General features: G+C 39.5%; 3 protein-coding genes across 5 annotated transcripts; 1 reads left to right on the forward strand and 2 right to left on the reverse strand.

Moving 5' to 3' along the window:
* Nucleotides 1-7,316: 7,316 nt before the first annotated feature.
* Nucleotides 7,317-68,668, reverse strand: DNASE2B (deoxyribonuclease 2 beta). 2 transcript variants are annotated; one of them, XM_007978144.3, is made up of 8 exons: nt 68,093-68,668; nt 52,803-52,918; nt 23,912-24,275; nt 20,251-20,428; nt 13,845-13,926; nt 11,350-11,511; nt 9,828-10,025; nt 7,317-7,807 (listed from the first exon to the last, which is right to left on the reverse strand). In XM_007978144.3, exons 3-8 carry the CDS (start codon nt 24,034-24,036, stop codon nt 7,467-7,469), a joined length of 1,086 nt encoding a protein of 361 aa, XP_007976335.3. In that variant the 5' UTR covers nt 24,037-24,275; nt 52,803-52,918; nt 68,093-68,668; the 3' UTR covers nt 7,317-7,466. The 2 variants fall into 2 exon arrangements, with proteins under 2 accessions (XP_007976335.3, XP_007976337.1); XM_007978146.3 differs by lacking the exons at nt 13,845-13,926; nt 20,251-20,428; nt 23,912-24,275; nt 52,803-52,918; nt 68,093-68,668 and having other exon boundaries at nt 11,339-11,439.
* LOC103224536 (uricase) lies at nt 24,723-57,667 on the forward strand. Its single transcript, XM_007978141.3, has 8 exons — nt 24,723-24,830; nt 38,001-38,219; nt 40,714-40,830; nt 40,930-41,008; nt 50,564-50,750; nt 52,738-52,861; nt 54,919-55,002; nt 57,135-57,667. The coding sequence occupies exons 1-8, from the start codon at nt 24,723-24,725 to the stop codon at nt 57,207-57,209; spliced, it is 993 nt and encodes a 330-aa protein (XP_007976332.3). The 3' UTR covers nt 57,210-57,667.
* Nucleotides 68,669-71,803: 3,135 nt separating the features above from the next.
* On the reverse strand, nt 71,804-121,609 carry SAMD13 (sterile alpha motif domain containing 13). Of its 2 annotated transcripts, none has more exons than XM_007978137.3 (4): nt 121,294-121,609; nt 116,595-116,679; nt 96,993-97,104; nt 71,804-72,976 (listed from the first exon to the last, which is right to left on the reverse strand). In XM_007978137.3, exons 1-4 carry the CDS (start codon nt 121,301-121,303, stop codon nt 72,833-72,835), a joined length of 351 nt encoding a protein of 116 aa, XP_007976328.1. In that variant the 5' UTR covers nt 121,304-121,609; the 3' UTR covers nt 71,804-72,832. The 2 variants fall into 2 exon arrangements, with proteins under 2 accessions (XP_007976328.1, XP_007976329.1); XM_007978138.3 differs by lacking the exon at nt 121,294-121,609 and adding an exon at nt 117,193-117,504.
* Between the last annotated feature and the right edge of the window lie 2,951 nt (nt 121,610-124,560).

A 124,560-nucleotide genomic window follows, 5' to 3' on the forward strand; every position in this document is an offset into this window, starting at 1 on the left:
ATTAATGTTGTTTTCACAAGAGCAGCTTAGTTATTGCAGGAGTTTGACCCTCTTTTTCTCTGTCTTGTGCTCTCTGGCCCTCTCCCATCATGTGATGCTTTTTGCCGTGTTTTGATGTGGCAAGAAGGCCCTCACCTGGTGCGGCCCCTAGATTGTGGACTTCCTAGCCTGCAGAATCATGAGCCAAATAAATATCTTTTCTTTATAAATTACTCCATCTGTGATATTCTGTTATATCTGCAGAAAATAGATCAACACAAGCTCCCTTTTAGCCATACTGATCTCTTTAGTAAATGGTGTTCAGATACATCCTCAGACTTCTCTCCTGAAAATACTCTTTCTTTCTCTAACATATGGCTAGGCAACAAATTTTCCAAATGTTTACCCTCTGTTTCTCTTTTACTTACAAACTTCACTTGAAGGTCAATCTTTTGCTGCCATAACTGAATGTGAGCTGTTAAAATACCCCTGCCACTTCTTGAGTGCTTTACTGCTTAGAAATTTCTTCCACCAGATACCCTAGATCATCCCTCCTAACTTTGACTCTCCAGAATCCAGGGTTATGCCCTAGAACTTCCCTGCCTGCAGAACCATGAGCTAAACAAACCTTTTTTCTTTATAAATTATCCAGCCTCAAGTATTTTGTCATAGCAACACACACACACACACACACACACACACACACACACACACACACACACCAAGACAAATACCATTCACCTTTACTGAGAAGAAAGAAATAAAAGACACAAAGATTTTTTTCTGGTATTCGCAAACTACTGTTAGCTCCATTGTAATCTGATCCACACATAAGTATAAACCATTGTTTTAACTTTAGCACTTTTGTTTTTTTTAAACAATCAGTAGCATTGAGGTGTTAGCCTGCATATAACTCTATGTATAAGTTGATGCCTTTCTTTTATTTTTCCTTGTTCATTGATCTCTTTTTTCCATAATATGTGCCTATTAGGTTGTATATATATGAGTTTGTGAGAAGGTAGGCTATGTAGTTACATTGCTTTCTCTAGGATTCTTCCCCCCTTTCCTCCTTATGGAGAAATAACATCGAATTTCATTTTAATCTCTTGAGCTGCATTTCCTTCAAGAGTCTTTTGCCACTGAATCACATTTTCTTCTGTAGTTCAATCTCAGATTTTTAAAACTTTAACTGTATTCAGTTTTCCTTTCCCTGATGATCATCCAGGGACAGTATTCTCCTAGGACATCATTTATCATTTTTTCTTCCTTTTTGTTTCTTTTCTTTCTTTCTTTCTTTTTTTTTTTTTTTTGACAGGGTCTCATTCTGTTGCTCAGGCTAGAGTGTAATGGTGTATCGCTCACTCTAGCCTTGATCACCTCCCAGGGCTCAGGTGATCCTCCCACGTCAGCCCCTCTAGTAGCTGGGACTACAGGTGCACGCCACCATGCCTGGCTAATTTTTGTTGTTTTGTTTGTTTGTTTTTGGTAAACACGGATTTTGCCATGTTTCCCAGGCTGGTCTTGACCTCCTGGGCTCAAATGATCTACCTGCCTCAGCCTCCCAAAGTGTTGGAATTACAGGCGTGAGCCACTGTGCCCAACCCATTATTTTCGTTTCACCAACAAACCTCTCCTTGTCTGTAAGACTTAAGTTCAGAGTGGAAGTTCCTCTAGTTATTTCATCTCTTTGGAAGATGACATTGTCAGTGAAGCCAAAAGTTAATCAAGAATTATACTAGCTGAATGAAATCCTTAGTAAATGTCTGAATATTTGAAGCCCCATCATTGCTCTTTCTTATTCATTCCCACCAAGTTCTTTCTGTTGCTTCTTATGAAAGCATATTCTCCGTTCTATGCTACAGTTGCAAGTTTACTTTTCTTATAACTCATGTTCTGTATCAGTCTGTAAAACATCTGAGATTGTGAGACTATGAGAATTGTTTATGACCTGTGTCTTAATGATTATTTCAATTGCAGTGATTTGGAACTGCAATCACAATATCATTCTTGCTTCTACATGACTTAGACAAGAATTGTTTGCTTGCAGAAAACAGGAACCTACTGAGACTAACTTGAACTTAAAATAGGGACATTTAATGAGAGACTACAGGGGTATATCTTAGACTATATAACCAAAGAGACTAGTTCAGCTCTGCAAGGAACTCAATTGACATCTGGACAGTTGGGGATTGATTTCATTCTTTCTGTTCTCCTGTGCTTCTTGCAGTGTGTCTGCACCATTCTCCAGCTTCTGTAGCCCCATGTTTTTCTGCTTTGGCATGCATATGGCAGAAAACAACCATCTTATCTCTAGTGCCCATGACCTTCAGATCAAGTGTCCAATCCCAGAAACTCAGTCTTCGTACGTCTACTTTAAACTCTCTCCCACATCTGATTGCCTTGGCTTGGCCTATGACTTACTTTCTTTGGTGTCACAAGCCCACTGTTGATTCAGTCATTTGGAGCTGGAGAGAAAAGGGTCATTGAATACCAACAGACTGTGGAAAATTACTTTTCTAAGAAGGGTGTGAGGGCAGAGCAGAAATGGTTTGGCGTTTCCACATTATAACTGCCATTCTCTGTTTATTTCTGTTTTTATTTTACTTTCTCCACAGTCACATTAAGTAGTTTCCAGCCAAACACAATCTTTTACTTTTTTGTAAGATACACTCTCATCTTAGACTTGTCTTTCATTACAATATATTTTTTGTGTGAATATAATCAAATTATTTATTTAATTGACACATAATAATTGTACATATTCATGGGGTACAGTATGATGTTTTGATACATGTATACATTGTGTAATGATCAAATCATGGTAATTAGCATATTCATCACCTTAAACATTTATCATTTCTTTACTGTGAGAGCATTCAAAATCCTCGCTTCTAGTTGTTTGAAATATACAATGCATTTTTATTAGCTATAGTCATTCTACTCCACAAATAGAACACCAGAACTTACTCCTCCTAACTGTAACATTGTTCCCAATGACCAACTTCTTTCCATCTCCTCCATTCCCACATTCACCCCAGTCTCTGATAACTACTATTCTACTGTTAACTTCTATGAGACTACGTTTTTTAGATTCCATGTATGAGTAAGATTGTGTAGTATTTGTCTTAATGTACCTAGCTTATTTCACTTGGAAGACTGGATATCAAAAGAATGAAATTTGACCTCTATTTCTTACTATACAAAAATCAACTCAAAATAAAGATTTAAATGTAAGACCCAAAACTATGAAACTACTAGAAGAAAATTCAGGAGAAACACTACACGACATCAGTCTGGGCAAGGATGTTTTTATGCTAGACCTCAAAAGCGTGAGCAACAAAAGCAAAAATAAACAATTGGGACTACATCAAACCAAAAAGTTTCTTTATAGCAAAGGAAACAAATCAGTAAAGTGAACAGACAGCCTGCAGAATAGGAGAAAATATTTGCAAATTATACACCTGAGGAACTCAACTCAGTAAAAACGTAATCTGATTTAAAAATGGGCAAAAGACTTGAGTAGACATTTCTCCAAAGAAGACATACAGAGGGCCATGAGGTACATGAAAAAATGCTCAATGTCATTGTATTAGTCTGTTCTCATGCTGCTAGTAAAGACATATCAGAGACTGGGCAACTTATAAAGAAAAAGAGGTTTAATGGACTCACAATTCCACTTGGCTGGGGAGACCTCATAATCATGGTGGAAGGCAAAGGAAGAGCAAAGTCATGTCTCACCTGGCAGCAGTCAAGACAGTGTGTGCAGAGGAACTCCCATTTATAAAACCATCAGATCTCTTAAGACTTATTCACTATCATGAGAACAGCATGGGAAAGACCCATTCTTATGATTCTGTTACCTCCCACTGGGTCCCTCCCACAACACATGGGAATGATGGGAGCTACAGTTTAAGGTTTGGGTGGGGACACAGCCAAACCGTATCAGTCACTAACCATCAGAAAAATGCAAATCAAAACCACAGTGAGATACCATCTTTTTTTTTTTTAGATGGAGTTTTGCTCTTGTTGCCCAGGCTAGAGTGCAATGGCACAATCTTGGCTCACCACAACCTCTGCCTTCCAGGTTCAAGCAATTCTCCTGCCTCAACCTCCTGAGTAGCTAGGATTACGGCGTGTGCCACCATGCCTGGCTAATTTTGTATTTTTAGTAGAGACAGGGTTTCTCCATGTTGGTTAGGCTGGTCTCGAACTCTCAACCTCAGGTGATCTACCTGCCTCAGCCTCCCAAAGTGCTGGGATTACAGGCTTGAGCCACCGTGCCTGGCGATATCATCTTACCCCAGTTAGAATGGATATTATCAAAACATGGATATTATCAAAATGAATGCTGGTGAGGATGTGGAGAAAGGGAAACTCTTACACACTGTTGGTGGGAATGTAAATCAGTACAGCTATTATGGAAAACAGTATGAAAGTTCCACAAAAAATTAAAAATAGCTCTACTGTATGATTCACCAATCCCACTACTAGGTATACATCCAAAGAAAATGAAATTAGAATGTCAAAGAGATATCTACACTCCCATGTTTATTGCAGTACTATTCACAATAGCCAAGATATGGAATCAACCTAAATGCCCATCAATGGAAGAATGGATAAAGAAAATGTGGTATATATACACAGTGGAATACTATTCAGCTATAAAAAGGGATGAGATCCTGTCATGTGCAACAGCATGTATGAGCCTGGAGGACATTACATTAAGTGAAATAAGTCATTCCAGTTTTGGAGGGTTTGTTTTTGTTTCTGTTATGAGACAAGGTCTTGCTCTGTCACCTAGGCTGAAGTGCAGTGGTGTGATCATAGCTCACTGCAGCCTCAAACACCTCAGCTCAAGGGATCCTCCTACCTCAGCCTCCAGAGTAGCTAGGACTGCAGGCACTCACCACCATGCCTGGTTAATTTCATTCCAGTATTTAAAACCATGATTTAGAACTTAAATTTCATTCATTAATATCTCCCATATTCTCCTCTTTTTCCTAAAGGGAATCAATAAAATTATCCCCTATTTTCTAAAATATATCAGTTTCCCTCCAATGATATTATTCCCAAAGATAACTTCTTCAGTCTCCCTGCAAGTATCAGCATGACTGGGTAGCAGTCCTGGGCATATGCCTGAGAAAGATTAGCCCTCTTTGGTTTATTGTGGTTGTCTTTAGGTTCTACAACAAGGAATTACCATCACCAAGATATACCAACACCCCTCCCACGGTAAGTATTAGATATTCTTGAACTACCAGGACTGTTCAATTCCTTTCCAGCATTTTTTTCTTCCTCAAGGAGGGTCTGGCCACTTTCCATTTCCCCTTCAGCAGGAATCACATCCGTAATGTGTGTCTCCAGTGGGCCAGCATGTTCTTTTTCTTTGTTACATTCCTACACTCTTAATTATGTGAATCTAATTTTGCTTCTCCTCTCCTTCAGATTCAGGGGAGAAGGCTCCTACCTATTATGTATTTTTAGTCCAATAGAATTTCTTCACTTTTGCTTTTTTTCTCCTTTTCATTAATCTCTCTCTTTACCATTGGATCGAGTTTTGGCCCTCTTTACTTTTAAAGTCAGGATCTTGTACTTTAAAATTTTTCTTTTATGTTATTTGGATTACTTATGCTTTTTTGGCCTCAGATACTCTCTCAGAGGCCAAATAATTTTTTTCAGGCCTCTTTATATTTGCAAGCATGTTAGCTAGCTAGATAGCATACAACATAGTTTATACTTGCTCCTGACAGGAAACAAAGTTAGTTTTTTCTGTTTGTCATTGAACTAGTGCCATGAATTTTGGTTGGTATTGAGATATCAAGATCGATAGCCTCAGAGGTAAGATGGACCTCTATGATACTAGGCAAGTTACTAAAACTATGTAGGCCTTAGTTTCCTTGTCAGTAAAATGGGGATAATAACAGTTCCTACTACATATAATTGTTATGAAGATTAAAGAAAAATGTAATTAATTGGCCGGGTGTGGTGGCTTACGCCTGTAATCCCAACACTTTGGGAGGCCGAGGCGGGCGGATCACGAGGTCAGGAGATCGAGACCATCCTGGCTAATACAGTGAAACCCCGTCTCTACCAAAAATACAAAAAACTAGCCGGGTGTGGTGGCGGGCGCCTGTAGTCCCAGCTACTCAGGAGGCTGAGGCAGGAGAATGGCGTGAACCCGGGAGGTGGAGCTTGCAGTGAGCCAAGATCGCGCCACTGCACTCCAGCCTGGGCGACAGAGCGAGACTCTGTCTCAGAGAAAAAATAAAAAAAAGTAATTAATCCTGAATTAATATGAGTTGAATACTTATTACATAGTAAGTGTTCAGTAAGTGCTAGCTTTAATTATTGTTGTAATTACTTTATCTAGGTTGTAAGCTGCTTGAAATTGTGAACAACACATATGTCAAATGTTATTAAACAATTAGTACTTAACACAAGTTTATTATTATCCATTTATATACTAGTTACATTTAGTAATAAGAATGCCAGAAAAAGAAACACATTGAAATTAAGATTATTGCATTTGGCTGGGTGCAGTGGCTGATTCCTGTAATCCCAGCACTTTGGGAAGCCGACATGGGAGGATTGCTTGAGCCCAGTTCAAGACGGCAGCCTGGGCAACAAAGCAAGACTTTATCTCTATTATTTAAAAAAAAAAAAAAAAAAAAAAAAAAAAGACTATTGCATTTGATTCTGGTTTCATTATTTTACACTTCCTTATTTCCCTCAAGTTGATGAGTTGTACTATGGAGTTTTTTTCCTCCTAATGTGACTTTAACATTTTTCTTGTAAAATATTACTCATTTCTGAAACTTCTTTTGTCTTTTTTTTTTTTTTTTTTTTTTTTTTTTGCTGGAATGCAAACTCAAATTCCACTAGTATTTTTAAGTGTCATCTATGTGCCGGGCTCTGGGCTAGATGTTTGAACATACCTAGCTATTATCTCCCTTTCATAGATGAGAACAAACAAAGTTCAGAGAATCCAAGTGAATGGCTCAAGATCATCCAATTAATAAGTAGCAGCTGAAGGAATGACAAATAAGCCTTAACCATAAACCAGTGAGAAAGAACTTTAGGAGCAATATGATCAAATAGTATGGAAGAATATGCAGAGAGAGTTATTTGTTTTTCTTCAAAAAAGGGTGGGGAAGAGAGTCAGGGAAGTCTTTGTGAAGGAGATGAAATTTAGTCTACTAGGTGGCCAGTCAATCTATAAACAATTGGAGTTGACTAATGTGGAAAAATATTTTTCTTTTTATTTCCTCTGTTCTCAGTTGTGTACAATAGTTTATGATATATAGTGTAAAGTAAATAAATTACCATTAAATAGAAGATTAAATGGTAAACATGAGAGAAAAGTATTTTATTTTGTGATATGTAGGTTATGAGTATATTCACAGGCTTTTAAAATATAAAGAAGGTGTAATGGAAGAAGACCCACTATTAAGGTTTTCAATGATAGTACATGTGTCCTTTCACCAAGTTTAGTTACAGCTTTCATAATATAATACTAATCCTTGAAATGCTTGGTAAATATGCCAGTTCTGGGTACAAATGAATCCTCCACTTCTGAAGGCTTGGTGTGGACTCCGATTTAGGTCTCCAATACATGTCCAGCGATTTTTGGTGCCCTTTTGGGAAATACACCACTTGGCATGATCCTGATAAGAACTGAAATAAGAGTGTCGTGATAACTTAATTGCTTTGATATTGTAGACATGGTAAGGAAGGGAGCAGTTTGAGGGAAGCTCTTGTCTTTTTCGCTGCCAGGTTTCTGTTAACAAGTGTGTCTTCAGTCGTTGAGCCATCCAGGCTGCAAAGATGTCTAGGGTTTAGGAGGAGAAAGATAGTGAGGTTGGTATTTACACTTAGATTAGTCCCTGAAAATATACTCTGGAATGGAAATCATCATTCACCCCTGATATGTGGATGTCACAAGCACAACAATAACAATATAATTGAGATAGTGGATGAGAAAACATTTTGTAAATGCTGAAGTGATGTGTAAATGAAAGTTATTATCATCATTACTATGATGATGTTGGTGTTTGCAAACATCTTCTGTTCTATAAAGCAAATGAAGCAATATATGTCTTTGTCCTGGAAAAACCTTTGGAAAAAATTAGACTACAGAAGGAATCAGGGCCAGTTTCTAGGGAACTTTGTAAATCATGCCAAAATGTTTGGATTTTCCTGAAATCAATGTGGAGTTTTTAAAGGAATGCTAGTAAAAGAATTAATAGAAACTGGTTTATGATAATAAATATCAGTTTATGATCATAAATATCAGTTGAGAGGCAATGGGCAGGATTGGGAAGGACGGGTTAGAAAGAAGAAAGGAAAAACATAAAGCTGTCACAATAACTGTGTCAATAAACACAGGTGTGACCCATGGCAGTGGCAAAGAGTTTGGGGAAGATACAATAAATGTGAGTGTTATTAAGGATCTGGAACTGACTGAATTTGATAGTTTGATAGGGGGTGAGAAGAAGAAGAGATGGGGAGTGACTGGATGACTATGCAGAATGCAAGAAAAAGTAGGTTTGTAGGGGATGATGATGCAGTGAGTTTGGCATGTTGAACTTGGTGTGGCTGTACCACCTTCAAGTAGAAATGTCTCACTTGCTGTTAAATACATCAGACAGTATAGAGGTCTGGGGTAGAGATCAAGACTTCAGAATCATTGGCGGGCTTGCTGGAATTGCCCAGCATGGGTATGTAGAATGAAATAAGGAAGGGTGGGGGGTACATGGCAACCCAGTCACCTAAAGAGTAGTCAGAGGAAGAGGACCTGGCAGAAGAAACTTAGAAGTGGGAGGAAGACCAGGGGACTGCATATTCCCCAAAATCAGTGAAGGTGAGAGTTTCAAAAAGGAAATAATTTCAACAGTGCCACATTCTGCAAAGACTATCTCTGTCCTGTCAAGTTTGAGATCTCTAGTGCCTAACACAGGGCTTGGCTAGTATTAGTCTTTCAGTACATTTTATTCAATGTATAAAGGAAGGAAGCAATTAATCAAGGAAGACTGAGCAATTAATCAAGGAAGACTAAGACAGCCACTGGTGACTGGGGAGAGATTCGAGTGTCTACAGACAGAAGCAAGACTGCAGTGAAGGAACATTGAGCAAGTGAAGGCCCTGATGAGTTTAAAAAAAATAAATCTGAAAGAAAAGGAAAAATAGATCTATAGATGCTTTAGAATTGAGGGAGGGTTTTTAGGCATGCTTGTATGTTATGAGGAAGGAGCCTGGGGAGTGGGAGAGCTGAAACAGAACAGAGAGAACAGATCAGGTGGACAAATCAAGGTATGCTGAGGCTGAGATAGGTTTCAGAGCATAGGGGGTTCATCACTTCTTTGGGGGTGGGGGAAAACCCTGCAAAAAAGAAGGAGAACAGATAAGATTGTTGGAGGGGTGAGGGGCCATATTGAAGTGGTTTCTCCCTAGCAATCATTGTTCTATTGATGAAGGAAAAAAGGAAGCTATGAGTGAGGGGTCGGAGTAGTGTAAAGGACTTGAGAGTATGGAAGGCTTAAAATAACTGCTCAGGGAATAGAAGAAATGGAGATGACTATGGCCCCATGCCAAGCAGAGGCTGGAGACTGAGTTTTCACTGGCTCCTGGCTGGATGGCTATGAGATACTTTTGTGGTTGACTCAGCAACCTGGCTATTCAAGTATAGCAGGCTACTGTTCGAACTGATCCTTGACTTTCCTTTTTCCTTTTCTCTTTGCTCCCTTTTTTCATCTCTCTTTCCCTGATACTCAGAATATTTCTCTAAGCTATCCCTACTGAGTTCAGCAGCAGAATTATATAGCATGTTGTTTGATGATGGTCTTTCATACCGTCAAGAAAAGAATCAGACTTTGCAAAATGGAGGAATTTTTGTCCCTGGGCTGACTGAAGTGTGGTGAGGAGCCTGCCAGGAATCTCTGATGAGCTGGCCCTGGTGCACAGCTGGGGCATGTGAACGAGCTCCTGGTGAAAGGTGGCCGGGATGGAACAGCTGTAGATGTTTGGGTTGCAGACCAAGAGCTGAGAATCTGAATCAAGAAACAGTAAAGAAAGTTGAGAATTAAGACACAAATGGAAATGCTTGCTGATATTATAGATCTTATTGTGGATTAAAAAACAAAACAACACAAAAACAAAGGCATTTATTTCTTTAAACCAATAGCCTTCAAATAACTTTTTGTTAAAATAACTGACACCTGTTAAGCATTTCCTAGTTTCCAGACATGGTCCTACAAGTTTTACATGAGTTTACTCATTTAATCCTGAAAGCAACCATATTATCAGGTAAATTCTGTTGTTATCATTATCTTTACTTTATGGATGAATTAACTGAGAATTTACATTACACGCCCAAGATTATAAAGTTTGTAACTGATGAAATTGATATTCAAACCCAGGTAATCTGGCCTTGGAGACCATATATTTTTTCTTCTAAATGTACATATACATACACGAAAGTCGAGAATTCCATGTACCAATCAAACAGCTTTAAGAATAATCAGCTCCTCAGTGTGCATGCCTAATCTCTGTGATTTTCAGCATCATTATATGATTTCAACTAGTGAGACTAGAGCTTGACTTGGATGAAGAGCTCAGTGATCCTTGCCATAAGATGGAAATTTGATGAGAAACATTTTCTAAACTTCCTGTATCTATAGACAAGTTGCTTTTCACTACTATTTAGCTACCAACCTGTCCCTACGTCTCCTTTCCCACCACAGTTTGCCAAATCTAAGTATTTTTGGCTGAGCTTGAAATCTTAAAGGAAGATTATCTGGCTCAGAGGTGTCATGTTGGTGACCTACAAGGAACATGTGGCCTGAAAAACTTCAAAAAAAAAACTAAGATTGAGCTCATATTTAGAAATCAGTTTCTCTCTCTCTCTCTGACACACACACACACACACACACACACACACCCTCTAGGTTTCTGGTACTTCATGAGAAATATGAAGATTTGTAATCATTAGGCTTGCATTCCTATAGAGCCACAATACAATGGAGCTGAGGCTTTAAGGGAAGCTAGACAAGGGTCAGCACCCCAGTTTGTCACTATCCTCACTTCCCATGTAACATCTGTCTGTTTCACTCATGTATGTTCTCTACCAGGCCCCTGAATACATTTGAAACTACTGCCCTGATCAAGTTCAACAACTGCACTGGTAGATTAAGAGCCAAAGCCCAGTAAGTGAGCCTGCCCAAGACCTCACTATGGCAAAGCCAGCATTAGAATCTAGATATCAGAGGGTCTATGAATAGATCAATAAACGAAGTGACACATTTATGAATATATTTCCAAATCCTTTCTTCAACATAGTTATCTGTTCTTTTTTCTCACATACTTTAGTTTTACCTATTGCCTCATACTGGTTGTACTTGAAAGTTATGCAGATGCCACTTTGTCCATTTCGTCTCCCTGTGGGTGGATAATCATAGCCTTCTTCCGGAACTGGTGGAAACTGAGGGATGGAATGAATCAGCCAGAACCCTTGAACTCTGTTCCACAGCAGTAAACCTACCAAAGATAAATTTAACAAAGATAAATCAGAAAAACAAAGCTTCTTTTAAAATAGGGTTCACAGTGGCAACATTTAAGCCCATTTATGCTTCAGAGTAGTGTTTTCTTAGGCTAATAATCACAAGGATCATGCTTATTTTTCAAAGATTTCAAATACAATTCTGGCACATACCACATTGCCTGATTACTGATAAAAAGCCACCACAAAATGGGAACCAAGATAGCCATCCTGTGAAGAGTTAAGAGGAATTTCATGTTGAAATCACTTGGAAAATTTGTTTTGGCAGAATGCAAATTTGCTAAATTGGAATTTGACCTTGTTAAACTGTACAGTCACCTAGCAAGATTTAGATAGTGTCTTCGCTGCTAAGCAGCTAGGCTATTTTCAAAAGCCGACTGAAAAACAGAGTTGAAAGAGAAAATATCACATAAAGAAATGTACTCATAATAATTTGTTATAAAAAACTGCTGCCCATTTATTGGCAGAAGAGTCACCATTTCTACAAGCCCAATAAAATAAGCAAAGAGAAAAAAAGGAAGCTGTGCTAAAGCATCCTAGTTAATTACGTTTGTAAAAATCTCTAGAGCAAAATAAATAACATGAAAGCCAATAAGGAAGAAAATAGAAAGATTTTTATCACTTTGTGACATGGCAAAACGAACTTTGTAAAACAGACGCCTGACTATTTTTGTGTTTAGAAATTTATCAGGGTAAGTTTGGTATGATAGCTAGACTTTCCAGTTTGTGTATGACTATGCAAACATAAGATTCACTCATGTTTGCCTAATTGTTAGATTAAAAACCAAATGTCTTCTAGTTATTTTCTTTTCAAAGAGCCTATTTTAAGAAAGCATACTGTTGTTCTTTGGGTGGAAATAGAATCAATACCTGTGTCCAGGTGGAAAATATTGAAAGTTCTGTTGTGTAACAGAACTGGATAACCTTCAAGAGTTCTCCTCTGTGCAGATGAGTGTGCCAATTTGCTGGAATCCTAGCCTCCTGGTGGGCGTGTGTGTTCTCAGTATCAGAATGCCATAGGATATTAAGGTATCTGTTGGCCAAGAGAACCCCTCCACTTCATATTGCACCCTACTCTTTTACAGCCATTTCACAAAACCCTTGTGGCAGCTAGCAGGGTAGAGCAGGAATGGTGTGGGAGATTGTTGGAGGAGAGGTTGAAGAATGTAGCATGTTATGCAAATTGTTGGGTTCCCAGTAAATAGGGCATTCAGGAGAGCTACTTTGCTAAATAAAAAGCTTTCAAAGTTCATGACCTTTGTCGCATTACAAACTATATTCTAAATCAGAGGCTGCAAACTGACATCCGTGAGCCAAATCCAGCCTATGGATACATTTTATTGGGCTTGCAGAGTATTTTTTAAACTTTGAACTTAGTGCCAACATTTAAAAACTAGGGAGATTTTCCACAAATATTAATTTTCAACATTTCCTGGAAAATTGTGTCCGTATCAGGCAAGTTGAATGGTAACTTCCTCCTTTCACTTGCTGACATCATTTGCCTGCTCCCTGAAGGCATTTGAATTTGGAACCTTCTGAATACTTGTTGCCATAGAAAGTTATGTATGATATATTAAATTGAAAAAAGGTTGAAAAATAGTCATTATAGTAGTTTTGTAAAAATGTTTTAAAATATGTATTTTAGAAAAAGTAGGAAGGATTAAATATGGTTTATCTAATGGCCATTATGATTATAGATTTTTTTGTTTACCTATATTTTGAATTTTTCTATGGTTCACAAACATGTATGCAAAGTTTAGAAATAGAAAAATTGTAAAAGTATAATAAAAATTACTATATGTGATAATGTAAACAACATGATAAAAATTAATATAAAAAACGATTTAAAATACTTTTTTCAAAAATGTATATTTCCAAGGGAGCTGTATGTTAAGAAGAGTTTATTTTACTGTATATAAATTATATCTCAATAAATCTGACTAAAATGTGTGCATATATACTACATGCACATATACATATATACATATTAATGTGCATATATATATATATATATATATATAAAATTGCTGGTGTGTGTGTCCACAGTGTCAGTACCTGGATTCCTGCTGCAAAGCAAATATTTTAAAATGTATTAAGAAATAAAATGAGATTTCTAAAAATGAGAATGCCAAGTCAAATCATATAATTATATTATAACCAGTGATACAGAAGTCATACATTTCAATAACTCAAATAAACTATTAAGAAGAAAAGCTCTCTATTTAGTATGAATATAAGGATATTCAAGATGAAATATTTAAGAAAATGTTGATTTCCAATAGGAAAAAGAAACCAAGAATCTTTGTCATACCTTTGGTGTGTCCATACTTCCTGCTGCAATTCACAGATTTAGGGACTCCATCATTGTATATTAGATAGGCTGTGTTGTTACTCTGCAGGAATATACTAGGATCAGAATGGTGTAAATCTTCCACTTACAAACTCTCACAACATTTCTACCAGCTACCCAGCCTACAATACATTGCTTTCATTAATACACATGAGAAGTCATCTATTCCCCTAATAGGCAACTTCCCCATCAATATGAAGCCTGTGACATGTAAGACAGGGAAAAGGAAGTCCATTTTTAACTATGCATGATTTTTACTCACGTGACAGGAGCCCTATGCATTGTGATCTGTGTTTGAGGGCAATGTTCCTATTTCTCTTGGTTGTTTTGGAACCAAATTTCTGATTAAGCAACCAGTGTAATAAAGGAGTACTGAATTATTTGTTCAGGAAATGAAGTAGGAACAACCAACCAAGGATTACATCTAAGGTTTTTTCCATTGATATTATAGGCACAGTGCAGAACTGGCTGTCAGGATCTGATTTCCTCTGCCCGCTTTGTGCTTCACTTCACTGCTGGGTAGTAGCTTTGTGTTTAATCAGGATTCCTCATTATCTGCTCTCCCTTCCTCCTGTTATGGGAGGATTTTTCTGCAATCCATTTTTCAGTGTCACTTCACCTTTCCAACTTGATATTTTCCTGCTTAAAAATGTGGTGAAATTTACTGTGTGATACTGGGTTTCCTCTGGTAAGGCCAAATATAAGTCAATTTTCAAATAGCCAAATCTTAGAGCCAAAATAAAGCTATTATTTCGATCATATCTATTTTTCATGTTTTAGAAACTTTCTAATATTTGTTTTAGGTGGTTCCATTTAATTTGTGTGATGATACGACTTTTATTGAAGCCAATAATATCAATATTAAAAAAAATCTCAGTGACATAATTAAAAGCAGGAAAGGATAACCTATGTCCTTAAAAAAGGCCCTTGCTTTTTTCTTAGAAAACGAAGTCAATGAAGAAGCCTCTCATAGTTGCTTATTTGATGTAATAAAAATTTTTTTTGAAAAATGCACAACATAGTGTGTTGTTGCATTCTTGTCTACTGTGTTTATGAATACCCTGAAAAGTAAGCTGTTTTCTTACCTTCATTTTCCATAATTGATCATAGCTACTGAATGGCATTCATATCATCATCTGGAGAACTCTGAAGAGTTAGTTACTCTATGAGCCTGCACTGAATGTGGTAAGGAGGCCATTTGTGTGCCTTTGGGGTACAACATGGAGGAATTCCGGGATGATCCAGTGAGGAATTTATTCTTTATGATAAATGAAGTTTATTATTCTGAGTGTAACTACCAGCTGAAGTTAAGTGGATTGTAGCCTTAGTTGGAAGAGAGGCTATTGATAAAGGGAAAAGATCATGGACTTAAGAGTAGGTAGATGTAGGCATGTGCCTTTGAATAGCTTTATTCCTTTAACACATATGTTCTGTATTGTTTTGACTACTGAGTGTTGAACAAGAGGGGTACAGTCTCTGCCCCCTGTCTAGCAGAAAATATAGTCAGACAAGTATAGGCAATATAGTTTGATAAATGTTTATGAAGGTACATGGATGATTCTTATTTGTAAATGCAAGAGAAAGGAAACAATTCTAAATGTAACCCAGCTATTGGCCTTGGTCACCTTCACATTTGAGATTTAAAACCAGTTGGTCTAATCTTGCGTTTCACGCTCCATCAGAGGTTCAACTCCAGGTCAAGGGGTGGAGGAGTAATATTCTCACAGTCATTTCTGGCACATAATTCCAGCTTCCAAAGAACACTGAGTCATACCTGGATATCAAACTGCTGTTGCTCCCTTCTTTTGGCTCTGTGCCAATCAAACATAGAAATCAGTCCCTTTACTGTCATTTTCCCCCCAGAACCTATCACTCAAGACATTGCATGTGGCAGGTTTTACTAAAGGTAAGAAATATTGAATGGTTTTACATCACCATAAGGCCTTATCCCAGTCTCTCTCCATGTTTCTTATGCTTTTTAATCCCTGGCTTCCTTCCATCCCTTTTTTTGTTTAGCAGAGCAGTTTAACTGTGTCTCCCTGCTAGGGTGTGGGGCTACCTTTGCACCTCCAAAGATCATTATTGTATTGGTCAAGCAAAGGCCTGTCTACTCCAACTAAGGCAAGTAACAGAGGCTTTACAATGTTGCTCTTTCCTTCTTCCTCCCGCAGCAGTCTCATTGATGGGGGAAGGGAACAATGTAGACATTATTTTCCCACTAATAGATATGCTCCTGGTCCCCATCCCCAACCTGGAAAGCAGAAGCAGCTGCAGGCAGTTTTCATTTTATATAATATGGTTGGCCCTTGGGTTTGCACTGCATGGGTCAATTTGTATGCAGGCCTTTAAAAACATATATTGGAAAATTTAGGGGGGATTTTTGACAATTTGAAAAAAAAACTCACAGATGAACCACGTAGCATAGAAATATTTTTAAAAATTAAGAAAAAGATACATCATGAATGTATACAATATATGCAGATACTAGTCTATTTTATCATTTGCTGCCCTAAAATATGCACAAATCTGTTATAAAAAGTTAAAATTTATCAAAATTTACATACACAAACACAGACCAAACATGGTGCCATTCACAGTCAAGAAATATAAACAAACATAAATATGCAGTATTAAGTCATAACTGCATTAAATTAACTGTAGTAATACTGTACTACTGTAATAATTTGATAGCCACCTCTTGTCACCATTGAGGTGAGCTCGTCTTGTGAATATCTGCTGAAAATGCCACATGACACTAACAACCTCCACACGAGCAGTTCTCTCCAGTAAATTGCATGCTGTAGTCAAAAGTGATCTCTCACAGCTCTTGCGTATTTTTCATCATGTTTGGGGCAATATCAGAAACCTTGAATAAAACCACAGGACCTGTACTGAGTGCCACTACTGGTGCTGGAAATGCTTCTAAAAAGCAAAGACAAGTCATGACATTATAAGAATATGTTGAATTGCTTGATAAGTACTGCGGATTGAGGTCTGCAGCTTCAGTTGCCTGCCATTTCAAGATAAGTGAATCCAGCATAAGGGCCATTGTGAAAAAAGGAAAGGAAATTTGTGAAGCCCTCACTGCAGCTATGCCAGCAGGTATGAAAACCTTGCACTTTTTACAAAATAGTTTTATAGCTCATACTTAAAATTAAAATGCAGCTTTTATATGGGTGCAGGATTGCTATAAGAAAGGAGTCCCATAGACTCTAATATGATCTGAGAAAAAGTGAAGTCACTATATGACAAAGCAGGAGGAAGGTAGATCATCTAAAGCTGGAGAATTTAATACCAGCAAAGGATGGTTTGACAATTTTAGAAAGAGGTTTGGCCTGAAAAAAAAATTAAGATAACAGGAGAAATAGCTTTTGCTGACCAAGAGGCAGCAGATAAATTCCCAGATGCTATCAATAACATCATTGAGGAGAAAGAATTTCTTCCTGAGCAGGTTTTTAATGCAGATGAAAATTCCTTATTCTGGAAAAAACTGCCACAAAGGACATTTATTGGTAAGGAAGAGAAGCAAGCATCAGGATTTAAGGCAGGAAGCGACAGATTAACTCTACTGTTTTGTGCAAATGCAGTTGGGTTGATAATCAGGACTACACCTATCTATAAAGCTGCTAACTCTTGAGCCTTGAAGGGAAAAGATATATACCAGCTGCCAGTTGTACAAGAAGAAGACCTGGGCAACAAGAACGCTTTTACTGAATTGGTTCCATTGATGCTTTGTCTCTAAAGTCAGAAGGTACCTTGCCAGTAAGGAACTGCCTTTTAAAGTTCTTTTGGTATTAGATAGTGCCACTGGGCACTAAAAGTCCCATGAGTTCAACACCAAAGGTGTCAAAGTTGTCCACCTGCCCCCAAACATAATGTCTCTGATTCAGCCTCTAAATCAGGTTCATAAGGACTTTTAAGGCTCATTACATATGGTGCTCTCCGGAAAGGATTGTCAGTGCTATGGAACACATGATAGAACACAGGAGAGGATTACAGCATTGAAGATGCCATTTGTGTTATAGGAAAAGCCATGAAAGCCATCAAGCCCAAACCAATACATTCCTGCTGGAAAAAACTGTGTCCAGATGTTGTGCATGACTTCACAGGATGTATGACAGAGTCAATCAAGAAAGTCATGAAAGAGATTGTGGATATGGCAAGAAAGGTTGGGGGTGATGGGTTTCAAGATAAGATTCTTGGAGAAATTCAAAAGCTAATAGACACCACACTAGAGAAATTAACAAAGCATGACTCAATGGAACCAGAGCCAGATGATGAGCAAGAAGACATAGAAGAGGTGGTACAAGAACACAAATCAACATTAGACAATCTGTTAGAAGCATTCTGATCATTCAAGACTACTTTTAGGCCGGGTGCAGTGTCTCATACTTATAATCCCAGCACTTCGGGAGGCCAATGTGGGTGGATTGCTTGAATCCAGGAATTTGAGACCAGCCTGGGTAACACTGTGAAACCCTATCTCTACCCCGCCGCCACCTCCCCTCCGCCAAAAAAAAAAAAAAAAAAATTAGCCAGGCATGATGGTGCATGCCTGTAGTCCCAGCTACTCCAGAGGCTGAGGTGGGAGGGTCCCTGAGCGTGGGAGGTTGAGGCAACAGATAGCTCTTATGGTGCCACTGCACTGCAGCCTGGGGGTCAAAGGAGATCCTGTCTCAAAAGAAAAAAATAAAAAGACTCCTTTTAACTTCTTTTACAACATGAACCCATCTGTGATACAGGCACTGAAACTAAAGCAAATGGTGAAAAAAATATTACTACTGCATAGAAACGTTTTTGGAGAAATGAAAAAGCAAATAGATAGAAGTCATTTTATATTTTCATATGAAAGTTACACTGAGTGTGCCTGCCTCTCTTGCTTCCCCTTCCACCTTCCCCACCTCTTCCGTCTCTGCCACCCCCTAGATAGCAAGACCAACCCTTCCCCTTCTTCGTTCTGCTCAGCTGACTCAACAGGAAGATGACAAGGATGAAGACACTTATGATGATCCATTTCCACTTAATGAAGAGTAAATATATTCTCTCTTCCTTAATGATTTTCTTCATAACATTTTCCTTTCTCTAGCTTACTTTATTGTTAAGAATATAGTATATAAGATATATAACATAAAAAATACATATTATTTGACTATTGATGTTATCAGTAAGGCATCCAGTCAAACAGTAAGCTGTTAGTAGATAAATTTTTAGGACGTCAAAAGTTATACATAAATTGTTGACTACATGAGGGCCGGCACCCCTACCCCAGCATGGTTCAGGGTCAGCTGTCGTCTGTTTATTCAAAGCAGGATTGTTGAGACAAAATAATTTTGAAAAGCATCTAGAAAAGTGCTTGGCACGTCACATGTTCTCAAATAGCCTACAGATAAGTTTTAACTTTGTAACTTGACTCTGAAGGCTAGTCTTAATGGCAGGTAAATAACATGAATATTACCACACACCATGTCAGTTCCCTGTGTATTTTGAGTAAATACTCAGATACACATGTGCAGTGCTAGAGGCTAAAAAGGTATTATTGTGGGCATTAGATTACTTGACATATGTGAAGGCCCACCATACAGTCCAGCATATTATAGGAACACAGTCATGTTATGTATTTACTTGTCTATAAGTTATTGTTAGGAAATGCATACATGAGTATAATTGAATGTTAATCATGGCTTGATTTGACTTGTCACCGCTGGTTGGAAAGTAGTATCTTGAAACTAAGCAACAGATGGTGCCTGGGATATTGGGAGCATGCCCACATTAAGCCAGCAGGTCTATTTACCTGTATCTCTTTGGCTGGTTAGCTCATTGCCTGATAAAGTCCAGATATAGCAGGGATAATCTCCACCCAGGCAAGTTAGTTCTAGGGCCTTGAACTAGAGTCCTAGTTTTCAACATATCATTTTGAAAACAATTAATTGAAAGGACGGTCAAGTGGAACCCTTTACTGAGCTCACCACCACTAACACTGTGACATAAACAATCCATACCTCATAGCATGTTAATCACAGATCTGTATTGCCCTGCAGCAGCAGAGGCTCCTCTCCCTATTTCTATTAGATAAATAAGCAAACTGACAGACATTTTGACAGCGGGAAGACTTCAGTATACAATTCACACCTTGCCTAGTGATACCACTGGACATGGTGCCATGTAAATTGGGCTTTGCTGTAGAGTACAATGACATGTTTCATGTCAAATTGACTCAGATAGTTGTCTTGAGCTGGTTCTGAGCTAGCTTACCTCAAGGTGCTAGGATTGGGAGTTGGGTAGGTGAACAGAAAACTCTGGTGAAGGCTTTGGACTCAGTTGTATGCATTTTATGTTATTCAAATGAACAATTAACTATATAACATACCTTAGAGGCATATGCTTCATATAGCTGTTGTAATGTCCTTCCCAAAACACTTTTGGTGGTGTTCATTAGTTGCTCACTCTTCCTCCAGCTTCTAGTTGTAGAGTCTAGGTACAGGTACTCTAACCCAGTCTCTCCACATTCCTTGTATTGTCCTTTAGGTAACTTATAAAATGTAAACCTAACAGATAAAATAATTACGAATTACTAACATTTATTGACTGTTTTACTGTGGCAGTAACTGTGTTACACACTTTAATATATCTCTCACTTATGTTTCACGGAAGGCCTCTAAGGAAAGGGATTTGCTACAGCTCTCTGTCTCTTTCTTCACCCTTATCTTTGCTCATCCCCAGAGAAGAAAATAAAAATCTGATTGGATATGTTCTAAGACCTTGGTTATACTGGTGGGTGGAGTCCCTGAAGTGGAAGTCCATATACGTTGAGAGTGGCCCTTTCTGTTGCTTCCATGATCCATGTGGCTACAGTGGAGAGAAGGCCAAGGCCCAGACCATGCAGTTGGCTGACTGGGTATGAGATTTGGGTTTGGGCTTCAGGAGAGGTGGAAGGTACTTTGAGCCCCTGTCCTAAACTGCATTCTTCAGCTCAGTTTATCAGAATACTCTGCCTTGATGATTCAGGGCTAAAACCAAGCAATTAAGTAGGCCCTTTCCTTCCTTTACTATTGTTTATCATTTGTATATCTCCCTTGGATATCTCACAGGGAGGAGAGGTAGCTCAGCCAAGAAGCATTAAGGCATTATTGCATTACCTAGCTCAGGGTTTCTCAATGTGCTCTTCACGTTTTCGGCCAGATCATTCTTTGTTGTGGGAACTGTCCTCTGCATTGTAGGATCCCTGCCCTCTACCTATTAGATGCCAGTAGCACTGCCAAGTTGTGACAATCAAAATTATCTCCAGACATTATCAAAAGTCCTCTGAGGGCAAAATTACCCTCGGTTGAGAGCCACTGATCTGGCCAAATACTTTCTAATAGCATGAACCCCACCATTAACCCCTAAACACTCACAGTGCACCAAACATTATAATATATACACTATTACCATACAACAGTGTCACAAACCCGTAAAGGCTGCACACTCTTCACTCGGTCCCCTTCAGTCCTATACTTTATTTAAGTGAACTCTTTCCTGCCCTGCTTATGCTTTCTTACAGGGTTAGGTCCTCACATGTGGCAGGAAACATGAAATTATTCTTTGGTGCTGACTTGATGGTCCCTTTTCTTACTTGTCTCAATAAATGTTAGCAACTTGGCAGCAAGTTGCTTATATTCTCTCTAACAGACATTGCTAAGTAATATGTCCATTCACTTGTGGCAAAAATGATTTTCTATATCAATCACAATTTGGTGGCCCACCAGTGAAGGGTTTGTGAACTATCAGTGTGCTGTGGCACACCAGTTGAGAGCCAGTACTTTTAAACATTTTTCCTGGGTGACTGTTTCTAATTATGTACTCAAGAGTCCTCAATCTGTTTTTAGCCCAGACCTTTGTGCTGAGGTCCAGAGAAACCTAAACACAAAGATGTCCCAGAAACCCCCCAACTCCATATTTTTGAAACCAAGTTTATAATATTTTGCTCCAAATCTGCTCATCCCACACAGTCACAGAAGCAGAAACCTAAAATTATTTATTTATTTATTTTTTGAGATGGAGTCCCACTCTTGTTGCCTAGGCTGGAGTGCAATGGCATGACCTTGGTTCACCGAAACCTCCTACTCCCAGGTTCAAGCAATTCTCCAGCCTCAGCTTCCCAAGTAGCTGGGATTACAGGCATGCGCCACCACCCCTGGCTAATTTTGTATTTTTAGTAGAGACGGGGTTTCTCCATGTTGGTCAGGCTGGTCTTGAACTCCTGACCTCAGGTGATCTGCCTGCCTCGGCCTCCCAAGGTGCTGGGATTACAGGCGTGAGCCACCGCGCCTGGCCAACCTAAAATTATTTCTTAACATCTCCCTTTCTCCTACCCGCTGCAGCCCATCCATCACCAAGTCTTCTCAGCATGTCCTCCTTTCTATTCCCATGACCACTTCTTTTTCTTTTCTTTTCTTTTTTTTGAGACAGAGTTTCACTGTTGTTGCCCAGGCTGGAGTGCAATGGCACAATGTCGGCTCACCACAACCTCCGCCTCTGGGGTTCAAGCGATTCTCCTGCCTCAGCCTCCCGAGTAGCTGGGATCACAAGCATGTGCCACCACACCCAGCTAATTTTGTATTTTTAGTAGAGGTGGGATTTCTCCATGTTGGTCAGACTGGTCTCGAACTCCCAACCTCAGGTGATCCACCCGCCTCGGCCTCCCAAAGTGCTGGGATTACAGGCGTAAGCCACCACGCCCGGTCCCATGACCACTTCTTTAACTCAGGTCCACACCTCTTCTCACCTGTAATGCTGCAAAAGTGCTCCTGGTCTCTGTGATGCTAGGCTGTCCCCATCAATCCAACCCTCATAGTACTGCCAATGGGCTTCCTGAAGTGCAAATCTCACCGTTCACACCCCTGCTTGAAGTCCTCCAGTAGCTCCCTTTCAATGTCAAGTTCAAACCTTATAGCTCAGCACACAGACCCCCTGGCTGTTCCCACCTCTGTAACCTCACCTCCGGTCATCTTCCTGTATTCTCCTGAAGTTCCAGCAATACTAAATTACTTGCAACTCCCAAATTTCCATGTTGCCTCTTGCTTCTCTACCTCCTCATTGCTCCTTCATTGGCCTGAGATGCCCTTGCACATCCCTTCTTTTTCCAGCTACTTCCTAATTGTTCTTAAAACTTAGATCAAAAACTACGTCCTCAGAGAAGCTCTCTGGGCTCTCTGTTCCCCTATGTTCCACCTATGCCCTTACCACATAACTGTGAGGTCCTTGAGGGTAGGAACCAGGTTTTGTTCCTATTTGTAATTTCAAAACTCCACACAGAGCTCTGTTGAGCTCAGTAACTGCTGTAAGACTGACTACTGCCTTGAGTATATCTGTGTTCTCTAGCCTGAAGTTTACACAAAAAGCTTGACACCAACCATTATGGCAAACTTACATATCCCAATTAAAGAGTGAAAAAGTAACTAAAGCTTTAGGAGAACCTGTGACTATAATGTAAAACAGCATGTAATGTCTTTGACACTGTACAACAGGTCAGTGACCTACCTACTACTCATGGCATCAGCTGCCTCTGCTGCCAGACAAACCGAGGTTAGGCAAAGAGTGCTGTATGTGACCAGATCCCCCTTCTCCTTCTCATAAGGAGAAGCACATGCTCCATTTTCAGAAAAAAAATAATCTGGCTTCTTTACTCTGTCAGTCTTTAAAAGGATGTTGGAAATGTTCTGTTAGGAAAAACCATGATGTAATTAAAAGAAACTGCCAGCTGCCAGAAGCCGCCAGTTCAATCCCACTTCTGTGGCTACCAGTCTTGCCCTGCTGAGAACAGGGAATCAGGCCCAAGAGGGGCTGCTCAGCTCTTCTTCAAGGGGAGACTCCCTCACTCAGAAGCCTACCCCTGCTTGGGAATGTGGCCCATTTGCACACATTAACTTCCTTTATTTGTAAAGGGAGGAAAGAGAATGGATATTCCCTTAGGAACTTCGCAGTGAGCCTGGCCAACTCCCAGACTGAGGCTGTTTGCATGCAGCAATCCTTCCATTTCATTTACCTACCAGTCCACAGCTTTCCCTTCTTCATTTCTGCATGAAATTGTTGCTGTCCCCAGCACTCCAAAGAGGCCAAGGAAGACCAAAGCAAAGGATGTTCTTAGCAGTCTTGCCATCATTTTCTGTTTCATTTATTTCATGCCACAGCAGGACACTTTCCACACAGATTGTGGAGTCTGAGTTTCAAGGCGCTCTCAGGCTGTGCTGGCTCTGACGTTTGATTCCATTTACCTGTTCTGTTTGCTGTTCAGAGCATTTTCAGAATGGGATGGATCCCATGTAATTGTGCGATTCTGTCACAACATGCCAGCGTGACTCCGGATGTCTTTGTGCTGAATTGTTGACTGGTTTGCAAAGTCATCAAAAAGTTCTGCAGAAAAAAAGGGAAATACAGTTAACTCTTTGGAGTGAACATTGTTGTATAAAATTCAGTGGGCAGGGGAACATCATTTTAATAAGTAGATGTTAAATATATTTCATGTCTTCTCCTCCTGATTGACTCAATGAATGAGAGCAAATGCAGGTGGTTTGTACATTAAACAGAAATGATGAAACCTTATGTCTTCGTAATAATTAGGATCTGTCACTTATAATAATCTCTGTCTTAAGGAACCAGTTGCTAAGGGGTACTTCAAAGGGTTGCTTCAAAGTAACAGTAAATTTAACTGTATTTTACCAAAGATGTTTGCATATTCTCTCCACCTCCCTGGTTTCAGCCACTCAATGTGGTGCTTCACTTCAAAGAAGCTTTGGTGTCCAGTTGGCTGCTATGCAATAGGTAAACATATTGATCACTCACTCTTCAGGTTAATAAAAAATGTTACAAACATCTATTTTGCCCAAACTATGCCTTCGCATTCTCGAAGCTGAATCTGAAGTAGAAAACCGAAAGAAAATGGCCCACTACCCTAACAACTATAAAAAGGTGAGAGCAATTTCTTTGTGAAACAGGGAAGGAGTAGATAGACATATGAAAATAATTTCTTTAATGCATACTTTTGCGTCAATTATGAAAGCTGCCATTATAATAAATAGCAGTTGACATCATGCCTGGAAATACTGCTGCCTCTCTGATAATCACAGTGCTAACTATAATAGTTCCAGATCAGAGGATCCAGACCGAACTGAACCCTTGTAAATCAGATTACCTCTGTGGTTGCCCTAGAACTGTTCCCAATTCTCAGGATTCATAGAAAAGGGAAAGGCTTGTGTCTCTATCCTAAGACAGAGTTTTGGGAGGAGGACTCTGTACCACCTGCCCAATTACCTGTGGTACCTGCAAAAAAAAAAAAAAGGCAGAATTGTAGGCCTTATTCCAAACCTGCTACATCAGAATTCTTCCAGTTGGGCTCAGGAATCTATATTTTTAATAAGCTTATTGGTGAAGTTGGTGTACCCTAAAGTTTGAAACTCACTGTCCTGAGGCCAAGACTATGCTGTATTTGGTAGATTCACAGCTTTCTGCAGGGAGCAGACTAAATTGGTTAAATGAAGAAATATTTTTCTTACCCATTCCTCCATGGGTATTATTGTTATTATTATTTTGAGATGAAGTTTTGCTCCTGTTGCCCAGGCTGGAGTGTACCCACCTTGGCCTTAGAATCCATCCACCTCTTCCTCCCAAAGGGCTGGGACTACAGGCGTGAACCACTATGCCCGGTCTCATTTTGTTTTATATGTTTTCTTCCTGTGTTCAGAAAAAAGGATTTCAACAACCCCATCCTTTTTGTCAATTAAAAAAAATTTTTTTTTTAAATTATCAGCTGGACGCAGTGGCTTATGCCTGTAATCCCAACACTTTGGGAGGTTAAGGCAGGAGGATTGCTTGAGCCCAGAAGTTCAAGACCAGCCTGGGCAACATAGCAAGAACTTATCTCTACAAACAATAAACAAAAATTAGTCGAGCATGGTGGCACATGCTTGTAGTCCCAGCTGCTCAGGAGGCTGAGGTGGGAGGATGGCTTGAGCCCAGGAAGTCGAGGCTACAGTGAGCCATGATGGTACCACTGCACTTCAGCTTGGGAGACAGAGTGAGATTGCCTCAAAAAAAAAAAAAATATATATATATATATATATATGTGTGTCTGTGTGTGTGTGTATATAGATATATATATATAGAGAGAGAGACAGAGAGAGAGAGAGAGGGAGAGAGAGAGAGAGACAGAGACAGAGAGACAGAGAGAAAGAGATTACTCTTCTCTGTTAAAGTAAAAATAGGAGACAGAGTCTCGCTGCGTTGCCCAGGCTGGAGTGCAGTGGCGCAATCTCAGCACACTGCAACCTCCGTCTCCCATGTTCGAGTAATTCTCCCACCTCAGCCTCCCGGGTAGCTGGGATTACGGGTGCCCACCACCACGCCTGGCTAATTTTTGTATTTTTAGTAGAGATGGGTTTCACCATATTGGCCAGGCTGGTCTCAAATTCCTGACCGCAGATGATCTACCCGCCTCAGCTTCCCAAAGTGCTGGAATTACTGGTGTAAGCCACTGCACCTGGCCAAAAAATTTTATTTATTTACTTATTTATTTATCGGTGAGTCTTTTTGGTATTACAACTAATAACAGATATACACCAGTAGGATTCACTAATGCATTTAGAGAATGTAAGCAAATTGTTTTCAGTTATGTAGGGCTAAAGACAGTTTGTTGAGTAGGATTTAAACTTATTCCTATTTTCTTCTCCTTATTACACACTTAGCACAGTGCCTGGTAATAGTCAATGATTCATAAATGTTAGCTAAGATTATTCTTACTACAACCTGAGCTTTTCCTGTAAGGTGGTTGGGGGACATCTGTATTAGAATGATATTTACTAAATCCAATTTTATTTCAAGATCTGGAAAGACACTCTTAGGTTGGTTTCTTTCAGATGTCACTTTCAATAAACTTCCTTATCTCCCATTGTTGCTAACCTGATCATGCTGGTTGTCAGTCAACAACCTTTTTTATGCAATCACTACTGTGTCTAACACTGTACCAGACATTGAAGATCTCCAGGGATTTCAACATTACCTAAAACCTAGAGTCCAGTCTGTTTCAGTTTTTGCTAAAAACAGCGAAGTAATTTGGAAAGAAACCTATGAATTTGGCGAATGAGGAAAATGCAAACTGTACAGAATATTTTTCATAATATTATCTGCTTTTGAAGCCCAAGTAGTATAATATTATGTAAATGCCATAGTTCCTTCATAACCTGATTGCCTCTAAAAACAGTAGAAAATGCCCTCATTGTAACTTGGCCAAGTACTATACAGTGTACAAGTAAGAATTCTTTGCTAGGTAATGGGCTTTTAATTTCATGATTGAAGTTTTGTAGTCACCCAATTATTCTGGAAAATCTCAGTCTTGAGCTCTTCAAATAGTGCCTCTTCCACATTCTCTTTATTATATCTTTCTAGTACATTTTATGTGTTGTTCATATATTCTAGCTCCTTGTATGTCTGCATTAATCCTTATGATTATTTATTTAGATCTCTCTTCCAGTTCTCTAATTCTCTCTTTGGCAGCATTAATCTGTTACTTAATCTGTCTTTTCCAAATAACTAATTCTTTAAAAAAATATTTTCTTTAAAAATCTTTATTTTTATTTGTACATTGACAAACTATACTTATATATATTTTAATTCTTTTTGTGTTATGTTTAATGTGCTTCTTAATCCACTTATTAATGCATTTTTACAAGTTCTATTTTTTTTCAAATTCACTTGGTCTTTCTTATGGTCTTGTTTCTTGCCCATACACCCAATCTTCTCTTTTATTTCTGTAAAAATATGAAATATATTATTTTATATTTTTGTATCTTATTCAAATACCTGAAGTCTTTGCAGATCAGACCTTGCTATTTGTTATTTCTGAAGCTCTTTCTTATAATACTTTGCTATTGTGTGTACTTTTGATTTTTGGCTGTGACTTCCCATTCTGTGAGGATTTTTGGGGATTGAGATAAAGTTGGGTTTCTCAAGAACCTGGTCTCTACTGGCTTCATCAAAGTTCAGTTGTCCTTTGAGGACTCATGGGAGTCAGGAGGCTGGCTTTATTTATTTATTTCCAATAGCTTTTTGAAGTATTATTTACACACTATAAAATTTGTCTGTTAAAGTTCAGCTTATTTGTGTTCAGATCTTTACAAGACTGTCGATGGATTGAGTAAAATCTAGAAGTTGACACACTGAAGGAAAAAGTTGATGTACTTGTTGTGGGAGGGTGGGGAGAGGACTTGAATTATTTTGATGAAAAGGAATGAGACAAGCAAATGATTCAAGTATTTATAGATTAAAGAATTTAAAGATTAAAAGATTTGTCACTGAGAAATGCAGTTAAAGGAAAACATAAATACAATAAGTGGAAGAGGACCAGAATATTACGTTTGGCTAATTCCTACTCTTCCTTCAGGTTGCTTTGAGGATGCCAATTCTTCCTGGAAGCCATCCTTGATCTCTCCCAATCTGGCTTAGGTGTCCCTGCAATGTATTCTCAGAGCTCACTATCAATTAGAGTAATTATCACGATGTGTTGCTAATTACTTGCTTACCTTTCTGAGTCTTCCTCTAGAGAGCAGGGGTCAGAAAACTCCTGTGCCTATTTTTGTAAAGTTTTATTGGAATACATCCACACCCATTCATTTATGTATTACTTACTTATAGATGCTTTTATGCTACAATGGCAGAGTTTACTTGCAACAGAGACCCCACAGCCTAAAAAGCATACAAATTAACTTCTTGATTCTTTACAGAGGAAGTTTGTTATAGTCTATGAAGGCAGAACACTGCCTGGCTTGTTTACTGTTGCATCTCCAGCACATATCACGGTGCTTGTCACCTAGAATGAGCTAAATAAATACAAGTGAATATACAGATTGAATGAAAAAGTTTTCAGATCCTGCTGTGATTGGGTCAGGGGAAAAAAACAAGAAAAAGTTTTCAGAGACATCTCTTTCGGGGTTATATGGAACTTAGAATGAATTTAATCAGAAAATATATAGAAGTGGGTATATAGTAGGTAAAAGTCTCATTAGAAAGAATTTTAATATAATGTTTATAAGTCAGAGAGGTAGCTAAGCATAGTAAGAAGAATCAGCCAGACCTGGGGTCCATGGCTGACTCTGCCTCTCACTCGCCATGTGGTTTCCATCAAATGATCAACCATGCTGAGCTTCAACTTCCTTTTCTAAGGGTGGGGCTTATGATTTCTGCCTTCATAGAGTGCTCTCAGGATTCAGTGAGACGCTATGTGCACAGTCCCTGTCACATAGCTGACTCTCATACATGCTGGTTCCTTCTCACCTTGTTTCCTTTTCTTCCATGACAAAGTAACTTTCTTTTCCTTGCAGATAGACTGGAATCAGTCCTTTGGTGAGGTTTTAAATGACCTCAAGCCCACGTTATTTGTGCTTTCAATGCTGTTTATGGGATAAAAGTCTGTATTCCACTCAAACGAGTGCCATGTTGTTGAAAGCGTGAAGCTGAACTTCCATCTTGCCGCAAGGGGCAACCACCCTAAGATTTGCCTTGTGTTTCACAGCTTAAACTTTCCCACCATAAACACAGAATTCATCTGAGTTCAGAATCCTCTGTAATTAAAAAATAAAAATGATTGAAGTGCTAGAAAAAGGGATGGTTTGTGCAGGGGTAGCTCTTGGTGTGGGGTAAGTTCTGCCTAGCACAGTGTCTTTCCCAGCTCAGCAGGACTTCTTCCACTATATCAGTCTGCCCGTCATCTGTGTGACTTTGGGTAGCTCACTTAATATCTCTGGGCTAGTTTCTTTCTTTCTTTTCTTTTTTTCTTTTTTTTTTTTTGAGATGGAGCCTCGCTCTGTTGGCCAGGCTGGAGTGCAATGGCGCTATCTCGGCTCACTGCAACATCTGCCTCCTGGGTTCAAGTGATTCTCCTGCCTCAGCCTCCCAAGTAGCTGGGATTACAGGCATGTGCCACCACATCCAGCTAATTTCTCTCTCTCTCTCTCTCTTTTTTTTTTTTTTTTTTTTTTTTTTTTGAGACAGAGCCTCGCTCTGTGGCCAGGCTGGAGTGCAATGGTGGGATGTTGGCTCACTGCAACCTCTGGCTCCTGGGTTCAAGTGATTCTCCTGTCTCAGCCTCCCAAGTAGCTGGGACTACAGGTGTGTGCCACCATGCCCGACTAATTTTTGTATTTTTAGTAGAGACGGGGTTTTGCCATGTTGGCCAGGCTGGTCTCCTGGCCTCAAGTGATCCACCCGCTTTGGCCTCCCAAAGTGCTGGGATTACAGGAGTGAGCCACCACGCCGGCCTCTCTGGGCTAGTTTATTTTTAAATAGAGTCTCTCTACCAAATCACAAGGTGCTTGTGAGGAATAGATAAGATAATATGGATCCTAGAGGGTGGAAATTTTAAAAATGGTAAAGTGATATATAAATGCAGCTTTCTACAGCAGCATGGCCAATTCCCTGCTTTGTTGGAATCAGAATAAATGCTTCCTTTCTTTCCCGAATGAATGGAGGGGCCAGCCATCAATTTGGGTGTAGGGCCTATGATGTAGTGGGAAAGAGCATGTCATCTAGGGGCACATGGGCTGAGCTCTCATCCTCTCTCTGTCACTTAGTAACTATGTGACCTCAGGATATTACCTAACCCTAGTGTCTTTTTGGTCAAAGTTGGATAATAATACCTATTTTACAGGGCTTGTCAAGAAGTAGAGGAAATAATATATGCTAATTTCCTGACATATGAAACTCTTAATAAATGGTTGTTGCTATTTTATTTTCAAGACATACATTAGGAAACAGACATCTTTCAATGTGTGAATTTCAGCAAAATGTTCTTTCAGCTGCCTTTTTGGTGGTCTCCATCAATTCTTTATTGTGGGATCTTCTGCCCCTAATCCTAGAAGCTCCTGTGGACCTTGTTACAGGTTCACTGCCCTAAGCCTGTTGGTGCTGTGGAAAGGTTGGCAAGAAAATTAGTATTTCTCCTGGCGATTAGCAATGAGTTTCTCTTTGTTGGTAATAGGTGAAAGAATGAAAAGAAGACTCCTGTAAATGGAGCCTTTATTAGGTAACAGGTTACCGTTTCTGCCATAGTTATGCAGATGAGTTGTTATTACTGCTCTTGAAACATCTGCTTGACAAATCCCTTTAGAGTCACTCTTTGAACATAACACGTATCTTCCCCCATGATAGCAATAATAGGCCACTCTGCAGGTTAAAGCAACGTGCCATTCTCTACTGGATATCAATATTTTCCCATCAACATTTAGTAGATCCTAGGCAATCAAAAAAATATCAGCTGTCACTAAGATTATCCACCATTATTGTTCTTATCATTATTGTGTATCGTTAAAATCTACCGAAGTGATATTAAGATTGTCCACATGAGTGCTCATGTTTCTCATGTTAGCTCAGCACTTTTCTCTGAAGTCTTTTCTTCGTGAATGCCCAAAAAATAGCAGTCAAAGGAGAAACCTGGGAAAATAATTGAAAGAATTTCTCTACGACATTCCAAAGACAACAGAGACTGTTGCTATGATTAATTTTTCCTTCTATCCTGGCACACTGCAACTGAATTGTTATTTATCTATATGTGATGGGTCCTACATAGCTAGTATTTTTGTATTTCTCTCTATTATGGAGAAGAGAGATGATGCTTTAGCAGCTCTTCTGAGACTTGAGAGAAAATTCTAGTCATTTTAAAATTTACATTTATAAGTTTCCCCTTATCTTTCCTAATATTTTTCCAGTCATTTTTCTCTAATTAAAACTACTTACATAAACACACATTTGGTGAACATACACATACACCAAATAAAAATTCATATTTAAGTATTGGAAAAAGCTTAAATTAAACACAACAATAACCTTAAATATCTGCCTTTGCCAGCAGAGTAGAGAAATTTGATGTTGAAGTATGACATGCTAGAATCAAAAACATAAGACTATAGCTAAAAGAAGCTTCTAAAATGAGGCAGTTCTGTGCAAAAAATAAACGAGTATGTGCCAAAGATTTAAGTAGTTGGAAACTGTGTTATAATATTACTACTACTGCTAATATTCAATAATATAAAGGCCCATGGGTGGTTTCACAAGGATTTTTATTTTCTGAGAATGATTTTGAGCTCACAAGCCACAAAAATCAACCTTATTTCTTTTCCCTATAAGAGTTCTTGTAGGAAAATATGTCCTGATATAGGCGGAATCTCCTTATATCCCTCCACCTCATCCTGTAACTTGAAAATATTAACCTGAAACTCCACTGATGAGTGACTTAGAACTGAAAACACATGTTTTTCCTGCCAAAATATAAAGGACCTAAATCTTCTGAACTAATCTGAAAAATGAGGAAGCTTGTTTCTTGGACAAATAATCGATGACAATTTTCAAAGCACTGTCAAGTGCTATGGGCAAATATAAAGATGACTCGATCTTGCCTTGAAGACATAGATATTGGGAATACTAAAACATGTACACACATGACGATAACCAAGAGAGTGACCTCAGCTGCTAGGAACTCTTCGCCTAAAGTGCACTGGTAGTTCAAAGGTCAGAGGTGTTATTTCCTCTTGGGGGCATTGGGAAAGCTTTATGGAGGAGGTCCATGTGGGATGAACTATGCTCTGTGGAGAGAGGGCATTCTAGGCTGAGGGTAAGAGTGTTGGTTGGTGGTTAAAATCACAGAGACTTGAAGTCAAATCTTGGTAGTGTGGCCAGAGAAATGTACTTCTTTCTGCCTCAGTGTTTAACTAGAAAACGGAGAAATTCATTTGGTACCTGGTACATGTAAGTACAAATATCTGAGTGTTACTATTAAAAGGAAGCATGCATAAATACGCACAGAGCTAAAAAGTGTGGCACATGGGTGGAGAAGAATATTAGCTCTATATAAAGATTTGCCCTCAATGTGTTTAGGCAGCTAGGATTCATTTAAAATACAATTAGTATTGACAAGGATTTGTTTTATTAGTTGTACATCTATAGCACAAAGCAGTGTGCACCCGTGTGGGATCCTCAGTCTTCTTTATCAAAAAGAGATGAAACTCCTGTACTGATCAGTGGTGGCGTCGTGCCTGTGAAGAACCACTATGCTCCAGCCTGGGCAACATAGTGGGATCCTGTTTTTAAAACTGGAAAAAAAAAAAAAAAAGAAGAAGAAAGAAAGATAAACAAGGATGTCTCCCTATCACTTACTGATGGAACTGATTTGAAATATTTTTTTTTGGTCAAATTGGCAGGTCAGATAATAATAATAGCTAACATTTACTGACACTATGTGCTAGTCACTTTCAACCTCATGACAATTATAGGAAATAGCTGCTGTCATTACCCTATTTTACAGATCCAAAGGGGAGGGAACAAAAAAAATTAAGCAACTTGCCCAGGGCCATACGGCTAGCAGGTGGTGGAGGCAGAAATTAAACTCAGGCAGTCAGACATTAGAACCTTCACCTTTACAATACTGTTCCATTGCATCCAGGCAGTGGTACACTGAAAATGACCAAGTCTTCTCCCTCCTGCTGCCTCATGACTAGTTGTCAGACCGTGGCAAAGTCAGTTTGATCAAAGTGATCCTAATAATTTGGACACCAATTACACAGAGTAATGGTTCTTAAACTTTTATAAGTCATGAGGCCTTTTGGAATCTAATGAAATTCTATGAATGCTCTTTCCAGAAAGATTCACCTCTCCCCTCACCTAAACAAATACACTTTTAGTTACAACCTCATGGAGTACACAGTTCCAACCCAAATCCATCCACTGAGCTTCTAGAAACTAAAAGACTCTAAGGTAAGAACCCCTAGACCTGTAGTGACATCTATATCACTTTCATTATGGCCTGAAAATAATAGAACACTTACTATCTTATTGCAGAAGTGAAAATATATGAGTCATTTAAAATCCCTGAGTGCTGTCTCCAACATTACTTGCAGACAAATAATCCCTTTACATTTTAAGACATGTGTAGAAAGGGGGATTTTTCTTGTGTAGAGCCAGGTAAAGATTTATTCCTGGCTGGGCATAGTGGCTCATGCCTGTAATTCCAGCACTTTGAGAGGCCAAGGTGGGAGTATCACTTGAGCCCAGGAGTTTGAGACCAGCCTAAGCAACATAGTGAGATCCCATCTCTAAAAAAAACTACAAAAGTTAGCCAGATGTGGTGGTGTACACCTGTAGTTCCAGCTACTTGGGAGGCTAATGTGAGAGGATCACTCAAGTCCAGGAGGTTGAGGCTGCAATGAGCTGTGATTATGCTACTGCACTCCGGCTTGGGTGACAGAGCAAGACTCTTAAAAAAAAAAAGAAAGAAAGAAGGAAAGAAAGAAAGAAGAAAGAAAGAAAGAAAGAAAGAAAGAAAGAAAGAAAGAAAGAAAGAAAGAAAGAAAGAAAGAAAGAAATTATTCCTGCTGATATTTTTTCCAGAATATTATTCTAGGAAATCAATTTACTTTTATAACTTCTAAAACCATACAAACCTGAGGAAGGACAATCAAAGGGATGAGTATCAGTAATCATGAACATTTAAAGAAGGCCAATGTACCTGAGGGTAGGCAGGCAGAAGTAGGCCTTATCATAGTAGCAGCCCTTTGATTTGACCACTCCAGCTCTCCATTGGTGTGCACTCTAGGTATTTATCTCTGTCAATAACTAGAAAGATCCTTTAATGCAAAATTTGATGAGTGATTATTGTTTATCAATGATAATTATAGCGAATAAGTGCTTAGTAATTGAGTGCTGATTATTGGTAAAACACTTTTCTAAGTCCTTTATATTTTTTTCTCATGTTACCCTCACATCAATCCTTAGAGATGGACACTACTGTTATTCCCATTTTATAGATGGAGAAATTTGCCTCCATCCAGAGCTAATATGTGGCAGAACAAGGATTCCGCCTGGGCTGCCTGACTGCAGAGCCCAAAGCCTGTCCTTTCAGCCACCTGCCCACTCTCCAGAAGAGAGCACCCTTTGTATTTTCCTGTATGAGATCTCTGCACCATTCCCTACGTTCTACATGATGGGGCTCTGACACCTACTTCTGATTTATCTGATGAGAGAACTGGGGGAGAACAGCCTCGGTTATGGTCCAGGCCATTATCTGCTCTTTGAGTGCAGGGACGCTTTTGGTTGTCCCACACCAGACTTTTTCCACCTGCTCCAGGCTCAGGTGATTAGTTCCCTCCATACGGACTCATTGCCAGTAAACTTGATTACTCAAACTTTGCTCAAGGGCCAACTCTGCTTAGCCCAATCAGGGTCTTGCTAAGGAGTAGCTGACCTGTCCTGCACATGTCTTGCATGATCTCTGGTCCGGGATGGCTGTGCTGCACTGGAAGGCTGTCTTATTAGCAATGTGAACATTTTGTGCTGCCTCACCGACTCTCTCTATACTCAGTTCTGCCCTTCCTGGGCTTTTTGTTCTTTGGCCAGCTGTGCCTGTGATCTCCAGGCTGTGGTGATCAGAGGGCATAAATTCCTTGCCCCACTTTCCCAGGAAAAGGACTTCCTAATTGGGGTCTGAGCTGAAGTGGCTCTTCCTGTATTGAGATCCTTTGTGTGTTTTCATTAACTGTGCTGTGTCATCACACAAGCAGTGGAGGCGGTGGTGGCACCATCCATTCATTCGTGATACATTTATTAAGCACCTACTTATGTTCCAGGCGTTGTGCTGAGTGCTGAGGTTGCCATGGTGACCAAGATCAAACTTGTTCCTGCTTTCATAGTTTACTGTTTTTGAATGAATCAGACACATAAAGAGGCAGCTGCAATACAATTTGATAAATATTCTGATAAGGCAATAACAAGTATTTTGAGAGCACCTAAAAGGGGCAACCACTCCAGACTTGAAGGGCTGGGGTGAACCCTGGGAGAAGTGGCATCTGAGACCTGAAGGCTGTCTAGAAGAAGCTAGGCAGGCAAAGAGGTTGGTAGTTGGGTAGTAAGGAGGAGAAAGTGTTCAAGAAAGAAGGAATAGCAAATCGAAGGGCCAACAGACAGAAAAATCATGTAACACCTGGGCAGCCGTGATTAGATCAGCATAGCTAAAGCAGAGTTTGCAATGACGTGTGGCCAGATATTATGCTGGTGAGCTGAACAGGAATCGGGATGTGAAGGGCGGCTATCATTTAATCTTTCTATGTACCACGTAGGTACCACTTGCCTTCATAGACTAAATTACTGTTGCTTGAATATATAGGGGCAGGGATGAGGCTAAGGAGCAACATTTGTTGAGTCCTGGTACGTATTGGGGATGATGGATAATCTCGGAGACCTTTCATTCCAGACTCCAGTCCATACCATTTAAGGACCCCGACCCAGCTAAATGCCTTCCTCCTTCAGGTAGAGTCCCTTGTGGCTCAAGATACACCAGAGTCTTCCATCTGTTACTGCCCGCAGTGATCTCCACTCTGAAAACTGGCACCCTTAATCAAGGTCCCCTCTGCTACTTCTGCTGCTGCTGCTTCCACAGCCAGACCCGGCCTTTATTGCCGGGATTAACCTCAGTGTACCACTAGCTACTGGGAACTAAGCCAGGCCTTTGACATTCACCAGCAGCCCTACAAGGTAGAGGTGCTTCTTTACATTTGTGCAAATGGGGAAACTGAGGCTCAGAAACATGAAATTACTTATTGCAAGCCACAAAGCTTTAAGTGGCAGGGTTGACTTTGAACTTCATTTAATCCCAAAGCCACTACCACACAACAGTTTCTCTTTCCCCATCAGGCTTGTAGTTCTTACTGAGATCCTTTGAGTCTGCTCCTTTGGTTTTCTTATTGACCCTTTTCTTCAGCATGAGTCCCCAAATGTTGGGCCAGAGGCTTTTCAGAGGCCTCTGCAAGAGTTTTCCTTAACCTCTCACAAGAAAGAACTGAATTCAGACATCTCAACCCCCGAGGGCATGTTCAATGACCAACAATAGCCTGCCCTGCCCAGCTCTATCTCCAAGATTGGAGGCAGCCTCCCACCCTCCACTTTAACAACAGCAGTACTTTCTGACTTTGGCTATTATTCTTAAATTCCCCTCAGAGAGTCTGGTGATGTTTTTATTCAAATAGATATTTAGGCAGCCCTTGGTACACCTGAACATCCTAAGTGTGATTTGCAGATGAGGTTCCTTCTTTGTCTCTCTACCCAGACTATTACTGCATGCTGTTTTTCTATTTACTTTTATTTTTGTCACCTTCTTTCATTATTTTAATGTTCAATTTCTGTACTAAATAAAATAAGATTTTTCTGTTCTTCTACTCCCTCCTGCCTCTTTCCTCAAACACCAGTAAGGCCCAGGGACAAATCTTATGGATTCTACCAGTGGAGATGAATGTGTTCATTAGCCAAGGCTCCAGCTTCAGACAAGGGTAGTAAGATATCAATCACCAGGCTTTTATTAAGTGTCTCTTCACTAAAAGCATAGCTGTCCCTGCAGCCAGACAGCCTTGGCTCTGCACTCCTGAAGGTAATCTGGACCCTGTCACTAATTACTCTTCTTCCCAGCAGCAAGTAGAAAAGGCAATTTTCAAATTGTTTCTATTGATCACAGGGCATTTTCTCCAGAATATCACTCTCTATAAAAAGGGCATGCAATTATTTCCAGCTAACACAGTCAAGACATTTTATAGAAGAAAAGCAGTTCGCATAGTGACCATTCTATAGCTTAGAGTCAATAGACTTGAGTGCAAATCCTGGCTCTGTCCTTTACTAGCCGTATGAATTAGGGCAAATCACTTAATATCTTTGAAACTCACCCTCTCCCTCCATAAAAATGGGAATATTAGTTCCCATTTTACACTGGGATTATAAGGATTTTACGGTGCTATTACAAGGATTAGGTTAGTGGGGATTAAATAAAACAGCATAGTTTTGACCCAGGAGGTCCTATTAATGTATTTATTATCAAAAAAGCCCTCTACCTGTCAGTCTTCAGAACAATCTGATATATTTTCATTTGCTGCTTGGGATTCTCTTTTTTCTATACAAGTTCCCATTCTTCTTCAAAAGTAGAATGTGATATTGCTTCCATATATACTCTGAATCTCATCTTTTGCAATTGTATGATAAAATGAAGACTTAAATAAGTTTCACCTAACTTTTGGCTTTCATTTAGGCTTCTTCAATAAGATGCCTGTGTTTTCATTGCAGAATGATGAGTTGGAGTTTGTCCGAACTGGCTATGGGAAGGATATGGTAAAAGTTCTCCATATTCAGCGAGATGGAAAATATCACAGCATTAAAGAGGTGGCAACTTCAGTGCAACTTACTCTGAGTTCCAAAAAAGATTACCTGCATGGAGATAATTCAGATATCATCCCTACAGACACCATCAAGAACACAGTTCATGTCTTGGCAAAGTTTAAGGGAGTATGTGTCATTCTACTTAGATGCTGCCTATCTTGATGCAGAATTTTCTATAAAACAGCATGAGGTGTTACTTGCTTATTTCAAGTCCCCTTTGCATTTTAACCTATTTTTACATTTAAGCCATTTTTTAAAAAAATGTTCTTTTCTAGCCTAAATGTCTCAGGATTGGAGAAAACTTTGCTGAAAAACAAACAAACCAACCAACCTCACATCTTTGTTTCCTTGGCTCTCATCTCACTGCAATCTTTTAGGCAGAGAATCTTACTGGACAAAATACATGTTATCTCTGATTAGAATCAAAGGAAAATCAAGGTCCTGAAAGAATTTCAGAATAGAATTTTACACATTTTTGTTATGCATTTCTTTGAGTCTTACCATTTATTTTTATTTTTTTTTAGAATGGTGTGCATTTATAGAAGAAAATATCATTTCACTTCTTGTTATTAATACAGAAGACTATCTTGAGTATGAGATACATTTATTTTTATTGTTGAAATCTGTTTTCCAAATTTTAATACCATTCTAACTTTCCCAACTGTATTACCACTTACTATTCATATACAGTGGTTATTAGGACTTTTCAAGCGAGACTTAGATCTGATAGAACTGATATTTTAGCATTTCCAGCTCTGGTTTCTTTTTTTGGGGGGGGATAGAGTCTCACTCTGTCACTAGGCTGGAGTGGCTGGAGTGCAGTGGCATGATCTTGGTTCACTGCAACCTCCACCTCCCGGGTTCAAGCGATTCTCCTGCCTCAGCCTCCCAAGTAGCTGGGACTACAGGCACATGCCCCTGTGCCCAGCTAATTTTTTTGTGTATTTTTAGTAGAGACGGGGTTTCACCGTATTGGCCAGGATGGTCTCGATCTCCTGACCTCGTGATATGCCTGCCTCGACCTCCCAAAGTGCTGGGATTACAGGTGTGAGCCACTGCGCCCGACCCCACCTCTGGTTTCTTTAAGTGTGAATGAAGCTGTGCTGGGTCACCCAGATTTCCGGGCAATTCAAAGTGATTTTTTTTTTTTTTTTAACTTGCCACAAAGTCTAAAAAGACAAGAAATGTAGACTGGAAAGCTTCTTTTCTCATGTTTTTTCATGAAATCCATACCCATAATTCATTAAATGAACAAACATTGCAATGTAATTTCTACAACTCCTATTTCTACCCTGAACTTTTCTCTTGCTAATCAGAATGACCCAGCAAACATAGATGGGGCTGTGGAAAAAAGAATTGCATTCTTTAAAAAAATCGTTTGAAAGTAGACCTGTACTGTGATATGGACAAGGGCCAGGTACAACAGATTCTTGTATTTCCTGTATTGTGTAGGAGTTTGCAGAAAAGTGAAGAATGGACCCAAATGTTGAAAACTACTTAAAGTCATTCATTATGGATAGAGTGATCGTGTAACTTCTTATCCAAACCATGACACTTTTGAGCTCAAAATAGGATGCTATTCATAATTATTCTGGGCCTACAGGTATAAAACAGAACTATACTGGGGAAGCCTGTACAAATACTTCACTTTAATTATAGGCAAAGCCATTAATAATTTGCAGACTGTGCTAAGACCATAAAATATTACTAGGGATTAATATGGAAGCTGCATTATGGGGGTGGACAGCTGGGATCAATAGAAGGCCTGTATGCAAGGTAAGGAAGGTGAGGTGGCCCATCATTAACATTCCTTGGGAAACTGGGAAGCCTCATAGAGTTCAGAGTGTTATAGTGTGCTGTGGTTGGTACAAGTGATGACTGAACTCACTGTGAGAAGAATCTGAATGTTTAGTTACTTTTTGTTCATCCGCTGACACATCCTCTCCTGCAAAATGGGTTTCTTTTAAAAACAAAACAGTCTCATCTGGTGATGGTGATTATTAACTTCATTTGGGAGCTCTAGTAAAAAAACTGAGATAAACACCTTTTTCTCTTGAGATAGACTCTATTCTGTGCTTGTCTAGTTCTAAAACGCAATTCATCAGGAAAGAGAACATCATGAGCAATATCAAAAGATAAAATTACAACAAGTTTAGTTATAGATTGAATTGGTTTCTATTTACCATTAGGGGCAGCTTCTGTTCTACAAAGAAGAGTAAGAGTTTCCACTGGGCAAGAGCAGAACATTGGGTTTTGTAAGATGGGAACAAGAAACAGAACAATGGAAAAAAAACTGATTGGTTAACATCAGGTTTCAGATTACTTTTTTGGTAAGAGTTAAAGCAGAGGGGACTTCCTTATTATGCTGACTCAGATAGACTGGAATCTCCTGTTTTCAGGAAAAACTGGTCTGTTTTGGTATCTATCTGCTTCCTTAAAGCTTCCATTTGATTATGTGGCATTTAGCATAAGTGACTCCATTTTGGTCTGGTCTGTTGGGGCCTAATGCAGGAACTTAGTCCAAAGCAATGACCTCTCATAATGTCATTTAACAGCATTTATAAATTATTTTTAAATGGTACAATTATTTCTGGGTGAAGCATCTTGTTTCTTTTTACAGATCAAAAGCATAGAAGCCTTTGGTGTGAATATTTGTGAGTATTTTCTTTCTTCTTTTAACCATGTAATCCGAGCTCAAGTCTACGTGGAAGAAATCCCTTGGAAGCGTCTTGAAAAGGTTAACTCACTTATTTGTGCTCTCAGTTTAATTAAAGAAATTGGCTTTATGGCATGTACTGAAATTTTCCTGGAAATAATTTGTTTCCTTAATTTTCAGAATGGAGTTAAGCATGTCCATGCATTTATTCACACTCCCACTGGAACACACTTCTGTGAAGTTGAACAACTGAGAAGTGGTAAGAAACTATTTTTCATGCTTTGATTCTATAGTAGCAACTTCAGGGTGGTTTTGTTTTCTTTTTTCTTCCTTTCTTCTAAACAATGCTGTTTATTAACATGGAGGAAAACTGTAGAGAATTTTTAAGACTTTTAAATCTGAGGTAGAAATGAATATTGTGACTTTGAATTACATTAAAGAATTATCTACTTTTTGTGTTAAAATATAAAAATGAAATAATTCATTTTGCAACAACCCTGGCGATTGAGTCAGGTAGATCATTTTTATTACCAGATTTTGAGGTAAGGCAAAATTTAAAAAGGCCCAGGCTGAAAAGAACCCAAATCTCTGAATTTTCTGACCAATATTTTTTGTGCCATATCATGTCACAATTATAGTAACCTTCATAGGAAATATTTACTAAGTAATAATCAAGTTTTCCTGAAATTTTATTTGTGTAATAAAACCAGTAATATTGTAATTCCTACAAAATGCATCTCATTTAAGTTAGCAATGGCAATTATATAATTCTATTTGCTAGGAAATTTCAAAATTAATTATGAAACACAATTATAGGTGTTATTAGTACTGATAATTGAACTTAGCAAATATTAAAATTTCCACAGCTTGTATTCCACAGATTTGTTGAGCTTGTCAGAGCAGAGTTCAAAAATCGGCTAAGAGTTAGACTAGAGGACCTCTAAGAACCATGGAGCCAAAGCTGGTAATAATGTCTTTATCTTAATAAAAAAAAAAACTTTAATGATTGTTATAAAATGAAAGGGTTGACTCTGAAATTTTTCTATTTTCCTTCCCTCCCTCCCTTTACTCTTCTCTTTTTTTTTTCTTTGCTGTTCTCTTCCCTTCCCTTCCTTTCCTCCTTAGTAGGAATTTGGAGTGGCATCTAATGAATACCAGATTTATTATAAGGTTAATACAATATAAGGTCCCTTCTCATTCTGAGTTCTTTTGGATAATGCCCCCCTTAGGAAGTTCTAGTGTATTAGCTATTTTTAAATATTTTCCACTATCTGAATTAAAATCTCTGCATAACTAGGGCCTTCTCAATGTTTGATATTTATAAAATTAATGTTATAAAAACAGTTATAAAATTAATGTTATATAAAAGAGACTAAATAGTTGTTGTATTTGGTGGAAAAGATGATCGTTATCACCCAGGTGTGTAGTCATATGCTATATTAGCTTTCTGAGCTATTTGTTAAGTTAAATTGGAACTAAATTCTTTCTTTCCTTCCCTCCTCTCCTTAGCCCTTCCTTCCTTCCTTCTGTCTCTCTGGTTCCTTCCTTCTTTCCCTCTCCCTTCTCTTCCTCCCTCCCTTCTTCCTTCTTTTCTTCTTCCTTCCTTCTTGTCTTAGATATACAGCTTTGGAGGAGAGAGAAAGAAGTTTCCTGACTCAGTGTTATCCTACCCAAGCCTCATTAACTGCCCTCATAAAATTAGAAACTCGAAATCAGCTCTATCCAACTAAAATATAATGTAAGCCGTATATGTAATTTTAAATTTGTTTTCATAACCACAGCAGAAAAGCAAAAAGAAATTAGGGAAATTAATTTTAATAATATATTTTATTTAAATAACATCAAAAATATTTCAGTATGCAATAAGTATAAAAATTACTAATGAAATATTACACTCTTTTTACAAAATTATCTTTAAAATTCTATATTTTATATTTGTAGCTTATCTCAAGCTATGCTAGCCATAATTCAAGTACTTAATAGCCACATGTGGCTTAGTGGCTACTGTACAGATCAGCGTCGCTCGGAACTGCTTTTCGGTGACTTTTGGGATATGCTTTTTAACATTTGTTACATTTTTCAATTATGTAAAATCATAACAGCAGCTAGGATGAGGCCTCAAGAGAGCTAATTAACAATGAGAGCATTTATGCAAAGTGCTTATGTCATTCATTCATATACTATTCATTCAGCAATTAGACTTCGAGGACCTATCATGTATGCAAAGGGCTGTAGAGAAAGAGGAATAAGATGTTCCCTGACCCTAGTCAGACAGATGGATTGCAATATGAGAGGCTAAAGACTATGATGAAGGGATTAAAAGCATGCTATGGGAACTGAGACGTGGAAGAAACTCTTTCCAGAGCAGTCTGTCTGGAAGGCTTGACAGGGGAGGAAAAAATATTCCAATTGACTTTTGAAAACTGATTCAGAATATGCTGCGCATTGAAGGAGGAAAGGGAATTACAGGCAGAAGAAACAGGATACATATGAGTATAATCCATGAGGAGTGGAAGAGGGGAAGTAAAATATTTTGAGCACTTGCCTCATGCTGAAGACTATGTAGGGGAAGTAATTTATTTAACTGTGGAAAGGGCAAAGCATTTAAGGGACAGTAACAAGTTCAGTGGGTCTGATTTCTAGAATGTAAGAAGGGAGATGAAGATAAATAAGTTGGTGGTTTGGGCTGGAATCTGAAGGGCCTCATGTACTATACACAAGTTTAGTATAAGATGGAGGCAGTTTTGCACAGTGGTGAAGCAAGAGGCCTTGAGGTCAGAATGAATCATATTTGAATTTGAGCTCCACTACTTAATAACTTTGTGATTAAGAGCAAGGTTACTTACACTACATTGGTGGGTGGGTTTTAATTTTTAAAACAAGGATACCAGTGCTCACTTCAACAACTGTCCAGGGAAACAAAGGAGATAAATGCTAAATTTATTTTAGTAAAGCGTTTAGCATAGTACTTGGCACACCGGAAGATCTCCTTAAATAATAGCTATAGTTATTGTTCAGAGTGACAACAGAGAACCAGAGAAGGTCTCTAATGGTCAGATTAGTATGTGCATGTTTTTGTTCCGAAATTCTGAACAAGGTATGGTGACAGGCTAGAGAAACAGGCAGTAGTGAGACATTTGGAGACTTCTTGCAAAGATGAAGTGATTGGGTCTAAACTAAAGCAGTAGAAATAGAGCTGGAGGGACTGAGAGGTTGTAGGAAACATTATGTGAGACATTTTTGAAGTGTAATCAATTGGTCTTAGTGGTTGAGTAGGGATGAAAGATTGGAGAGAAAGAGGAGTTAAAATTGACCCTAATGTGGGAGGACTGGACAACTGACTAAAGACATTACACACAGGGGAAGTTTTCAGGTGGGAAGCTGGTGAATGTGGGACCATGTGATGAAGATAGATTTGGGGCACATCAGCAGATTGGTGGCAGGTGAAGCCACAGCAGATTGGGGGTAGGTAAAGCCATAGGGAAGAAGGAGACCGTTCCAGGAAAACATACAAAGTGAGAAGAGTTTGAAAGAGGAGATGGCCTGAGAAAAATTCCCCACTGTAAGGGTTGGGCAGTTTAAAAACTGAGACAGAAGAATGTTTAGAGAGATAGAAGGAAGATGAGGGATGATAGTGTCATGGAAGCAGAAGAAAAAGACATTTCAGGAAATTAGGGATTTCTGAGTTACTGAGGAACCAAGATGCATAGCAAATAGGCCCATATGCAGTGGCTCAGCACTAGAAGTTTACTTCTTTTTGTAGAAGTCCAGTTCAGTCTCTGTGTGTGGAGTTAAGGGGGTCAGGTGGATGCTGTGCTCCATGAAGTTCTTCAGGAACCCAGGTTAGTGGCAGCTTTATATTTTTAATCCTTACTTTTTGGTATCATCTTGAGAATAGACCCCCATACGAGACAGCCAAAGAAAGAGCTTGGAGGAGCCAAAGGAGGGGCAAAGTCTCTGAAGCATAAGCTCCAGGCCTGGAAACAGCATGGATCATTTCTACTGGAGAGAGCTCAGTCACATAGTCACACCTCACTGCAAGGGACACTGCAAAATGTCGTCTAGCTGAGTGCCAGGAGGAAGAGCAAGTAGATTTCGCCTCTGCCACAGGAGATTTAAGAAGCTGGGGTTCTGAGAGGACTGATGAGAAACTATGTTGTCAATAAATAGGCGTCACTGGTGACTTCCCAGAATACTTTTAGTAGAGCCATGGAGGTGGAAGTCAAGTGGCCAAGTATAGGGCTCTGCTGATCACAAAAGGAAAATGGACTTCTCTTTATATCCTGTTCTTTCCAGGAATGACCAAGAGTTGCTATCAGCTTGAATTCTAATCACCTGGCTGCAGCTGAGTGGAAAAACTAGCCACTGTAATCAGGTTAAAACTTTTTCTTTCTGCGGAAAGATACAAAACTTCAGGGTATTGAGATCACTGTGGCAGTGTTCCCAGAAGCTCCAGCTTGACTCATCCAGAGTCCAGCCCCCAACTCCCCCTCTGATTTCATGCAGGGCTGGCAGGGATTGGGGTAGCGGAAGAGACATCTGTTGCCTTAAGTGTATACAGGTATGTGTGTACACATGTATATGGGTGTGTGTATCTTTCAGTGTTGTGTGTATGAAGATGACATTTCTACTCTGTCCCTCTTTGGAGAGTAGGGATGTATGCTCTTTTGGTAGCAAAGTTTAATTCTTTATTTGCTTATTATCCAAGAGCTGAAACTGTAGGAATCGTAATGTGAGAGAATGTTACAATCATTATCCTAAGAAATGCCCTTGTAAAGGCTTACCTAAAGAAAATAGTAATTATATTATACACACACCACTCACAAATTCACATGGTGAAGGCTGTTGTTACAAACACCTGAGCAGTGCTTTGGTGGGGGACTGGCTAGAATGGTAAGACTTCTGCCTCCTCAAACACATGTGCTTAACCACATGTTCAGTCATGCCACTCCCAAAAGGACTCTTCCCAGGAGGGGGTGTCACTGGGTGTCTCCCGATGGACTATATTCATTCTTACACAGCAAATGAACAAACATTTCTAGAAATCCTACTGAACCTCAAGCACCACTTTAAGCCCTGGGAATTGCTCTAAAACTCCCATTACACTGTTTCTTCCTAGTGGATCTTTTACAGCTCCATCACTAGGCTGTATTTTAGTTGTTTCAAAGCCTGCTGATTCCACAGGAGAATCTGGAAGACAGAAATAAATTTGTTTGCCCAGAGGATTGAGGGCTGGTGTTATGTTTGTGACTTCTCAAGCCCTGAGAGGAGAACTAGGCCCTAGGTGTATGATGCAGGCTGTTGGTTTAGGTATCATATAGCATCGAATCTTCGGAACTCTTTCTGTCATTTATCAGTGAGAAACTACAAGCTTAACGGAGCTTTAAGTCATTGGTATGATCGAGTCACTAATTTGAACTAAATCGACCCCCAAACCTCTGCACTATTTGAATTATAACTCACAATTTCTTCAGCACCGAATTTCTCCCATTTGACGCTAATTATGAAATTCAGCTAAATCATGGCTAAATAGAGGAATGGAAGATGGAAAAGAGACCTCAAATACTAGACTGTGTCTTCTGGTAGTGAAAAATACTTCCTATATATCTATTGACATGAAGGGTAGTGAGGGTAGGGGGATGGTTTTAAGGAAGGCAGCTGATGAAATCCGTCCTGGAGGAGAACACATTTAAGAGGTGACAAGATGGGCAGATGGAAGAAGTGAGATGGGAGAAGTGGGAGATCCAGGACAGAGATGGCTACTGCCAAGAAGTCTGTTTATGTCCTTCTGATATCAAGACTAAAGTGCTCTTCGGTTCCTCTGTAAGAAAAATTCTTGGCAGATTTGTGGTCTTTAAAAATCTTCTTGCTCATCACCTGGTTGTACAAAAGCCCAGTTAATTTCCTACCATCTGGATGATGTCATCTCTTTCCATCCAGAATTGCACAGAGGGAGCTTTCACTCTCCCTGCATGAGGTAAATGGACTCTCCAAGGCAAATATTTAATCGATCTTTACTTTTTCTAGCACTTTACAAGTTTGAGATTTTCTACTAGAATGATTTAATATGGTTTTAAAATATCTGCCTTTCAGCTATTTGTGTCCTTTTTGGAGGTGTTAAATGTGGAAGCAATTATCCTCTTATGACAAGATCTTTTTCTTGGCTCAATAAAGCTTTGTGCTTTGTGACACCTGATGCGTAGGTAAGGAATTGGGCTTATTTTCTATTAATTCGCAGTGAGTTTCTTTCCCTTAGATAGCTAAAGGGTAGGATGTATGATTCTCTGAGAGATAAGCCACAATCTGCTAAGTGTGTAGGAGGACACTAGAAGCTAGAAAAGATTATGTTCTAGCAAAGTGAAATGTGAAAAATCTTTCTTTTGCATTACTCCATAACCATGGCAGAAAAACAAAACAAAACAAAAAAGCTGATTAAGTGATTTCATGGGGCGTAACCTAGAAAAGGACAGTTTTTGAATTACTTCTTGTTAGTCTAAATGGGAATCTTTTTTAGAGGGTGTGAGGCATCATATTTTTAGTTGATGGGCCCATGATTTTGAAAGCCTCAGGTTCAGAAAGCTGGGGCACTGCCAACAGAGAAGATAAAATAAGCTCTCTGATTTCATCCAGCATGTCTGATGTGTGCCAGGGAAAAATTCTTTTAACATTCAGAGAGAATCATTTTTGTTGTTGTTGTTGTTTTTAATAGAATGATGAGAGCATCAGAGTAGCTGGTTTGTGTTCTGCCAAAACTGTGGCAATAGTTAATTGTCTTGGGGAACATGAGACATTTTATTCTGTGTGAAACTGATGCCAAAACACATTTTAAAAATACAACTGCTTTCTCCATTTTTAGATTCCAGTGAGAAAGCAGATCATTTCAAAGTGGCCTAGTAGGACTGACACTCCCTTAAGGTCAATAAATCTTATCCTAGGGCTGGAGATGGATAGGACGGCACATTAGAAGTAGTTTTCAGAACCCAGTAAGACTTTGTGAAGCGTGGGAAATATTTACAAGTTGTGGAAGTCATTGTGAAAAAGTCAATTATGGCAAAATCATCATCATCACGTTTGTAGAGCATTTATGTAGGTCAGCCATTCTACTAAGTCCTTTAGTGCATTCTCTTAGACATGTGGCAACTGTAGGAAATAGGTATGATTATTGTCTCCATTTTACAGATGACAAAATCAAGGTAGAGAGAGGGTAAAAAAAATTCCCTCAGGAGCATGGAGCTCATAAAAATGGGGGTTGAGGATGCAGGGAGAACACTGGGATTTGAGTTCTAGGAATCTGAGTCTCAAAGCTGTCGATTCAACCACTATGCAACATTGCATCCAGGAATCCTTTTACGGTTAACACCATTGGACGAGCCAAAGTTTGACTGGCTCACACAGATGCCAGCAGTCAAGGCCAGATGAATAGGAAGAAAACAATGTAGATAAAGGTTGTCTTTGGTTCTTTTTCACCTTCTTTTTATTCTCCTGCAAGGGTTTCTACTACTCATTTTAACCCCACTCCTGACTGCAAACCCATGTTTCGTTTCTATAGGATTTTGTTTTCTAGAAAGGCTTACCATGGGAAATAGATTATCATAGTACCTTACAAAGGCTTAATGAGTCACTCCCTTAAGGGATATTTATTTGCATTTCAATAGGAAATGTTTAAGGAATACAAAGGTTTTTAGATACCCAGGAGCCAACTCTAAAAAGTGATTTTTCAATCTCAATTTCTGGCCAATGGAGATAGTATTTTTCAGGCAGGGTGCTCTATCTGAGGTCCTTAAAGCACACTGTGGATAGGGGTTGGCAACCTTGTCTCCTGGAAAGGCCACTTATAGAACACAAATGGGGAAAGGGTCAAAGGAAGGAGGAACCGTTGCATAGATGGGAAGTGATCCAAAAAGCGGAAGAAAAGCATGGGATCTCATAATGTGGTGCTGAGTTTAAACTCCACCTCTGACAGTTTCTAGCCATGTGACTATGGGCAAATGATTAAAAGTCACATTAAAATACTTGCTTTATAGAGTTTTGAGAACTAAGTAAGATAAAGACTGAAAACTGCAGCAACCAAAGGTACGTCTACAGAGAGGAGTTTCTTAGCCAAGGTTAATACCCTTCCTTTCACGCCCTGCCACACTGTGTGAGTTGGAGGGAACCAGGAAGGGAAATGGTAAAGTTTGCTGGGGCTGAACTGTCTAGTAAAGAAAGATACTAAGTTGTGCAATACTTAATCCTTGACATGAATCAATCTTGCTAAACTCATTCATTCATTCAACAGATACTTATTGATTGTTTCTGTAGTTCTACTGGGTTTGAGCCTCACACTCACTGCATGTAACAATGTTGATTTTGTGAGATCATGACTTTATACATTTAGAATCCGATAAGCTCAGCCAGCTGAAGGCATTAAGGCATTGCTGGTATCTTTCTCTTGCGCCTTCTTCAGATGTAGCTTCCAGTAAGTACCTCAGAAAGTTAAACAAGGATGATTTCCTGTTTCACTGCATTATCCTGGGACATTCTGCACAGAATATCTTCTTTAATCAGGACATATCTGATTAAATGTTTTATCTGATAGGTGTATACTGAAGCATGGAAAATACAGAAATATAGACTTTATTTACCTACTTTTGAAACTCCATAGCTCCTGAGTTAACTGTAGCAATGGAAACCACATAGGTGATGTAAACCATTGCATTTTTAAGCACTTCCTTGGATTTTAATTGAGGATCATGAGTTATATTCTTGTTCTTCAACTAAGACCATGTGTGTAATGATACCTGACACCTCTGACTCTTGATTTTTAGATTACACATACCAAAAAGGATAGATATTGGTCGGAACTAACAAAGAGACAGAAAAAAAGGTTTTTTAAAATAATCATGCCATGGCACTTTGCTATTAGGGTTTGTCAAGTGCTCCCTGAATGTCCCCAATTCTTGCCAGCCTGTGCAGACAAATAATGTCATAGTAATGTTAATACTGTTCTTTTTTAGATGACACCTGTCACTCTTCCACCTGCCCCATTACCTTATGAAGGGGCAGTAGAGACAGAAGGAGAGTCATATCATCCCTTCCATTGTTTTCAACTCCTCCCTCTCTCCCTCAGGTACCCATGAAACAACTTTGTCCCTTCTCCTTCAGCAGAAAAAACAAAAGCCTTTATAGATATCAACTTAGGCAGATCTATCCCTTGTGAGTCACCAGCTCCATCTTCCCTGTCTTATTTAGGCTCAGCCAGGCCCACGCTGCTACCCATTTATGAAGCTGCCTGGTTTTGCTGAGCTGACAACCATAAGGGAACTGGGATGCCATCACAGCCTAGTGGAGATTGGGATCATCAGCTACTGTAGCTGATCAGCATGAGCACTACCCCCAGTAAAGGGATCACAGTAGCAGGTAGAGGAATGGCTCTTAAGGACCTTATTAACACATTCCAGCATGATCACCTGTTGGAGGAGATGGAACTCAAAATACATGAGGTGAGTTGGCCAAGAAGACACTCCCGCATGTAGTTGAAAGGAATGTATTCATTTCTGTGACCTTCAATACGCAATGGAGTTTAATCTTAGACCTTCAGATTTTCTAGGGCAAGACAGGGCAGGGAGTCATGGAATCTGGATGGAAGCAAAGGCACACTATCCTCTTCACTTGGACTTCAGAGGAAGTAGGATGACAGAAAACATGGGCGGTGATGTAGTTTTTGTACAGAATGTGTCATGTTTTAATGACCAGGATCCTCTGTGCTAGGTATCAGCAGCAAGGCACTGTTTGTTTATGACCTCGGCCACTCCTGACTTTCTACTTGAAACAGGACCCCCTGTCATTCATTCTGGAATCAAAGACCTCAAGGTCTTGAAAACAACACAGTCTGGATTTGAAGGTTTCATCAAGGACCAGTTCACCACCCTCCCTGAGGTGAAGGACCGATGCTTTGCCACCCAAGTGTACTGCAAGTGGCGCTACCACCAGTGCAGGGATGTGGACTTCGAGGCTACCTGGTATGAACATGTGCATGTCGTGTCTGCCCTTGTCCCAGGGGCCCAGACTTCATAGGATCTTAGGATGTAAAAGAGAAACTTAGAGGCTATTCAACTCGACCTCCCACTATTCAGAAATCCCTTCTGTTTATTCAGTTTATTAAATTGGTGGTTCTTAAACATGCATGTGCATCAGAATCACACAGAATCAGAAAACGAAGCTTGCTAGGCCCACCCCCAGAGATTCTGATTTTGTAGGACGGAGGTGGGGCGCAAGAACATGCATTTCTTGCAAACTCCCAGGGGATGCAGATGCCACTGGACCAGGGACCACACTTGAAGAAACACTGCATCAAATGAAGAGAGTATCTGGCCTTACTACCTCATAGTGATGCAGAGAAGGCTAAACGAGGGTGACCACTTGTTCCAGTTTGTCAGGGACTTCCTGGTTTTAACACTGAAAGTCCCATGTCTCAGGAAACCTCTTGGTCTGGGCAAACTGGGATAATTGGTCAATCTAGGCTAAACTCAAAATGATATGATGTTCACAAAAGCATTGTATAAGCATTAAATGCCTTAAAAATATTGTCAACTGAAATAACAAACTGAGAGAGATTCTCAAAGATAATGAATTTATTCAGGAACACACAGGAAATCTGCAAATTTGTGGGCTGGCTGCAGGAAACATAGGTGTATCCTAAGAGACTGAGGCAAGGGGAAGCTTTTAAAAGCAAAAGGAAAATGTGTACGTAATTTGTTTTGAGACAAAGAGAACACTGGTTACAGTGGCTATCATGGGAGTTAATGCCAGCTCATTAGCGGAGACCGTGTCAGGCAAGTGTTCTTGTACATCCGGCTAGCTGTCCTTGTGACTCACGTCGCAAGCTGCTGTTTGAAAAGTCCTTGGCAAAATTCTTGTTACAGGCATATGTACATAAGAGCCCTTCAGAGAGTCTTTGCAATAGTTCTTACAGGCATCTGTGCGTGAGGGCCCTCCCTCAGCTTCCTGGCTCTATTTATTTATTTATTTAGCGTCTGACACAAGTGACTCCATTTTGATTCTGATAACTCACAATATAAAGGTATGATTATTATATCCTGACAGGGAGTAATTAGACCTTTCAACTTTCAGAACTTGCTTTTTGATTAGGTATCTCATTCCTTTGCTAAAGCTCTGTAGAAATTTCTACCCTACCATAAACTAGAATCTGCATGCATACCCTTCCCCCATCACCCACTCCCACAGCATTCCCTCCCACTGGTGTAGTTTTTCTCTGCTTCTTTTATTATGTGACAGGTTTTTAAATGCATGATGAGAACGTCACCTCAGTCTTCTTTCCTTTTTACTTCAAGTGCTCTCCATGGGCAGCAGCCTGATGTATTTATGTTGAAAAGAGCATGAAATTGAACATGCCAGAGGCAGGATAGTACTGTAGGCTGGGCCTCCTACCAAAGAGAGGGACTTAGAGCAGATCATGTAACTTTTAAGCTCAGGTTCTTCTTCTCTAATTGGGGATAATAATAGTACCTACTTCAGCTATATTGAGAGAATTCAATGACATCATCACATAAAATGCTTAGCACAGAAAAATCTGTCTAATCTAAAAAACACAGAGGCTGGCACAGAGTAAACCCCCAAATGTAAAAATTCAATGAGCCAGCCAAGCAGAGCAGCAAGATGGTAAGAATACTTGGGAGTCTTCTTCTTAGGTTCTTCGAACATGACAGGAATTTTACCCTAAAATGCCCACTGGGCCCTGGTGCCAAACTATGAAGACAGTCTAGTGATGCTTAATATGTTTGTTGAATGGTGTGTGTGTGTGTGTGTGTGTGTGTATAGGGGAATGGGAAGTGAGGTGTTTTGTTTTTGGCATTACAAGATACTAATCTTTTCTAAAAACATCAATAACATTGTTTTCTGGGGGACAGATAGGTCACTGCTTCTTAGCTTCCTAACACATTCCTAAAATTCCTTTCAGGATCCTCAGTGACCTTCTCTGTGTTTTAGGGACACCATTCGGGACCTCGTCCTGGAGAAATTTGCTGGGCCCTGTGACAAAGGCGAGTACTCACCCTCTGTGCAGAAGACCCTCTATGATATCCAGGTGCTCTCCCTGAGCCGAGTTCCTGAGGTATGTTCTATCAGTTGCCATTCTGAGGATTGGGAGAATGTGTGTCTTCTGTCAGCTCTGAGAAAGAGTTGAGAGTTAAAATAAGAAAGTGGAAGACACATGAGAAATGACATCTGTTGTTGTTCAAAAGCTTGTTATAGCAAGTGAGAAGAGAGCAAAAATGGAAAAATCTGTCTAACCTGAAAACACAGGCCACGGTTGTAGTCCTTGAGTTTTGTTGAAAATTGTTTGAGTCCCTTCAGCCTGCCACTGATTTAAGCCTCATATTCAGGACGCTTGAATGACTTGAGGGAGAGGGGAAATTAGACAAAGGTTGTGTGTTTCAGGAAAACCAGACAATGAAAGATAGATGTAGAGAGATTTCATCCATCCATCCATTCATCCATCCATCCAGCCATCCATCCATCCATCTGTCCATCTACCTACTTCCCCACCCACCCGTTCATTCATTCATTTATTGAATGGTGATTATGTCTCTGGCAGCACATGAAGGATACAAAGATAAATTAGGTATAGTCACTACCCTCAAAGAGCTCATCATTCAGTGAACAAACAAAATAAGTAAACTAACAATTCAGTAGAGAAAAGAGTATTATGAAAATTCAGAGCAAAGCACCTAACTCAGGTATAGGAGATGGGTTCAGCCAGGTTTTCTAGAGGGAAGGGTGTTTGATTTGAGTCTAGAGGTTATCTGAGTTTACTCTCAAGGGTGAGGGAGTAGGGTAGGTATGGAGACAAGAAATAGCATGATACAGTTGTTTACTGTTGAGGGTCTACCACGTGTGAATGGATATATATGAATGAATTATAGTCACTCCATGTGCCTAGAAATGAGGCAGGAACTATAGGAGCCAGTCAAGAGGGCCTTTTTAGGCCTATTTATAGAGTCTGTACCTTATCCTGAAGGCTTCCGGGAGCCACCAAGGGGTTTAAGCAGGATGTTTTGTGCCAGATTTGTACTCTAGAAAAAATCACTCTAACAGAAGTGTGATGAATGTAAAGGTTGATGGACCATAGGCAAGGAGACATGTTGTGATCTATTTCAGAATCTTGCAAAGAGAGTCTGGGCAGGGGTGGGGCTGGAGAGGAGGAGTACCATCCTTAGACCTGGACAAGAGGGACTCCAGCCATGGCTCAGCATTTTACAGGCCCCCTTAAGGCCTTCCTCTGGCTATGCCTCCCTGCACTGAGTGAACAATCAGTGGGGCCACAGCAACGTACCCTGCAGAGGCCCAATGCATTCCCCAGAATTTCCTGTCCAAATAGCCGTGAGACTACTTCTGGAACCTGGGCAAATCTCTTCTCGAGATCTGTCTTCCAGAGGGCGAATCGTGCTATTGGTGTTCACGCTTAGGCCTGAGAGTAGGCAAAGGGGCAGATGTTTGCAGGAGGTATGGATGGCGCTTGATATGCAAGCTGGAGTGTCTACCCCTGTGAGTCCAAGAGAGAAGGTGGGATGGGCCAGGGGCAAGGGGCTGGCTCTTCCCATGCTGCCATGCCCTGGCATGGTACTCCAAGAAGTTAGAGAATTTTAAATTAATACCTGGCCTTCCAGGTTGTTATGAAGGGTATATTTGTCAAATTAGAAGAGTAGAATATATTTCACTTAAAAAATTTTAGCTTGATTAATATAACTTTAAAATCTTTATACATTTGGTATGTGGGTCTCCAATTATACTCTTACTGCAGGGCCTATAAATGTTAGGTACAGGCCTGAAAGGTGGGAGTGGAATGAGGAGGAATTTAGAAGGTTGACTGGCCAGTACCTGGAGGCCAGTTGGATGTTGAAGAGATCTCCCACATTTCTGACCCGAGGAGCCCTTTCTTTTCAGAGAAACAGATGTTGTACACTGAGGGGAGAAGAGTAGGCCCACCATCTAATCACAGAACTAGTAGGAGAGAACAATGTCGGGCAGTGGAGGTACATCAGAGGGTGTCTCCAAGTCAGAGAGAGAACCTGAGTAAAGGGTGCGAGGGTAGGGGAGGTGAGGGTGGCTGGAGTGACAGAGATGGAGGCTCGCAGCTCCTAATGTAATGCATACCACTGTGGATTCCAGATAGAAGATATGGAAATCAGCCTGCCAAACATTCACTACTTCAATATAGACATGTCCAAAATGGGTCTGATCAACAAGGAAGAGGTAAGAGAACTTTAAATACATTTAAAGCACATCTCTGTCCCATCCCCTTCTGCCCCTTTATAAGCCTGGGATGATAGTGTCACCGAATAAAACTCTTAGCAACTGTTGCTTTGGGGAATATTTATAGTTGCCAGTGATTACAGCCCTCTTCAATTCTGGGCCTTTCAATGCCTGAGGTTGGAGTGCCCTCGAAGTGGATGAATGATTATAGAAGGTTGGAAGTCCAAGAGAGAAAGACGGAGAAGGAACAGAGTGTGCCCAAGGAAACAACTCTGAGATCTGCTTCTCCAAAAAGTGCCATACAAGGACACAGCTTCATTATTCTCCATCATGAGGCAATGAGGAGAAAAAAAGATTCTATTTTTCACTTTCTTCCATCATTCCTACCTTTTGATTAACTAGTCAGTTCAGTGGCATAAAATACACACAGGAAAACATGAAAGAGTATTTATGTTTCTAATTGCAATTACAGAAGGTAAGGTGCAGAAATTAATTTTTTGAAAAGAACCCTTTGTCTTGGAAAAAGCATTTCTCCTGCTTTTTTTTTTTTAAGCCATGGCAGAATGTTAAACCACTCAGTGTGTCTGACTAGATAGCCTGAAGTCCTGACTGGTAGGCTGGTGTGGTCAGTTCTTGGGAGATCAGAACCATTCTTCCCTCTTGGACCACATTCAGAATAAGATTTCTCAATTTGCTGTAGCTTCCCACACGTTTCTATTATCTAGAAAACATTATTTTGAGTAATTTGTTTTAGTATGTGTTGGGGAGTAAGATAGGGAAGGAGCCATCTATTAGCATGGCTCTGCTCCAGTAGACTTATATCCTTTGGTGGATAAGCGCTAATGAAGGGGGTCTGCAGAAGGTCCCACATTCTGCACCTGCTGGCCCAGAAGCTTCAAAATCCTTCGGGCCAGGTACCTCCTTTCTGTTTTGCGAGTAATGTGGGTGGCCTCTAGCAGGCTTTGACCACCATCAGCTGGAGGTGGAGGCTAGGGGAGTCACATCTGGAAACAAAGGTCATGCTTAGGTGCCCGCATAGGTGATCTAGAGTTCTGAGTTGCTGAGGAGAGCAACCTTGGTCCCACATGTTGTACATCCAGTCACAAGGAGAGGCAGCACTATTTACTTTAGAGGAAGGAAAGGATATGGCTACCAGAACGTCTTCATTAGAATGTAAAGTCTTTTGAAAGCTTTCTAAAGGGCAGGAGAGGGACCTGAAAGTGATCCTGGCCAAGTCCACCAGAGGCAAAACAAATGGACCCTAAATAGAAAAAAGGATCAGGTGTCATGGCTGGAGCAGTGCTTAGCTCAGAACACCAGACAGAGAGAGGAGGCCTCCTGAGGGCCCCCGACACCTCAGGTCTGCACTAATCCCAGCGTGCTGGGGGGCCACACCCACAGGGTTCTTCCCTCTAGGAAGTCAGACTCGCAGCTCCCTCGTGGAGCCCAGCTGGGACTTGGAGTCAGGAAGGCCTGAGTTCCTTTAGGTCAGGGCTCTACATAAAGGCACCTGAGTGGCTGAACAAGCTGTCCTTGTGTCTGCACTTTGAGGATGGCTGGAGCCACTCTTGGACTCTCACCCAGCAGGTATGTACAAAGTGAACATAACACATGAGAAACAGGAAGTGGGACAAATTGACACCAGCAGAGAAGTGACAAATGACAGGGTGGGAAGGTGGAAGAACTCTAAAAGCACTGCTATCTGGAGCCACTTAGACTTTAGAATTCTATAATTTAGAATTGAGTGAACAGCCCTGCAGACCTCAGACATTTTTGAGGGCATGGTGATCTTACAGCATTGGACAATGACTCATGGTCAAAGTGAGTCACCAAGGAAAGGTTAATTGTGTTCAATACACTGCATTTACAAAGCAGGGACATGGAATGCATTTTTAGAAACATTTATATCTCAATGATTAACATTTTTCAAAAGCTTTTAAATTTTCTAGAAAATTGACTCATCTCTCAACTATTGCCAGAATAATAAGGCATTACCATGCTTGAAGTAACTTTAATGGAGGACATATACATTTTCCTGTTTAGTAAGTTGTTTTTGTTTTTAATATTGAGTCATAGAAAGGAAGAGAGAGCTATTTTAATGTCCCTTAAGTTACCATGTGGTTTTTCTACAGGTCTTGCTGCCATTAGACAATCCATATGGAAAAATTACTGGTACAGTCAAGAGGAAGTTGTCTTCAAGACTGTGACATTGTGGCCACCAATAGGAGTCCACTCTCAGCTGAGGAATTCCTTAAGTCATTTGTGATGCTGGAGATGATAGCATGTAGCCATGTAAAATTTCACACTAGTACATTGATTTATAGTGTTCACTTTCCTCCAATATGAAACAATTTATTTCTTCTACACCTGGCTCAGCAAGGCATTCTGTGGATTACCTTATTAGTAATTATAACATGCTTTATAGGTATAGTTTACTTTAAAATGCTGAGCAGTATTAGGACAGTTTTAAATTAATATTTCTTTTTGGTTGTCTTATGCCTTCGTATCTTACAGAAGCTTTAGAATCAATTCATTAAGAAAATAATCATTAATGGGTGTGTCACATCAATTAATTTGTGCACAGTTTTAAGAAACAAATAATGTTTTCATCTTATAGATGCTTCTAAGTAATGCAGAAAATGAAATAAAATTATATTGAAAAATATCACCGTTGTTACTTCATTTGACTGAATATTTGATTTTAAGAATGCTCTAGCATATATATCATTGATTATTTGTTTCCACTCTGATGGTACTTCTGTGATCTTAAGGTATTGATTTTAAACTTTTTCAATCCTTAGAGAATATTTAATACATACGAGGGTACTGAAAACGAGTATAAATTGTTTTTCTTTGAATAATGCATCCATTATATGCATGAAATGTCACATTTAATAAATGTTAAGACAATATACAGATGGGTGGATGTACATTTAGAAAGAAGACCAGAGAGTATATATGTGAAAATATCAGCAATGACAATTTCTGGATGATGGGATTATGAGTGATTTTTATTTTTCACCATGTACTTTTCTGAATCTTTCAAATATGAACAATTATTCCTTTTATAATCAGAGAAACAAATATAGTTGATGATTTAAAGATGCGTACAGATTTGAAGGCTGGTTATATCAATTGACTAACACTACCATTCTATACATATAATAAAACTTCACAAATTACAACTTTAGAAACCCATGATGAAAACCTGTCCACATGAACATTCTGGGTAACCATTTCCATTTAAAAAAATCTTCATTTAAAAGATAAAATCAAATCTTCATTTTTAAGAATTGCGTACATATGAGCCCTTAGTATTATTTGTTAATAAGACTTCATTCACCTTTATAATACTACTACTTTAGGTTGCATGATATAGTGGTTAATTGCACAAACTCATTTAAATCCTGGCTCCACCTCTCAGTAAGTATAAGACCAGTTTCTTCATCTGTAAAATGGAGGTGAAAAGAGAATCTACCTCATAGGTCTTTTGAGGATTAAATGGGTTAATGCTTGTAAAGTGCTATGGTAGTATTTGGCCTGACACAGAAATTTCTATGTATGTGTTTGTTGAATGTAATAAATGCCTGCCTTCTTTTCATTTGTTATTAGGCCCACATAGAAAAGCCATCATTGGCCTCTGGGTCAGGCAACAGATGGGAGGTGTTGAGAGCAGCAAACCCTACAAGATGCTGGAGGCCATTCACAAGCAAGTGCCTGTTTGGAAAATAACGTGGGATAAGAACAATGAGATAATTTGATGAGGAAAGTGTTGTGCTACATTGAATACTCATGTCACAAAATGTGCTTCTACATTATGTAACTTACATGGTCAAATGACTGGTACATTTTATTCCTCTGCTAATTTGTTAATTCTATTCCAAGAGGAAAGAGTCTAACATGACTTTTCAAAAACAAAAAACAAAACAAAACAAAACCCCCAACTTAATTAGGCCTTTCTTAGTTGATGTTCCCTTACTCTTGTAAGTTTTAGAAACACTGTATTTGCTTCAGAGAAGAAAGCCATGTTAGTGCAGAATCCTTAGAGATTGTGGCCCATTTATACATATGTGCATTTTGCTTCTCCTGAGCTCTTAGCACATTTACTGCGATAGATTGCAAATGAGCTATTGGATGTTATATCCCAGGTGTGTGGCAGGAAAGCCTGTAATATGTGAAATTTTCAAGGACCAAGTTCCTGTTTTGTGAAAGATGTTTCCTTCTTAGAATTGTGAACGACGGGGCTGAAAGCCAGCTTTGGGTTTCACCCGTTCCTTTCAGTTTGGCAGAGGGGCAGGCAGAACTGAACTGTAAACACCTGTGAGGTAATTTGTTTTAAAAACACTTCATGATTTTGCTAGGAAGGCTCCAGGGATTCAGTTCCAGTTCTCTGGGAAGCAGAGTTGCCCTTACAACACTCTCCTCTCTCCTTACTCTCTCTCTCTGCTTACCCCAACCCTATCTTAAGTACTTTCATGGAGGAATCGTGCAGGTGGTTCCAAGCCCACGTGCTGCCGGGGAGGCAGTTTCCATGGCATTCAGTGGAGCGGGCTGTCATGTGGGGCTTGTGGTTTTGGCAGCCAAGATTCTGCCTAAGGTTTGTTTCATATTCTTTAGATTTCATCTCATAATTTTCATAGTGACAGACTCAGAAAATATATATCCTTCCTTTTCCTTTTTAGAGTCAGACTTAAGTTCATACCATTCCTTATTTTTAGACATCAATGTTTTCCCTCTCTTTTTTCTACCCCAATATAGAAGCATAATAAGTCTTTTGAGACAGCATTTTACTGATTTGTCATTGTAACAGAATTTACCTTCTTCAATCACCTGCAGATTTTAACTAGAGAAATTTGAACTTTTTCCTAACCTCTTTATACTTTGTCCAGAAGGAGCTTTTCCTTTCCTCCAGACTCTGAGCTGTGTGGAGTTGGCCCTTTGCAGTCGCCTTTGCTAGACCTTTACAACTTCTGCTTTCTTGTCTGCACTCTTGAGGAAGCCAAAACTTCTTCCCAAAGAGATGAAGCCTTCTAACTAGACACACAGGACCCTTCCAGCTTCCACATACTTGAAACTTATTCTCTGTATGTTTCACAGTCTTAGCACTTGTTTCTCTTAGAGCTTAGCTACCTGCCATTTTTCCATTTGCCCAGACTCCCTCTCAGAAATTCTTAGTTTTGTGGATCCTATTAAGACCCTATTGAGAATATGATGGCTATGGACCTTCTTCCCAGGGAAACGCTCATTCATGTCTCTACAGGTGCCTCTACCTCTGCTAAGGAAGTAGTTCACACATTATCTTTAAAGTGTAAAGGATTCCAATAGAAATCTGCCACATGAGCAATATATTCAACCAAACTTAGAAAGTATACTGCTCACCTTTACATAATAAAGAAATAAACATAGTATTAGTTTCCTTAGGCTGCCATAACAAATTACCATAAACTTGGTGGTGTAAAACAATAGAGATTTATTTCCTCATAGTTCTAGAGGCCAGAGTCCAAAATCAAGATGTGGGCAGTGTGCTAACTCCAAAGACTTCAGGGGAGATTCTATTTTTGCCTCTTCCAGCCTCTCATGCCTTCGGGGGTTCCTCGATTCACACTGCATCACTCTAGTCTCTGCCTCCATGGCTGAATTGCCTCCTCCTCTTTCTGTCTGGCAGGTCTTCCCTGTATGACTCTTATAAGGACACTGGTCACTGGATTTGGGGCCCACCTGGATAACCCTGGGTGATCTCTTCATCTCAAGATCCTTAATGACATCTGCAAAGATCTTTTTTCCACGTAAGGTCACATTTGCAGGTTCTGACAATGAAGACATGGTCTTCTATTTTGAGGGTCACCATTCAACCCAATACACCTAGTAAGAGGTCAGTGAGCTTTTTAAGGGCAGCTCTTCTGGTGTATGTGGATCTTAGCTATACACAAGCTACTCTTCCCTTTAGATCTGGGGGATGGTACCATACACCTCCTGATTTGATCAATTGTCACATAGATGTTTATAAAAGGGTGAAGAGCATGGACTTTGGATGCAGATAGTACTAAGGTTAGACTGGGCTCCACCAATTTCTAGCTGTGTGATCTTGAGCAAGTATTCTCTAAGCTTAAGCTCTCTTGTTTATGAAATGAGAATAATAGTAACACCTACCTCACAGCATAGGGTAGCCAAGCATTAACTGAGATCATGCATGAGCTAGAATGCCTTTGGCTGCAAGTAACTGAATACCTAAGAGTGTCTTAAACAGAAGAGACATCGTGCTTGCTTCAGAAGTTTAAGAAGTAGGCTATCCCAGGATGGAATAGCTAATTCAGTGATGGCATCAGGACTCAGGCTTATTCTACCCTTTGCCCTGCCATCCTCAGTATAAGGTAATGTTTTCTCTATGGCCACAAAATGGGGGATAAAGCTCCTGTTAAAGATGCTCTGGTACCTCCTGCATGACAATCTCAGGGTCTTACTGTATTTTTCATGGGGAAGCTGACCTGTGATACTAAGAGTAGTTCCAGGAAGGAGACTTGAAAATGGGATTTTGGAGCTGGATCACCCACTGGCTCACTAGCAATGAGCCTTTGTAATACTGTAATCACACAATGGTTAAAACCGTCTGCAGAGGTGAATTGGGATAAGATACTGGAGAAAGGAATGGACTGGCAGGGGCAAAATCTCAAATGCTTGAGAGGTGTGGGGGAAATGGTTATTATAAGCACTATGGAATTTGAATGAGTGTCGCTGGGGACCATTAATACATTAAGAAAGGCAATGATAAGTTGAGGATGATTAATAACTAATATAAAGTAGACCATGAAAGCAAGAGGGCCTCCTTGGCAACGTATGAAGACAGTATACATCTAGATGGCAAAAAAAAAGCTTAGGATCAGACCCAGGTCTTAATTATTAGAATAGCAGAGCTCCAAGGAAAATTGAATTCTCTACCCTTGACAGCTCTGTCACACTAAGGTCAGAGTCCTGATTGATGCACTTCAAATCTTGAATCGTCAGCTTTCCCTGAATTCTCTGGGCCTGCAGAACTGGATTATTTCTCCATGTTAAAAGCTAGCACTGCCCCTCTTGCTTGAAGACAATGCAGAAGCTTCTGCTTACAAGGAAACACATGCTTCCTTGGGATATATCCCCACCTCCTGACCACCAGATCCATAAATAGGATAAGTCACATCGTACACCAGCTAGACACATGCTGGGCTTGCTAAGGAAGGAAGGAGACCACAGGCCAAAAGAGTGGCAAAGGCCCAGCCAATAGATATAAAAGCTGGAAGATTATACATGGGTGCTGGATAAAACCCATCCATTTCTCAAATCAAGAAGCAAGAAGAGAAGCAGTTTCCATTCACATGGATGGACAGTTGCATACATTTGTAGTGTTGTCCCAGGATGACATTAAATTTTCTAGCCTTTGTATATGGGACCAGGATCATCAAGACATTCCCTAGGACATCAAATTGGTCCATTATAGCCATGAGACTATGTTAATTGGACGGAATGACCAAGAAGTGACACTTACACTCTGGAGAATGGTAGATAAACCCATCAAAGGCCCACCACATTAGTGACATTTTTAGCAATCTGGTGGTCTAGGACAAGGATTGGTGAAATCTGTCCCACCACTTGTTTTTGTAAGTAAAGTTTTATTGGAACATAACCATGCCCATTTGCTTATATATTGCCTATGGTTGTTTTCATGTTACAATGGCAGAGGTAGTAGTTGAAACAAAGACTATTTGGTCTACGAAGCCTAAAATTTTTTACCCTTTGACCCTTTATAGGAAAAGTTTGCTGAGGGTATTATAGGACATCCCCTCCAAAATAAAGGACACATTATTGCATCTCAAGCTTTATACCACTAAGAAGAAATCACAGTGCTTGGTATTCTCTTTTGGAAGACTCATATTCCACATGTGGTAATACTTCTCCAACACATTTACTGGGTGGCAAGGAAAGCTTCCAGCTTTGTTTGGGGCCCAGAGAAGTAAAAGGCACTGGAGTAGGTCCAAACGGGGTACAGATATTCCTTCTCTTTGAACCATGTGAATCAGCAAATTCTATGCTATTAGAGATGTCTCTGATTGGGGAAGATGCTGTGTGGGGCCGTGAGTGAACTAAAACACACAAGCATTGATTCTCTCAGTCAACAATAACAATCAACATAGAACACTTCTGTCAAATGTTTGGGGATTTCTCTCCACAACAAGCAAGCAATCAATTCTGCAGCAGGCACCCTTTGAGTGCCCTCTAATTCCATTCTATTCTTAGTCTATCTACCTGGAGACAGCATCAGATGCCATAGCTTAAGGAATTAATGCCCAAGACTGCCACCACTGCCCCACTCCAGGCAGCCTTCAGACACCAGTCTTAAGCTCCAGGTTGTTTTACCTGTGCTTCTGACCAACTGGCTATAAATCAGGGATCCCATACCCCCCACACACACCCCGCTCCTTGGGTTAGATTAATTTGCTAGAGCAGCTCCTGAAACTCGGGGAAACACCTACTTACATTCACCAGTCTATTATAAAGGATATTACAAAGGATTCAGATGAAAACATGCATATGGTTAGGTATGGGGGAAGAGGCGCGGAGTTTCCATGCTCCCCCCAACCCCTGGGTGCACCATCCTCTAAGAGCCTCCGTGGGTTCAGCTATTTGAAAGCTTTTCCAACCATGCTCTTTTGGGTTTTTATGGAGGCCTCGTTACGTAGGATTGATTGATTACATCGTTGGCCATTGGTGATCAACTTAACCTTCAGTACCTTTCTCTTTCCCAGTGGTTGAGAGTGGGCTGAAAGTCTCAACCCTCTAATAAAGCCTTGGTCTTTCCAGTGGCCAGCCCCCATCCTGAAGCTACCTAGGGACTGCTTGCTGTCAGTCAATTATTAGCATACAAAAATACATCACTTTAGAGATTCTAAGGATTTGAGGAGTTATATGCCAGGAAATTGAGTGAAGACCAAATATATGTTTTACATTGTCACAGGGGCTTATGCCAAGACCCAATGGGAAAATTACAACATAAACTCCCAGGATTCTGGAGCAAGGCTGTGCTATCTGTAGCAGAGAATCATTCACCATTTGAAAAATAGCTTCTGGTGTGTTACTGGGTTTTAGTAAACACTAAAGTCAGACCACGGAACATCAACAGAATTTGTGGCCAGAGCTGCTCATCATAAGCTGGTTTCTCTCAAACCCACCAAGTATTAGGGTCTGGCAGGCCCAGCAGCAATCCATTGCAAGATGGAAATGAGAGATCCAGGAGCAGGTAGAGGTAGGGCTAGAGGGCACAAGAAAGGCTCATGAGCAGGTGGCCCAGATCCCCACTGCTGTTTCTCCAGCACCTCTCACACTATGGACATTAAGGAGAGGGTGGTTCTTATGACAGTGGTGAAGGAAAATCCTCCCAATGAATACAGTTTTAGGAAATACACCAAAGAGTCATCTACTTTGTGTGTAATGTGTTTCTAGGTAATAATGTATACAAACTTGTGGGCAGTGGCAATTGGCTTGGTTGGTTGGTTAGACACTTGGAATAAGAAAAATTAGGAGATTGGTCAGAGGAAAGAAGCTTGTAAATGGGCCTGTGTGGGTGGACATGAAATCTGAAGATTTTTGCTTTGCATCTTAATGTCCACTGAAGAGCATCAATCATGGATGAGACACTAAACAATCAAGCTGACAGAATGACTTTGCCAGTGGATGTCAGTCGGCCTTTGTCATTGGCAATCCCAGCATTGGCACAAGGAACTCATGAATAGCCATGGTGGCAGGGGTAGAGGACATAAATGGGCCCAAAAGCCAGGGATCTGGCTTTCCATTACTAATAATAACTATTGCTGATAAACACCCAAACTTCCAGCAGTAGAGACCAATATTGAGGGAGACCTTGATATGGCACCTACTTGGCAGCAAGTTAAACACATTGGGCACCTTTTACTTTGAAAAGGTCAGTGATTAATTTCTGACTAAAATGGATACATATTTTGGGTATGACTTTGTCTTTCCTGCCCACAGGGTCTCAGTCAGCACCACTATCCAAGGGTTTACAGAATTCAACATAACATCACTCAGACCAAGGGACAAAGAGATCCTCTTTAAAGTAAAGGAGATGTGACAAGCTGTAAGTGATCATATAGTTCTATCACATACTCTACTACCCCAAAGCTGCTGGCCTGAGAGAGTGATGGAATAATCTCTTAAAGGTACAACTGAGATGTCAGCTTGGAGATAATACCCTGTGATGATGGACTACTGCCCCCCAGGATGCAGTGCATTCCCTAAATACTTGGCTCTTACATTGTGTTATGTCCCCAATATGTAGAACACATGGATCTGGTAACCAAGATGTAGAGATAAGAATGGTTCCACTTGCTATCACTCCCAGTGATCTACCAGGGAAATCTGTGCTTCCCCCAACCCCTCAAATCTAAGCTCTGATTGTGTAGAGGGCCTATTCCTAGGGGGGATACTTTTACCAGGGAACACAGCGAGAGTGATTTAAACTTAAAGTTATAGGGTTATGCAATCAGCCAACTCGACAATTCTCAAGATAAAATAGCTGTTCCAGTTTACTGCACAGAAAGAACCATAATCAGACCAAAACTTTAGAACATTTATGAAAGGGAAATGACGTTGTAGAATGTGACAGTGCTGTGAGTTTTAATTGAATGGTGGAGGGGGCCAGTGACACATATAACTCAGATCACTGCATTTTTAGAAAATCATAGAAATTGAGTGCCGAAATAAACCTCTAATTGGACATGTTTATTTTGGTGGCAACTGAAGCAAGAGAGGTTAAGACTTGTACAAGGTCTTGCGGATATTTTAACGGCCGATCTGGGACCAGAACCCAGGTCTTCTGACCCCAAGTCCAGGATTCCCTGCATCCACCACTATGGATGCATAGCTCCACAGTTTTCCTTTTTAACCATGTGTGGATTAGGCCAATGTTAACTTACTTTGCATTCTGTATATGCACCATACAGAAGGCTGATCAATAACTTGCAGACATTCTGGTGGCAAGAAGTCACCTTAGCATTAAAAATTCATAACAGAAATTTGCCCAAATAGGCAATTTAGCAGACTGGCGTCAACCTAATTGGCTCAAATTAATGAATGCAGCTCCACTCAGATTTTTTTCAATTTTATTAATTATTTTTCTATTTGTTTATGACCCACATATACCTTTATTAAAATCACAACAGTATCAGAGACCTCCCTTTCATTAGTCTCACAAAACCATTTTGAATGTCATTGAACACTCATTTTGGCTTGGGCACAGGATCCATTTGGAATTCACCAATGCCTCAAACCAACTTCTCTAAGTCTTTGGGGACCAACAAAAACATATATGCATTTTGCTTAGCACATTCCCCTTAACTCGACATAACAATTTTTCAAGGAGCTTCAATAATGCAAGGTTTCTTTTTTTTTTTTTTTTTGTTTATGTGACCTTTTGAAAACAAAGCATCTAGAACCATCCAATATCCATTTTCATCCACCTATAATAATATTTTATTTTGGCAGTATTAGGATGCATCCCATCAGCAGTATTTAGGTTCAGCATACATTAATTAATTCTGTGACAGTACTGAGCTTGAAGCGGAATGAGATCGTAGTAATAAAACCATATTTTTAATGCATTTTTAATGTAATACAAACAACTGTACAATGTACTCTCTTCAGTCCTCCATCAACTTATGAGACTGGTACTATAGAAGAATTGCCAGCTTCTCCAAAGTATCCACCCTCCTGTCTCTGTTTATCTGGATACTTGGCTTCCTGAAATAAAGACTACAGTTCCAACCTCCCCTGCAGCTAGGTATCACCAAATGACTAAGTTCTTGTTAAAGGGATATCAGGGAAAGTGCTATGTGCAGTTTTTCATACGAGGTGTCCTTCTTTACCTCTTTTGCTTGGCTGGAATGCAGTTGTGATAACTGAAGCCTAAGAAGCCACGTTGGATTACATGGGGAACTATGTGTTGAGGATGGTGGAGCCACACAAGAGGAATGAGACCCAACCGTTATGTAGCAGCCCTGCTGTCCCTGAACTGCTTACCTTCAACTCATATGCATCATAGAGAATTTCTATCTTAAGTCACTGTTATTTTTATCAACTAAAACTAATCCTGAATGATACACTTGAGCTACATTGTCCTAAGATGTGCAGTAAGCATGAAATACACACTGGATTTCAAAGGCAAATGAAAAGATTTTACAAAATATATCATCAATAATTTTTACGTTGACTATATATTAAAACTATAATATTTCGATAAATTGGCTTAAAATCATATTATTTAAATTATTTTTTCCTGGGTCACCTTTCCAAATGTGATTACTGGAAAATTTTAATTTATATAAATGGCTCACATTCTGTTTCTATTGGGCACTGCTAGGCTGGTGCTGCTCTGCTCTGTTTCCACATCTGCACTAGAGAATATATGAAGTTCCTGAGGCTAAGAGGAGCCATATGACTTACCCAAGTTCCCATGTCAAGTAAACGGCAGGACTGGATTCAAGCTCAGGTCTATCTGGTGCAACCTCAGTGACTTCACCCACTACCTATTGTGTATCTCAACTGGTGTCATTGGGTTCAGGTATAGCAGACAGAATACTATCCCAAACACTAATTATTATAGGCAGAAACTGCTGGTGGCTTGGAGTTTTATTGACTTGCACTGAAAATGTGTTTATAGTCTGATGAAATCTATCATATTTTCTCAAATCACATATTCCCCCGCACATAAAAATAAAATGTAATCATTGAAAAAGGCTATGAAACACAATTTGCTGAATGCTTCTGCTGCCTTTGATTCAGAAAGAAGACATTTAATTTGGAAAACTTTGCCACAGATATCCAGTGACAGAGTTGGAGGCCCTCATGGCGAAACTTTCGTTGGTTGCTTTATCTCACTTTGCTGGAAGCTTAAGGCCTCTAACCCCTCTGACCAAAGATGCCCCATGGATGGTGCCTGGGTAATAACATAAACCATTTTGCAGCATATTTCCCTTTATCTGGTTGAGTCAGGCATCCTCTGCAGGTAACGAGTATGTTCAGTATTATTTACACCTTTACTTACCCCTTTCCCACTTCTTTAAAATAGGTGGTAGGTGGTAGGTTGGCTCCTGTACTTGTTCTGTGGAAGAGGGGCACAGTTTCTATTTGGAAATGGCCTGGCATCCCCAGCTTTCTTGATTTCTCCCTGAAGACAGTTGTGGACAGGAACACTCTGACTTAACTGAGGTGCAGGGACATCAACTTGCTTTAGCCGCAGGATCCTCCATTATTATGCTCCAGTGTTAGGCTAGACACAATTTTTCCTTGGGGTTCACCACCTCCAAGGGATTCTAAGACGTAAGACAGCCACACTCACCAATCACTTGGATGCGATCATTTCAATCTTCTTCTTGCTCTATAGTACTGCCACGACTGGCTAGAAATGGTACCCAGACTCCTTAATTGCCCATGGAGCTACAGCATGAAACTAACGAGCTGTTCATTAATGCATCCATTGCTGGCTCTCTCCTTCCTGTGGCTTCTGTTCCTGGTTTAGAAGCAGAATTAACAAGTTTCTTCTAAGAGGCATATCTGTCCTGCAGCAGTCAGCTCTTTGAACATTTAACTTCATCTTCCAAATCATTCCAGAAAACACTTAATGGCTCTGGGCCCAGACCTGACCCCTGCAAATCCCATTTACAAAGACTGTCAAAGACAGATGAATCACCACCAGTAAGTTCTTTTTGCATTTGGCTTCCAAATATGGGAGTGGCTGGGCAACGGTGGGTCATTAGACTTTTGCAAATTAAATTCCCCCAAAGATATATTTCACTAATGCAACTGAAGGACAGTGTGTGCCCCTGACTGCAGAAGCTAATCTCAGAGAGACAAAAACCTGTATTCCGTCAGGTGCGGTGGCTCACACCTATAATCCCAGCACTTTGGGAGACCGAGGCGGGTGGATCACGAGGTCAGGAGTTCAAGACCAGCCTGGCCACGATGGTAAAACCCTGTCTCTACTAAAAATACAAAAATTAGCCGGGCGTGGTAGCGGGTGCCTGTAATCCCAACTACTCAGGAGCTGACTCAGAGAATTGCTTGAACCCGGGAGGCGGAGGTTGCAGTGAGCTAAGATCACGCCACTGTACTCCAGCCTGGGCAACAGAGTGAGACTCCGTCTCAAACAAACAAACAAACAAACAAACAACAACAAAAAACCCCACCCTGTATTCACGTAGGATATTTGTTGAGGACAGAAAGAAAAGAATGCTACCAATTGGCCTTTTTTTCCTCATATTCATCATGCCCACTAGGTATAAAAAATGATGCTCAAGTCTGCTGCACATTGCAATGCAATATGCTAGCTTGTTTTCTTTTCAGCTGAATCTATTTGCAATTTTCAATTCCTGAATGAACTCACTGTTTTTCTGCTTTTTTGTTTAGATCGGGTTGGGTGTGTGTTTGGCGGGGGGTTACGTTAACGTAAGTGTAAAGTTGCTGGTTTTAAGATATTAGGGAATGAAAGAGTAACAAATTCGAGTTTTCAGCCTCACTAGAAGTGGGTAAATGTGGTTTTTAAAACACACACATACTGCATTGGCCAAAGTAAAACATGTTGGCTTAGATTCCACTGAAAAGTGGCCAGTTTGTGACCTCACCTTTAAATCAATTCATTCAATCTCCTCTGCAGAGTCTGAACCAGAGGTTCAAATGTGGGGGTGGCGGGGAGTAGCAATTACTTTCTCAAATTCCTTCTGATTCTGATATCCTGTCTGCTTCTCTGGTTGAGAATAATCAAATTCAACATTTGCCAATTCTCGTATAAACCTTCGCCATTAAATATATTGCCATCAGGGCACACTCACAGCCATGAAGTGCTTCCCCACACAGCACATGTATCTGCTACTCATTGCAGATCCAAATCACATGAACAGAAATCCAGTGTGATATGAAAAGGAACCAGACGTCTCTGGTTTTTACAGCTGTCTGGAGACAAAGGCTGCCTACCTGCTGAATTTCAAGTACTTCCGGCCTCTCTTTTTGGCCTATTTTGATCACATTGGTTTTCCCCTAAATAGAGGGAGATGAAATCACCTTGAGCTATTGCCAAGGTGTGCAGGCCTGCCTCTCCTAGGCCTTTATGCTGAGTGTAGGAAAGGCAGACTATCTTTAAATTGCTAATTTTGCCTGAAAGTTCTCATCAGAGACTGAAGGATGATTTTATACTTTTCTGTTTGCTTTTCAATTCCCCTCGTCCCCAAGTACTCATAGAGGAGTCCAAATCTGAGGTTTAGTTGACTTAGTGAACGCAAGTTCAAATCTCGAGAAAAAATACCACCAAAGACACCCTTTTAGTGTCATTTGCTATGAGTGTTTAGTGGTCAACTAACAGCGGTAACAGCAAGTTGTCTTTCAATATCCGTTTTCCGTTATCTACAGAATAATGGAAATTTGAATTTTAACTGGGCTCATGGTTTCCAATAAAAACATGAAATATTTCAAGTAATGTGATTGACTTCCAGTCCACAAGATATGAAAGGAAGTAGTAGGTACAATTTCTTGGAAGTATCCTTAAAGGAAGGTCTGTTCCTTTCCCCTTTCTTCTCCCCACTGGTCGGAATTCAAATGATGATTTGAATTCCGCAAAAATAGCATCTACTTATGAAATGATTCTGGGAATGGATGTCATGCATGATGGGAAAAAACCACAGGTGGAAACTGTTCTTACCATCATGTAGGGCCACACCACCTCTGGTCCCACTATCTGGACATTTACATGAGAGGGAAGTAGGTGTCTATTTAGTTTATTAATTGGTGGGTGTGGGAGAGACAGTTTCCATCGCTCACAACCAAACCTATTCCAAATGACTACAGAACATATCAGGTGGGTGCACAAAAGCAAGGCTTAGAAATACCTCATACTATCCCTTTGAGGTAGAGACGGGTCAAACATCATCATGATTTTACTGCAGAAAACTCCTTCACAGAGGTTTTCATCAAGATCCTCATTCCATCTTCCTTCTGCTTGATCCAGGAATCCCTTCTTTCCTATCCAGGTCTCCAGCAGCTGCCGTTCTTACCTTTTGTCTCCATCACTCCTCACAACACTTAACTATATATTTTGCCTTTTACTTGTGTTTTCTGTCTTAGGTAGACTGTGGTAACTTGGAGATAAAAAAAAGTCTCTTTTGTAACCACTTTTCCCACTTACAGTGAAAACAAAGCATTACTTAAATTTCAGATACTCCGTACGCTCTATAATTGAATTAATTTGGAATGCATTTTTAAACCCACCTACTATCTATACCACTTCCTGTGTTTTTTTCACTGTCATCTTCAGACTTTCTGTTCTTTCAAGAAATTATCTCCACAGGGGACTGAATTATGGTATTCTCTAAAATAGGAACTCTTAACTTGAGGAGGAGGAAGAGGGAAATTATGAGTCCACCAACTCTCTGCAAGTTTTGTATGTGGAAATGTGAGCTTCTGTCTGCAGAGAAAGTCAGTAGCTTTTATTAGAATTTCAAAAAATTCATGACCCCGCCCTGGTCTACAGCAAACAAAAAAAATCTTTGGCTAAAATAATACCTAAAATTGGGGATGAGAGAAGAAATGAGATCCACTTGAATGATTCACTTTAAAAAGAAGATAAATCCACACATAGATTTATATAGTTTCTACCTCTAAAGTTTTTTCCCCCCAAAATGCTTAATTTTCTTTCCCTGGTTTCCAGGAGACCTTAATCCTTAATCCCAACTGAAGAAGCAACCAAACAGAAAAGATCAAAGATACACTGGCAAGAAACTGAAGCAATGCTTTATTGCAAACACAAAGCACCAATTCAACAAGGCGTTGACACACAGAGATTGAACAAATGTCTCTTTGAACAGAGATGTAGCAAGCCCACTTTTTCCAAGCTCTTAAAAACAAGTACTTAACCCAGGAACTGAACAAAGCATAGGACAATTTTAAAAATTACACCATTATGAAGGAATATATAAAAAAATATTCTGTACTAGTAACAAGGCTTTTTGACCTGTAACTCTCAGCAAACTTCTTCAGAGACAAATTATTATAAATAAAACCATGAAGTTAAAAAAAAATCCTTTCTCCAGAAACAAAGAACCAATTTAAAAGAAAATCTATGCAGAAAATGTCATTACCCCATTTGAAAGCTAGCTGAATATGGATGGATATCCTCAGTACACAACGGAGCTTCTCTTTTCAGAGCTATGATTCTGCTCCTGAAGGGGCTGATGTATGTTCATTTCAAACACTGCAGCATATCCCAATAAAACCTTAATAAGGTCAAGTGGAGAACCCTCTATAAAAAAGGGTGTCGGCAATTCCATCCAAGTAACACAAGCTCTAAGGAGCAGAGGAATTCAAGGGAGACAGCAATCCCTTTCGTCTTTCTCCCCCTCCCCCAATTTTCTTGTTTTTACTCATTCTACATCTGTAACCAAAAGATGGTCATTCAATTAAATTCTTTTATAAAGATTTTGGGAAAGCAATCTATAAAGAGATGAGGAAAATCCTTATGATTTCAAAGCCTTTGTAGGGAGGAGTGTCTAATCGTGTCAAAGATCATTCTATTTGACAAACTCCATGAGGAAATCCACCCTGTGCGCATCTTGTCCTTGCTCCTCCTGGCTGATTTCAGGTCAGCTGATGAATTGCCTAGTCTATCCAATAGGATAACGTTTCATTTGATTGAAATTCTTTACATATACACATGTATGTATTCTGTTTACAAAGTTTCATCACATGAAACTAAATTATGTCATTATGTATTTTTTGAGGTCGAAGACCCCAATTTGTACTATGAAGAGTTGTTCTTTAAATGCTTTGTCTGCAGAGGTTTTACATGATATTCGTAGATTTTCAGAGCAGGCCCCAATTTTAACTGAAGTCCTGTCAACACATCATTTCTTGTCATCAATAGCAGGGATTTTCCATCAATTTCCTATAACGGAAGCAGAAGGTAAAGCCAACATGTGAGTCCAAAAGCTCAAGGATAATGAAGAAAAAAGGAAGTTCAGAAGTAAAAGTCGTACCAATTGTGCCCAAGCTAAAAATATAACATTTGTAGTAGTGCCAAAATGGAAAAAATGCAATCCTCTATTTTTATCTTATATATTTTAGCTATATTTTGGCATTAAACACAATCCATAGCTGATCTTGCTTTCAAAATCCTATCACAAACATCACATCTTAAAAAGCAGATAGCAAGCTTACTGCATGTACCCTTAAGGATCAAAGATGTTGCTTCTGAAAAGAATAATGACACTTTCCATTTATAAAATCTACTAAAGTTTATGCAGAATTTTCCATGAACTTAATTTCTAAAACAATGCTGTAAATTAGAATAGGCAGAGATGATCATATCTATTTTACAGGCAAGCCAAGGATCAAGCAAGAAGTTCACCCTCTAAGATCAAGAAATTAGGAAAGGAGTGCATAGAATTTGAACTCTCATGTACCTGCAGCCAAAGCCAATGTTCTTTTTATAATCCCCCTCTGCTTCTCTTGATACTTAAATATATGTTTTTTAGATGGTCCTATGGGGACTAGAGTCTTAGGTTTCCTGGAGTCTTCACAATTGCAACATTGGGCATTAGAAAAATGACTCACCCTCTGGGAGACTTTCCTGCTCTTTAAAGGGGGAATCATCCTGCCTCAACCCAAAAATCAACCTCTCCAAGATGAGTTTCTCTACCACACTCCCTCTCAAACTTCCAAATAAGGCAGTGAGGGGTAGGGCCCTGCCAGCTGAAAATCCCTTCCCTGTTCTGCTCAGAGTGCATTCCCTGCACCCTTAGGCAGAGTCAGGTACGCTGCACTCCAGGTATTTTGGAGAGACTACAAAACTTTGGGTCAAATAAAAACAGGCTTCTCACAAAAGAGATGGGGATCCCAAATATGCAAAGTGGTTTGAAACTTTTGGAAAGGAAGCACTGAGAAGAATGCTGAATGCCACATTATTTTTGTTATTGTTTGCTGTGGGGACCTTATGTCTCTTAAGAACCTGAGCTGGTTCTTAGGTGACTTGGATTCAAGAGTTAAACCAGCTGTGCGCGGTCGGTGAGTCATGACATTTCTGTTCATGATTATACCCACATACTTCTGTACCTACCCCCTCCACTGACCGACAGACATGGGGACACCGTGTGTAGCTGCAACTACATAAAACGGACTCCCTCCCACACCATCCCCAGGGCAGCTCCTCCAACTCTCATGTGCCTTGCTTGCCAGGCTGGGAAGAAGATGTGCTTTGAATTCCTGAGAGTGTGGGAGAAATAGCAGCAGGCTAGGCGGCTGAAGAAACACCCACTTTGTGACCTTAGGCAAGTCCCTTCTCTTCTCTTTCCTCCTTGGTGGGGTTTCTGACAAGATTCTATAAGAAACTGCTCTTGCAAATGCTCCCTGAGCTATGAGTTATACAATCACTTGTCATTATCCCTTCCATCATTCTCGACAGGACCAGATCCTCGTTTTACTTGTCACCCACCTAATATGAACCAGAGCAGAACAAGGAATTACTTCTACCTGGTCTATGGTGGTTTTCAGTTTGGGAAATCTTTATTCTGTCAGCTACCAGAACACAAAATGTCTCACATTAATTTGTGAGAGACTGTAACATTAAAAAGCAGCTGATTCATAGTACAAGAGCAGGAAATTCCTTAAGGACAAAGGAATTGACTCAATAATCCTAAAGTACTTTTCTTCCTATTAGCCAAGTAGTAATCCTAGAGATTGCCGATTAGTGAAACCTGCATATCTGAGACTTGGCAGAGGAGCCGCTGGCCCCTGGAAACCACAGTAGCCGTGCTGAAGACACTGTGAGGTCAGAGACCGAATTAGATGTGACCTTAAAGCTCACGCTGTGTCTTGCACACTGGCTCGGAATGTTATACTGAACAGCAAAGCCCTCCTGCCCTCTGTCTTTCCTCGGCTGTTGTGTGCTCACACTTCACTTACTACATGTTTTAAACAGACATCAGGAAGAGACGACACTGCTTTCATTTCTATACACCAAGAAAACTTCCTCGACTAACTCAAAGTGAATTTTTAAAAAACCTTTGCTGGCAAAAAGTCCTTTGACAACTCAGCATTTCTGTCAAAAGCCAACTATGCCTGTGAAAAATGCTGAAATTTGGATTTTACTTAAGACAAAATGGAAAAATCATGTTTCATGCTCCAGTCTGATTTTCCCTTTGTTCAGTAGACACACTGCAGTTCACCTCAGACCAGGGTTGGTGAAAGAAAGCTCCATCTGGAAATCCTCATTTTAGAAATGTTGAAATAAATATAGTTAATTCATACATACAACCAAACATTCCTCTTAAACCCTGACTAGAGCAGCTCAAAGGAATGAGAGTGGAATAGAGCATAATGAAAGTGAAGCTTACGGTCAGGCAAGCTGCAAACTGAATCCTGTCTCCAGAAACTGCTATGTGACCCTGGGTAGGGGACTTAACTGCCCTGAGCCTCAATTTCCTCACCTTAAGATGGAAACAAACCCATGAAGGACTTTAGAGATTAGAAATGATGGATGCAAAGCGCCACCCACAGTGCCTGACATGTAGGAGGTTCTCAGTGACTATTAAGTGGAAATGGATAGGCTTTGAAAGAAATGGGATGTGTTCTGATTCCAAATCCACCTTCTGCTTCCTTTCTGCCAGTGTGCTCCCCTTTGCCAGAAAGATGTAGGCATATTCCTGTTTAGGCTCAGAAAATTCACTGAGATTAAAAAGTTCAAAGACTACATAAAACATTCGTTTCATAAAAATTGTACACACAGGAAAGTTCCCTGATTAAGAAAGCTAATAATTTGATACATAACTTCCATGGGATGCAAGTGAAATCCAAATTCTGCCAACAGCATGCTGTGCTACAATGAGCTTGGGATTGGAAACTGGAAGACAGGTTCTAATGCAGACTCTGTCACTAACTTTCCATAAGGAACAACTCCTCTGGATCCCAGTCTGTGTATTAACATAAATGAAGGGGTTGGAGTGTGACCAACTCCAGCTAAACAAAACAAAACCAAGATTTTGCATGTACATCATGATGAGGTCCAAAACAAAAAGATATTTCATGTCTTGGGAATTGTGTGTTAACTGATAATCATTTGTTAGTGTCAGTAAAACTTTCACATTGATTGTGTCTTCATGTAAAAGTAACCTCAGGTTCCTGCTGGGCAATAAAAAATGTTTACATACTTATTAAGTTCCAGCAAGTACTCATTCATGGAAGTAAAGTTTAGAGATGATAGGTTTAAATTTCCAATGATGGCAAGAATCTAGATTTAAAAATAAATGAGTAGGATTCATAGATATTACAGCTCATTAGCTAAGCATGTGATTTAGACTAAGACACTACTTTATTGCTTATCAGTGGGGCCTGGGGCACATTACTGAATTTTTCTAAGCTTCATTTTCTTATCTATGTGATGGGGGAAAGTAACTACCATATTTCACTGCTGAAAGTATTATTGAGATAACTTTTGTGAAGTAGAATTCCTGACATGCACTGATCACTCAATAAATGTTAGCTATTGAAAAAAGCATATAAAAGCTGGGTATGGTGGTATATGCCTGTAGTCCCAGCTACTTGAGAGGCTGAGGTGGGAGGATTGCTTGAGCCCAGGAATTCAAGGCCAGCCTGGGCAACATAGTGAGATCCTATCTCTAAAAAATTAAAATTAAAAAAAAGTATAAATTTTAAAAGCATATAAAGATCTTAACCCATTTACTTTTCACTCATTCTCTCTGCCAACATTAATCTATACCTAGGTAACTGAATTGAAGCTATTTGCGATATGGTCCATGGGAAATGTATAGGAAAAAAGAATAGGTAAGAACAGACGCAGCAAAGAGAAAAGAGCCTAGGAAGAGACAAACAGTAGCCATCAATACAGGCAACTAGGCAATCACAAGGTAGGGCAGGAAAAAAGGTTGAAGAGAAGTCAATGGAATTTATGATGGCAGGGCTCTGCGCTGACTGGGAAGGCCATATTTATGGTGGTGGCCTCTACTGTCCCAGATGGTGCATAAGGGAAAGGAGGCTCAATTTAGAATCAGAAGACACTTACTAGGTTCTTATGCAACATCAGGCACATTATCCCCCTCCTCTGTGAAATGAGAGGTTTGAACTAAGCTGACCTCTGTCCATTCTCGTTCAACACATTCTCAAATTCCAATTCAGTCTTTCATAAGCATCAAAACACCCCAGCCTCATATGAAAATCTCCCTGTTAAAGAACACAGTGGCAACTTCTTACAAATGATGTAGAGCAATCTCATGAAAGTCTTTCTTTTTCTGCTTCATTCTTCCCCCTCACATCTTCCAGCACTTTCTTTGTAACAACTCTCTTGCCATTTACTGTCTGGCTACAAGTGGTGACCAGTCTGAAGTTTCTCATTCTGCTGCTTACAAAGGGTTCAAATGTCTCAGAGGTAGGGGTACTTGCTCTGGAGCCCAGAGATACGAAAATGGAAAATCCTGTGTCCAACATGGGAGTCACATTAAAGATGGAGGAGTGGAATCTCCTGGCTTTAGCCACAAGGCCAGTGGAAAAATTATCTCCTGAGAATCCTGAGAATGCACAGTTCCTCCTCCAAATGTTTTTTGTCTCTGCCATCTCCTCTGTTTCCCTTTTGGTTCAGTTCCTTCTGGATTTGTCATACTCATTTCCTGGCATCAGACAAGACCTCATAGGCCTCTTGCTACTTGTTTGAATTTCTTCTCAGATGCCTCCTTGTTTCCTGGGTTCTTGTCTGGGTGCACCTGTAGAGCCAACTGGTGATAAGACTTCTTAATATCAGAGGAGGAAGCATTTTGAGGCACACCTAGTACTTTGTAGTAATTCACCATGTTTCTTTAAACAGCCTTTCCCCACCAAGACAGGGTTTATTTTCGGAAGAATTTCCACATAAGGTTGGAAAGGAAGATGGTGAACTATTCAAGTTTACACCAAGGCCTTTTGAATACTATTACATGGCTCTTGGGATAAAGTATCTTCTGGAGAGAAGTTCCTCTTTGTTGTACAGATCTTTCACATGCCTCCACCCCCGCCCCACCCTCTGTCAGCAGCTCCTTGTGGGTGGAGTGACTATGAGCTCAATATTCCCAGCCAATGACTCTCAGCTGATGGCTGTGCTTGCCTTGCCTTCCTATTGGTGGGAAATTTAGAGTGGATAATATACACTTTGGGGAGGCTTCACCTTATTTAAAAATGAACACTGAGCAGCTTATTCAGAGGGAAACTGTTTGTGTGGCTCAAATGTCTTTATTTCATTTGTTGAAGTAACAGTCACAAGCAAAATGGCTTTTGCACTTAAATCGGATACAAAATCCATTTTGGCTCACTGTAAGGGCTAATGCTTTCAGTGACTTCATGAGTATTTCATAGTGTTAGTTAATATTTTCTGCTGGCACAAAGTAGGTGATAAAGGGTCTGTATTACAAAAAACAAAAAACAAAAAAACCCTTAAACACATTTCTGATGAAGGAAAATAAGTAAAACCCATTTTATCAAATGAGAAAACTGGGTCATAGAGATGAAACTAGGCAGATTTTTAAAAATAATAGATTTACAAAATATAGCTAGAATTGAAAACCTCCCATAGATTGTCAAATAAGTCTTCTTCAGCTGATTAAAAAAATTTTTAATTTTAATTTTAATTTTATTTTAAGTACATGTGCAGGATGTGCAGGTTTGTTACATAGGTAAATGAGCGCCATGGTGGTTTGTTGCACCTATCAACCTATCACCTAGGTATTAAGCCCAGCATGGATTAGCTGTTTTTCCTAATGCTCTCCTTCTCCCCACCCTACCCCTGACAGGCCCCAGTGTGTGTTGTTCCCCTCCCTGTGTCCATGTGTTCTCATTCTTCAGCTCCCACTTACAAGTGAGAACATGCAGTATTTGGTTTCTGTTCCTGCATTAGTTTGCTGAGGATAATGGCTTCCAGCTCCATCCATGTCCCTGCAAATGACATGATCTCATTCCTTTTCATGGCTTCACAGCATTCCATGGTGTCTATGTACCACATTTTCTTTATCCAGTCTATCATTGACGGCCATTTGGGTTAATTCCATGTATTTGGTATTGTAAATAGTGCTGCAATGAACATACATGTGCATGTATCTTTGTGATAGAATGATTTATATTCCTTTGGGTATATACCCAGTAATGGGATTGCTGGATCAACGTATTTCTGATTCTAGATCTTTGAGGAATTGCCACACTGTCTTCCACAATGGTTGAACTAATTTACATTCACACCAACAGTGTAAAAGCATTCCTACTTCTCCACAACCTTGTAAGCATCTGTTGTTTCTTGACTTTTTAATAATTGCCATTCTGACTGATGTAAGATGGTATCTCACTGTGGTTTTGATTTGCATTTCTCTAATAATCCGTGACGTTGAGCTTTTTTCATGTTTGTTGACTGCACTAATGTCTTCTTTTGAGAAGTGTCTTTTCATGTCCTTTGCCCATTTTTTAATGGTTTTTTTTCCTTGTAAATTTGTTTAAATTCCTTGTAGATTCTGAATATTAGACCTTTGTCAGATGGATAGATTTCAAAAATTTTCTCCCACTCTACAGGTTACCTGTTCACTCTGATGATAGCTTCTTTTGCTGTGCAGAAACTCTTTACTTTAGTTAGATCCCATTTGTCAATTTTTGCTTTTGTTGCAATTGCTTTTGATGTTTTCATCATGAAATCTTTGCCCGTGCCTATGTCCTGAATGGTATTGCCTAGATTTTCTTCTAGGATTTTTATAGTTTGGGGTTTTACATCTAAGGTTTTAATCCATCTTGAGTTAATTTTGTATAAGGTGTAAGGAAGGGGTCCAGTTTCAGTTTTCTGCATATGGCTAGCCAGTTCTCCCAACACCATTTATTAAATAGATAATCCTTTCCCCATTGCTTGTTTTTGTCAGGTTTGTCAAAGATCAGATGGTTGTAGACGTGTGGTCTTATTTCTGAGTTCTCCATTCTGTTCCATTGATCTAGGTGTCTGTTTTTATGCCAATATCATGCTGTTTTGGTTACTGTGGCCTTGTAGTATAGTTTGAAGTCTGATAGCATGATGCCTCCAGCTTTGTTCTTTTTGCTTAGGATTGTCTTGGCTATATGAGCTTTTTTGTTATTGTTGTTGTTGTTCCATCTGAATTTTAAAATAGTTTCTTGTAATTCTGTGAAGGGTCTTTCACTGTTAGCCTTTTCAAAATTTATCTCTGGACTTAAGAACTAAACTGAGCAGCAGCATCAAAACAAGAAGTGCTTTTAAAAAGGGAGCTGCTGGTTGCTCTTTTTGCAGGACACACAACTACAGATTTCCCAGGCTTCTTTGAAACTTAGTGTGGCCATGTGACTAAGCTCTGGCCAATGAGATGGGAAGGGATGATGCATGCCTCTTTCAGGTTCATAAAACTACCTGCACAGGCTTCTTGCTCTTTTTCCTTATGCTAACTTACGTCAATGCCCAGATGATCTTGAAAGCTATTCAACTGATAACAAGGCCTCCTTCACCTGGGTCTTTGAATGACAGTGAAGCAGAAAATCCCCACTAGCTACCTTGGACTATTTGTAGGAGCAAGAAATAAAATTCTACTATAAGGTTATATACTACTTGTCATATCTGTTGGTCTACTTTAATACACCAAACATTTCTACAATTTCCCCTTCACCTTTACAACCTCTTCTTATCACGTCGTCAACTAAAGGAGTCCTATCTCTGCAACGTTGAAAGCCCAATATCCTGTTCTGTCTCTCACTCCTCACTCTCATTAAACCCACTTTTTCATGTCAACTCCACTGTCTCCAGGGTTATCAGTCCCTTTCTGACTCCTTTTTCATACCAAGTCTGAACCTGATGATTGGCCTGGGAACCATTCTTTTATTAGCCCTCTAAAATAGCCCTCTTAAGCCATTAGCTTTTTGCAGTGTCCATCCCACAAACCCCCCATCCAGGATGAGTTCAGCAATCCAGCTTCTCTAACTCCTCTACCAAGTGCAGCTGTGGAAAAAAATCAAGAAACCATGAAGATGAAACACTACACATTTGCAGTGTACCAATTGCAGCTGGCCAGTAGAATACCTCAACTGTTCTTTTGTTATCCTTGGTCATCTCCCTCTCCCATCCCCTTAGTGGCCATTCTTAACCTTCACTGCTCTCCTCCAGTTCCTTATTAAATCTGTACCAATCCCTATCCACCCCAAGCAGAGGAGAGCTTGACTCTTGTTTAGCAAAGGAAATAGAGACTGTAAGGAACTCTGTTAATGTCCATGAAGACAAAGTGTATTAGTCAGGGTTCTCCAGAGAAACAGAACCAATGAGATACTGGTTAGATATGACCAACCTGCATGCTGGGAAAACAGGAAAGCTAGTGGTATAATTCAGTCCAAGTCTGAAGGACTGAGAATGGGAGGGTGAGGTGGGGCTGATGATGCAAGTCCAGTCAGAGTCTGAAGGCCTGAGAACCAGAAGCTCTGGTTTCCAAGGGCAGGAGATGATGGATGTCTCAGGTCAAACAGAGTGATTTACCCTTTCTCCACATTTTTACTCTATTAGGGTCATAATGGGATTAGGTGACGCTCACCCACATCAGTTAGGGCCATTTTCTTTATCCAGCCTACTGATTCAAATACTACTCTCCTTCACAAACACCCTCACAGATACACCCAGAAATAATGCTTTACCAACCATTTGGGCAACTCTTAGTCCAGTCAAGATGACACATTAACCATCACATAAGGACAATCTTATTTATATCTGTACACAACTTCACCTATGCCCCCAACTCAGAAGAAGAGAACCCTGTCTTGCTCGGTGCTAATTCCTTAATATTTTTAAAAATAAAATACTTGAATATTTTATTGACCAAATTTTATCATGACATATTTTATGACTGGCATTACATTTTAAAAACTTTATTGGGATAAAATTCATATAACATGAAATATGCCATTTTAACCATTTTTAAGTATACGGTCACATTGATTACATTTATAGTGTTATGAATTATTGCCACTATTTTAAAAACACTTCCTCCATCCCAAAAAGAAATTATCCACCCATTACTTAATAACTCCCTACTCCCCTCAGCCTCTGGTAACCTCTAATCTACATTGTATCTGTATGAATTTGCCTATTTTAGATATTTCATGTAAGTGGAATTATGCAATATTTGTCTGGCTTATTTCATTTAGCATGTTTTCAAGGTTTATCCATGTTGTAGCACATATCAGAACTTTATTCCTTTTTATGGTTGAGTAATATTCCATTATATGTATACAGCACATTTTAAAAATCAGTTCATCTGTTCATGGACACTCGGGATGTTTCCACCTTTGGTTATTGTCAACAATGCTGTAATAACCACTGCACAAGTACAAGTATCTGTTTAATTCCCTCTTTTCAATTCTTTTTGGTGGAACTGCTGGGTCATACAGTAAAGCTATATTTAACTTTTTGAGTATCTGCCAAATTATTTTCCACAACAGATGCACCATTTTATAGTTCTACCCGCAACGTACAAAGAAATTTCTCCACATCCTTGCTCCTCCATATTCTTTTGACCTCATCCCTTTCTATATCCTCAGGGAGTTTGCTTCACTTAACTTTTCTCAATTTATTTCAATTTTAATCTGTCCAATTCTTTTAGCTACTTTCCTGGATGTGAGTAAGTCTGGACGTCTCCACTCTTAGAAGAGAACTCTCTTGCCTACATGACTCTCTAGTTGCTGCTTCTCCCTTACTGGCCTGCCTCCCACTCACTCCTCAACTTGGAGGGAAAGTTCCTCCCCAGCTGATATGTGTGCACCCTGACATGCTGCTGTGGCTGCTGGCATGCATGAGCAAGCACAGATCCCGTTGCCACTGGCCCAGAGAAACTCTGTGGCCAGCATCACCCATTGGAGTGTTGTGGTCAGCAGACAGAGAATACCTCGACCCCTCCAGTAAAGCAGGTTGCTAACCACAAGGGGCCAGAGAATAAAGCTGTGACCCAGTACCAACCCCCCAGAGTTACAGCATGCAGCCCAGAAGTGCTAAGCTAAGCCTTGTCCCCTAACATCTTGCAGAAATGAAGACAGTCACCTTATACCACAATCAAAGTCCTAAGGGCATTAAAGAAAACAAAGGCAAAAAAATCACATCCAAAGCACAGCAATTTCAAAGATTGAAGAAGCATGAGCCCATAGAGATGAAACAAAACAAAACAAAACAAAACAACACCACAAAAAACAAAAACCAAATCAAAACAAAACAAAGAAACCTAGTGCAATAACTCTGGCAACTCAAAAAGTCAGAGTGTCTTCCTACCTCCAAATGACTGTACTAGTTCCCCAATAATTATTGCTAACCAGACTGAAATGGCTGAAATGACAGACATATAATTCAGAATATAGATGGGCATAAAGATCATTAAGTTTCAGGAGAAAGTTAAAACACAGTCCAAGGAATCTACGGTATATATGGGAACTGAAGATGAAATGGTCATTTTAAGAAAGAATCAAACTGATCTGGCAGAGCTTAAAAACTTACTTCAAGGTTTCATAATACAATCTCAGCAGAATAGATCAAGCTGAGGAAACATTCTCAGAGCTTGAAGACTGGCTGATATGGTTTGACTGTGTTCCCACCCAAGTCTCATCTTGAAGTCCCACATGTTGAGGGATGGATCCAGTGGGAGGTAATTGAATCATGGGGGCAGGTCTTTCCCATGCTGTTCTCAGGATAGTGAATAAATCTCAGGAGATCTAATGGTTTTAAAAAGAGGAGTTCCCAGCCGGGCGTGGTGGCTCATGCCTATAATCCCAGCACTTTGGGAGGCCGAGGCAGGTGGATTACCTGAGGTCAGGAATTTGAGACAAGCCTGGCCAACGTGGTGAAACCCCATCTCTACTAAGAATACAAAAATTAGTTGGGCGTGATGGCAGGCACAAGTAATCCCAGCTACTTGGGAAGCTGAGGCAGGAGAATCACTTGAACCTGGGAGGCAGAGGTTGGAGTGAGCTGAGATCACGCCATTGCACTCCAGCCTGGGTGATAGAGTGAGACTCCATCTTAAAAAAAAAAAAAAAAAAAAAAAAAAGAGAAGTTCCCCTGCACAAGCTCTCTCTCTTTTTCCCTGCTCCCATCCACATAAGATGTGATTTGCTCCTCCTTGTCTTCCTCCACAATTGTGAGGCCTCCCCAGTCATGTGGAACTGTAAGTCCAATTAAACCTCTTTCTTTTGTACATTGCCCAGTCTTGGATATGTCTTTGTCAGCTGTGTGAAAATGGACTAATACAGTAAATTGGTACCAGTAGAGTGGGGCATTGCTGAAAAGATACACAAAAATGTGGAAGCGACTTTGGAACTGGGTAACAGGCAGAGGTTGGAACAGTTTGGAGGGCTCAGAAGAAGACAGGAAAATGTGGGAAAGTTTGGAACTCCCTAGAGACTTGTTGAATGACTTTGACAAAAATGCTGATAGTGATATGAACAATAAGGTACAGGCTGAGGTAGTCTCAGATGGGATGAGGAACTTGTTGGGAACTAGAGCAAAGGTGACTCTTATTATATTTTAGCAAAGAGACTGGTGGCATTTTGCCCCTGCCCTAGAGATTTGTGGAACTTTGAACTTGAGAGAGATGATTTAGGGTATCTGGTGGAAGAAATTTCTAAGTAGCAAAGCATTCAAGAGGTGACTTGGGTGTTGTTAAAGGCATTCAGTTTTATAAGGGAAACACAGCAAAAAAGTTCAGAAAATTTGCACCCTGACAATGTCATAGAAATGAAAATTCCACTTTCTGAGGAGAGATTCAAGCCAGCTGCAGAAATCTGCAAAAGTAATGAACAGCTAAATGTTAGTCCCTAAGACAATGGGGAAAATGTCTCCAGGGCATGTCAGAGGTCTTCATGGCAACTCCTGCCATCACAGGAGAGCCTAGGAGGAAAGGATGGTTTTGTAGGCCAGACCCAGGGTCCCCGTGCTGTGTGCAGCCTAGGGACTCGGTGCCCTGTGTCCCAGCCACTCCAGCCATGGCTGAAAGGGGCCAACATAGAGCTTGGGCCATGGCTTCAGAGGGTGTAAGTTCCAAGCTTTGGCAGCTTCAATGTGGTGTTGAACCTGCGAATGCACAGAAGTCAAGAACTGAGGTTTGGGAATTTCTGCCTAGATTTCAGAAGATGTATGGAAACACCTGGATGTCCAGGCAGAAGTTTGCTGCAGGGGCAAGGCTTTCATGGAGAACCTCTGCTAGGGCAGTGTGGAGGGAAATGTGGTGTTGGAGCTCCCAGACAGAGTCCCTACTGAGGCACCGCCTAGTAGAGCTGTGAGAACAGGGCCACCATCCTCCAGACCCCAGAATGGTAGATCCATTGACAGCTTGCACTGTGCACCTGGAAAAGCTGCATACCAGCCATGAAAATACCAGCCATGAAAGCAGCCAGGAGGGAGGCTGTACCCTGCATAGTCACAGGGGCAGAGCTGTCCAAGACCATGGGAACCCACCTCTTGCATCAGCATGACCTGGATTTGAGACATGGAGTCAAAGGAGATCATTGTGGAGCTTAAAGATTTGACTGTCCTGCTGGATTTTGAACTTGCATGGGGGCCTGTAGCCCCTTTGTTTTGGCCAATTTATCCCATTTGGAATGGCTATATTTACCTAATGCCTGTACCCCCACTGTATCTAGGAAGTATCTAACCTGCTTTTGATTTTACAGGCTCATAGGTAGAAGAGACTTGCCTTGTCTCAGATGAGACTTTGGACTGTGGACTTTTGAGTTAATGCTGAAATGAGTTAAGACTTTGGGGGACTGTTGGAAAGGCATGATTGGTTTTGAAATGTGAGGATGTGAGATTTGGGAGGGGCCAGGGCTGGAGTGATATGGTTTGGCTGTGTCCCCACCCAAATCTCATCTTGAAATCCCACATGTTGTTGGAGGGACCTCGTGGGAGGGAATTGAATCATGAGGGCAGGTCTTTCTCATGCTCTTCTCATGGTAGTGAATGAGTCTCAGGAGATCTGATGGTTTTAAAAAGAGGCAGGAGTTCTGATGGTTTTAAAAAGAGGAGTTCCCCTCACAAGCTCTCTCTCTTTTTGCCTGCTGCCAACCACATAAGATGTGACTTGCTCCTGGTTGGCTTCCACCATGATTGTGAGGCCTCCCTCCCCAGCCATGTGGAACTGTAAGTTCAATTAAACCTGTTCTTTTGTAAACTGCCCAGACTCAGCAATTTATATGTCTTTGTCAGCAGCGCGAAAATGGACTAATACACTGGCTCTCTGAAATAACTCAGTCAGACAAAAATAAAGAAAAAAATTTAAAAAGAATGAACAAAACTGTTAATAAATATGGGATTATGTAAAGAGACCAAATCTACAACTCACTGGTGTCCCTGAAAGAGAGGGTGAGAAAGCAAGCAACTTGGAAAATATATTTGAGGATATTGCCCATGAAAGCTTCCCTAGCCTTGTTAGAGAGGGCAACAGTGAAATTCAGGAGATGCAGAGAGCCCTTGTGAGATACTACACAAGATGACCATCCCATAGACACACAGTCATCAGATTCACCAAGGTTGAAAAGAAATTAAAAATGTAAAAGGCAGATAAAGACAAGGGGCAAGTCACATACAAATGGAACCCCATCAGGCTAACAGCAGACTTTTCAGCAGAAACACTACAAGCCAGAAGATATTGGAGGCCTACATTCAGCATTCTTAAAGAAAAGAAATTACAACTAAGAATTTCATATACAGCCAAACTAAGTTTCATAAGTGAAGGAGAAATAAGATCATTTTCAGACAAGTAAATGCTAAGGGAATTAGTTACCACCAGACCTGCCTTTCAAGAGGTCCCTAAGGGAGTGCTAAATAAGGAGAGGAAAGACCATTACTGACTGCCACAAAAACACACTTAAATACATAGACCATTGACACTATAAATCAAGTACACAATCAAGTCTGCATAATAACCCACTAACAATACAATAACAGAATCAAATCCATACATATCAATAGTGACCTTGAATGGAAACAGAGTAAATGTCTCAATTAAAAGGCACAGAGTGGCAAGTTGGGTAAAGAAGCAAGACTCAACTGCATGCTGTCTTCAAAAGCTCCATCTTACATGTAATTACACACACAGGCTCAAAGTAAAGGGATGATGAAAAATCTACCTAACAAATGAAAAACAGAAAAAAAGCAGGGGTTGCTATTCTAATTTCAGACAAAATAGACTTTAAACCAACAATGATTTTAAAAAAATGACAAAGAAGCGCATTATATGATGGTAATGGGCTCAATTCAACAAGAAGATGTAACTATCCTAAGTATATATGCACCCAAAACAGGAGCACCCAGATTCATAAGATGAGTTCTTAGAGACGTAGGAGACTTGGATGACTACAAAATAATAGTGGGAGACTTCAACATCCCACTGCCAGTTTAGGCAGACCATCAAGGCAGATAACTAAGATATTCGGGACTTGAACTTAACACTTGACTAAATGGACCTAAAAGACATTTACAGAACTTTCCACCTCCAAAATGGCAGAATATATATTCTTCTCATCTGCATATGCGACATACTCTAAAACTGACCACACAACTGGCCATAAAACAATTCTCAGCAAATTCAAAAAAGAGGAAATTATACCAACTGTACTCTCAAACCACAGCACAATAAAAATACAAATCAATAAGAGGAAGGTCACTTAAAACTGTACAGGAAATTAAACAACCTGCTCCTGAATGAGTTTTGAGTAAACAATGAGATTAAAGCAGAAATCAAGAAATCATCTGAAACTAATGAGAACAAAAATACAACACACTGGAATCTCTGCGACACACCCAAAACAGTGTTAGGAGGAAATTTTATACTGCTAAGTGCCCATGTCAAAAAGTTACAAAGATCTCAAATTAACAACCTAACAGTACACATAGGGGAACTAGAAAAACAAGAGTAAACCAACCCCAAGGCTACCAGAAGACAAGAAATAACTAAAATCTGAGCTGAACTGAATGAAATTGAGACACAAAAAACCATACAAAAGATGAACAAATCAAGGGGTTGGTCCTTTGAAAGAATAAATGCCATATACAGACCATTAGCTAGACTAATAAAGAAGAAAGGAATGAATATCCAAATAAATAAGATCAGAAATGACAAAGGGGACATTACCATCAACTCCATAAAAATATTTTTAAAAAAACCCTCAGAGACTATTACAAACACCTTTATGCATACAAACTAGAAAATCTAGTTGAAATGGATAAATTCCTGGAAACACAACCTCCCAAGATTGAAGAAGGAAGAAACTGAAGCCCTAAACAAACCAATAATGAGTTCTGAAATTGAATCAGGAATCAAAACCCTACCAACCAGAAGCAGCACAGTACCAGATGGATTTATAGCCGAATTCTACCAGATGTATAAAGAAGAGTTGGTACCATTCCTACTGAAACTATTCCCAAAAATTTAGGAGGAGGGACTCCTCCTTAACTCATTCTATGAGGCCAGAATCATTTTGATACCAGAAGCTGGCAGAGATACAACAAAAAAAAAGAAAACTTCAGGCCAATATCCTTGATGAACATAGGTGCAAACATCCTCAACAAAATGCTAGCAAATGAATCCAGCAGCATATCAAAAAGCTAATCCACCACAATCAAGTAGGTTTTATCCCTGGGAAGCAAGGTTGATTCAACATATGCAAATCAATACATGTGATTCATCACATAAATGGAACTAAAACCCCAAACCACAAGATCATCTCAATAGATGCAGAGAAGGCTTTCAATAAAATTCAACATCCCTTCATGTTAAAAATCATTAACAAACTAGGCATCAAAGGTAAATACCTCAAAATAATAAGTGCCATCTTATTATTGACACGAGAAACCCACAGTCAGCATTATACTGAATGGGCAAAAGCTGGAAGCATTCCCCTTGAGAACCAGAAGAAGACAAGGATGCCTACTCTCACTACTCCTATCCAACATTCTACTGGAAGTCCTATCCAGTATAATCAGGCAAGAGAAAGAAATAAAAGGCATCCAAATAAGAAGAAAGGAAGTCAAACTATTCTTGTTTGTAGATGATATGATTCTATACCTAGTAAACCCCATAGTCTCTGACCAGAAACTGCTTGAGCTGATAAGCAACTTCAACAAAGTTTCAGTATACAAAATCAATGTGCAAAAATCAGTAGCATTCCTAACAACAACCATACATTAACAGCACCTAAACTGACAGCCAAATCAGGAATGCAATTCCATTCACAATTGCCACAAAAAGAATAAAATATCTAGAGATACAGCTAACTGGGGAGGTGAAAGGTCTTTATAATGAGAATTACAAAACACTATTCAAAGAAATCAGAGATGACACAAACAAATGGAACAACATTCCATGCTCTTGGATAAAAAGATCAATATCATTAAAATGGCCATACTGCCCAAAGCAATGTACAGATTCAATGCTATTTCTATCAAACCACCAATGACATTCTTTACAGAACAGAGAAAACTATTCTAACATTCATATGGAACCAAAAAAGAGCCCAAATAGCCAAGGGAATCCTAAGCAAAAAGAATCTGGAGGAATCACATTGCCTGACATCAAACTGTACTACAAGGCTACAGTAACCAAAATAGCATGGTACACATAGACCAATGTAACAGACTAGAGAGTACAGAAATAAAGCTGTACATCTATAACCATCTGAGCTTTGATGAAGTCGACAAAAACAAGCGATGGGGAAAGGACTTCCTATTCAACAAATGGTGCTGGGATAACTGGCTAGCCATATGCAGAAGATTGAAACTGGACCCATTACTTACACCATATATAAAAATCAATTCAAGATGGTTTACAGACTTAAATGTAAAGCCTAAAAGTATAAAAACCCTGGAAGATAAACTAGGAAATACCATTCTGGACACAGGCCCTGGCAAAGATTTCATGATATAGACGCCAAAAGCAATTGCAACAAAAACAAAAATTGACAAATAGGACCTAATTAAACTGAAGAGTTTCTGCATAGCAAAAGAACTATCAACAGGGCAAATAGACAACTATGAAATGGGAGAAAATATTTGTAAACTATGCATCCAACAAAGGTTTAATATCCAGAATCTGTAAGAAACTTAAACAAATTAACAAGCAAAAAACAACCCATTACATATTGTGCAAAGGACATGAACAGACACGTCTCAAAAGAAATCATACATATGGCTAATAAGCATATGAAAAAATGCTCAACATCATTAATCATTAGAGAAATACAAATCAAAACAATGAGACACCATCTTGCACTAGTCAGAATGGCTACTATTAAAAAATAATGAAAACAGATGCTGGTGAGGTTGCTGAGAAAAGGGAATACTTACATAGCAGTAGTGGTGGGAATGTAAATTAGTTCAGACATTGTGGAGAGCAGTTTGGCGATTTCTCAAAGAACTTAAAATAGAACTACCATTCAACCTGGCAATCCCATTACTGAGTATATTCCCAAAAGAATATAAGTTGTTCTACCATAAAGACACTTGCACCTGTATGTTCACTGCAGCACTATTTACAATAGGAAAGATATAAAACCAACCTAAGTGCCCATCAACAGTAGACTGGATAAAGAAAATGTGGCACATATGCACCATGGAATACTACATAGCCATTAAAAAAGAATAAGATCATGTGCTGCGCAGCAACATGGATGGAGCTGGAGGTCATTATCCTATGGGAACTAATGCAGGAACAGAAAACCAAATACCTTACATTCTCATGAGTGGGAGCTAAACACTGAGCACATATGGACACGAAGAAAGGAACAATAGACACTGGGGCCTACTTGAGGGTGGAGGGTGGGAGGAGGGTAAAGACTGAAAAGCTGCCTATTGGATATTATGGTTATTACTTGGTGATGAAATAATCTGTACACCGAACCCCTGTGACACACAATTTACCTGTATAACAAACCTGCACATGTACCCATGAATCTAAAATAAAAGTTTAAAAACTTCAAGTTTTTTCCTTATCAGTTTTCAATTTTCTTGGCTACTTTCTTATTATTAGCATTAGCAACTTACTTGTGATTTCACCTCCTTTCTAAATTTTCATGGGCTGAAAGGACACATCAGCAGAGATTGAGTTGCCACTTCCCCTGTTCATTATGCTATAAAATATTCTAAGCATTTCAGTAGCCTTTAATTGTTAAAAATTATCAGGCATCAAAGCACCTCAAATATTTTCAATACTTGGTATGATTAGATGCTGATGAAGTAAATCAAGTTATTCTCAATCTGTGAGGTTTTAACTGGTCTAATTCAAAGCCAGATTTGCTATGAAAGGTAATGATGTTTAAGTTTCACCTTAACAAGTTTGTATCCACAATTTTGTAATTTTTTTTTTCACCGAGGGCTGTTAGAATTGCATAAACTTTAGGCTCCACAAAACCTGAATTTGTCTCTGTTCTAATTAGAAATCTCCATCTAGAATCACTACAACTGAATTCAATTTGGCCGTGATTAGAACACTATGCTCAGGGTTGCTCTGATTGGCCTCTCTGCCCTATGATTCCATTTTGAGGTAGTTAGTATTACTTGGCAATATGTAGCCATAAGAAATTTCATTTATTTTTTATTAAGCCAGCGACTTCAGAAACTTATCAAAAGTTAGCAACAAGTCATCTGTAAAGAGATGTCAATCTTTGCATTTCAAATGAATGACTTAAGCAACCAGTTGGGCATTTCAGAGTATAGATACTATTCTTATTCATGTGGTTTGAGAAAAATGAAGAGATAATAGAGTAAAATTAATTTGTCACCTTGAGTTGCATATTACTTTGTCATGATTATTTCAGAGATGCATATTGTTCTCAAAATAAAATCACAAATGTTGCTTGTAAGTTTGAGAAATCTGAAAAATATGAACTGCATGACATTGATTGGCAGATCTCTGTCTTCCATCTTCTTCTTATATATTCTAAGTATGTGAGTCAAACAGACAAAGACATAGAAATGAAGTGACTGTACCACAACAGGCAGAGCTGTCTTTGTGACTTGCCATTAGGGTCCAATTTGAGTGGTGAAGTTACTGTACTAGATTGCCAGAGTTCCTTAAATGGCAACTAAAAGCACTGCCCATAGTTGGCTTTATAACAGAGAAAACTGCTCATTTAGCCTTCAGAGTTTGACAAAGCAAACTTTATCCTAAATGTTCTCTGTGAGGAAGGGAGGGATGCTTTTGAACAAGATTAGTCAAAATAGTCTCTTAAAAACCAAAGCTCTTATCAAAGTAAAATTCTTGAGGTGCCTTTGACTCTGGAAAGCTAAGCAGTCCATACCCATGGACAAGTGTCATGAAAAACAAAAAATCTATTCACAAAAGTTCAACTGTGTCTCAAGTGGTTTTGCACCCTGTGTTGTGCACTGAAAGCATACTTCTTGAGGACCAGTTTTAAGATTACATGTTTTGACTCTTAAAGCAGGAGCTTGAACAGTATTCTGTTTGTTTAACTCAGTATTAACTTTATAGAAATCTGAGTCCTAGAAAGGCAGATTCTCCAGGACCATCCACTAAGCATGAGTAAACTGGAAGAAAACATATCAGAAGTCATGACTTTCATTCATTCCCTTCACCACAGCCCAAAATGTTTGCCTGCTAGAAGGCACTTGGGAAAATAGCCACCATACCACAGTGTCTGTGGGGAAGAGAGATGGTACTGACAAGGCTGTAATCACTGCCTTCTCCAGGGCTCCCACTGCCTTCTGCTTTCATAGGTCAGTGAACCCTTTGGAGTGCTAGCTGAATGAGTCCAGTGGGCCAGACTCCCTACATGGTGAGCAACTGCAACCCTGATGACACAGACCACATGCCAACCCAAGGAGTAGCGACATCGACATCGCTGTCCAAAACATACATGCTGTTGACACTGGGTTATTCGTGATGGGCTGGGCAGGGACTTAGGACTTAACTCTTGATGATTCTTTTGACTTGTAATTGTGACTAACACAGAAAACTCAAAAGAGGATTGCCAGAAGAAAATTTGATGAAGATAATTGCAGCAGAGGAAAACTTAATGGAGATCATTATTCTGTGACAGTGGGGTGCCTGCACAGGGAAAAGGAGGTTAGGCAAAGACCACCACCTTAATCCAGCTGCTTCTCCATACCACAGGAACACAGGACAAATCTTGCCCTCCGAGAAATCTTGCTCAATGGTCTGACATCTTCCAAGAGGTCATGCTGCTAGAAAGCCACATCCGAGTCTAGTTGCCACAGCCATAGTTTCCAATACTGTGCTATGAGACCATACCACAAAGACAGATACTCTCCTGGAAGTCAGGCCATCTGATGGCAGACTTGTTTGCCATCAATATCAGTATTTTAGTCAGTTCAGGCTGCTAGGACAAGATACTGTAGATTGGGCAGCATAAACAACAGATATTTCTCACAGTTCTAGAAGCTGGAGGTCCACGACCAGGGTGCCAACATGGTTGGGTTCTTGGTGAGGGCTCTCTTCTTGGCTTGTAGAAGGCTGTCTTCTTGCTGTATCCTTACACCTGAGAGTAAGCTCTCTGGTGTCTTGTCCTCTTCTTATAAGAGCATTGATCTCATCATGGGGGCTCCATCCTCATGACCTCATCTAAACCTAATTACTTCCCAAAGGTCCCACCTCCGAATATCCTCACTGTGGGTTAGGTTTTCAACATAAGAGTTTTGGGGGGACATAAACTTTCAACCCATAGTAGTCAGCCATGAAACAATAAGTTCCCCACATCACTGGCAACCATGCTGCCCTTTCTGGACTTGCCCTTTTCAAAAGTGGTTTAGGGGATGCTCTCCATTCCTGCCCTGCTTCTGTCAAGTGGAAGGGCAAAGCTTTCCTGAGGAGAGTTTAAGGAGGCAGCTGTTCTAACTGTTTCTCAGCTGCTGTGACCTTGCATGTACCTGCATGTGTCTTGAAAGGGCCATGTGCTTGGGCTGGAGATGGCCTGTATCTTCTCATCAGGATGATGAGTGGGTGCTAACCGACTAGGTTCATTGCCAGGAAGACCCCAGAGGCCATGCTGATGGCCTCTGTAGTGTGATGATGAAAGAGGTAGGTTAACATAGTGGAGGATCCAATTCTCAGTCCTCATGAATATCATAGCAGTGACTTATCTTACCAGCCTAAGCCTGGCCAGTGATTCCCTCCCTGCCCTCCACCTCCTTTAATGGAAAAGGAGAAATAAGAGATTTGAATCACTGCCAGAGACTAATTCAAGGCAGACTCTTCCCCGACCCAATCACCCTTCCATGAGAATGAAGAGAACTCAAGCTTCTGGACCATGCTTCCAAAACTCTGATCCTTTGAGAATTCATTTCTCGGGCTTCCGAGTTGGCAGGTTGAACATAGCAGCAAGACGATCCTCACTTCTCCCTTGAAGGATTTCTGAATGAAATGCTTTAGAAGAGTTTATTCCCGTTATGGTTCCCAGTGTCCATGGGGACAGAATGAGATCATCCATGGGAGAAGGGGCCTGCTCGTGGGCCAGGCTCAGAGTTGGCAGTTCCATTTCTGAGGTACCTCACAGAACCTGGAAGGTCCAGAGCATCGTGTGCCCCCAGTCTGGGATGTCTGCCTCCAAGGAGTCTGAGCAAAAGCTCAACCTGCAAAGGGCTTTTAGTCAGCTGGGAATCTGGCCAAGAGACCTTTTAGCTAAGTATTTTTTTTTGTTAACCATTTACAATACTACTTAAATTTAATTTTAGAAGAGTGCCATTCAATTGCAGTGACACAAATGGACATTGTACCAGTGAAAAACAAAATAAAATATGTTCCAACTGATCAGCGGCCTTCCACTTTCCAACCTGCATGGTATTTTTCCATCACAATTCATAAAAGTTTTTCAAACATAAAGAAAACTCATCCGAGTTTTATAGTAAATACCCATATTCTGAACACCTAGATGTTACAATTAACATTTTCTGTACTTGCTTTACCACAAATATGTCCACATGGTCACCCTTCTATTTAATGGCCAATGCATATTTTCAATGCATTTTAAATTGAGTTGTATATATCAGTATACTTTCCCCCAAATACTTCTGTTTTTATACCACTGTTTAGGTGTTTTTCATAGTTCTTTTCTTTTTGAAGTAAAATTTATATGTTCTATAATGCACAAACCTGAATCATTTGCATATGCCTGTGTATAAGCAAGCAGTGACCCATGCATACCTGAACCCAAGCCTGTATCAAGATACAGAATGTTACCATCACCCAGAAAGTTCCCTCATACTCCTTCCCAGTCATTCTCCATCCCCACCCAGTCAGAGGCAACCACTGTTCTGATTGTTTTTTACTACTGATTCATGTTCCTGTTCTGGAACCTTATCTAAATGGAACCATTCAGTATGAAATCAGTTATGTAAGGTTTCTCTCAATTGGTAATACGTTTTTGAGACTCAGGCAAATGGTTGTACATAACAGTAGTTCATTCCTTTTTATTACTGTGGAGTATTCTACTATATGAATATACCACTCTTTGTATATTCATTCCCCCATTGATGTACACCTAGGCTTCAAATTTTTGACCGTTGTGATAAAGTTAGTAAGAACAATTTTGTACAAATCTTTTTACAGACATGTGTTTTCATTTCCCTTGGGTAAATACCCAGGAGTGAAACTGCTGCATCATGGGATAGATGTCTGAATGTTTATTTCACATTGTCACCAACACTGAAGGAGTTCCAGTTGCTCCACATCCTTGTGAACATTTAATGTTATCAACCTTTCTCATTTTAGCTCTTCTGGTGGGTGTGAAGTAATTTAAGCTGCTATTTTAGCAAGTTTTCCAAATTAGGAAAAAAAATACATATATACAAAGATCAGGTCTGAAGTAAATATGGGTTGAAGGAAATCTAGAAATTGTAGTGTGCAATATTAGAAAAGTTTACCTTGTCCAAACTCAGGCCATACAGTTAACAGTTTGAGAGAATAAACAATGGCTGAAGGGATTTTTCAGTTTTTAATTCTCCCTACAATATTATATTAGAAAAGAAAATGTAATGCTTAGAAAACTGCAGCCTTCATTGATGGAGAAATAGGAATTCTGTGTTTACCCACAGAACTGGCCTCGTGTGAACCACACTGTGTTGCCTCCACTTGCCTCCTCGGGTCAAAGCCCCTTGAGGACCACCCCTGCAGACCTGGTGCAGCCTGCAACATGGAGCTAAGAATCACCTAGACAATTGGGACGGACTCCTGCCCCTTCCTCCCTCTTTCTGATACCAACCCTGGACCTGAGTGAAAGGAAATCCCATTTTTTGAGCATCAACACTATGCCAGAACCCATCCTAGGCACTGTGCATATATTGGCCGCTAATCCTCACAACAACATCCCTATAGAGTTATTGACAGTCTGATGTTATAAATGTGAAACCAAGACTCAGAGAGACATAGTAATGTGCCTAGGGTCACATAGAGATAGAAGAACCAGGATTCGACTATCAATCCTATGTTTTTTCCAGTCTACCTTGCTAAGCACCCAGAAAGCAAATTGCAAAGGGCTTAATAGTTCATTGGGTGCTGAGGCCAGTAGTAGAAGGTGCTGCATGTCTCTTGGTCAGGTTTGTCCCTGCTTTTCCTTTCTTTTCTGTTTCCTGCTTTCTAGTGTGTTTTCACTGAAGGTAGGGTTGATTCACTCCATCCCTGAGTATGATCAGTCTTTCAGAAGACACAGATGTAAATGAGCTTTAGCCTTCTTCTCCACAGCTGCCACTGTCTCCGGCTTTGAGTTTTCCCCTTGCACAAAGGGATAATTCACCTGGAACATCCATTCGCCTTCCCCTCAGTTTCTCAGAGCCTCACTGATTCCTCCCTGCTGTTTGGTCCTCTTCCTCCTCACTCCCTTATGCCCACAGTCAGGAAGGGAGGTAACCATGGGTTCATCACATGTTCATCCCGTGTTTCTCTAGACCAAGTTACCTGTTCCTGAAAAGCACTAGCTTGCTCCTCAAATCCCACGGTTCTGAAATAATTGACGACATCCATCACGGCCCAGTCGGCAGGATCAGGTGGTCTCCCATTTTCCATGGAACTGCAAAACACAAATCCAGACAGTTGTCATGGCAGTGTCTGCACAAGGGTGTGGCCAGGCTCACAGACGGGTCTTCTGGGGCAGGCCTCTCGTGTTTCTTGGGTTCAGATGATGATTACTCTCATAGGCTTAGTCACTGCTAATAAACCATTTGACATTTAATGTAAATTATTTCCTCTGGTTTTTAATCCAGAGACATTGAGAGTGGTCCAGTGACTACCGGCAGCCCAGAGTATGATATTCATACTTCTGAGTTCAGAACACCTGGTCTTTTACAATATGACCTCAACATACCTCTCTCTCTTCCTGTCTTCCTAACACCTTCCCTAGCCCCAACCCCACACATCTAGGGATAAAGCCCTTCCACAATAGGCCAAGTCCTTTTATAGATCTGAGCCTTTGCACATTCTGTCCCAGCCACTTACAATGCTCCCACACCTGTCTCTATTGGACAAAACTCTACCACTTCTACCAGTACAAAACTACCTCCTCTTTGAGGCATTTTTCTGGCTCTTCCAAGGGCATGTTTTAGTCATAACCTCCTTTGACTTCTAGAACTTCATTCAAACTCCCATTGTAGCACCTTCCACATTGAATTATACCCTCTGTTTATTGAACAGTCTCTCCCATTAGAGTCGGAGATGCAGGTTGGAGATATGCATTTGAGCCTAGACCATTTATCATTTTATTATTCCTAGTATCAAGAGTGTACTTAGGAACTTAATCCAGATTGTTCAAATAAATAAACAGATGACAATCAAGCATTTGTCTGAGAGGGTCTGTGAGTGAGGCTCCTCATTGGATTAGAGAGGAGGGAAAGGAGAAGTAGAATAAAGAATGGCAATGACCTGCAGTTACTGGGACTCTGCCTTATTTCTGCACTGGGAGTATTTGTCTCGCTTTCTCTATACCTCATCCAAGATGATTTTCACAGAGTGTACATCCAATCACATAGCCTAACTTTGCTTTGGAGGTCCTTCAGGACAAAGCCCCTCCTCACGTCTCCAACTAGGAATACACTGGAGAGCAAAACAGACACCACCCTTATTCTTATGGGCCTTACAGTCCTGTGGGGAGTGAACACTGATCAATAATCATACAAGTAAATATACAGCTGCAAGTTATGCTAAATGTTAAGAAGGACAAGCATCACGTACTACGATAGTTTAAGCAATAGGGGAAGCTTTCCCATGGGAATTTCTTTTCAGGTATGCTCTAAAAAGCAGTCAGAAATTAACCGTATGAAGAAGTCACATGAAGAATGTTCCAGGCCCTGTGGCAGAAACACATACAGCCAAGGGAGCCATGCAGGTCTTGGAGGCCACACTGAAGATTCTGGATATTTGTTAAGAGCAATGAGGATAATTGAATGGTCCTGTGTAAAGGGGGTGACCTGATCAGATTCACATTTTGAAAGAGAACGCTGGAGAGGAGCCAGTCAACAAGAAGTCTATTGCAGTCATGCAAGCCAGAGATCATGCTTAGACTAGGGTGATGGTTATGAAAAACGAGAGGAGTGTGTGGATTTAAAAGATAGCTAATGAATAAAATCAGTGTAACTTAGTGCTAGACCAGATATAGAGAATGGAGGGAGTAGAAGTGTCATGGAATTGGATGGATGGTGGTAACATCCATCCAGCTGAACACGCTAAATTTGGAGTACTGTCTATATCCAAGTGGAGATTTAATGTGGGCTATAAGTGTAGAGCGCAAAGCAGAAGAGTGGGCTAGATACACCTGTGGGAGACAGAGGCATTTAGACAATAATGGATATCTTGAGAGAGGAGGAGAAGAGAGCTGGGCCTAGAACTAAGATTGAGAGGTTCAATATTTAGTAGAAGTTGAAAAGATCCAGGTTACTTTTAATGGAAACAAAATTGGCTAGATTTAGGGAGATTCCTGAAGATCTTTAAAGGTCTAAGAGTCAAGGATCCAGCCACCTCATTCCCCAGCATAATGTTTTGCCCATAGCAGGAACCTAAAATATTTAAGAAAACAAAACCAACTTCTGTACTAGTTAAAGGGAGTCACTGATCAATGGCACATGTGATCGTTCATTTCTCAACAGCACCTAATTTAAAAACATTTAAAGCCAATACTCTAAATGTCTTCTCTTTTGGACTTAAAGATGGCGAATCTATAACCACTGCATGCCTGTATACACACGTACTCATGTGCACACATGCACACACACAATCTTCCTACCATTTAACAGGCAATATATATCAGGAAGAAAACTATTTTTCATCCTAACATTGCTAAATATTAACTATGTGTTTTTAAATCAATGGTAAATTTTTCAAAAAATTATCTATGTGCTGGAATTTTCCATACACTAGCAACATAAGCAATCAGCAACTGGCACTGAGGACCCTCTTCAAGGTACCATTTTCCTTCCCTCTCTCTTAAGGTGTCCTTGAAGAATGTTTGAAAAGGAGTTCATTGTTCCAACAAATCTTTACAGTTTTCTAATTAGCTCACTTCTGATAGTGAACACAGAGTCCCATCGAACACACTTTTAAGTGCCCCCAGAAAACATCTGAATTCACTCTCCCTGTGGTTGACTTCAGTTAGTTGCCTTTCCTCACCAAAAATAGTTATCAGACCATCACATGTAGCCCCAAACCTAAAATAAAACATTTTAAAAAGAATACTCAATTGTAATAACAAAATACGTTACATCATAATTTTAAGATGTGAGGCTTTCCTGATTTTTACTCTGGTGGGATATAACATCATGACTTCCATAATTTTGAAATATTCTTGAGTATAACAATGCCACAGAGAAGAAGGAGTTGTAAAACTGCTGGCAGTGTACCATGAATAGAAGCAATGTGGAACAGGGCACTCTCTCATTCGGAGGGTAAGGGAATTCACCCAGAAGAAACGGGGGGTTAGAAACCAACCAATACAAATGATTGATCTACTTAAGTTTAAAAGCCTGATAGCCCCCCAAAGCCAAATTAACGTGGAAAAAAAATCACATTAGACTATTGATATCCTGAGAAGAAAAATCTATCTTCATCTCTGTAGCACCAGCACCTAGCACAGTCTGACTGGTGCACAGTTGATACACAGCAAAATATCACAATGGACTAACAACCAGAGAGCACTTACAACTTAAAATCTGTTTTTCACACATTACTCAATATCAGCCTCCCACCTCTTTGTGAACTGGCTACTGTAACCTGCTTTTGGGAAACGAAGGCTCAGAAAGGTTAAGAAACGCACCCCAAATCGCATGGTAGATAAAGCTAGGATTGGATTCCAGATGTGCTTGACTCCAAGTCTATGCTTTTTTCCCACTATACTTATTCATTGACACAACAGATATTTATTGAAAGTCTGTCTTCTCAGTATTGTGCTAGATGCAGGGTTACAAGGACAGGGAATGCATAGTCCCTGCCCTCAAGGAGCTGGCAATCTGGTGAGGGAAAGCAGATGTGGAAACAGCTAGCTTTGAGGAATACTGGAATCGAGGGGTGAACGAAGTGCGGTTGAGGACGTATGTAAGGGAGGCTGGTTAGCTCTGCCTGCCTAGAACACTTGAAGATTTTCAATGGCAGTTTAAAAAGGCATTTATTGCCCTCAACACGCTCTGAGCGGGGCCCCAGAGACGGGATGGCTTGCAGAGGCATGTCTCCGCAGGCACACACCATCACTTCTAGGTTGCTTGTGTTAATGCACGATGGGTGATTTCACTGAGCTCTTCCAGTGGTTTCAGCAACAGTTTTAAGGAGAAAGCTGGTGATGATCCAAAAATAACATAACAAGGGCAGGCCAAGTGGAAGGGTGTGCAGCGCAGGAGCCAGAGTGCCAAAACCAGATAACATTTGACGTGGGAAGGTATTGGAGGATAGATTTAAGCAGCACCATTCTCTGCTAGGAATACAAGATGTCTCCCCAAGGACTGACATTTTGTCCAAATTGAGACACTTAGCTTTAGTTATTTCCTTATAAATGGTCCATTCTCGCCACATCTTTTCTTATGACCTTTGCATGTCAAATTCCAGAGGGAATTTAAATGTCACACTGTTTAAAATACCTGCCAGGTGGTGGTTCCATTGTGGCTGCTAATTTTGCGCTGATAAAATGAAATGGCAGATACAAAAGTGCCATTTTCGTTTGATATTTATTATTCACTATCGTCATAGCAAAATGTTTCTTAGAATATAATACATGTTAATATGACAAATTTATGAGTATTTTCCAGGCACATAATCTTTAAAATATATATTTTATATACAGCTTATTAAAAATTAGCAAGAAATCTCAGCACTTAATCAAATTATCAATGTTTCCATTTAGCTCAGTCACCTTTTAGTCCTTGTGCATATGGTTAGGTCCATCAAGTATTGATAAAAATTATATCATGCATGAATAATTCACACAAGGAAATGATTATACCCTAATTAAACAATCACCTCGTTTTTAATGAGAGTTAAGAGAGACACAACCACGGGGACAGAAATGCAATAATAACACATTTGGCAGATATATGCAGATCAATTGAGCCTTTATGATGAGGTTTTCATGTTGGCACATCATAATTTTAAGTTCTGGCAGCAAAATCTCCATTTCTCTTTGTAAGAAGGCAGGCAGAAAATAGTTGAAACTATTTTCTAGCATATGTACATTTTATGGTATTTATGATATTACGGATGCTGAGAGTTGGTCAGGCCAAAAGGATACTCTGGGGAAATGCAATCCACATGTAATATCACAACTCCATTATATTCATCAATTGTATTTCCACTTCAAAGTTCGGAGTAAGTTACTTTAGACGCTGGTTAACATATTATGATGATATATTTGTCACATTACTTTTTTTATAAAGCTGATTCTGAATGTTACTTATTTTTACACTCAGCAGTGCACTCTAACTTTGTGCTGCCTAGATATTTATAACTTATTTTCAAAATGAAATTAACCTACTCTTTGCTCATGTCTTAAAACAGCCTCTGGCTAAAAGCAATTTAATTCTGCTTCTAATAAATTAATATTGATCTCTTTGCCTATGACATACCTAAGGATGAAGCAACTAAATGAACGTTAGTGTTAATTCCATTCCTTTCTCCCTCTCCCTTCATGCTAACAAGCAGGGATCTGGCTAAAGGGCAGGCCCAAAAAGAGAAAGGATGATTGAAAGTTTATGGACAGGACATTTTTCATTTTTAAATATTCAGATAAATAAGAGTTGACTGACTTAGCATCAGCACATCAAAATGATGAAAGCATTGAAAAGGCAAATAATTCATCAAACCTTCTGTATATTCCAAATTCTTTAGAGTTCAGATGCTTGATTCAAACCTAACTGGGCAACATCCTAGACTTTCCCATACCCATGGCTTTGCTTATGTCAGTCAAACCCTTTCTGTTCAAATTCCAGGGATTAGTCCTACTCATTATAAAGAGACCAGTTTAATTTCCCCTTAATTAATTTTAACCTGCCTACTATGAGCCAGACACTTAATAAGCATTGAAAACTCATAGTCTAATGAAGAGGATAATCTCAGGTCAGTTGTGGGATGAAGAGGGTCATGATGTTTGTTTCCTGCTGTATTCCAAAAAGTGGTTAAGGAACAGGGGAAATAGATGGTGAAAGAAGGATGGATAGTAAACATGGCAATGTGAGTCAGCCTGTGCTAGGTGTGTGGATGAAAGGATTTGGAGCCCTGAGTCACCAGTAAAACTAGGAGCAGGCACCCCAGATGGATGGAGCATCTTCCTGCAGAATTTCTTTCCTCTGTATAGGTATCTTCCCTCAGGCTAATGGCTTTCCTCTGAAATCATACAGCATTCTGTCCTTGGCATACCTCTGCCTGGAATGTCTTCCCAACCCATCTTTCTGAAATCAAAAGATCTTATAAACAGCCTCTTTTCCTTGTCCTCTTTTTATTTGTACATTCTAGTACAACTAAAATCCCCTAGGGTAAATAAGAACACTCCGGTTTTTTTGTTTGTTTGTTTGTTTCTGTCACCCAGGCTGGAGTGAAGTGGCGGGATCTCAGCTCGTTGCAACCTCTGCCTCCCGGGTTCAAGCGATTCTCCTGCCTCAGCCTCCCAAGTAGCTGGGACTACATGTGCATGCCACCACACCTGGCTAATTTTTTGTATTTTTAGTAGAGACAGGGTTTCACCATGTTGGCCAGGGTGGTCTTGATCTCCTGATCTCAGATCCACCTGCCTTGGCCTCCCAAAGTACTGGGATTACAGGTGTGAGCCATTGCACCTGGCCAAGAACACTCCTTTCAAGAAGACTCAATGAATAATTTTTATTCACTATCAGATACAATTCATGCCAAACACAAACATAAACATTTCATATCCTAATCATTAATACTAAACACAACAGTCTAGAGACTACCTGAAGAACTTTTCCTCCCTGCTCTGAGCCACAGCACAATGGTCTTTGTTCCAAAGGATTTGGGTGTGGCTTCATTGCTTAGACAGACTTGGTTTTCCTTCTGTAGGGATCTCAGCAGCAAGACAGAAACTATATAAAAAACAGCAGTCCTTGAGGGCTGACAATGTATAAAAGATATATAGTCAATATCTGTGAATTCTGCTGGCATTGATTGAAACTCCTTTTGTTTTCACATTTAAAATATGATGTCTTAATATGCTTCACTGACTCTATAGTTTTTTGCATTTTACTCTTTTGAAATGTACACTTCAAGGCAGGCATTTACAATGGAAAAAATAGTATAACTCAAAATAATAAACAGACTCAATTCTTAACCCATTATCATTTAATCGAAGGGAATAATCAAAGACTTATTTATCATGAGACCATATATCAGAATGAACAGATAACTATAACATATCAAGGAATGAATTTTACCTTCAGTAAGAAAAATAAAATAGTGCCATTTACAAGTATCACTATTAATTCCCATATATTATCAATATTCAAGAAAACATTCAACAAAGAAACAGTGAATTTGAACAACACTGTAGACCAAGTGACCCTAACAGACATACACAGAACATTCAACCCAACAACTGCAGAATATACATTTCTTTTCAAGCATACATGGAATATTCTCCAGGATAGATCACATATTAGGTTACAAAACAATTTTTAACAAATATATAATTAATGAAATCATACAAAATACCTTTTTTGACTGCAATGGAATGAAACTAGAAATCAACGGCAGAAGGAAAACTGAAAAATTCACAAATACATGAAAATTAAACAACACACTTTTGAATAACCAATAGGTCAAATAAATGAAAAGTGAAATTGGAACATATCTTGAGACAAATAAAAACAAAAACACAACATATCAAAGCTTATGAAACGAAACAGAAGCAGTATTAAGAGGGAAGTTTCTAGTCACAAATACCTACGTTAAAAAAAGAAAGATATCAAACAACCTAACTTTCTACCTAAAGAAATTAGACAAAGAAGTAAAATAGAGAATAGAAAAACAGTAAGAAAAAATCAACTCAGACTCGGGCTTTTGAAAAGATAAACAAAACTGACAAACCTTTAGCTAGGCTAAGAGAAAAGAGAGTGAAGACTCAAATAAATAAAACCAGAAATGAAAAGACATTACAACTGATGCTACAGAAATGAAAAAGGTCATACAGACTACTATAAACAATTACAGGTCTACAAACTGGATAAGCTAGAAGAAATAGGTCCCTGGAAGCACACAACCCACCAGACTGAATCATGAAGAAATAGAAAATCCAAGCAGACCTATCTGTAAGGAGATTAAATCAGTAGTATAAAATCTTCCATAAAAGAAAAGCCCAGGATTAAATGGCTTCATTGGAGAATTTTACTAAATATTTAAGGAAGAGTGAACGCCAATCCTCAAACTTTTCCAAATAACTGAAGAGGAGGGAACATTTCTGAACTTTTTTTTTATGAGGCCAGTATTACCCTCCTACCAAGCCAGATAAAGACACAGAAAAAAAGAAAATTATAGGCCAATATCCCTGATTAAATATAGATGTAAAAATCCTCAGCAAAATACCAGCAAACAGAATTCAACAGTACGTTAAAAAGATCATTTGCCATGACCTAGTGGGATTTATTCCTAGGATGGCACAACATACGAAAATCAATTAATGTGACATATCACATTTACAGAATGAAGGATAAAAATCACACGATTGTCTAAGATAAAAAAGTGTTTGATAAAATTCAAAATCCTTTCATAATAAAAAAAAAAGTCTCAACAAAGTAGGGATAGAGGGAAATTACCTTAACCTAATAAAGGCTATCTATGAAAAGGCTATAGTTAACATCATACTCAAAGGTGAAAAACTGAAAACTTTTCCATTAAGATCAGGAACTAGGCAAGGATGCCCATTCTTGCCACTTTTATTCAACATAGGACTGGAAATCCTAGCCAAAGCAATTAGGCAAGACAAAGAAATAAATAGCCACCAAATTGAAAAGAAAGAAGTAAAACTGTCCTTACATTTACAGATGATATGATCTTAAATAGAGAAAACCCTAAAGACTCCACAAAAAAAACCCTGTGAGAATGAATAAACAAATTCAGCAAAGTTGCAGGATACAAAAATCAACATACAAAAATCAGTTGCATGTCTATACAATGATAATGAACTATCTGCAAAGGAAATTAGGAAAACAATCCCATTTACAATAACGTCATACTTAGGAATATTCTTAACTAAGGAAGTGAAAGACATTCATACTAAAAACTATGAGACATTGATGAAAGTAATTAAAGGAGACATAAACAAATGTAAAGACATCTCAAGTTCATGGATGGAAGATTTAATACTATTATAATTTCCATATGACCCAAAGCAATCCACAGATTCAATGCAATCCCCATCAAAATCCTAATGATATTTTTACAGAAATAGAAAAAAAATTCTAACATCCATATTGAACCAGAAAAGATCTTGAATAGCCAAAACAATCTTGAAAAAGAACAAGGTTGGAGGCAACACACTTCCTGATTTCAAAATATATTACAAAGCAACAGTGATTTAAACAGTATGACAACAGCATAAAGACTGACATATAGATCAATGGAACAGAACAGAGAGCCCAGAAATACATCCATGGATATATGGTCAAATGATCTTTGACTGGAATGCCGAGAATACAAAATGGGGAAGGAAGAGTCTCTTCAACTAATGGTGTTGGGGAAACTGGATATCCACATGCAAAAGAATAAAATTGGATTATCTTTTACCATACACAAAATATCAACTCAAGATGGATTAAAGACTTAAACATAAGACTTGAAACTGTAAAATATCTAGAAGAAAACACAGGGGGAAAACTTCAAGACATTAGTTTTGGCAATAGTTTCATGGATATGACACCAAAAGCATAGGCGACAAAAGCAAAAATAGACAAGCAGCGCTACATAAAACTAAAAGGCTTCTATACAGCCAGGGAAATAATAGAGTAAAAAGGAAACCTATGAAATGAGAGAAAATACTTGCAAACTATGTATCTGATAAGAGGTTACTTTCTAAAATATATAAGGAATTCTTATAATTTTATAGCAAAAAAACTAATAACCCAATTTAAAAAAATGGTCAAAGGTCATAATAGATACCTCTCAAAAGAAGAAACACAAACAGCCAATATGTACATATATGAAAAGAGGTTCAAAATCACCAATCATCAAGGAAATGCAAATCAATGCAACAATGAAATATCATCTCACACCTCTTAGGATACTATTATCAAAACAAAAATGACAAATGTTGGCAAGGATGTGAATAAATCATAACCTTTGCATACTGTTGGTAGAAAAGGTAGAAATGCAGAATGGGGAAGCTGCTACGGAACTGTAGATTCCTCAAGAAATTAAATATTGAACTGCTAGGTGATCTAGCAACCCACTTCAGAGTATTTATCCAAAGGAATTGAAATCAGGAACTCAAAGAGATATTAGCACTCCCATATTCACTGCAGCGCTATTCACCAAGATATAGAAACAACTGAAATGTCCACTGACAGATAAATGAATTTTAAAAACACAGTGTAATAGTTGGGCTTGGTGGCTCATGCCAATAATTCCAGCTACTTGGGAGGCTGAAATGGGAGGATCCCTTAAATCAGGAATTTGAGACCAGCCTGAGCAACATAGGGAGACCCACCTCAAAAAAGAAATGCTGTACATACATACAATGGCATATTATTTAACCTTAAAAAAGAAGGAAATCCTTACATTTTCAACAAAATGAATGAACCTTGAGAACATTAAGTGAAATAACCAAGTCAAAGAAGGCAAAATATTGCATGATTTCACTTATATGAGGTATCTAAAATAAACTCATAGAAGCAAAGAATAGAATGGTGATTGGCAGAGGCTAAGGGAAGGGGGAAAGGGGACGTTGATAATCAACAGGTATAAAACTTCTGCCTGGAAGATGGATACGTTTTAGAGATCTGTTGTACAACATTGTGCCTACAGATAATAATACTGTATCGTACACTTAAACATCTGTTAAGAGTGTAGAACCCCATAGCAAATGTTCTCACCACATTAAAAAAGAAAGTGAAAAAAAAGAAAGAAGGAAGGAAAGAAAAAGAAAGCGAGCGAGAGAGAAAGGATGGAAGGAGGGAAGGGAGGGAAGGAGGGAGGGAGGGAGGGAGGGAGGGAGGGATGGAAGAACCATAGCACACTCTAACTTATCATACGCATCTGGAAAAGGGTTTACAACATCAGATCCTGGCTAGAAAGGTCACTTTTCAGGTTTGAATTATTGGTTCAGTTTGTTTCTTTCTTTTCATTTTCTGACAGACTGTTAAGAGATATTTAATAACTAGCCACTTACAATGTCTTGGGAGTTAATACTTTCCCTGGCTTTTAGGATACAACATCTTACCATGATGATCACTGCCGCACCCCCCACCCCTCCCCCACCCCTTCCACATTGCTGTTTTTTTGGGAAGAAGAGCATTCCAGGAAACATCACACATTCAGGTAGGGTCAGGGCAGTGAGGTTGTGGGGACTGGGAAGAGTGGACAGAACAGACGAAAGTGTGCCTGATGGAGAGATCACGCAGAAACTACCTAGCAAGCTGAATAAAATCCCCTCACTGCTTTCAAAGAAGATACATCTGAGGCTTGATCATTATTTATGCTCTATACTACAAGAGGACAGGCTTAGGAGTAAATAAACAAATGCTGAAGTCAGTGATCAGGCACATAGTTACTTCAGTTGGTTTCCCATTCCGTTTTTCATGAGAAGCCAGACCAGGCTTCCGGGCAAACAATCAAGGACCTGTGAGGTTTTTTATTCATTTCTGGATGTGACTGCTTCCCATGGAGATGCAGACCTGACTGATCTGTAGATTGCTGTAAATATATGCATGGTTGGACTTTTTAAAAATGAGCTAATAGTAGCTGTTGTTTTATTATTGTTATATGAAAAGTTCTCTTTTCTACAATGTTTTATACAAGTTCTTTTAACTCTACAATGAAGTCAGAGTTTTGAAACTCTAGCAATACTATAGTAATTTCTAAGTCTACCTTAATATTTTAGTTCTGTCATTCACTTTCTAATCCTCTAATTCACATGAGCAAAAATGGTAATTTCTGGCCGGGCGCGGTGGCTCAAGCCTGTAATCCCAGCACTTTGGGAGGCCGAGGTGGGTGGATCACAAGGTCAGGAGATCGAGACCATCCTGGCTAACACAGTGAAACCCCGTCTCTACTAAAAAAATACAAAAAACTAGCCGGGCGTGGTGGCGGGCGCCTGTAGTCCCAGCTACTCAGGAGGCTGAGGCAGGAGAATGGCGTGAACCCGGGGGGCGGAGCTTGCAGTGAGCCGATATCGCGCCACTGTACTCCAGCCTGGGGCACAGAGCAAGACTCCGTCTCAAAAAAAAAAAAAAAAAAGGTAATTTCTTTAACATAATACACAGCTTAACAGGTATACAGTTAGGTTTCAGAGAGGGCTATTTCAAAAGTAATTATTTCACAGATAGTTCAAAACCTTACAACATTCATTACCAAGAAAAAAAAGCATCATATTACTAATTATGACAGGAATGTTAGTTCCAAGATTTTTTTTAAATGCCTTTGCTTCAAAATGAAACAACACACTGAACACAAAGGCAGAGGAGTATGGTGAAGATGCATGTGCAAGAAAAGAAGAGGCATTAATAAGAAATGGCTTGCTTTGAAAGTCCTTGCTAAGCTTCATCACTGGGAACTTTCTACTGCAGTAGGTGTCCTCCACCGAGGGGCTTGGGGGCACGGTGGTGGTAGGGAAATAAACTGCTTCCTGTTGAAAAGGAACTTGCTACATGCATGTGTCATGTGGAAACATCGATTCCTTCTCCCGTCCTAGGATAAAATGAAAAAGGGAGAAAAAGACATTTTTCATCTGAAAAAGGGAGAAAGACTAAGCAAATCGGAAAAAAAAAATTGAATTCTCATGATTTGAACAGATATGCACATACACGTTAAATACATGGATTAAAAAATTTTTAGTCAAAATTCTAACATGAATCTAACATGGCCAAACATAGATCAATGATAAGAGTGTGTCAGGAACCAACGTTTATAATTAATCCCAAATCTGTGCATCTGAAATCCACAAAAACAGAATACTATGATCCCATTTGTTCGATAAAAGCCTATTTGTATGTGTGTTTTGAATATATGTATACATTTTTGTGTATGCTGCCATATATGTGTACATTCTTAGTGCATGGGAATATATGTATATATTCTCATATTATGTATACATGTGGATACATACAGTATGTGTACAAAAACTGCCAAAAAGGATATCTCAACTATTCAGATGGCTCCATCTTAGTTATTTAGGTAGCTATTTTTAAAAATGAAATAAATATGGACCTACTAGGCAAAATAAAATCTGGAATCTTAATAATAATCATATCTATCTACATGATTCAGAGCTCCCCATTCATGCTCTCCCCACCTGAGTTAATCATCACCCTCAACCTCATGTTCATATAACCTTTCCCCTGATGCAAGAATTTAGTTTGGGTATACACCTGTGCTTTTCAATATGATAGCAGCTAGTACCATGTGGCTACTGAGCATTTAAAATTTGATTGAGGAACTAAGTTTTAAATTTAATTTAGTTTAAATGTAAAAACTTGAAGTGGTATAAAATATGTTTATGTTAAACACAATTCCATCGTTTTGCCTACATTTTATTTGAACTGTTCCATCCTATAGGGTACTACGGTTGAAGTTCTCATGGCAGGTGCATGTGTCCTCTCTGGTAGTACATCCCCCGTTTGATTGGTGTCAGAGATTGATTCAGTTCAAATTAAGTTTTTCCTATTCACCCAGGTAACACTGTAATGTGTTTGCTGAATGCTTATGGACAGCAGGAGTTATGAGGATCCCTTTCTATATTGCGATTGATAATTAAATTGAAATTTTTATTATTATTTTAATTATTATATAATTAAATATTTTTAGTTAAAAATAAGCACAGTTAAATTTTAAAATCTAAAAAGAAAGCAGAATTGAGAGGAGATGCAGAAACTAGTAACATACAATAAAGGAAAAAGGGACTGAAAGAAGGTATGTTGGAAATTTCATGATGAATAGCAGTTGCAATTTGTTAGAAGATAGCAAGAGAAAGAAAATGCTGTTTGTTGTGTAAAAAAAAGGTAAAGATAATATGATTTAAAACAGAATCTGAGCTTATAACTTCGTTTAGCTATAAATGGCTTGGATCTTTACATAGACAAAAAAACAATTTTTCAATGGACATATGGTTATTTCAGTTATAGAAATTTTGCCAGAATATTATCAGAAAAGACTCAACAGGTATATCACAAAATGTAAAAGATTTTCTGAATACAAGGTCTTTCTAACAAAACCTAAGACCAACTGATTCAAAATGTAAAAAGCCATTAAAACTTTAGTTTTAGATGAAAGTACAACATAAAGACACTGCCTAATTAATACTTGAGGTATGCTGCATCTCAGAAGACTTCCTAATTTATAAAGAAAAGTCAATTTACAACTTGAAAAACTAAATTAATGGTTTAGATATTTTTGAATCTTTTATCTCTGTCAAAGAATTTTAGCTAGATATACAAAAATTAAATTCTATCCAGATGGATGGTGCTTCAGCAATGCTAGTTTTTTAAAAAAATCTGAATTTTAAAAATTGGAATTTATTGTAATTTTAAAACAAAAGACCAATGTTTTCTTACTGCTTCATTCCACTGTATGGTATCTATGTTTCATTTTCTGAAGCAGACTCTTGAAAAGGGTTACAGATACTACTGTTGAATTGTTCAGCATATATTTGCAAATGCTATGGATCAATGCCAGTTAATGGAACTGTTAAAAGAAATAGAAGACAATGAATGTAATAATCTGTGTTCTTTGCCAATGCTTGTTGACTAATAGAAAAGATTCACAAAGATTTGCTCTACTGTTCAAGATTTTACTGAAACAAAAGGAATGCTTGCCTATTATTATTATTATTATTATTATTATTATTATTATTTTAGGCAGTCTTGCTCTGTTGCCCAGGCTGGAGTGCAGTGGCATGATCTCAGCTCAATGTAACCTCCGCCTCCTGGGTTCAAGCAATTCTGCCTCAGCCTCCCAAGTAGCTGGGATTGCAGGTGCCCACCATCATGCCTGGCTAATTTTTGTATTTTTAGTAGAGATGGCGCTTCACCATGTTGGCCAGGCTGGTCTCGAACTCCTGACCTCAAGTGATCTGCCTGCCTCGGCCTCCCAAAGTGCTGGGATTACAGGCATGGGCCACCGCGCCTGGCCAAATATTCAAAAATTAAAGACAAAAACGACTGAGTAACTTTGATATCACACTGCATATGAAACAGCTAAATTTGAAGTTCCAAGAAAATGAAAAGCTGATTTGTGATCTAGCTAAAGAGGAACAAAATTTTAGGCTAAAATTGCAACTTTTCAGAGTGCAATACAATATACAATAATAATTTCATACATTTTCTAACATGAATAAACTTCAAGAAAATCTGCAGATTTATTGAAATTGATAAGATTATTGTTGCTTATCAATTTACGCAAAACCTCTTTGAATTCGATGTTGGTAATATTGACATGTGTTAGTAAATTGACTTAACTTGAACAGACATAGTTTTGAAATCAATATGCTTTTGCTTCAAAGTCAAATCAAGACAAATCAGTTGTGTCAATGTGGATGTAAATATTGCAAGAAAATAATTTCTCACATAATTCAGTTTTTGGAAAACTTTTAAATATGTTTGGAATTATTTGGGTATGTGATCCTACCTTTTGAACTGTAAATTTTAGGAAATATAAATGCAGATTAAATATGTCCAATGAAATGTTTATGTCCAAAATGAGAGATACTGTAAGTCAAGCTTGTCCAACCTGTGGCCCACGGGTTCCATGTGGCCTAGGATGGCTTTGACAGTGGCCCAACACAAATTCGCAAACTTTCTTAAAACATTATGAGATTTTTTTTGTCCTCATCAGTTCTTGTTAGTGGTAGTGTATTTCACCTGTGGCCAAAGACAATTCTTCTTCCAATGTGGCCCAGAGAAGCCAAAAGTTTGTACCCCTCTCCTCTAAGTGTAAAGTACACAACAGATTTAGGAAATTTAGTGCAAAAATGTAAAATACTTCATTGATAATGTCACGTTGATTACATGTTAAAGTGATATAATGAGTTAAATAAAACATATTATTAAAATGTATTTTACCTATTTAAATATAGCCACTAGAAAATTGAAAATTACATATGGGGGCTCAGATTTTATTTCTGTTGGACAGCACTGACTGATACATATATCCAGAAGTTGAATTATTAATGTATAAAATACTCCACTGTTTAACACTAGAAAAAGTACCAAACTGTTCTGCAAAGCTGCCCTATCAGTTAATATTCCTACTAGCATTGTATCCTATCCATATCTTCACTAATGTTTAGAATTACCTCGTTTTAAAGTTTTCGCCAAGCGAATGGGTACGTCATTATGATCTTAATTTGCATTTTTTGGTCACTAATGGTACTAAACATCTCTTCATATGTTAATTGGCCATATATATTTCCTCTTCTGTGAAATGTTTGCTCATGTTTTGGCCATTTTTCTTTGGTATTTTTCTGTTTGTGCTTTTCTTACTGATTTATTGGTTATTACTATTGAAGACCCTGAATATAAAATTAAATGTAAGATTCACTTACTCTTCCATCTCAGAATGTGTGATATGCCCACTTTGGCCTCCCAAAGTACTGGGATTACAGGTGTGAGACACCATACCCAGCTCACCACTTTTTTCAGCTTTTCACTGCAGGTCCTACTCAGTGTAATAAAGTAGGAGAAAGAAATACAAGGCATTCAGATTGGGAAGGAGGAAGTAAAACTGTCTTTATTCACAAGACATAATTGTCTATGTTACAAAATGTGGTGTAATCTACTAAAAAGCTACTAGTAGTAATAAGTGAGTTTAGTAAGGTTGTGGCATATAAGATCAATATAAAAAATCAATTGTATTTTTATACGTTAAGATAATTGAAAATTCAAATTAGAAAAGCAATACCACTTAAAATAGCATCAAAAACATGAAATGTTAGGGATGCATCTGGCAAAAAGGTGCAAGATCTTCACAGTGAAATCTATACAATATTGCTGAGAGAAATTAAAGAAGACCTAAGCCAATGGAGAAAAATACTGTGTTCATTTGTTGGAAGACACAATATTGTTAAAATACCAACTCTCTCCAAATTGATATATAATTCAATGCAATGCCAATCAAAATGTCAACAGATTTTAAAAAAAAATTGGTGGAAACTGACAAGCTAATTCTAAAATTCATATTGAAATGTACAGAGGCAAAACACCCTTGAAAAAGAACAAAGTCGGATGGCTAACACTACCTGATTTCAAGTTATATTTATCAAAACAGTGTTGTATTGGCATAAATATACGCAAAAAGATCAATGGAATAGAATACAGAGTCCAGAAATAAGCCTGCACATATATGATCAATAATTTTTCAACAAAGTTGCAGAAGTGTTTGAACAGAGGTGGGAAGATTGGATATCCATAGCACCACTACCACCACCACACAAAGCACTTCAACACTTCAAACCCTTATCTCACACCACAAACAAAAATTAACTCAAAAACCATAGTCCTAAACCCTGAAACCTAAAATTGTGAAACTTCTAAAAGAAAACCTAGGAGAAAATAACTGTAACCTTGCATTAGGCCAAGAATTCTTAAATATGACACCAAAAGCACTATCCATAAAAGAAAAAAATCGATAAACTAGACTTCATTAAAATTTAAAAACTTTGATACTTTGAAAGATACTATGGAGAGAATGAAATGACAGGTCACATGCTTAAAGAAAATATTTTCAAATAGTATATATGATAAAGGACACATTCATAATATATAAAAACTCTCCATACAATAAATATGAAAAAACTAGCCCAATACAAATATGGGCAAAATATTTGAACAATACTTCATCTAGGAAGATATATGAATGGCAAATAAGCACAGGAAAAGATGCCCAACATCATTAGTCATTAGGGAAATAAAAATTAAAACATAAAACACCTGATATAATGTCTAATATGAAAGTGATTGATCACACTAAGCTCACGAGGATGTGGAACAACTGGAACACGACACCCACTGCTGGTGAGAATGAAAATGGGACAACCAGTTTAGAAAACAGTTTGGCAGTTTCTTCAAAAGTTAAACAGACACCCACCATAGAGCCCAGCCAGTTCCATTCCTAAGTAATTATGAAAGAGAAATGAAAGCATATGTCCACACAGAGACCTGTACACAAATGATCAAAGCAGCTTTATTTATAATACCTAAGAAATAGAAACAAACCAAATGTCTATCATCATTTGGATGGTAGTAAACAAATTGTTACAGATCCAAACAATGAAATATTACTGAGTAATTAAAAAGTAATGATGTATTGATATACATGATAACATGGATAAATCCCAAATTAATTATGCTGAGTGACAGAAACTATATGTGTGTGTGTGTGTCTGGGGGGGGGTGTATACACATTCATTTATATAAAATTCTAGAAGAAGCAAACTAATTTATAATGACAGCGTAACAGTGGTTGCCAGGGGATATGGGGGCAGAAAAGGACAGGAGGGAGAGATTACAAAAGGTCATAAGGAAATTTTGGAAGTGATGGAAATATTCATTATCTTAATTGTGGCAGTAGTTTCAAGAGGGGATAAAAATATCAAAACTTACTTTATATACATGCAATTTATTATGCAAGGATTATACTTCAGTAAAGCTGTTAATTTTAAAACTAATTACAATTAAGTAAAAAATAAAAGTTCAGTTTCTTACACTAGTCACATTTCATGTTCTTAGTAGCCACATGTGGCTAGTGGCTACCATTTCAGCACAAATACAGAACATTTCCATCATTGTTGAAAGTACTGTTGGATAACACTGATCTAACTCATACATAAAACAGCATCTGTTTCTTTCATTTCTCCTCCACCTACCTACCCCAAACTTTAGGGATGGTAATAAGCAAGGCATTATGGCACTGATATATAAATTACCCGAGAACTTTAAAAAACAGATTTTATTACGTTAGTTTTAATGTAACTTTGCTGTGGAGCAAAATATACCTTCTATTCATAAACATATAGCACACAGTTTCCTCATTTAGATATCACAGCTTCTATGGATTATATTTAATTAGTTTCCTCCAAAGCTCAAGTTGATGTCAATTTTAAACTAAATGATATGGAAAGAAATAAAACAGATAACTCGCTCTTGGAACTTACTTTCTCCTTGTAATCAAAGTACTTATTGCTTTGCTATAACTCCTAAGTGAGAATATACATTTTTTCATATACTCATAAATATCAAAATATTATGTTACATATGCAATTGAATGTTCCCATTTAAAAGAATCAAGTATATAACTCTTACACAACACATAGAAACACAAGTTTCAAATGTGAGAACAGACATTAACATAAACACCATGTATGCACTGAAATGTTTCACATTCATTAAACAGTTCATAAAATTAGGATGGAGAAGTTGTTAAACCATATTCTATATTCTTACTGAAGCTTTTTCCCTTCCTGCACTATAGCTCTTAGTTTTCAGAGTTAGAGGTGACTGCATCTCAAAAAAAAAAAAAAAAAAAAATTCGAACTCAATTTTCTGCCCTCATTCTGTGTTGTCTACGGAAGAGTCTCTGCTTGGAGTTTTTGCTTCAATATACAGAATGCAGGGCTGAAATCCTCAATCATCCTTGTTCCAAAGCCTGATACACAAACCTTTCATATATATTTTGATGTCTGGGTCATCTCTGTCTTAGAAATGGAATACGGAAAAAGGTAACTGGGGTAGTGGGGAGAAGGGAGGTTGCTGGCGAATGTAGACAAACCAAGGCGACCTCCGAACTGTGTATTGTAGTAGATAAGCAAGAAGTACGAAAATAGAAACCAAGTCCCTCTGTTGTTTGCAGAAGCAGAACTCAGAAGCCAGCTTCACTTACTTTTTTACACCGACAGAGCCATTTTCCTTGTTTTCCATGTCAACAGATAGCATAGGAAGGCTGCAGGGTTCCTTTACTTCAGCAACTAATCAATAAGGGAGAAAAGCTTGTGTTTAATTCTTAGAAAGTGAGAGAAGAATATATATTCTGAATCGGAAACATAATGGTCCCTTTTACAGCTTCACACCAGTTCACGTATGTTTGTTTAAATCTCCAGTTCCCTCGGCGATTGGAGAGATGTGATTAAACCTAAAGAACTGGAGGAGACGGATTGGGGTGCTTTCATCTGTACTGGCACTCCCTGCCTTGACAATAAGCATTTGCAAATGAAATTGAATCCTTGTTGAAAACAAGTGCTGTGTGAACTGGCACAGCTTCTCCTGGGTGCCTAGCTCTCACTTAAGACACTGCAACTCATAAATGAGTCAAAGTAGAGAAAAACAATCCCCCTTTTCCTTCCCCCCTCCCATTATGGGCTGTGATTTGTTTTTTCTTATTGCATTTGTTTTTTTTTTTTGTCCACTCCCCCTTGCTCCTAGATTTTTTCATTGCAATGCAGAAGGACACTTAAAGCTTTTGTCAGTAAGTATTCCCCTACCTCACATTCTCAACGAAAGCCTCAAAAACCCGTCTGTGAGATGGCCATGCTGTGGTAAAGCAGGAAGCTCACAAAAAATGCCAGATAGCCCTTAGCACAGAAAGGTGGTGCTGGTGTGTGTGTGTGTGTGTGTGTATGTGTGTGTGTGTGTGTAAGAAAGAGTAGGTAGCTCATTAGATTTATGAAAAATCATCAAAACATTTAAGGAGATATTGTAGCATCCATCATTCTGTCTTTTTGTTTAGTAGGATGAGGGCTGTGAAAAATTAAAAGCCTTCCACAATTAATATGCAATTAGCAAAATGAAAAAGCTACGAACAAAACTGCTTTAAGGAAAAAAAAAAAAAAAAAAAAAACGGAAGAAACAGTCCCGAAACGTGTTTGCTCTTATTCAGTTGAAGCCATAAATTAAATACATTTCCACTCAAATCACTTTATACTTCGGCACTCCTTCTCTAGGGATTACTCTGACATGGCAAGTGCATCATTAGTATATTCGCAAGATTTTATCACTGTTAGAGAAGTAGATGATTAACAAATAACACTGTAAGTGTGGGATAATTTTCACTCCTGAAACACACACATACACACAAACTTCCAGTTGCTAAACCACTTAGATCACTGATAGAGAAATCCAACATTTAATATATAGATAGATATTAGCATACATTCACACACCGTTATAGAGTAGACAGGAAGATAGTGCTGCTGCTCCATGCTAACAGAATATGATTTCACTTCAGTTGGAAACTGTTACACATTCACCATTTTCTAAGCATCTCAGAAAACAAAACAAAACAAAACACTCACAATGATACTCTGCAACATCACACTACATTGTCTTATTATATTACTATTATTTTCTTTTTTTGTGGAAGAGTAAAAAGAAAACCTACCTATAAGCAACTAAAAAATATCATTTTTTATAGGCTTATCAAGAACAGCCAAAGAAACCCCAATGTTTTCTTTCACAAAGTAGGCTGGCAAAGGAATTCAATAAGGAGGTACAATTTGACACAGTGAAATAAAACCAGGCTGGCTCTCAGCCAACATGACGTTAGGAATCACACACAAGCTGCACCAACTGCCTTCTGGTTCATGGCTGACTTTTTAAAGCTACAGTGTGCCTGTTCACTTTTGCTAACTACCTTCAGCACAATTAGTGCAAGAGAATGAGTCAGGAGTCCAAAACCTGCAGAATTCTCCCTGCACCTGTCTTGTACAAAGAAAAACAAGCTCTCTCAATAGCTTCTTATTTTCTCCCTCCCCTTCATTGTTGCTGCATGATAGGTCTTAGTTGTTGTTCTGAGCATGAATGTCATGTTTCAAACTATTTCATTTTCTCCCCAGAGGGAAAAATAAGAGTGAGAACCCAGTGCTTATGGGCACCAGAGAACACTTGGAAGCTGCAGTCCCATGTTATTCTTTTTTTCCTAATAGAGATTGGTGGACAAAGTTCCCAGGGCTGGCTTTTAAGTAATCTCTTTGTGAGAATAAGGAAAGCACTGCCCAGCAGCAAATCCTTTTACTTCATTATGCAGGAAGTAACATATTTCAGAGAGGATGCAAAATAGATGACCAGATCTCCTGAAAACGCCCACATTCTTTTATTTTGGCATTTATCCTGCCAAATGAAGCCAGCAAAAATTCAGACTGAAACAAACAAAACCTTATTCTACAAAATGAAAATTCTGGGAGGTTTAATTTTAACTGTTTATCCCAGTTGCACAAAAAGCATAATTCAAGAAATTCAACCAACACTTACCATCTATGAGTACCCGGTACTATATTGGTTGCATATGAGTAGAAAGACATTATGCCCACCCCAAAATTCATAGTCTCTCCCGCCATCATCCTCAATACCAAATCAGAACACTGGGAGGTGGAGCAGAGAGGCTGGGCAAGATTTTTTGTTTACATTACCCTGGTCATTCTCACAGTTTCCGTGCTTGGCTTAAACCACTTTTCCAGGGGAATAATCTCATCCCATAAATGTTCTGCACATACACAGAAAACATACATGGTTGCCTCTTCATTGAAATAAACATCAATCAACATTTGTATACTTTTAGGTCAAGATGGTCAACAAAAGTATTCAAAACAGGACACAGAACACAGGTTTCCCAGAAAGATCTTGGAAAAGTTATCTGTTGCTGTAATATCCTGTAGAATTCAGGTAGAATACGAGGAGAAAGTTGCCTGCCTCCCTTTTTAAAAATAATCTTTTAGGACATTAGAAGATCAACTTTGATCTAAATTTGGAACCTGAATTTCAAGGTCAAAAATTGGTCCTTTACTTATTCCAGGAATTATATTAGAAATTTTTGACTTCCTTAAAGATCACTGCCGAGAAAGATTTCAAATATTTGCCATTGCTCCCTTGAAAAGGCAAACAATAGTAATCTAGGAACCAATTAAATGTTTTTGAGCACTATTTTTGAGCCCGGGTCAGGCATGTGGATCTTTCACCAGTGCTGATCTCAAAATGACGGACTCTTACGGAGATAAAGAGCTCTTTCACTAACAGATTCCATAATGCTTTTGGACTTGATCTGAAATTCCTGAACTATTCTCCCAGTAAATCCAAATTGGAAGCGAGTTGGACTGGGAGTTCTGTGTCCTGGGAAGCTGGGGTTGTCCTGACAGTGCTGCTCAGAACAAAAGCATGTTCAGTTCTCCACTCTTGAAGGGGAAAAGGCAAAGAGACTGTGGTTACACCCAGCTCTTCCTTAGACACAGCCACAGGAGAAAGGATTCTGTGAAGTTTTTCCAAGCATCTCTTCCTACATGTACAAAGGGACATCCCCTCCCATCTGGCCTGCTGTGATCAAAAGTTTGCCTGTTACACAACAGTAAAGTTTCAGAAAGTGTTGTAGGAAGTTAATCCCATGGTATAAAAAGTGAGCCACAAAGACACTCTAAATTATGACAACAGGAGGTTTCACTTACCAGCTAGTTTCTAACTTTGGTAGTAAACTGACACTTGTGAATATAAATATATATATATATACACACACACACACACACTAGTACTCACACACTCCCTCCAACAAAATGTTTGACATCAATCCTCTGCTGATAAAAAGTTGTGTGTGTAGTGTGTAGCATAAAGTATGTATGTGTAATGTGTGTACTATGTGGTGTACTTTGTGTGTGGGTGTGGTACATATGTGGGTGCGTATGTGGTGTGTGGGGGTGAGGGAGAGAGGCAACCAAACAAGACCTTCTGATCCAGCACATTATGGGATACGCTGAAATAACTTTGGAGATCCTGAAATCTCCAAATTATATGCTGAAATTAACTTTGGTGTCAGTATTCTGGAACAGAACTTTCGACCCACTTGGGAACGGGCTCAGATAGGGAGAGGAGAGGCGGTTAGGAAGGGCGGGAAGCTGTTGACTTTGATTGGCTTCTTTTCTAGATCAGCATTCATCCCCCAGGCAGAAAGGACTCGCCTAGGGAGCCAGCGCGGTCCCAAAGGAGCCGCCGGCCCTGCCTCCCGGGATCCGACCCCAGGTGCGTCCAGCCTGAAGTCGCCGGAGGGCAGGGCCGACCTCACCGCGCCGGGAGTGGCGTCTCAGGGGCAAGTGAGAATTGGCCCGGAGAGGGGACGGTAGGGGCAGAAGACGCCAATTGCCTCTTGGACCAGCAGCGCCGGCCCTGAGCCACACGGCTCTCTGTGGCACTGGGGACAGAGCGGGGAAAGTTTCTGGCTAAGACTTTCACGGAGAGACGGTTCGCTGGCGTTTAGTGTGGGGGCTCCCCGGGGAAGCCGGTCTTTGGAAAGTGGAGGGTGTAGGTGTGGCGCTTGCGGGGCACCCCGCCGAGTCGTGCCACCACCCCGTCCCGCTCCCCGAGCACTGCCAGCAGCCCCAGGCGAGCCCCGGCTCTCCGTGGGGCAGGGCACGCTTCTGCCCCCATTCCACTCCACGGTGAGAGCCCACGTCCGTGGGTGCAACGAGCTGCAGGAGCACCGAACACTGCCAAGATGAGGGAGGGCAGAGCGGTTTTCATTGCGGCATTCTTCGTTTCCTTCCATCCTGGAGAGAGGAGAGGGCGGGCGCCTTCCCACGCCCTGGCCGCACAGGCGGATTACTTACCTCCCCGCATGGCCGCGCTGGGAGGTTTGCCCCGCGCGGAGCTCGGCAGCCGCCACGCGCAAAGTCCCGGTGCAGCCGGCCGGACGCGCGCGGCACGCCGGGAGTTGTAGTCCACCGCGAGTCGGCTGGGGTCGGAGGGGCGGGGACCCCCAGGAATGGGGAAGGCCAGGACTAGAAGGGACAAGACCTGGGCAGGACAAGGGAGGATGTTTGCAAAAACTTAAAACTTCCAGGGACCTCGGGGGAGGGGAACCCTACTAGAGAGATTTTTAAAGTGAGGATTTTTTAGGTTAATACCATTTTCTTCCTGTCTTACTCGCTTATCACAACCCCAGTGAAGTTTTAAGCTGGACTCTGGCAGTAATGTTAAGTAGAGATTTTCCCGGCCAACTTCATATTATTTAGGGCTCTATTCTCCCTTTATCTTGAACACAGATGTGCCATTCTCTGCTTGGACGCACACAGAATATTCTTGCTCACAGAATATCTCAGTTGAAGCCCTGGGCATGTAAAAGGAAGGTGAGTAGTTAGTTGCACCTTACACGTGCAGGGTGCTTTATAGCTCTCTTTACAAAGCACTGTGTACTTGATTGGTTCATTATATAAGAACCGTAAAGCAACCCTGAGAGTCAGAGAAAAGCTAAAGATGTAGGGAGGTTTTTTTGGTTTTGTTTTTTTGTTTTGTTTTGGTTTTTTGAGACGGGGTCTTGCTCTGTCGCCCAGGCTGGAGTGCAGTAGCGCGATCTTGGCTTGATGCAGGCAGTTTTGGAGTTTTGTGTATCTGCATCTGCAGAGGTTGGAGTCATCCTGTCTATTCATTTCTTTCTCCAGCCTCTCATAGCAGCTGGGAAGAGAGAGTGGAGAGAAAGAGGGCTCAGGACAGGTGTGGACACGGTGGAAGACGAGGAGCCTGCTGTGACAGACTTCCTTGAAATGACTAACAAGTAAATCTTTAAGGAAATAAGTAAAACCAAAAGAAGGACTTATGGGTTGGAAGAAGGGAAGGAGAAGGAAAAGGCAGATGGGATAGGGATAGACATTAAAGATTGCAAACAGGCTAGTAGCAAAGAAAGCAAAAAAACAAACAAACAGGGTTTTTAGAAACCAGATAAACCTTGGATTCCTGGTGTTGTCACTTCTGAGCTATCTCTGTGACCTTAGGTAAGTTCTTTAACCTCCCCAAACCTATTTTGCCTCATCTGTAAAATTAAAAAAAAAAAAAAAAAAGTTCTTTATCATGTGGCTGTGCCTATTAAAAAGAGACAGGAAGCACATAGTATAGTGCTGGGCATATGATAGGCAATTAATGTTGTCTACTATTATTATCTGCAGAAATTCCCTTTGTGTAAGTATCAAAAAATAAATTGGAGTGGAAGTACTAGTGGAAGTACCAAAAATAAATTGGAGTGGAAGTACTAGTGGAAGTACCAAAAATAAATTGGAGTGGCTCGGACAATACTCTAAGCTACTGGCAATGATAGCTTGAACTACATTGACAGAAAGGCAACCATGTTGCCATGAGATGGGGAAAACAGCGAGGACAATCAATTGGATGTGGGGAAGGAAGAAGAAGAATCAAATTGGTTGTTATTTCTAGATTAAGTAGATGATGTTGTCATTCTCATAAATAGATACAACTGATGGAAAAATGAGTTTTGGAGGAAGATGACCACTGGCTTTCCTCATTTTATTGTGCTTTGTTTTATTGCAGTTCACAGAAAATGTGTTTTTTGTTTGTTTGTTTATTTTACAAATTGAAGGTTTTTGGCAACCCTGTGTTGAACAAGTCTGTTAGTGCAATTTTTCCAGCAGTATGTGCTCACTTCATGTCTCTGTCACGTTTTGGGCATTCTCATAATATTTTAAGCTTTTTCATTTTTATTGTACCTGGTATGGTGATCTGTGATCATTGATCTTTGATGTTACAATTGTAATTGTTTTAGGGTGCCACAGACCATGCCCATTAATCTATAAATGTTGTGTGTATTCTGAGTGCTCCACCTACCAGCTGTTCCCCACTTGTCTCCCTCTGCTGGTCCTCCCTATTCCCTGAGACACAACAATATTGAAATTCGGCCAATTAATATCCTTATAATGGCCTCTATGTGTTCAAGTGAAAGGAAGAGTCATACGTCTCTCACTTCAAATCAAAAGCTAGAAATGATAAACTTAGTGAGGAAGGCATATCAGAAATCCAGATAAGCCAAAGTTAGGCATCTTGTGCCAAACAGCCAAATTGTGAATGCAAACAAAAAATTCTTGAAGGAAATTAAAAGTGCTATTCTAGTACATACCTGAATGATAAGAAAGTGAAACAGTCTTATTCCTGATATGGAGAAAGTTTTAGCGGTCTGCATAGAGGATCAAACCAGCCCCAACATTCCTTTAAGCCAAAGCCTAATCCGGAGCAAGGCCCTAACTCAAGGTTGAGAGAGGTAAGGAAACTGTAGAAAAGTTTGAAGCTAGCAGAGTTTGGTTTCTTAAACGAGGTTTAAGAAAAGAAGCATAACATAGAAGTACAAGATGAAGAAGCGAGTGCTGATGGAGAAGCTGTAACACATTATCCAGAAGATCTAGCTAAGGTAGATGGAGGTGGCTACAATAATCAGCAGTTTATCAATGTAGACTTAATAGCCTTCTATTGGAAGATGCCATCTAAGACTTTTCTAGCCAGAGAAAAATCAAAGCCTGACTTCAAAGCTTCAAAGGACAGGCTTATTAGGGGCGAATGCACCTGGCGACCTTAAGTTGAAGCCAATTTTCATTTACCATTATAAAAATTCTAGGGCCCTCAAGAATTATGCTAAATTGACTTTACTTGTGCTTTATAGATGAGACAAAAAGGCCTGGGTGATAGCATATCTGTTTACAACATGGTCTTCTGAATATTTTAAGCCTACTGTTGAGAACCACTACTCAGAAAAAAAGATTCCTTTCAAAATATTAATGCTCATTGACAATGCACCTGTTCAGCCAAGAACTTTGATGGAGATGTACAAGAAGATGAATGTTGTTTTCATGCCAGCTAGTAAAACATCCTTTCTGCAGCCTATGGATCAAGCAGCAAATCTGACTCTCAATTCTTATTATTTAAGAAATCTTTTTTATAAGGCTAGGGCTGCCACAGATAGTGATTCCTCTGATGGAGCTGGGCATCATAATTGAAAGCCTTCTGGAAAGGATTCATCATTTTATATGCCATTAATAACATTCATGATTCATGAGAGAAGGTCAAAATATAACATTAACATGAGTTTGGAAGAAGCT

This window comes from Chlorocebus sabaeus, chromosome 20 (genome assembly GCF_047675955.1).
Source record: "Chlorocebus sabaeus isolate Y175 chromosome 20, mChlSab1.0.hap1, whole genome shotgun sequence".
In the NCBI taxonomy this organism is placed as follows: Eukaryota; Metazoa; Chordata; class Mammalia; order Primates; family Cercopithecidae; genus Chlorocebus; species Chlorocebus sabaeus.

Excerpts from the sequence above, each read along its gene's own strand:
- LOC103224536 (XM_007978141.3), top strand. The coding sequence starts at position 24,723 with ATGTTACAAACATCTATTTTGCCCAAACTATGCCTTCGCATTCTCGAA. Across the intron at positions 52,862-54,918 it reads CCCTGAGCCGAGTTCCTGAG|ATAGAAGATATGGAAATCAG; the intron begins GTATGTTCTATC and ends TGTGGATTCCAG. Across the intron at positions 55,003-57,134 it reads GTCTGATCAACAAGGAAGAG|GTCTTGCTGCCATTAGACAA; the intron begins GTAAGAGAACTT and ends GTTTTTCTACAG.
- DNASE2B (XM_007978144.3), bottom strand. The coding sequence starts at position 24,036 with ATGAAACAGAAAATGATGGCAAGACTGCTAAGAACATCCTTTGCTTTG. Across the intron at positions 13,927-20,250 it reads ATGAAGCATATGCCTCTAAG|AGTAACAACACAGCCTATCT; the intron begins GTATGTTATATA and ends ATATTCCTGCAG. Across the intron at positions 10,026-11,349 it reads CAACCAGTATGAGGCAATAG|ATTCTCAGCTCTTGGTCTGC; the intron begins GTAAAACTAAAG and ends TTCTTGATTCAG.
- SAMD13 (XM_007978137.3), bottom strand. Across the intron at positions 97,105-116,594 it reads GGCTCTGTCGGTGTAAAAAA|TTCCATGGAAAATGGGAGAC; the intron begins GTAAGTGAAGCT and ends TGTGTTTTGCAG. Across the intron at positions 72,977-96,992 it reads CTAGTGCTTTTCAGGAACAG|GAAATTGATGGAAAATCCCT; the intron begins GTAACTTGGTCT and ends CTTCCGTTATAG.